At 39.8% G+C, this 129,953-nt stretch overlaps 1 protein-coding gene and 1 non-coding gene across 3 annotated transcripts; one reads left to right on the plus strand and one right to left on the minus strand.

Moving 5' to 3' along the window:
* Nucleotides 1-8,325: 8,325 nt before the first annotated feature.
* Trnat-ugu lies at nt 8,326-8,400 on the minus strand. The gene has a single exon. It is a non-coding gene; the product is annotated as a tRNA-Thr (tRNA).
* Nucleotides 8,401-54,192: 45,792 nt separating this feature from the next.
* Nucleotides 54,193-121,525, plus strand: LOC124551323 (26S proteasome non-ATPase regulatory subunit 8). 2 transcript variants are annotated; one of them, XM_047126333.1, is made up of 6 exons: nt 54,193-54,340; nt 72,317-72,389; nt 73,895-73,997; nt 90,217-90,409; nt 99,462-99,647; nt 121,288-121,525. In XM_047126333.1, exons 1-6 carry the CDS (start codon nt 54,233-54,235, stop codon nt 121,420-121,422), a joined length of 798 nt encoding a protein of 265 aa, XP_046982289.1. In that variant the 5' UTR covers nt 54,193-54,232; the 3' UTR covers nt 121,423-121,525. The 2 variants fall into 2 exon arrangements, with proteins under 2 accessions (XP_046982289.1, XP_046982290.1); XM_047126334.1 differs by having other exon boundaries at nt 121,291-121,525.
* The last annotated feature ends 8,428 nt before the right edge of the window (nt 121,526-129,953 follow it).

The raw sequence follows: 129,953 nt of genomic DNA on the forward strand, positions 1-129,953 counted from the left end.
ATTAAAGGGAAATTGACGACTTAACTTAAGGACATTCGCCTTAGGCATAAATGTGGGAGTAAAGTTAAGGAGGACCTCATTACTATGGAGTTTTCTGGTTGGAAAGTGCGTTCTTCGTCAAAAAGGTCAACAGATTATTTTGTAAATGATAATGACTTTCAGTGCAACTGCAGATTGATGTGCATTAAATGTGGGGCATGCATTCATGGGTACAGAGTGTGTTCCATATGTAATGCGACCAATGTTTTTCTGACACAACGTACACCACAGCGTGTTGTAACAGGCTGGGGGAAGTGGAGGGGGGTGTTAGCTTCAAAACGTTCTTTGTCTCATTCGGCTCCGAGCTGCCGGAGAGTCAGGACGTGCGTTTCTGTCAACCCCGTTTTGAGTTTATGTAGCACGGCACAATGGATCATTCTGTAGAGCGACGGTATGCTATCAAATTTTGCGTTAAACTTGGGAAGTCCGCCACCGAAACGTTTCCATTACTTCAGCATGCCTTTGGGACTGATTGCTTGTCCAAATCACAAGTTTTCTGATGGTACAAGTCGTTCATGGAAGGCTGAGAGGAGATCACCAATGAACCTCGCAGTGGACGACCATCAATCGCACGAGTCGACGACAATGTGACGCGTGTGCACGATTGTTTGAACTCTGGCAGATGGCTGAGCCTTCAATTGATAGCACAAACTCTAAATGTGTCAAAAAAAACCGGTTTCCGCATTGTGACCGAAGATTTGAACATGAGAAAGGTGTGTGCCAAACTCGCCCCAAAAGTGTTGACCGAGGAACACAAGCACATGCTAGGGCTTCGGTGCCAAGAGATTTGGAAATGTGTGAAAATGATCCTCACTTTTTAAACTCAGCTATCACTGGTGATGAGTCGTGAATTTTTGAGTACGACCATGAGACAAAAGGCAGAGTTCAGAGTGGCACACCCCATCGTCGCCCCGTCCCGAGAAGGCACGCGTGAGCAAGTCCAGGATCTAAACCGTGCTCATTGTCTTCTTTGACGCCAGAGACATTGTCCATCACGAATTCGTACTTACCGGGACTACAATGAACTCAGCTTTCTACCTGGAACTGCTCAAAAGACTGAAATGGAGGGTCTCGCACTGCCGAAGCCGACATCGAGGACACGTGGAAAGTTCACTACAACAATGCTCCAAGTCACAGTGCCTTCATTGTCAACGACTTCTTGGCCAGGACCAAGACCCCATTGGTTCCCCAGCCTCCCTACAATCCTGACCTGGCTCCCGCTGACTTTTTTTTTTGTTTCCTTGCTTAAAAGGAGTCATGAAAGGAAAACATTGGGACACAATTGAAACCATCCAGGTGCATGTTACATCAGCTCTTAAGGACATTCCGGAAAAGGCATTCCAGGATGCCTTCCAGGCATGGAAACACTGCCTCCAGAATTGTATCGACGCAACAGGGTGCTATTTTGAAAATTTTTGATTATTTGTACGAATATATTCAATAAATGATTTTTATGAATTTGATCGCATTACTTATGGAATGCCGCTTGTATTCTAGTATGTGTATCGACTATACCATCAAATGGAATATGTGCAAGCACATACGTAGTGTTTGCCAGATTCAGTTAAAGCAGCAGCCCTCTGAACACCCAGGAAATAGTAAAGATATACTTATTGCGAGGGAAGATATTTCTGTAGTAGACGAGAAAACAGAAATACTAGCTGAGGTAACGAGAAATAGTAGTAATGATTCTGTGCATTTGTCAGTCCAAAGAAGGGAAATTATCACAGAGTTTTCTGGCAGTGTATCTGAACTGACCTCAAATGACTTGGAAACTGCTAAAAAAATGTTATCATCACTAAAGACAATTGTAGCTGTCGGAATGTTGCACCAAAAACAGGCACCAATGCAAAAAGAAAGGAAACACCACAAAATATTTTACCTCAACATAGGCTGTATTCTACAAAGGAAAACAACAGGAGTAATAATGCATCTCTGGTGCTACCAAATTCAGAAGAATCCAGTTTAATCAAATTATCTCTACTGGCAGACAAAGAACATGCACTTGTGGAAAAAGGTATGTTACTGCTGTCGCCCCCCTCCCAACAACATACATCCCTACAGCAAAAAATGCTTGTAATTAAGCATTCTGGTAAAATTTTCAGTATGACGCAAGTGGCATTGTGTGCTGATGTTGGCAATGATCCACCATGAAATAAATAATTAATGCTGTCCTGTTCTCTGGTTGTCAGGTTCTCATATGTACCCTTGTTTGCTCAGTAATTTAATTATCCTTGTAAAGTGAACATTCAGAACAAGTAATTACAAGAAATAAAATATACAGAATAAATCAATGGTCATTGCCAACACCACAGCACCACGCTGCCTGAGCCATAAGTAAAACTTAATCAGTGCTCTATTATCTGTTAATGTCAGCAGTCTAATATAGTATTCTGTTTGCAGGTTCAACTGTTAAAAGCCACCAACAATAAGAAAGACAGAGGGTGTAGCAGGTCCATCCCTCATTACAGCATCTGCACTACAGCAGGCCTGACGAATCATGTTATAAATCCAGGCATTAATGTACCTTTTTGTTTTCAAATATCATTCTAGTTTTGTGCCACAGTTAGTTACAGCAATCCGGTTTGCAATTCTGCTTGCAGGCTCAACTCCCAGAATTCAGCCAATAGCAAAACAGACTGAGGTGGTATCTGGTTCATCTCTCACTACACATATGTGCTGAAACACAGCCGGAGGAATAGTGAGAACTACTAATCCAGATATTGGCACACTTCTGTGTTATGCCATTATTTTTTGTCACAGCTGCTTATAAATTACTTACTATAACTTAGTTTGCATTTCTGCTTGCAGGCTCAGCTTCCACAATTCAACCAATACCAAAACAGGCTGGGGTGGTACCAGATCCATCCATCAGTACAGTGCGTTTGCTGCTACACAGCTCAACAAATGATGATTTCTATGAATTCAGGCATTAGTGCATCTCTTTATTATGAAATGTTATTCCAGCTTTATGCCATAGTCCCTGGTAAGTTATTTATAGCAATCTGGTTTTAAATGCTGATTGCACGTGGTTTTCCCACATTTAAACCAGTGACAGGGCAGGCTAAGATGGTATAAGTGCCATCCCTTGCTACAGCGCACATGCTGCAACACGGCCATGGAATGGTGTTATATATTCAGGCAGTATTTGTTGATCCTTTCTGAACTAAAATTTGGCTTGCCAACTACAACCTTCCTTATGAACTTTCATTTCTCATTTATGCCAAAGATGAGAGTCCTTTTGTTTAATTGAAATTTTTTTTACCACTTGTCAGACTGGTTTTTCTTCACAAAATACATTAGTACAAATATAGCTATATAACAGTGTGATGCATTCTCTCTGTATTGATGTTGCTATTGAGACCAGTATTTAGTCTATGATATTATGGCCAATTACAGGCATAGGTAATTGTCTCTGTTGCAAATCAAATTGTGTCAGGATCACCTAAATCCATCTTGTGAATCATGTTGTCAGCACTGGTGATTTGCTCACACGTCTCAGTATACCTCGCGCGTTAAGTACATTTCACTAGGAAAATTAAAATGTACTGTAGCTTTTGAATCACTGCAGATAGGACAAAAACTTTTTCACCCTAATCCATAACAAACATTACAGTTTACACCCTTAAGGACCATTACATGCTAGTTACACCAAGAATTAAATTTAGCAATAGTTTTTAAATAGGGCTAAATTTCACTCCATAGTCTCCCTTTTAATAATGGCATACACACTATATTTTACTACTCACTAAACTTGAATTCAGAGAATCTTACCTTGCTCACTGAGGAGAAAGTGTCAGATGCAGTAAACACCAAATGAAAAAGGCTAAATAAGAAAATGGCTCTGAGCACTATGGGACTTAACATCTATGGTCATCAGTCCCCTAGAACTTAGAACTACTTAAACCTAACTAACCTAAGGACAGCACACAACACCCAGCCATCACGAGGCAGAGAAAATCCCTGACCCCGCCGGGAATCGAACCCGGGAACCCGGGCGTGGGAAGCGAGAACGCTACCGCACGACCACGAGATGCGGGCAGGCTAAATAAGACACCACAGTGTGGTAGTCAGCTCTCAATATGGTATAACCACCACTAGATATTGACATCATCAGCCTTTAGTGCATAATTTCAAAAGTTTGATTAGTTGAACAGTCTTTTTAGCTTGAAGGAAATGAAGTTGTCTAGAAAATACCCAACATTTTTATAATTTTCATTCAAGTTATGTCTCACTATAAATAGATTTTTAAGACACAGGTTGGTGTGAGATAGCACGGATGTGACAGATGGGACTACAATCTCGACTATGCCTCTGAGAAGCAGAAGCAGAATGTGGAGATGGTACAGGATGAAGCATGTATCATTGACCGTGACACCTAGCCAAACTGCTAGGTACAGAGATTGGCTGTGTGGAGATGTACTTCATAGTGTTTACATCAAGGACACCTGCAGCTGCAGGGAGAGATTCTCGGAGTGAAAGTCAAAAGTGCTGCACTTCATATTGGACAGATCGTACTTCAGCAGTGTGTGTGTGTGTGTGTGTGTGTGTGAGAGAGAGAGAGAGAGAGAGAGAGAGAGAGAGAGAGAGAGAGAGAGAGAGAGATGATTTGCTGTCAGTCAGTATGACTGCACTTGACATGTTGGTCACCTCTGGTCAAGTGCAGCTAATTTTTTTTAGTTAGGCTGTGTTGTAGGAGCTATGAATTATTTTCAGCTTGAGCAACATTGTTCCTTTTATTTGATTATGTTCTCAGACTGTGCCATATGGTATATAGACAAGTTTGTGAAGTCACTTTGTATGAGCGTTTCCTCCATAATTCTCTCCCATGCTGCTCAGATGATGTCTAAATATGTGTTCTTTGTGAAGACTGTCTCTGTAAGTTGAAGCAATGACTAGCAACACAATATTCTGTTTACTCTTGATTTAATGCTTAACATATTCTACAACTGGCCCTTATTACGAGTTTATAGCACGTTTGTAAGCCAACAGCGAATGTGTTAATTGCTAATATTTGAAACTTGCGAGTAGTTAAATGACATAATGCTAGTTTAATGGCTTCCTACTGTGCTCACAAATTATAAACATTAGTTTTTGAAATTTTTTCCCCCTTCACACCACTTTTCAGCACTTGGTATGTGCATGCAACATGTTTGCTGTTTAAAAGGGTTTTAAGAGATATGGTGTGATTTGGATCCATTGTCTGAGTGGAAACGTTGGATAGTTAAAAGCTTTACAGAAGAAGTCAGGATGTGTCAAATTGGCAACAGATAAAATATTTGCACACCGTTATTTCCAGATACTATTTTTGTACTACAATGCGCTAGGAGAGCAGATTCTCTATATTGATCTGTTTCACCGTGTTCCAGTACTTAAAAGCCTGTGTTGCCTACTACGTAGCCTTTTGACATTGCATACTCCATAGCCAGGTAAACAAAAGGACTCTCTTTCATTTTGGGAACTGCTTTTCAACAATGAAATTATTTCAGAGATAGTACTCAGAACCACTGAAAAAGACCCACATCTTTGCTAGATAAGTAAAGGAAAATTCTGTCTCAAAAGTAACTGACAATACATAAATCAAGATTTTTTTTTTGGCAAGGGGGGGGGGGCTTTCAGATCAGAGGGGGAAGAACTGGATGGGTTATATGCTACAAACGGCAGTGGTAGACTGCATATTAGAGCAACTATATCCTTTAAATGTCTATTATTTTGCCTTTGGTTTGATGTTTCAGCAACCTGTGATGCCACGAAACTCACAGATAAACTGTATCAATTCTGTTGGTTATTCAAAAGACAGGAAAGCATCAATAATGAGTGCCAGATGTTGAGCACCATTGTGTTAGGAAGTTCCATTGTTCTGTGTGCAAACTGTTTTTGAAGTTTGCATGAATCAAGTATCTGAAACTGACTGGAAAGAAACTTAACTATCAAAAACTACAATTTTATTGCAATTCATGATACTGTGAAATATTTTTATATTGCGGTATTCATTCAGCTAAAAGTGTTACACTAAATTCTTCTCATAAGTTATGCCTGCAGAAACTTTTATACTGAATTTAATCTTTTGTTTTGGTTTACAGTTTTGATGTGCAGTCTATTTTCTGTTTAAATATGAAGTTTCAATTGTGTATCTTAATATTCGTAAGCTGATGTGTAGGATTTTTGAAAACTGTTTTTCCACATTCTATATGTTTTGTATGTCACTGTATTACTTCATAAAGTCTATAAGATATGCCCACAAATTATGAATATAGTCTGAAAATGGTATTAATAAATTCTTATTAAAAATTTAATATTTAAATTCCAATCAACTGTTTAATTTTTTTCCCATAACATACTCAAAATATAAATGCGTCTTCACGACCCAGGTGTATCTTACATGTTGCAATGTTTAAGTGTGCCAAGTAACGGGTAATAATGAGAGACAATTTGTATGAGCGACTCTACATTGGCAGTGTAATTTGTTAACGCAATTTCATGTTAGCAAAAGCAAGCATCATCTGCAGGGAACCAGCGACTGTTGGATATTGAAATTGGAGACCAGCTACAAGTTACATGTAAGTTTTCTTTATTTTGAGTAGTTTCACTCAACAAACGTGAGCAGCTTCAGAAAATTATGTAGCCAAGGGCCACACATTACTTATGTCAGGTTGGATACAGCACCAATGTCATACAAAAAAAAAAAAAATGAATGGACATCCATGTTAGTTTATGGAATTGAAATAAGTCACAGATCTCGACCTGATATTTTGATTCTGCCTTTAGTCAATGCAGAAGAGCCAATGCTTTGAAGGGACCTTTTAATTTGCAGAATATTCCTAAAATGTTGCAGCTTGGAAGTATTTGAATAATGAAGTAAAATAAATTTCTGATAACATGAAACTCTTGCAGTTACGTAGTTGTAACCCGAATATAGTTCGTTGCACTTTTAAAACTGGCATGTCACAAACAAATTGGGTAAGACCACCATTTTCAGAGCCTAGTATTGTGTGTTTCACAATTTGCCTACACGAAGATGTCAATATACAGAATATATAGCATCTTCAGGTTTTCCTTTGCAATTCTGTGGCACAAAATGTACTGACAATGTGACCAAACTAACTTTAAAATTCTTCCACATCTAAGAATTTATATTTCCCAATTGGCTTAAAATTAAACTCTTATCTAATTCATAGCATTTGAAAACTGTATCTTAACAGTTGGAAACAAATTCTTAGGTATATACAGGGTGATTCAAAAAGAATACCACAACTTTAAAAATGTGTATTTAATGGAAGAAACATAATATAACCTTCTGTTATACATCATTACAAAGAGTATTAAAAAAGGTTTCTTTTCACTCAAAAACAAGTTCAGAGATGTTCAATATGGCCCCCTCCAGACACACGAGCAATATCAACCTGATACTCCAACTCGTTCCACACTCTCTGTAGCATATCAGGCGTAACAGTTTGGATAGCTGCTGTTATTTCTCGTTTCAAATCATCAATGGTGGCTGGGAGAGGTGGCCGAAACACCAAATCCTTAACATACCCCCATAAGAAAAAATCGCAGGGGGTAACATCAGGGCTCCTTGGAGGCCAGTGATGAAGTGCTCTGTCACGGGCTGCCTGGCGGCCGATCCATCGCCTCGGGTAGTTGACGTTCAGGTAGTTACGGACAGATAAGTGCCAATGTGGTGGCGCTCCATCCTGCCGAAATATGAATTGTTGTGCTTCTTGTTCGAGCTGAGGGAACAGCCAATTCTCTAACATCTCCAGATACTGTAGTCCAGTTACAGTAGCACCTTCGAAGAAAAAGGGACCAAAAACTTTATTGGCTGAAATGGCACAGAAAACGTTCACCTTAGGCGAGTCACGTTCATACTGAGTTGTTTCCCGCAGATTCTCAGTGCACGCTGAACAACTGTCGTCGATTCACTTCTGCCGTACTCAATAACACAAAAAGCTTTTTGTTGAGCGGTCGCCATCTTAGCATCAACTGACGCTGACGCCTAGTCAACAGCGCCTCAAGCAAACAAATGTACAACTAAATAAAACTTTATAGCTCCCTAAATTTGCCGACAGATAGTGCTTAGCTCTGCCTTTTGTCGTTGCAGAGTTTTAAATTCCTAAAGTTGTGGTATTCTTTTTGAATCACCCTGTATGATGGTAGTATCTGTTCCCGAAAGAACAGTTACTGTTGATGACCATGCAGCTTTGCTAGAATGAAATGATAATTAAATGGACACCCTAGCTGCAACCAGGCTTTGGCATACTTCATTGGGGACATGATGAAAATGTGTGCCCAGACCGGGACTTGAACCCGGGATCTCCTGCTTACATGGCAGACACTCTATCCATCTGAGCCACCGAGGGCACAGAGAATAGTGCGCCTGCAGGGACTTATCCCTTGCGTGCTCCCTGTGAGACGCACATTCCCAACCGGGTTTGAGTCCTGGTCAGGGCACACATTTTCAACATGTCCCCAATGAAGTATACCACAGCCTGATTGCAGCTAGGGTGTCCATTTAATTATCATTAAATTCTTAGGTCTAAAATTGGTTTTTTTCACTGTAACAGCACATGCTTTCAAAGATTTTTTATGTGATTTCCTAACTGCTGTACCTATGACTTATTTTTTGTGTAATGAGTTGTTCGCCGTTACCACCTAATTAATGCAGCAAGTTGTCAATTCAGGCATTTTGCATAATTGAAAAATCCCTCATGGAGGCTGACACGAAGGATAATAAGAATCTGATCACTATGCAATGCTTCATGTATTTTGGATTTTACTGCAAAGGTACCAAAAGAAAGTTAAACACTTGACTGACATCGTGAGGCTAAAAGAAGAAATGCATTCTTGTATTATTAGTATAATACAAAAGCTACTTGAAGGAGCACCACTGATATATAAACTTACACATGCTATTGCATGTTTGGACCCATCAGCAGCATTAAATCAAGAAACAGCTGTAGAAAGGTTGACATCGTGACTTTAAATTCTCTTTCTGGTGAAAATTTGTCTGTTGTTTGTGTCGAACAAGAATTTGTCAATATTTGTAACAATGCTCATATTCAAAAATAAAAAATTGGCATCATTCAAAATAAGTGAAACTTGTTTGGATGTACCTCATTACATTGCCACAAACGAGTGTTGTAATTTTGTAGATTTTCTTAGAATCATTTCAGCACTTTTGCATGGAAATGCTGTTGCCGAAATAGGTTTTTCAATAAACTCTGAATGTGTTACCAGAATTGATGCTCGCTCTGCAGCAGCGTGTGTGCTGATATGAAACTTCCTGTCAGATTAAAAATGTGTGCCTGACCAAGACTCAAACGTGAGTAGGAGATGACGTACTGGCGGAAATGATATTGGGGCGTGAATCGTACACAGGTAGTTCGGATAAGAGAGCACTTGCCCGAGTTCTCGAGTCTTGGTTCGGCACACAGTTTCAATCTGCCAGGAAGTTTCTGAGTGTATTGTTGAGAATTAGAGTGAAAAGTATTCTTGCTCAAAGACATACTAATGCTGTGAACCATGATATTCACAGTGTTGACAATTTTAAAATCAACAGAAGCTTAATTATGTCTATGTGTAATGCAAGATGCTTGTACAAAGATGATAAAAGAAGCAACTAAGTGAAACTGAAAAAAACAAGAACAAAAATTAGCCAGAAAAGGAATGAAATCTGAAATTACAATTAATGTGTTACAATCCCTGAAAACAACAAAGTCAGCTGAAGCACCACTACTGGCCATTAAAATTGCTACATCACGAAGATGACGTGCTACAGACGTGAAATTTAACTGACAGGAAGAAGATGCTGTGATATGCAAATTATTAGCATTTCAGAGCATTCACACAAGGTTGGCGCCGGTGGCAACACCTACAACGTGCTGACATGAGGAAAATTTCCAACTGATTTCTCATACACAAACAGCAGTTGACCGGTGTTGTCTGGTGAAACGTTGTTGTGATGCCTCGTGTACGGAGGAGAAATGCATACCACCACGTTTCCGACTTTGATAATGGTTGGATTGTAGCCTATCGCGATTGCGGTTCATCGTATCATGACATTGCTGCTCGTGTTGGTCGAGATCCAATGACTGTTAGCAGAATATGGAATCGGGGGGTTCAGGAGGGTAATACGGAACGACATGCTGGATCCCAACGGCCTCGTATCACTAGCAGTCAAGATGACAGGCACCTTATCCGTATGGCTGTAACATCTCAATCCCTGAGTCAACAGATTGGGATGTTTTCAAGACAACAACCAGCTGCACGAACAGTTCAAAGATGTTTGCAGCAGCATGGACTATCAGCTCGGAGACCATGACTGTGGTTACCATTGACACTGCATCAAAGACAGGAGCGCCTGTGATGGTGTATTCAATGACAAACCTGGTTGCACAAATGGCAAAATGTCATTTTTTCGGATGAATCTAGGTTCTGTTTACAGCATCATGATGGTCGCATCTGTGTTTGGCGACATCGCGGTGAATGCCGTATCACCTGGCGTGATGGTGTGGTTACACGTCTCGGTCACCTCTTGTTTGCATTGATGGCACTTTGAACAGTGGACATTACATTTCAGATGTGTTACGACCTGTGGCTCTACCCTTCATTCGATCCCTGCAAAACCCTACATTTCAGCAGGATAATGTATGACTGCATGCTGCAGGTCCTGTATGGGCCTTTCTGGATACAGAAAAATGTTCAACTGCTGCCCTGGCCAGCACGTTCTCCAGATCTCTCATCAATTGAAAACGTCTGGTCAATGGTGGCCGAGCAACTGGCTCATCACAATACGCCAGTCACTACTCGTGATCAACTGTGGTATCGTGTTGAAGCTGCATGGGCAGCTGTACCTGTACACTCCATCCAAGCTCTGTTTGGCTCAATGCCCAGGCGTATCAAGGCCGTTATTATGGCCCGAGGTGGTTGTTCTGGGTACTGATTTCTCAGGATCTATACACCCAAGTTGCGTGAAAATGTAATCACATGTCAGTTCTAGTATAATATATTTGTCCAATGAATACCTGTTTATCATCTGCATTTAGGGTGTATGGTTACCTATTACATACACCTGATCGCTAGTCTCGACAGGCATGATGGGATGAAAAATCAGCTTTCTTGGTAAACATTCAAACTGTCACATCACACGTAATCATTGATGACTCGCCACAGTTTATTCAAATATAGCTAATACACAGTTCTGTGACTTCATATTGCATAGTGTAGGCATAATGACAAATTGAGAAACATAGTACTTGTAACATAAAATTTGTTGCAAAAGGACTTTTTTGTAAACAACTCAATTTAAGATTATGAATACCTTAACAAAATTCAATGAGAAACTTCTATATGAAACTTCAAGTTTTCTTTCAAGATTAACTGCAACATTCTACCATCATTAATTCATGAGAAGTGACTGGATTTTAAACTGTCTGCTCTGTGTCACTTTTTTCATGCACTGGCCATTTAACCCTTCAGTTGACCCTAGTAAGTCTGGCTTCAACAAACAGACAGTGTTGCATAAATGTAACCATTTGACATTTTGATGTGCACTATCCTCCAGATGATCGCTCCACTTGGTCAATTATGCTGTGTGTGGTGCACATCTTGACATGGTTCACATCGGATGCCATATTTTTTAAAATAAGCAATTTGTTCTTTCCAGTGTAGTATGTATGCCTAACCCCATATAGTAAATACAATACGTGACAACCTTGAATTTGAAAATTAAGATTTGGTGACCACCCTGATGTTTGTACAAAGAACAAATCGCTTTTCTGCAAATAGATTCTGAAATTATGTAAAGCCTCAGTTTCATTATAATAGGTAGCAGCCAAAAGCGAGGAAATGTCTGGCCATAGTGAGATTTAACGTGGCAAAAATTGGGGAAATGTGACATTTCAATTTCAATATTTTTGTTTGCTTTTGTTATATAATTTAGAACACTTGCTCCCACAGAATCTGAAACAGTAGTATTACTGAAGTAACTTGTAAACTACTTTTGTGTAGCAATCATATAATCTGTCTTGAATCATCCTTAAGTGGTGCCCTGACCCTACTTAATTATGTTAAGCTACCATGGAACATGCTATATCCCAGTCAGTTTGCTGCACTAACTGTAACACTTTCAGAACAAAAGCCACTAAATATTACAGGCAGTACATATGTGTGATGCTACAGTTGGAATGGGACAACTTTGCTGTACACCCTTTATGTGTAAAATCAACCACTTTCACTAGGCCCAAATATAATGAGAATTAAAACACGGCTAATGTGCAAAAATTATGGAACAAACCATAGTCGAACACCTTAATCTCAATGTCCATTCTCTGTTGTGTACAACGTTGTTTATTGTGATACATACTGACACTGCATACAACATAATGTTTTAAGTTTGTCAAAGGAATAACTCTTTATTATTAATTTGGAGGGATATCGAATAAAAAATTGCAGAAGTGGATGGCTTTGAATATATCCACAAGAAACTCAACTGAAACTTTCAAAGGAATTTTACATTGCAACGTTACAAATTCTTTTTCTACCAGCTTTACGCGTTTTTATTGTGGCATATAAACTGCCATTTTTTTGTTATAAGATAAATGATCATTTAACGATAAAATAAACACACAATTGTAGCGAGCAGTGAAGTTCATCAAGACAGATATTCATTTAACTAAGTGCTACAAATTACAAAAATATCAGTGGATCTTCACAATACGTGAATGTTCCAGCATGATAAGCACTCATGTATTGAAAATATGGGCCACATTATGTTTGCCTCCCATTTTTCACAAAAATGACTGCGATGACAAAATACACCATTCCACTACTTATAAAAATGTAACGAAACATTTCACTAGTATAGCTAAGAAATCGTCAAAGAGCTGTTGCCAAACAGATATTTTGTTATATTCTCCTGAGTAATCATACAACTGAAAGACTGTCGGTGCAAGGAAAATAGGTATTCACTGATGACGCATAATTTTGTTTCTCGTAAAAAGAGTTGTCAACACGTTTCGCCTGGCACCATGTAAAAACAGTAACTAATATAAGGAGTTTCGCAGTAACTACATTAACTGTATCTCTACATGTGTAAAGGCAATACAACAAGACTTTTTATTGTTGAAATTAATGCTTGATTTCAGTTATAAATGAGAAAAACAATAAGTATCTCAAATGATTGGAGCGTACGCGGTCTATGTTATTGGAGATGACATGTAAATGTTGTGTATGAGGCAGAACTATGGGCCTCATGGAAAAAGGGTGACCTGTATGAGTCACGCAATTCGTGTCTTAGCCTCATTACGAGGTGTGGCCACTGCACACGTAGATCACGTAGGCTGACGTGAGGATCAATGAACTATACTTGACGGGATGTATCTGTCAGCTTGTATTGAAGATCCTCTCTGGCTTATGAATTTTGCTTCCTTAATTGACCAAACAGAAAGGCTTAATGAGCTGAATTTGAAATTTCAAGGCAGTGAAAGATATTGCTGATATGATATCTGAAATAAATTATTTTACTGAAAAATTGTTTTTGTGCGAGTGCTGCCTTAAGAGGGGTGAATTAAGACATTTTCCAACTCACAAATAGAAGAAAGTGAGATACCTTACAATAGTGAATGTCATGCAATAATGATCTCCAATTTGAGGGATGATTTCAGTGATCAGTTTTCAGACTTCAAAAAGATTTCAGTGGTAACCCAGTTTGTATCTTTACCTTGGGCTAACATTGAACTATTGAATATATCTCCTTCCACTGCAAAAGTTTTTGACATAGATTGGGCACCTCTTCAACTTGAAATAATATCATTAAAAAATGATTTATTTCTCAAAAGTGTTGCATAACCCAAAACCTGGTGGCCTCTAATTCCTCAGGAGAAATACCCTATCTTAGTTAATGTTGCTCTTAGAATAAAGGCCATGTTTGCTTCTACTTACCTGTATGAATCACTGTTTTCAAATAAGAAATTTATTAAAAATAACCACAGAACAAGGTTGACTAATGAACATCTGGACTCATGAATTCAACTAAATGTAACAAGTTATACACCAAATATCAAGGATATTTTTGACAAAACAGGTACTCAGATTTCACATTAAACGTAAAATAATTCATGTGTTGTTAATGTAAGAATATACTTGAGAACATTATGAAATAAAATTATTATGTTTTGAATAAATAGTGAAGATTTAAAACTTTTATTTTAAATAGTTGTTTTACAGCACTGGTATCCAAAAATTAAAATGTAGCAATTGAATTTTTAATAGTAGATTACTTTAATATGTTTGTACAGAATACTAGATTGTGAAGGCTTTGTGGTTGCCTACCTCTGTTTTATGCTGTTGGATATTTCATGTAACTTAAAAATGCAGTATCAGTAATTGATACAGAAATTGCAAGTTTTGTCGATGTGACTCTGTGATCTTTGATTAGTAATGTGATTTTGATTACTTGTGTTTTGGCCCCAGTTGAGAGTTGTTGTTTTTGTGTGTAATTCTTGACAAATGGGTGGTATCCACAATGCACATGGTACTTTATTTTTGTGAATTGAGATTGTGAAAGTTACTAAATTACTTTAGAGTTCAAAGTTCTAACGGTAAATATGTGTTTTTTCTAAACAAAAAATCGTGGATTCCTGCTTCATGATTTCAGTAGTCTGGTAATAGTCAAAACCCGCACCTTTTTCATCCAGAGCAGCAAAGGAGTCAATCACTGCCCAGACAATGAAGTCACATGTACAATGGATATTTAGCAGCATAAAGATCAGTGACATCATGTTCATCTCTACAAATTACTTTACATCCATTAGCCACACCGTAATGGTGTCTTTATGGAAATAACTTTGCATCATAGTAAAGAGGGTCCATGATAACTGGGGGCTCGTCCGGGATGAAGACATTTATATGTACATGGATTGACAAAATCTATGTTTTGCAGGAGCCTAAAGAAAAAAACAACAACGATTTTCTTGGGTCTAATAACCTGGTGGTGCAAAGAAGTGCAATACGTGGAAGTAAAGGGAGATGAAACGAAATGGTAAAGTGTACTGACCACATGAGTGAAGACCCACTGAATAGGTAAGTACATTTGTGTAGTGCTCTTTATTCCTTTTATTATTTTGTTTGTGTAATTTTAGGAAAATGACCATTGAAAAAGAGGAAAGTGGTGCCAAATCCGAACAGGATTGTGAAAATTTTCTACTCTCTGGGGACTGAGACATGCCGATAAAAACGGAAGACGAGTCACTCAAAGAAGCAGCACAGGAGATGTCGCACACAAAATCAGTGTTACAGATGATGTAACAATCGTTATCTTTAAATCAAACAGTTGCAGCACGCTTACAAGCTAATGAGGAACAGTTACAAAACATGAATCAGACAGTCACGGACATTTTTCGGGTTGTGGGTCAGAAAATTGACAAATGACTAAAATCAGTAATCAAGAATGTAGAACACACTATAGATCAGAAAGTGTCGCACCTCGAGCGAGTGATGAACAAAAAAGTTGACAATGGCTTACTTTGGGGTAATAAACTTCACAACGACATATCAAAGACAGACAAGAAACTTGACACAACAAAAACAAAGATTTTTGTGGTAGACTCTAAAGTGGGAGAAGTAAAATCTAGTCTGAGTAACAAAATTCAATCTGTAAGAAATGAACTGGTCACTGACAGAGAGAAAAATGCAAAGTGTTTTTATAATGTTAACAGACAAATTGTTACAGTTTGTGTAAATGTAAAAGCTATGGCTGTAGATGAAAGTAGAGTAGATTCCAAACTAACTGTTGTGAATGATAAAAGTGGAAACACTCAGTGACACTGTAAAACTCCACGAGGTTGAAACTAAGACAAACATCAGTGAACTAAAAAGTACAATATCAGAGTTAAACCATAATTTTGAAATACTTTGCAATTACGTAGCTAACAAAACTTTTTTCTATGAACACATGTACCTTATTATCCAATATTCCAGTAAAGAACTTTTCTAATGATTGTAGTTTGCATCCTGTTGACTTTCTGCAGAATTGTAGGGACAACTTTTTGCCTAATATGAGTAAAAGTCCGAAAATTACGTTTGTAAAAATTTTTTTGGAGGGGGAATCTTTGTCATGGGACAATCAAATTTTTTTCTATGGACATGAGTTACGCAGAATTTGAAACAGAGTTCTTAAAACAGTTCTGGTCTGAAACTGAACAAGCCAGAATACAGAGCGAGTTACTGAATGGATCTAATTATAGGGAAACACTGGGGACTATGGAACAGTTTTGTAAAAATAAATTGAAGAAACTTATACATTTGAGTAAACCCTTTGATGAGCTCACACAAATTGATGCTTTAAAGAGAAGATTGACAACTTATGTGCAATGGGACCAATTTTATGGACCAGATGACAACAATGAACAATTCTAAACTACATGATAAACCAGACAGAATCATGGACAAAATGGGGAAACCACAAAACTATTTCAGTCACACATAGAGAGGTGGGAATCATAGTTAGGGAAATACTAATTTTAACGGAAGGGAAAACAGTAGATTTAACAACCATAGTTTTCATGACACAATAATAATAATTTTTACTCAAGAGAAAACTATAATATCCATTCAAGAGGACAATCTGGGAACAACTGGAACAGAAACAGTAACAGCAAGTTTAACAGAAATAATTACAAGGAGTTTGATAACAGGAGTAGGAATGGGCATGAACATAGAGACACTAGGAGTCAAAACGCTATGGGAAGTCATGAAGTAAAAAACTAGCTTGCACTCCACTGTTGGTCCACAAGGTAGGGGTGAAAAGCACAGATAATAAATGGACCAATACCAGTGACTACACTGTACCAAAAGATACATCTGAAGTCCTCCTCAGGGGACACTGCCTTAACTGTCTGTGCGGGTGAGGAGGTTAGCTGGACGGGCCAAAGGGGAGGGGCCAGACAAAGAGTGTCCCATAATGATCTACTGATATCCTGTATCGTAGCCTGTTTTTTTTCCTTGTCATTCTCCACCATAACTGTAGCGTGAAAAGGTCAACGGCTATAGGGGCGGAAGAAGATGGCCAATCATTTCAAAAGAAGATTTGGCGATTCCCAGCGGTCATCAAGGCGGATGAAGCTTCTCATGACAGAGTGGCATCTGTACTCCAGTGGAGTGGCCATAAAAGGCGTCTGGTCCCAGTGGGGCGGCCTGATTACATCCTCTGGGGCTAACCACCACAAATGTAACCACGCGACTGCAAATGTGGTAGCCAAAGTCGAAACTTCGGCTTGTGAAGCAGTCATGAAGCATGTGATAATTACAAATATACCCCAGGGGATTAATCCCTCACTGACTGAGGTCAACACAAGCAGGCTATCCGATTCTGGGGAGTGTGCAAAACGAAACAGCGAACCTACCAGTACCCCAAAATCTAGTCTAAATCATGGACACAAAATCAGGCCAAAACAGACTTTTAAAATGGGAACCGTAAACATATAGACAATGATGATTATGGGAAAGCTAAAGCAATTTCTGGACAGTATGAGAGAACTTAGGATTGGCATACTGGGACTACAGGATACAAGATTCAGTGATGAAAGCACGACGGAATCAGAGGGATATGTAATTCTGAAAGGAAAACCCGGTGCTGAATGGCCAAAGCAACCTTTTATGTTTGGCACAGCCTTTGTAGTAAATTGTAGATAGCTGGATAGTATCACTGCATGGAAAGGCATAAATGAGAGGCTGTCATATATGACAATGAAAAAAAGGAAGCAAAACCTATACAATAGTAAATGCACATGCACCAACAAATGATAAGAACAAAAAAGACAAAGCAGGAACTGAACATTTTTGGTTCACTTTTGATAACGTAGTGGCAGATGTGGACAAAAGATGTGTCACTATTTTGCTGGGAGATTTTAATGCACAAACAGGCATGGAAAGGAAGTTTAGAGGTCCTGTGGCAGATTATCCAGCCCACAAGAGAACAAACAAGAATGCTGATAGAGTAGTGGACCTGTGTAGGAGAGACAAGATGAGAATAATGACCACCCATTACAAAGCTAAGACAAGCAAGAAAACAATGTGGGTCAGACCTGGGAACAGGACTGGGGAAAAACAGCTAGACCATGTAGCAATCCATGTCAAGAATCACAGAGAGATTACCAACATGTAAGTGAGGAAAAATAGCAATATGGAATCAGATCACTACCTTGTCGAATTAAAATGCAGATGGATACCCAGCACAGCAAGGAAACATAGTACCCTAAACACTCACAGAATCAGCCTAGATCTTCTGAAAGAACACAGAGTATGCAAAGAGAATGGTAGTTCAGGGTGATTGGAAGAGAGTGAGAGATATGATGGAAGAAGAGGCAATGCGACTGGCTACTAACAACAAGAAGAGGAATCATGAGTGGTGGATGGATGAATGTGAGAATGCAGTTGAGACCAGAAGGGAAGTATGGACGAAATGGCAATCCTGTCAAAAGCAAGAAGACTGGCTGAACTTTCAGAATGCGAGAAAAATTGCTAGCAAAATGATCAGAAATGCAAAAAGAAGTAGATGGAATGAGAAACTTGAAGAAGCAAACACAGCCTTAAGAAACACAAATCACGAGTCTTTTTCAGAGAAATGAAGAGTAGAATTAAAGGCTTTGAGGCACAAGAACCATTTGTAATATGACAAGATAGCACAATAAAAATTGGCGAGAAAGAGGTGTATGAGGAAATGGCTAGGTATTTTAGGGCTTTGCTGAATACAGAAGCACCGTCAGTAAAGTGGACACACTTACACTCTAGGGACGAAAGTCAGGATAGTCTAGATAATCGGCCCACCACGGCAGAAGTCGCAGAGGCAATTAAAAACCTCAAAAACAACAAGGCATCAGGCAACGATGATATCTGTGCTGAAGAGATCAAGTGGGGTGGGCTTCAAATAGAAAGAAGTATGTAAAATATAATAATGGATATCGAGAAATAAGACAACACCCTTAGACTGGTAAGAAGCCATTATAATACCATGACACAAGAAAGGGGACAAGAAAGTACTAGATAACTACAGGGGCATCTCTCTCTTAAACATAGCGTACAAAGTTTTGTTGAGCATCTTGCTGAACAGAGTTGAAGAACAACTGGGGCCGACAATTGGATAATACTAGCGTGGCTTTAAAAAAAAGGGAGGAACTGTACAGAACAGATATCTGGAATAAAAAGGATAACAGAACACAGACACAGGAAAGGAAAAAAGATAATAGTTAATATTTGTGGACTTGCAAAAGGCCTACGATTCAGTTGACAGAAGTACTCTGCTTGATGTGTTAGAGAACTGGAGACTACAATGCATGGAATAATAAAGGAAACATTAAGCGACACTACTGCCATGATCAGGCATCGCAGTACACTGTCAGTCAGCTTCAAAATAAAAACAGGAGTCCTATAAGGGGATGGATTTGATTTAACCTGGTTTTGGAAGAAGTAGTGATACACTGGAGACAGCTAAGTAGTAGCATGGAGATCAAAGGTGCACAAATAGGGTACAAAGTCAGTGGACTGCCTGGCATTTGCAGATGACATGGCACTCTTAAATGAGACAGAAGAAAAAGCAAAGACAGCACAAAAAATCTAGCCGAAACAGCAGAAAAGGTCAGACTGAAGATCACACATAAGAAGACCAAGACATTGAACACTGAGTCTGACTGGGAGATAGATGACCAAGTGGTTGAGTGGTTGAGAAAGTCAACAATATTCATTATTTGCAGGGGGGAGGGGGAGATAGCTGGTGGCATACAGAGCAACAGTAGTGCAGTAGGCAGGACACAGCGAGACATATGCGGCACCAAAAAACATGGGGATAGCTGGATACACAGAACACAACAGGAACTGTATGAAAATATTGAACCCATATTGAGTGAGATACGGAAGAGGAGGTTACGATTTGTTCGGCACATCGTGAGGATGAACGAGGAGAGGTTGACGAAGAAGATATGGAATGCAACATGTCACACGGGAAACAACTGGGTGTAGGAAGTCAGAGATGACTCAAAGGCTGTAGGAATAAAAGAAAGGAATTTGCAGGCAATAATATGTGACAGGTAGAAGTATGAAGGGTTGGTGGATGGCCACAGATGGCCGGGCACAAAAATCAAAGTTATCTTAACAGAAGAAGAAAGAAACACAAGAAGGGAGAGAATTAAGAGGTATTGGGAAGAAAGAAGATGTGTAAAACAAGCCACACGTGATCCTGAAGGGTCCTAAGGAAGCAGAAGAAGAAGAACATCTGAAGTAATGAGTAGTTATCTTACAAATGTGTACTACCTTGTAAACACAGTAACTGTTAAGAATGAACTCACTGGTCGTAATAAAGAGCCAGAGGAAGTAATTGACTTACATGACTTTTATGAGTGGGCAGAAACTTGTAGTTTGTCAGAGGATCAGCAGGTCAACAATTTACATGATTAGGAATTCAAGCACTGATGAGAGAACAAGGTGAGCAAATTGTTGACACTGATTTAATGAGCAAAGAATTAAATATACTTGGGTGTTTAGGTGTTGTGGAAGAAACTGATACTATGCATGTTGTAGATATACACAAGGATGTTGTTAACAATTTAAGTGGTGTTAATGTCAGTGTCACAACCAATAGGTTCTGCAATCCAACATCTTATGAAGAAACATGTGTAGATGATAAATATTCTCTGAATAGTAAACCTGACTGTGCAAGTAGGCTACCATTTGTAATGAACAAAGGTGAATTATTTCTTTATAATATGTGGCTAAATAGTGATTCAATTAGAAATGATAGTAATTTTAGAAAAATGATTCTTAATGTGTGTTAAATTTCATATCCTGATTGGTGGGAAAAGACTAAATATATTATTCTTGAACAACTGAAAGATAAGGACCTTAGTGACGAATTTATACTGATGAAAGTGTTTGGATTAATGAAATTATCAATGCAAGTGACAGTGTTAATGATGTGTATGTTAATGTAATGACAGTAGGTAATAAAAGTGACAGTAATATAGGTAATTGTAATCCAGGAAGTCATTGCTTTAGTGAAATTGAAAATGATTTATTGTATGAATATTTTCAGTCTGTAAAAGGTGATGACATATGTAGTCCATTCATTATAGTAAACGTTGCTACCTGGGAAGGCAAGTGCCTTATAGACACAGGAAGTTAAGTGTCAGGAATATCTTATGAAATGTTATGTATAAAAAAATTTACTGATTTTATGATAGAGTTTCATGTCCTTGAAAATGTTTATTATTTCTTTAAAACATATTTGCTATATTAAGTGTTTGCAAGGGATTTTCTTTGTGTGTAATATGCTCATCACGTTAGTTCTTGAGGTTTCTATACGTCTATTCAATTTGAATGATATTTGATAATGTGTGCAAGTTTAGCTTGTGTAACATTCTCACACGACACTCGTTGAGACATCGTTTAAAATGTAAACTACTAATCAACACTAAATCTGCCTCACAACAATTAGCAGTTTTAAATTTTTTTTTAATCTTAAAGACAGAGTCTTAATTACTAAATACCTAAGTTGCTGAAACGTCCAACTAAACAAAGGGGAGAATCGTTTTAAGTAAACAACATGAATTACTATATAATTGTTTCTCAAACACTACAAAGCATAGGCAGTAATATTTTTCTAATTTGATATATACATATTATCCTAATACTTTCAAACAACCTAAACTCTACCCTTGCACTTTTACTTTGAATATGGACTCCAGTAACAGACTGACTGTAGCTTTACTTTTGAAAACAATTTAATTTTTTGTTTATCCTTGGTGTAGGTGTTATAATTTGCAATAAGACATTTTACACCCAAAACTTTAATGCATTTGTACTACAAGTTTATTGAATTTATTGTTAGTTATAGGATCCTTTTTGGACCAGCCCATACCTTTGTAGTATTACTCAGACAGATCCCACTAGATAAACATTACCGCAAGGTTAAGTATATATCCTAACCATGTACTTACATACAACCATTGTGTAACCAAAAGGTGATCTCTCTATTTTAATTCTAGACTATGTGGCATTATAATCAATGAAACAATACAAACAGCTAAGCCGTGGAAATAGAGTTGCTTCAGTACAAGCAGAAAACAAACCTATTAAGGGAGCTCAGGAAAGTGCAGATGGACAATGTGTCACATTACTGTGAATATCGAGTAAAGTGGTCAACAAAAGAAAGTAAAACAAACCGACAGTCAAAAGTTACATAAGCTTTTAACGGTTTAATGTGAAGTGTTACATTATAGACTCATCTAAGTGAAAACCATAAATCATCTTTTGTATTTCATTTACCTTAAAATTAACAATTATATGTTTTCCTTTACTTTGTGTAACATAATTTCAATGTTAAACCTAATGTCATGCCAATTGCTATGGGCAGAAAGTTAGTAAAATTCAAAGAAAACAGTTCTATTAAAAATTTTAATTTATTTAAAATCATATTCTTGGCAGTTCCATTATTGGGGGCAGTTCCATTATTCTGGTGTCAGAATTTTGTTTGCATGTTCATGCTTACAAAATTCTTGGGGGAGCTATTGTAATGGAACTGACCAATAGAGCCCATTTTGTTATGAAATATTATACACTAATTAAAGTTGTTTCTGAAAAACATTCGCTTAGTATGATGTTAGGGCAGGTGTTGCAATCAGTGCAAGGAATGAAACTTACTTCATGAAGAAACATAAATTACTTACTTTAGCCAATTTAGTAAAGATCTGATGACATATTACTGTATGGTGGGCAACGTTTGTGCTTGTAGTGATGTAGTAAGATTAATGAAACAGTTAAACATACCATACGAAAACGCTGAGTGGCACTTGTTTATTGATGCTTCCAAGACATGTCTGAAGGCTGTACTATTGCGCAATGGTAATACTTTTCCATCTGTACCTGTAGGGTATTCTGTGACTTTGAAAGAGAACTACATAAATTTGTCAAGAGATACTTGAAGCTATTAAGTATAAGGAAGAAAATTGGAAAATATGTGGTGATCTTAAGGTGGTTGTTTACTAACTGGTCTCCAAAGTGGTTTCACAAAGTATTGCTGCTACCTTTGTCTTTGGGACAGCCGTGCAACAGATAAACTTTATACAGTTAAGCAGTGGTCACCACGAGAGAAATTGGCTCCAGGGAGAGAAAATGTGAAATATGTACCTTTGGTGAATTCTCAAAATGTTTTCCTTCCCCCACTGCATATTAAGCTCGGCCTTATGAAGAATTTTGTCGAGGGAATGGACAAAAATGCTAATGGTGTCATGTATGTACGTGAAGTGTTCCTTGAATTAAGTGATGCCAAATTGAAAGTGAGGATTTTTATTGGGCCACAAATTAGGAAGTTAATGCATGATAAGAACTTTGAAGAAAAATTAAGTCAGTTAGAACTTGCACCCTGGCATTCTTTTAAGGATTTTATTGAAGGTTTCTTAGGGAATGCAAGTGCAGAAAACAGGGACATATTAGTGGGAACTCTTTTAGAGAAATATAAAAATCTTGGATGCAGAATGTCACTAAAAATGCACTTCTTTCAGCCTCATTTAGCTTTCTTTCCTACCAATTTTGGAGCCATTAGAGATGAACACGGAGAAAGGTTACATCAGGACATTTTGCGAATTGAACAGTAGATGGAACCCTACAATGTTAAGTGGCTACTGTTGGTTTTTGAAGTGCGAAGGATATACAAGGTGCCCTACTCAAACCTCCCTGATTTCAAGGACCCAGGAGAGGAAAGCCACAGTAGATTTGGCAATTGGTCCCAGATGTTTTTCCTTTTCAAGTAATGCTTTTGCGGGGTAAAAAACAAACTATCTAAAGCTCTCATTCTTTCAAACAAATTTGACACTAATAAATATCTTTTCAGATAGTGTTAAATGTTCTCGTTATTTTTATCGGAATTGTAATCAGAGTTCCAATGTCACTTTTTTTATAGCTGAGTCTACATTCTTGTGGTCACAGGAAGTATATTTGTGGGAATAACCATTAGTTAAGCCTTCGATTGTGGCACCAAATACAATCATTAACCCGGCTACAGGGAGAAAGGGTCCCCTTCCGTATTCCTCCACTGGGGTAATTCCTGTCTGGGGCAACCATGTCGCATTAGTAGGCATCCTACACGTAAGTAGGTGTGAGTGATAGAATGGCTGAGTTCAGGCAGGGACCCAATTCCATGGGGTATAACCCGTGCCCAGGGTTACGGGTGAAGACCTTAATGGCAGAGATGGCAGAGAAGAAAGACTTCCAAATGGTGAAGCTGGCAGATGAGGCGACCCTCCTTTCTGGGGATTAAAGAGGGGAACCACTGCCTTGTGGTGGAGGAGAAACTCCAAAGGCTAAGGGAGTCAACCCCAACAGAAAATCCTTTCTTGCATTAGGCCTAGCAAGCCAGTAGGAAAGTCTTCATATATCGCTTTCAAAACACAGGTGAGAATCGGAACAAACCACTCAGGATTTGACCCCACTGCTTCTTCAAGTATTGGTACGAATGATGGAAGACCTGATGATATTCATCAGTACAAGAAGATGAAACCAAATGGACTAAAAACTAACCTAAATATTGGCATCCTTAATATATTAACCCTCAATGGAAAAATGGAAGAAATGACAGATGTACTAACAGAGAGAAAGTTAGATATTTTGGGATTAAGTGAAACAAAGTGGAAGGGAAAAAGTGAGAAGAATTTCAGAGGAGGAGGAAAACTGTACTGGAGTGGGAATAACATGTTTGGAAGAAATGGTGTGGCAGTGTATAAAGCTGTATTGCGATATAAATCAGACAGGATCATAGTCTTAAACCCGACATTCCAAAAACAAACACTAAAAGTTACCTGGATTTATGCACTTCAAGTGGGATGTAGCGAAGAAGAGAAGATGAACTTTGAATGTGAGTTAGAGAACCATATAGAGTGTGCTAATATAGTGATGGGAGATTTTAGGCAAAGACAGAAAGGGATTTGAGCAAGTATTGGGATGTTTTGGATATGGAGGCAGAAATGAAGAAGTGGAAAGACTCCTGGATTTGTGCCAGATGAATGGAATGATAATAGGAGACAACTGGCTTATGAAGAGAGAAAGTCATATTATCACCAGATACAGGTGGGATGGAAGAACCAAGAGTGTAACTGATTATATTCAAGTAGATAGGGAATGGGGAGAGAAAGTAACAAATGTGAAGATAACTCCAAGTGCGAGTGCAGATGGAGACCATAGATTGCTGGTGGGACAATGGAAAATGAATCAGCGTGTGAAAAATAGAAAGCAGAGGAAAGTGATGATGATACGGAATTGGAAACTGAAGGAGAGTGAAAGTGCTGAGAAATATAGAGAATTAATCACACAAAAATTTCCAAAAGAAGTTTTCTGCTATGTAGAAAAAGAATGGAGTTTATTCAAAGACACTGTAGTCGGAGCAGCACAAAAAGTATGTGGTAGAACTTCTGGAAAGGTAAAAGTAAGACAAACAAGTTGGTGGGATGATACAACCATCCAAGCAGTCAGAAGAAAAAATGGAGCATGGAGAAAATGATGGAAAACTAAAAATGACGAGGACCATAGAAGATATATAGAGGAAAAGAAGAAGAGCAAAGAAATAGTGGACACAGCAAAGAAAAGGGCATGGGAAGTGTTGTGTAGATAGTTCCGTGTAGTCAGCGCATACACAACTTTCCCACTAGAGCGTGCCCCGCTAAGCACAACAGCGCAGGCGCAGCGTTCATCCATCTCCACACTACAAGATGGCGCTGCCATAAAGACGGACCAAATTCTGCTTCCGCCGATCCGCGTATTAATATGTAACGCAGCCAATGAGATTGCTGCTAACGAAGAACCTTTTCTCCTCGCGGATCACACTCGCGCAGTGATATCTGAACGCTCGAGGCATTATAACGAGTGTACAGACCTCCGATCAGTCAGTCTGCATTAGTCTGCACCAGTCTATAGTCAAGTTTCAGTCTGTGCCTAATAAGATTACCACATTCCTGTACATAGCCATGAAGATAAATGTATAGACACTTTGTCTAGTATCAGAGATATGTAAGAATAAGATTAACGTACCAATACCAAAGGAACTTCAGATTGTCAGTTGTAAACAGCTTCCAGAATCAAGTTATGTAATATCTATGATTTTTATTATTTTAATAAATGTGTGTGAAAATTAATCAAGTTCTGTTTAAAGTTGGTCACCGTCAATCTGCTACTCTAAGCGTACAAGTGGCATTTCTATCGTCTGACCTAACGGCAGAAGATAAACACGCCACGATAAGACCACGAGACATATTGCTGACACTCGCCTACTTCGTTAGAGCGACAAGTCAAATAATCTGATGGTGTGTGTACTGAAGGTCTTACAGTACGCACACCACAGGAAGAGTTTACAAAAAAACTTGAAGAAGATGTGAAGAGTAATAAGAAAATGTTCTATAAAATGATGAAAAATAAAAGGAAGGCTTCTAAAGTACCAGTTAAGATGGAAACAGAGGATGATAGTGCAGCTGAAGATCCTGGGAATATAAAAGATCTCTGGAGAGAACATTTTAAGAAACTGTTAAAGGCTGAGGAGCAGGTACATGAGGAAAACAACAAATAATGGAGAAATTGAGAGAAGTGGGAAGCAGAATTAGGACAAATTACGTGGGAAGAAATGGAAATATATGTAAAGAAGATGATTGAGAGGAAAGCCCCAGGACCTGATGAAGTATGAGTGGACATGATAAGAGCAGCAGGTCCAGTAGGAATGCAGTGGCTGCATAGAGTACTGTGAAGTGTGTGGAGAAATAGTAAAATACCTGATGATTACAGAGGAATAACCCTTATGAGTCATACAGTCAAGATTTTTGGGGAGCTGGGTGAACAACAACATGGGTTTAGGAAAGGAAGAAGCACAATCAACCTGATATTTTCTATCTGTCATCTGATGGAAAAAAGTTGGGAGTATAACAAAAGGGCGATAATGGTTTTTATAGACATTGGAAACACATATGATTCAGTTAACGGTGAAAGACTCTGGGAAGAAATGAAGAAGATATAGAAGATGGATACACTAATGTAATAAAGACAATGAACAGAGGATACAATTGTGGAATTACAACACTGTTGGGGAACTCTGAATACTTTGAAATGAGACAAGGACTTAAACAAGGGAGTGTTCTATCTCCTGAACTTTTTAATGTTGTGATGGAAGGAATGAATAGGGCAAATAGTAACAGAAAAAGACAAAAAGATTATTTTTGCAGATGATATGGTAATATGGGGCAATAAAGAGGTAGATGTACAGTTACAACTTGATGCATCGAAGGAAATAAGGAAAAGGTATGGATTAAAAATAAATAACGATAAGAGGGAAGTAATGGTATTTGGAAGAGACAAAAAGATCAATGGGTATATTACTTTGAATGGAGAACCCCCTCAAAGTGGTAGACAGTTTCACTTATTTAGGGAGTGAAATATCTAGTGATGGAAGAATAACCAACGAAATTAATAGGAGGTTACAGAAGGGAGGTAATTTCTACCAAACAATAAAACACCAAGCAAAACTCCTTCTGTATGAGATTTATTACTTCCCTATTGTCACCTATGGAGGAGAAACATAGTGACAGAAAGGGACTGCAAGCAGGAGAAATGAAGTTTCTCAGAGCAGTTAAGGGAAAAACAAGAATGAACAGAGTAAGGAACATAAATATTAGAAAGGACCTTAAACAAGAAAGTATGAGAGAAGAAATGAAGATAAGATATTAAGATGGTACAGGCATGTTAAGAGGATGCGTGGGCAGAGACTTCCCAAAATTATGGAAGAACTATGAAAAGTGCACCCAAGAACACGGTGGAAAACGGGAGCGAGAATATCTGTGGAAAGGAGAGGTGTGACCTGGCAGCAAGTGGAGGAAGAAAAGTGGTGGGAGGACCAAGCCAAATGGAGAGGACTCGTCAGCACCCAGACCCGGCAGTAGCTGGAGCGGGATCCAGATACATACATACGTACAACCATTAGTTAAGCATGAGACCATTATTATAACATACAGTAAGGCGCAAGGAGTTCTGACCCACAGGGCTGTTCAGAGCCTACTTAATCAGGTAGCCAAATTAAGATGTGGCAATAATGAATTGTTGAATCGATTATCCGAGTATAGGTCAACATCTAGTGTAACCCCTCCCATACTAGATTAATCAGAGCTGCCCTTGTGACTAACTTCTCTGGCAAGCCAAGTGAGGGTATAGAAGCATTTTTTTGCTGATTTGTTAGCAGCTGCTATATTTGGCTCCTGGTCAGATGAACGTATGTTGCAAATGACGAAGTTACGGTTAATCAGGGACGCTAAGGTGTATGTACTATATCACAAGGAGTTATGAAATGCATTAACTTTTGCAGAATTGAAACAAGGTTTGCTCAAAAGATCTAAAAAGTAGAATAGTTATCGTTTTTATAGGTTGCAGTGTAACACCATGACCAAAGACACAACGAAACAATAGAAAGCTTTGTGGATAAAATACGAATAGTTAATATTAACACCTACCAATTGTCAGCCAGCGATGAAGCCAATACGTATGTTCTACAAGAAGCAGAAAATAGGGCCTTAGACAGTTTTTTGCTAGGATTGCCCCCCAAAACTTCGCACCATCTTATGGGAGAATTTCCGAAGAATTCAACTGACACAGTGAATGTTGCTACAGCATTAGAGGAAATAGACGCATATTTTCCACAGGGGTTCGTAGTTTCGTGTGAGGTCGGCAGGGAAACGCTGCAAAAAACTGTCATCAACCACAGTGTACAAATTGTCAAAGGGTGGACCTTCACATTGCGAGTATAGCTGTACAGGCAAATTTGCAAACAGGGGCCCATTAAACAGGAACGGGGACCCTGGAACCCCTGCCCGGTGTTCCTATAAAAATTCTATGCTATTAGAGCGCATACAAAGGTGGAGTCCTGGTTACCAGTCACTATTAAGTGTAAAACACAGACTATTAGTCGACATTGGGGTTCACATGTCAGTCATAAGTAAACAGTGCACTGAGGTCAGGAGATATGACCCTCCAACATGTAAGTTAAGTGATATAGGCAGAGATGATATACATTCAGTAGGCTGTACATCATTGTGTTTCACACTGAGGGTGTAACATTCCAAGAGGATGTTATCCTTGGGTTAGATTTCCTGAATAAACATCACACCATAGTCTAACTCGGGCAGCAAACAGTGGGGCGCCAGGCGGCACATTCTTCCATTCACTCAGTACTGTACCAGTGATCTACTGTGGTGGTGGCACTGTCTTCTCCTTGTGAATTCACTTGTTGCATTAGTAACAAGCAACTGCAGCCTGGTGAGGAGTGCTCTGTTCTGGAATCGAACCAGTGACCCTCAGATTCAGTGTCTTTTGGTAGAGTTCATCAACCTCTAGGTGCATTACTGAAGAGTTGCAGAATTGCTCAGAACTCGACATATTTCTAATGGAGGGAGTCATTATACATTAAATGGCACGGTTTTTGTGCAGCACATTGAGGTCATTCCATATCAAGTGCCCTAGAATAGAAAAGGGTCCCCAATCGACCATCTCAGATTCAGTTCAAAGCTTGTTTTTGTATATATATGTATGTGTTAGGTGAATGAGCAAAATTTTGGCTCAACTGTTAGAGTGCACAGTGCACAGTGTGAAGAATTTGGTTAACTTTGTGCATCTTCTGTGATATCTATCACTCTGAATTTTTGTATCCTAGTACAACATTTCTTGATGAATGCAGCAAATTCCTTAGAAATTACTATCCATTATGCTACTTGGTCTGAAAGTGCCTTGTAAATTTCATCGCAAAAGATTCAAGCCCTACTTTAACCATCCCTTACTACACTCCTGGAAATGGAAAAAAGAACACATTGACACCGGTGTGTCAGACCCACCATACTTGCTCCAGACACTGCGAGAGGGCTGTACAAGCAATGATCACACGCACGGCACAGCGGACACACCAGGAACCGCGGTGTTGGCTGTCGAATGGCGCTAGCTGCGCAGCATTTGTGCACTGCCACCGTCAGTGACAGCCAGTTTGCCGTGGCATACAGAGCTCCATCGCAGTCTTTTAACACTGGTAGCATGCCGCGACAGCGTGGACGTGAACCGTATGTGCAGTTGACGGACTTTGAGCGAGGGCGTATAGTGGGCATGCGGGAGGCCGGGTGGACGTACCGCCGAATTGCTCAACACGTGGGGCGTGAGGTCTCCACAGTACATCGATGTTGTCGCCAGTGGTCGGCGGAAGGTGCACGTGCCCGTCGACCTGGGACCGGACCGCAGCGACGCACGGATGCACGCCAAGACCGTAGGATCCTACGCAGTGCCGTAGGGGACCGCACCGCCACTTCCCAGCAAATTAGGGACACTGTTGCTCCTGGGGTATCGGCGAGGACCATTCGCAACTGTCTCCATGAAGCTGGGCTACGGTCCCGCACACCGTTAGGCCGTCTTCCGCTCACGCCCCAACATCGTGCAGCCCGCCTCCAGTGGTGTCGCAACAGGCGTGAATGGAGGGACGAATGGAGACGTGTCGTCTTCAGCGATGAGAGTCGCTTCTGCCTTGGTGCCAATGATGGTCGTATGCGTGTTTGGCGCCGTGCAGGTGAGCGCCACAATCAGGACTGCATACGACCGAGGCACACAGGGCCAACACCCGGCATCATGGTGTGGGGAGCGATCTCCTACACTGGCCGTACACCACTGGTGATCGTCGAGGGGACACTGAATAGTGCACGGTACATCCAAACCGTCATCGAACCCATCGTTCTACCATTCCTAGACCGGCAAGGGAACTTGCTGTTCCAACAGGACAATGCACGTCCGCATGTATCCCGTGCCACCCAACGTGCTCTAGAAGGTGTAAGTCAACTACCCTGGCCAGCAAGATCTCCGGATCTGTCCCCCATTGAGCATGTTTGGGACTGGATGAAGCGTCGTCTCACGCGGTCTGCACGTCCAGCACGAACGCTGGTCCAACTGAGGCGCCAGGTGGAAATGGCATGGCAATCCGTTCCACAGGACTACATCCAGCATCTCTACGATCGTCTCCATGGGAGAATAGCAGCCTGCATTGCTGCGAAAGGTGGATATACACTGTACTAGTGCCGACATTGTGCATGCTCTGTTGCCTGTGTCTATGTGCCTGTGGTTCTGTCAGTGTGATCATGTGATGTATCTGACCCCAGGAATGTGTCAATAAAGTTTCCCCTTCCTGGGACAATGAATTCACGGTGTTCTTATTTCAATTTCCAGGAGTGTATAAGGGAAAGGCAGCTGGAACCTTGGTTTTTGGGCTGCTGGCCAACAACCAGGTGCTCACTATACTACACCAGTATTAGCATCTATGAGTGAACAGTTCTGATTTCATTGTCCCTTGTCTCAAGCGTCAGACTGAAAATTGCAAATTTCTAGCACTTTTCTCAACATCAGTTTTCTATATTGCTATCAATCTGATCTTCTTTTTCTTGACACCACCACTGGAAAGAGCACATTTTTTGCTAGAAGGGACTTGAAAAAAACAGAATGGTTATGTCCCATATAAGGCGTTTAAAATAGATTAAAAGAAATCTAAGCTGTTACGCTTACCGCATGTATTACAGTGTTGGCAGCTGTTGTGCTGGAGAATGTCAAGGCACTTGTGCACTTGTGGTGTGTTTTGTTAATTCAAATTATTTGCAGCATGATCTTTTGTTCCTCTGATGTGCAGGTACAACTGTTTCATATATGGATTCCAGAAACTTCTGGAAGTTAGATATGCAGGTATGACTGTTTTATAACACAGGGCATGGGTTCCAGAAATTGAGATGCAGATATTGCTGTTATATAACACAAGGCATGGATACCACAAACTCCTGAAAGTTCGATATGTTGGCATGACCATTTTATAACAACGCTTGGGTACCGGAAATTTCTGGATATTTAACATACTCGTATGACTGTTTTTCCCCCCCCATGAACCATGGACCTTGCCGTTGGTGGGGAGGCTTGCGTGCCTCAGCGATACAGATGGCCGTACCGTAGGTGCAACCACAACGGAGGGGTATCTGTTGAGAGGCCAGACAAACATGTGGTTCCTGAAGAGGGGCAGCAGCCTTTTCAGTAGTTGCAGGGGCAACAGTCTGGATGATTGACTGATCTGGCCTTGTAACATTAACCAAAACGGCCTTGCTGTGCTGGTACTGCGAACGGCTGAAAGCAAGGGGAAACTACAGCCATAATTTTTCCCGAGGACATGCAGCTTTACTGTATGATTAAATGATGATGGCGTCCTCTTGGGTAAAATATTCCGGAGGTAAAATAGTCCCCCATTCGGATCTCTGGGCGGGGACTACTCAAGAGGACGTCGTTATCAGGAGAAAGAAAACTGGCGTTGTACGGATTGGAGCGTAGAATGTCAGATCCCTTAATCGGGCAGGTAGGTTAGAAAATTTAAAAAGGGAAATGGATAGGTTAAAGTTAGATCTAGTGGGAATTAGTGAAGTTCAGTGACAGGAGGAACAAGACTTTTGGTCAGGTGATTACAGGGTTATAAATACAAAATCAAATAGGGGTAATGCAGGAGTAGGTTTAATAATGAATAAAAAAATAGGAGTGCGGGTTAGCTACTACAAACAGAATAGTGAACGCATTATTGTGGCCAAGATAGACACAAAGCCCACGCCTACTACAGTAGTACAAGTTTATATGCCAACTAGCTCTGAAGATGATGAAGAAATAGATTAAATGTATGGCGAGATAAAAGAAATTATTCAGGTAGTGAAGGGAGGCGAAAATTTAATAGTCATGGGTGACTGGAATTCGTCAGTAGGAAAAGGGAGGGAAGGAAACATAGTAGGTGAATATGGATTGGGGGGAAGAAATGAAAGAGGAAACCACCTTGTAGAATTTTGGACAGAGCATGACTTAATCATAGCTAACACTTGGTTCAAGAATCATAAAAGAAGGTTGTATACCTGGAAGAATCCTGGAGATACTGACAGATTTCAGATAGATTATATAATGGTAAGACAGAGATTTAGGAACCAGGTTTTAAATTGTAAGACATTTCCAGGGGCAGATGTGGATTCTGACCACAATCTATTGGTTATGAACTGCAGATTGAAACTGAAGAAACTGCAAAAATGTGAGAATTTAAGGAGATGGGACCTGGATAAACTGAAAGAACCAGAAGTTGTAGAGAGTTTCAGGGAGAGCATAAGGGAACAATTGACAGGAATGGGGGCAAGAAATACAGTAGAAGAAGAAAGGATAGCTCTGAGGGATAAAGTAGTGAAGGCAGCAGAGGATCAAGTAGGTAAAAAGACGAGGGCTAATAGAAATCCTTGGGTAACAGAAGAAATATTGAATTTAATTGATGAAAGGAGAAAATATAAAAATGCAGTAAATGAAGCAGGCAAAAAGGAATACAAACGTCTCAAAAATGAGATTGACAGGAAGTGCAAAATGGCTAAGCAGGGATGGCTAGAGGACAAATGTAAGGATGTAGAGGCTTGTCTCACTACGGGTAAGATAGATACCGCCTACAGAAAAATTAAAGAGACCTTTGGAGAGAAGAGAACCACTTGTATGAATATCAAGAGCGCAGATGGTAACCCAGATATAAGCAAAGAAGGGAAGGCAGAAAGGCGGAAGGAGTATATAGAGGGTTTATACAAGGGCGATGTACTTGAGGACAATATTATGGAAATGGAAGAGGATGTCGATGAAGACGAAATGGGAGATAAGATACTGCGTGATGAGTTTGACAGAGCACTGAAAGACCTGAGTCGAAACAAGGCCCCGGGAGTAGACAACATTCCATTAGAACTACTGATGGCCTTGGGAGAGCCAGTCATGACAAAACTCTACAATCTGGTGAGCAAGAAGAATATAATAATTCCAATCCCAAAGAAAGCAGGTATTGACAGATGTGAAAATTACCGAACTATCAGTTTAATAAGGCACAGCTGCAAAATACTAACGCGAATTCTTTACAGACGAATGGAAAAACTGGTAGAAGCAGACCTTGGGGAAGATCAGTTTGGATTCCGTAGAAATGTTGGAACACGTGAGGCAATTCTAACCTTACAACTTATCTTAGAAGAAAGATTAAGAAAAGGCAAACCTACATTTCTAGCATTTGTAGACTTAGAGAAAGCTTTTGACAATGTTAACTGGAATACTCTCTTTCAAATTCTGAAGGTGACAGGGGTAAAACACAGGGAGCGAAAGGCTATTTAGAATTTGTACAGAAACCAGATGGCAGTTATAAGAGTCGAGGGGCATGAAAGGGAAGCAGTGGTTGGGAAAGGAGTGAGACAGGGTTGTAGTCTCTCCCTGATGTTATTCAATCTGTATATTGAGCAAGCAGTAAAGGAAACAAAAGAAAAATTCGGAGTAGGTATTAAAATTCATGGAGAAGAAGTAAAAACTTTGAGGTTCGCCGATGACATTGTAATTCTGTCAGAGACAGCAAAGGACTTGGAAGAGCAGTTGAACGGAATGGACAGTGTCATGAAAGGAGGGTATAAGATGAACATCTACAAAAGGAAAACGAGGATAATGGAATGTAGTCAAATTAAATCGGGTGATGCTGAGGGAATTAGACTAGGAAATGAAACACTTAAAGTAGTAAGGGAGTTTTGCTATTTAGGGAGTAAAATAACTGATGATGGTCGAAGTAGAGAGGATATAAAATGTAGACTGGTAATGGCAAGGAAAGCGTTTCTGAAGAAGAGAAATTTGTTAACATCGAGTACAGATTTAAGTGTCAGGAAGTCGTTTCTGAAAGTATTTGTATGGAGTGTAGCCATGTATGGAAGTGAAACATGGACGATAACTAGTTTGGACAAGAAGAGAATAGAAGCTTTCGAAATCTACATCTACATCTACATTGATACTCCGCAAGCCACCCAACGGTGTGTGGCGGAGGGTACTTTACGTGCCACTGTCATTACCTCCCTTTCCTGTTCCAGTCGCATATGGTTCGCGGGAAGAATGACTGTCTGAAAGCCTCCGTGCGCGCTCTAATCTCTCTAATTTTACATTCGTGATTTCATCGGGAGGTATAAGTAGGGGGAAGCAATATATTCGATACCTCTTCCAGAAACGCACCCTCTCGAAACCTGGCGAGCAAGCTACACCGCGATGCAGAGCGCCTCTCTTGCAGAGTCTGCCACTTGAGTTTATTAAACATCTCCGTAACGCTATCACGGTTACCAAATAACCCTGTGACGAAACACGCCGCTCTTCTTTGGATCTTCTCTATCTCCTCCGTCAGACCGATCTGGTACAGATCCCACACTGATGAGCAATACTCAAGTATAGGTCGAACGAGTGTTTTGTAAGCCACCTCCTTTGTTGATGGACTACATTTTCTAAGCACTCTCCCAATGAATCTCAACCTGGTACCCGCCTTACCAACAATTAATTTTATATGATCATTCCACTTCAAATCGTTCCGCATGCATACTCCCAGATATTTTACAGAAGTAACTGCTACCAGTGTTTGTTCTGCTATCATATAATCATACAATAAAGGATCCTTCTTTCTATGTATTCGCAATACATTACATTTGTCTATGTTAAGGGTCAGTTGCCACTCCCTGCACCAAGTGCCTATCCGCTGCAGATCTTCCTGCATTTCGCTACAATTTTCTAATGCTGCAACTTCTCTGTATACTACAGCATCATCCGCGAAAAGCCGCATGGAACTTCCGACACTATCTACTAAGTCATTTATATATATTGTGAAAAGCAATGGTCCCATAACACTCCCCTGTGGCACGCCAGAGGTTACTTTAACGTCTGTAGACGTCTCTCCATTGATAACAACATGCTGTGTTCTGTTTGCTAAAAACTCTTCAATCCAGCCACACAGCTGGTCTGATATTCCGTAGGCTCTTACTTTGTTTATCAGGCGACAGTGCGGAACTGTATCGAAAGCCTTCCGGAAGTCAAGAAAAATAGCATCTAACTGGGAGCCTGTATCTAATATTTTCTGGGTCTCATGAACAAATAAGGCGAGTTGGGTCTCACACGATCGCTGTTTCCGGAATCCATGTTGATTCCTACATAGTAGATTCTGGGTTTCCAGAAATGACATGATACGCGAGCAAAAAACATGTTCTAAAATTCTACAAGAGATCGACGTAAGAGATATAGGTCTATAGTTTTGCGCATCTGCTCGACGACCCTTCTTGAAGACTGGGACTATCTGTGCTCTTTTCCAATCATTTGGAACCCTCCGTTCCTCTAGAGACTTGCGGTACACGGCTGTTAGAAGGGGGGCAAGTTCTTTCGCGTACTCTGTGTAGAATCGAATTGGTATCCCGTCAGGTCCAGTGGACTTTCCTCTATTGAGTGATTCCAGTTGCTTTTCTATTCCTTGGACACTTATTTCGATGTCAGCCATTTTTTCGTTTGTGCAAGGATTTAGAGAAGGAACTGCAGTGCGGTCTTCCTCTGTGAAACAGCTTTGGAAAAAGGTGTTTAGTATTTCAGCTTTACGCGTGTCATCCTCTGTTTCAATGCCATCATCATCCTGTAGTGTCTGGATATGCTGTTTCGAGCCACTTACTGATTTAACGTAAGACCAGAACTTCCTAGGATTTTCTGTCAAGTCGGTACATAGAATTTCACTTTCGAATTCAATGAACGCTTCACGCATAGCCGTCCTTACGCTAACTTTGACATCGTTTAGCTTCTGTTTGTCTGAGAGGTTTTGGCTGCGTTTAAACTTGGAGTGGAGCTCTCTTTGCTTTCGCAGTAGTTTCCTAACTTTGTTGTTGTACCACGGTGGGTTTTTCCCGTCCCTCACAGTTTTACTCGGCACGTACCTGTCTAAAACGCATTTTACGATTGCCTTGAACTTTTTCCATAAACACTCAACATTGTCAGTGTCGGAACAGAAATTTTCGTTTTGATCTGTTAGGTAGTCTGAAATCTGCCTTCTATTACTCTTGCTAAACAGATAAACCTTCCTCCCTTTTTTTTATATTCCTATTAACTTCCATATTCAGGGATGCTGCAACGGCCTTATGATCACTGATTCCCTGTTCTGTACATACAGAGTCGAAAAGTTCGGGTCTGTTTGTTATCAGTAGGTCCAAGATGTTATCTCTACGAGTCAGTTCTCTGTTTAATTGCTCGAGGTAATTTTCGGATAGTGCACTCAGTATAATGTCACTCGATGCTCTGTCCATACAACCCGTCCTAAACATCTGAGTGTCCCAGTCTATATCTGGTAAATTGAAATCTCCACCTAAGACTATAACATGCTGAGAAAATTTATGTGAAATGTATTCCAAATTTTCTCTCAGTTGTTCTGCCACTAATGCTGCTGAGTCGGGAGGTTGGTGAAAGGAGCCAATTATTAACCTAGTTCGGTTGTTTAGTGTAACCTCCACCCATAATAATTCACAGGAACTATCCACTTCTACTTCACTACAGGATAAACTACTACTAACAGCGACGAACACTCCACCACCGGTTGCATGCAATCTATCCTTTCTAAACACCGTCTGTAACTTTGTAAAAATTTCGGCAGAATTTATCTCTGGCTTAAGCCAGCTTTCTGTACCTATAACGATTTCAGCTTCGGTGCTTTCTATCAGCGCTTGAAGTTCCGGTACTTTACCAACGCAGCTTCGACAGTTGACAATTACAATACCGATTGCTGCTTGGTCCCCACATGTCCTGACTTTGCCCTGCACCCGTTGAGGCTGTTGCCCTTTCTGTACTTGCCCAAGGCCATCTAACCTAAAAAACTGCCCAGCCCACGCCACACAACCCCTGCTACCCGTGTAGCCGCATGTTGCGTGTAGTGGACTCCTGACCTATCCAGCGGAACCCAAAACCCCACCACCCTATGGCGCAAGTCGAGGAATCTGCAGCCCACACAGTCGCAGAACCGTCTCAGCCTCTGATTCAGACCCTCCACTCGGCTCTGTACCAAAGGTCTGCAGTCAGTCCTGTCAACGATGCTGCAGATGGTGAGCTCTGCTTTCATCCCGCTAGCGAGACTGGCAGTCTTCACCAAATCAGATAGCCGCCGGAAGCCAGAGAGGATTTCCTCCGATCCATAGCGACACACATCATTGGTGCCGACATGAGCGACCACCTGCAGATGGGTGCACCCTGTACCCTTCATGGCATCCGGAAGGACCCTTTCCACATCTGGAATGACTCCCCCCGGTATGCACACGGAGTGCACATTGGTTTTCTTCCCCTCTCTTGCTGCCATTTCCCTAAGGGGTCCCATTACGCGCCTGACGTTGGAGCTCCCAACTACCAGTAAGCCCACCCTCTGCAACTGCCCGGAAATGTGGTGCTACAGAAGAATGCTGAAGATAAGGTGGGTAGATCACGTAACTAATGAGGAGGTATTGAATAGGATTGGGGAGAAGAGAAGTTTGTGGCACAATTTGACTAGAAGAAGGGATCGGTTGGTAGGACATGTTTTGAGGCATCAAGGGATCACAAATTAGCATTGGAGGGCAGCGTGGAGGGTAAAAATCGTAAAGGGAGACCAAGAGATGAATACACTAAGCAGATTCAGAAGGATGTAGGTTGCAGTAGGTACTGGGAGATGAAGAAGCTTGCACAGGATAGAGTAGTATGGAGAGCTGCATCAAACCAGTCTCAGGACTGAAGACCACTACAACAACAACAACAACAACAACAACAACATGACTGTTTTATAGGAACAAAACATCTATTCCAGAAATTTGCATGCAGGTACAACAGTTTTATAACAAGGCTCTAGAAACTTCCAGAATTTTCTGTATGTTCTTCAGTACTCTTATTTTATACATTCACACTATGTGTGATGTAATTTGATTAGGGTATCATTCATGTTTGTATGCAAATTGTCAATCATTGTATCAGTTGTGTCTATTATATGTGAATGTTTACCTTGCAGCTTGGTTGATTCCTTCAATCCATTGTTGAATCATTGCTGAAGTTACAACTCATTATGGCTTCAAACAATGGAAATATGGACCTAGAGCAGTGCACCATTGAACAAATCAACAAGTCTGTGTGTCATTTAACTTAGTTCACCAAGGACAAATGCCTTCTGAAGTCAATTGTTGACTTCTCTGAGGAGAATCAGAATTTGCTGATTCGACGAGTTGGATTCTGATGCCAAAATATGTTTACATCATGAAGCAGAACTTCTCTGAGAGGCTATAAAATTTTCATGTTCATGTGATCTGCTCTGAGATGCCTTGGACAGAGCAGAGAAGAAGGTAATTTATTGTGTGGTTTTCTGAACATGCCGCTACCTTGTGCAAGTCTTGAAAAAATTAAAGAAAGAAATGTCTGATGCTGTATGCGACACTACCAAAGTTTCTGTGAAGAAAGCATTGGAGTAACTGGTGGAAATATACCAAAAAGAAACAGATCCTGGGGTAGATATTCATGACAGTGAATCTCCTACAAATGTTACTGACCTGTGTGTGTCTGTAGGTGGGGCCTGGATGAAAAGGGGCCACACATCTCTGTATGTAGTGGCATCTATTAATGGTATTGACTCAGGTAAAGTTTTAGATGTAGAAATTATGTCTAAATACTGCCACCAGTGTGCAACAAGGAAAATGTCCAGCAATGAAGACAGTGAGAAACTGTGGCAAGAAAAGCATGCAGTAGCATGCTCTAAAAATTATAGTGGCTCAAGTAGAGGCATGGAGGCTCCTGCAGTTGTGAGGATGTTCTCTAGATCTGAGGACCAGTATGGTGTTACACATACTAAATACCTTGGTGATGGGAACTCCTCTTCGTTCAAAGCTGTAGCGCATAAAACTCAGTACAATACAACAATAGAAAACTTGGAATGCGTCGGCCACATCCAAAAGAAGCTTGGTGGTACGCTCCGTCGCTTGCTGAAAGAGAAGAAAGATTAAGTACTTGAGGATGGAAAACCACTAGAAGGAAAAGGCAGGCTTACTCTGAAAGACCCCCCGCCATGAACCATGGACCTTGCCGTTGATGGGGAGGCTTGCGTGCCTCAACGATACAGATAGCCGTACTGTAGGTGCAACCACAATGGAGAGGTATCTGTTGAGAGGCCAGACAAACGTGTGGCTCCCGAAGAAGGGCAGCAGCTTTTTCAGTAGTTGCAGGGCCAGCAGTCTGGATGATTGACTGATCTGGCCTTGTAACAATAACCAAAACGGCCTTGCTGTGCTGGTACTGCGAACGGTACTTTTTCCCGAGGGCATGCAGCTTTGCTGTATGGTTAAATGATGATGGCATTCTCTTGCATAAAATATTCCGGAGATAAAATAGTCCCCCATTAGGATCTCCAGGCGGGGACTACTCAGGAGGACATTGTTATCAGGCGAAAGACAACTGGCGTTCTACGGGTCGGAGCGTGGATTGTCAGATCCCTTAATCGGGCAGGTAGGTTAGAAAATCTAAAAAGGGAAATGGATATGTTAAAGTTAGATATAGTGGGAATTAGTGAAGTTCGGTGGCAGGAGGAACAAGACTTCTGGTCAGGTGAATATAGGATTATAAATACAAAATCAAATAGGGGTAATGCAGGAGTAGGTTTAATAATGAATAAAAAATAGGAATGTAGGTAAGCTACTATAAACAGCATAGCGAACGCATTATTGTGGCAAAGATAGATATGAAACCCACGCCTACCACAGTAGTACAAATTTATATGCCAACTAGCTCTGCAGATGACGAAGAAATTGAAGAAATGTATGATGAGATAAAAGAAATTATTCAGATAGTGAAGGGAGACGAAAATTTAATAGTTATGGGTGACTGGAATTCGATAGTAGGAAAAGGAAGAGAAGGAAATATAATAGGTGCATATGGAATGGGGAAGCCGCCTGGTAGAATTTTGCACAGAGCATAACTTAATCATAGCTAACACTTGGTTCAAGAATCATAAAAGAAGGTTGTATACATGAAAGAAGCCTGGAGGTACTGACAGGTTTCAAATAGATTATATAATGGTCAGACAGAGATTTAGGAACCAGGTTTTAAATTGTAAGACATTTCCAGGGTCAGATGCGGACTATGACCACAATCTATTGGTTATGAACTGTAAATTAAAACTAAAGAAACTGCAAAAAGGTGGGAATTTGAGAAGATGGGACCTGGATAAACTGACAGAACCAGAGGTTCAAGAGAGTTTCAGGGAGAGCATAAGGAAATGATTGACAAGAATGGGGGAAAGAAATACAGTAGAAGAAGAATGGGTAGCTTTGAGAGATGAAGTTGTGAAGGCAGCAGAGGATCAAGTAGGTAAAAAGACGAGGGCTAATAGAAATCCTTGGGTAACAGAAGAGATACTGAATTTAATTGATGAAAGGAGAAAATACAAAAATGCAGTAAGCAAAGCAGGCCAAAAGGAATACAAACTTCTCAAAAATGAGATCGACAGGAAGTGCAAAATAGCTAACCTGGGATGGCTAGAGGACAAATTTAATGATGTAGAGGTGTATGTCACTAGGTGTAAGATAGATACTGCCTACAGGAAAATTAAAGAGACCTTTGGAGAATAGAGAACCACTTGTATGAATATCAAGAGCTCAGATGGAAACCAAATTCTAAGCTAAAAAGGGAAAGCAGAAAGGTGGAAGGAGAATATAGAGGGTCTTGAGGACAATATTAAGGAAATGAATGAGGATGTAGATGAAGATGAAATGGGAGATATGATACATCGTGAAGAGTTTGACAGAGCACTAAAACACCTAAGTCGAAACAAGGCCCCGGGAGTAGACAACATTCCATCAGAACTACTGATAGCCTTGGGAGAGCCAGTCCTGACAAAACTCTACCATTTGGTGAGCAAGATGTATGTGACAGGCGAAACGCCCTCAGACTTCAAAAAGAATATAATAATTCCAATCCTGAAGAAAGCAGGGGTTGACAGATGTGAAAATTACCAAACTTTCAGTTTAATAAGCCACGGCTGCAAACTACCAACACAAATTCTTCATGGACGAATGGAAAAACTGGTAAAAGCCGACCCCGGGGAAGAACAGTTCGGATTCCGTAGAAATGTTGGAACACGTGAGGTAATACTGACCCTACGACTTATCTTAGAAGAAAGATTAAGGAAAGGCAAACCTACATTTCTAGCTTTTGTAGACTTAGAGAAAGCTTTTGACAATGTTGACTGGAATACTCTCTTTCAAATTCTGAAGGTGGAAGGGGTAAAATACAGGGAGCAAAAGGCTATTTACAATTTGTACAGAAACCAGATGGCAGTTATAAGAGTTGAGGGCCATGAAAGGGAAGCAGTGGTTGGGAAGGGAGTGAGACAGGGTTGTAGCCTATCCCCGATGTTATTCAATCTGTATATTGAGCAAGCGGTAAAGGTAAAAAAAAAGAAAAATTTGGAGGAGGAATTAATATCCATGGAGAAGAAATTAAAACTTTGAGATTCACCGATGACATTGTAATTCTGTCAGAGACGGCAAAGGACCTGGAAGAGCAGCTGAATGGAATGGACAGTGTCTGTAAAGGAAGATATAAGATGAACATCAACAAATGCAAAACAAGTATAATGGAATGTAGTCAAATTAAGTCAGGTGATACTGAGGGCATTAGATTAGGAAATGAGACACTTAAAGTAGTAAAGGCATTTTGCTATTTGGGGAGCAAAATAACTGATGATGGTCAAAGTGGAGAGGATATAAAATGTAGACTGGCAATGGCAAGGAAAGCATTTCTGAAGAAGAGAAATTTGTTAACATTGAGTGTTGGTTTAAGTCTCAGGAAGTCGTTTCTGAAAGTATTTGTATGGAGTGTAGCCATGTATGGAAGTGAAACGTGGGCGATAAGTAGTTTGGCAAGAAGAGAATAGAAGCTTTAAATCTGGTGCTATAGAAGAATGCTGAAGGTTAGATGGGTAGATCACATAACTAATGAGGAGGTATTGAATAGAATTGGAGAGAAGAGAAATTTGTGGCTCAACTTGACTAGAAGAAGGGATCAGTTGGTAGGACATATTCTGAGGCATCAAGGGATCACCAATTTAGTATTGGAGGGCAGTGTGGAGGGTAAAAATCATAGAGGGAGACCAAGAGCTGAATACACTAAACAGATCCAGAAGGATGTAGGTTGCAGTAGGTACTGGGAGATGAAGAAGCTTGCACAGGATAGTGTAGCATGGAGAGCTGCATCAAACCAGTCTCTGGACTCAAGACCGCAACAACAACAACTCTGAAAGAAACTTGAAACTTCCTGGCAGATTAAAACTGTGTGCCCGACCGAGACTCGAACTCGGGACCTTTGCCTTTCGCGGGCAAGTGCTCTACCAACTGAGCTACCGAAGCACGACTCACGCCCGGTACTCACAGCTTTACTTCTGCCAGTACCTCGTCTCCGCGAAAGGCAAAGGTCCCGAGTTCGAGTCTCGGTCGGGCACACAGTTTTAATCTGCCAGGAAGTTTCATATCAGCGCACACTCCGCTGCAGAGTGAAAATCTCATTCTGGGAACTCTGAAAGAAATTTAATCTCTTCAGTTATTTTATGGGAGCGCTATCAGGAAAACACACACATAATTTACAGGCAATGAGGCATGCTGTGGTGGCAAACTTTTCATACAAACTATCCATTGACCAAACACCAATGCACAATCTGTCTCCAAAACATGATTGTTGTAAGTTCAACAATAGAAATGAGACAGTCACACAAATGCGATTGAATGCAATTAAGCCCACATTCAGGTTTTTTGCAAACCCTGATTTATTGAGGAAGTGCCTTCATGGAAAGCCTCAATAATTTAATTTGGATTAGATGCTCAAATAGGACATAATGTGGAATTAAATTACTTAAAATAGGTGTCTATGATGCAGTTTTATGTTACAATAATGAAATAATGGCAGAATTGAAGTGTTGAAGAGAGTTGGTGTAGTTTCCGGTGTGTTTACCAAAAAAACATTTTACACCATCGAGGAGAGCAGGGACAAGAAAGCTAACAGATCAGTGTCTTACCTGCAAATACAGGCCAGGCAGATTCGAAGAGGAGAGAAGAGAAACTTGGAGGATGAGGAGTGTCAGTATCAAGGATTCTAAATTGAGGTAAGCTTATTACATGTAGAAGTATGAGATTAAAATCTTTGAACCTCATTTTCTCTGTTTTACATTTTTTATGTTATTAGAAGCCTTTTCTCAAAAAGTGTATGCACTGCTATGAAATTTTCAGGAACTGTTTGCAACATTTTGATGTCTCCATGGAACTAAAAAAATACGAGATCCTGCAAGGACATTCTTATTTTTAGATGATTGTACGTAGAAAAAAATTTAATTTTGGATGTTCAAAATTAAAAACTCTGTTAATGATACAATTTGTACCTTAAATTAATAAATGTAGTTCAGTGGTCTTACAACCTTCTCAGGACACTACAAAAAATTTTGAGATTAAGTGCATGATTAGAATTTGACTTACGGCTTTTTATAAAAAAAAAGACAATAAAAAATTAAAAATTCAGATTCCTGGCAAAATATTAATCCTGCATATTTTATGCACTAGTACTCATGGATGTACCTCATTTTTAGACTAATATCAGTGTCCAATGAGAAGTTCAGGCAGGCAGGTGCTAAAGAGGTCCAAAACTCACAACAGGAAAGTAAATAATAATGTTACCATATTTGACCAAAATATTGGTGGATTAAAGGAAAAAGTAGATTCTCACAAAAAAAAGTTACCATTTTCATCAAAATATTCCGGGATTGAAGATTAAAGTAGATGAGCTCCTGGTTTGTTCAGATGACATTGAATCTGATAATGTAATAGATGTACTTTGCCTGTCTGAGCATCACATTGTGTCTGATATGGAAAATGTAAATATTAGTGGTTATAAACTATCTGCACACATGATTAGAGAGAATAAGGTGAGAGGAGGATTTGCCATATAAGTCAAAAGTTATCATTTTGTAAAAAAGCTTAGATACAAGAAAGTTTTGTCTAGATCAACATATAGAACCATGTGCCTGTCAACTTAAACTGAAGGAGGGCCCTTTTATAATTTTAACAACATATAGGTCCCCTTCAGGAAACTTTCATTTATTCCTGAAAAACTTGGATGCCTTGCTGTGCTATCTGTCAGATAGGGGAAAGCAAATTATTATTCGTGGGGACTTCAATGTTGCTTCACCGAAAGAGGGTAATAGGAAGAATGACCTGGAAGTCTTGTTCAGTTCTTTCAATTTGACATCTGTCATTAATTTTCCTACTCGGTTAGTTAAGGACAGCAGCACAGCGATAAGTAATACTTTTATAGACCAAGATAAGTTTAAAAACATAAACTCTTGTCCTGTTGAGAATGGCCTTTCTGATCATGGTGCTCAGCTAGTTACAGTATATGACATAGCTCCATTCAGTAATTCAAAACTACCCTCCAAAGTTGTGCGTTCAATTAATGACTCAACAATTAGAAATTTCAGAGAAAATCTTCAGCAGTTAGACTGGGATGAGGTGTACAAGGAACCTGATGCTAATTTAAAATATAACTTATTTCATGATACACTTGTAAGAGAATTTGAAAACTGTTTCCCCAAGAAAGTAGTTAAATCTAATTATAAGAAACCATGCAAAAACCTTGGCTTACTAAAGGAATAAAAATATCTTGTAACCACAGAAGGGCACTGTATCTAACAACAAGAAAAAGTAATGATCCAGAAATAGCCAAATATTATAAAAACTACTGTGCTACATTAAGAAAGGTCCAGAAGCATGTGCATCATGTCTGAGATTAATACCTCTGACAACAAAATCAAAACAATTTGGAATATTGTTACAAGGGAGACAGGGCAAACAAGAGTAGAGGATGATGGCATCACCATCAAAGCAAATGGAAACTTGATGAACAAAAAAAGTCGAAAACATTATGAATAATCATTTTTTAAATGTCGTAGAGAAAATAAAATCTAAATGTTCATTAGAAGAAGCAAGGCAGTTAATGGAAGAGGTCTTACACACAACGTTTGATACAATTGAAATTCCACCCACCTCTCCATCTGAAATTAGGAAGATAATAAACTCTCTCAAGAATAAGAGCTCACATGTAATTGATGGAATTTCCAGCAGGATAATAAAAGCTTGTTCCCAAGAAATAAGTGGGATTCTTAGCTACATATGTAATAGCTCTCTGAAGCAGGCCTTTTTCCCAGATAGACTGAAGTGTGCCATTGTTAAACCACTGCATAAAAAAGGGGATACGTCTGATGTCAACAACTATCGCCCAATCTCTCTTCTGACTGCCTTATCCAAAATTCTTGAAAAAGTAATGTATTGTAGAGTAGCTTCACACTTTTGTAAAAATAAAGTTTTAACAAAATATCAGTTTGGTTTCCAGAAAGGTTTTTCAACGGAAAATACTCTATATACTTTCACTAATGAAATTTTAAATGCTCTGAGTAACCGGAAGTCACCCGTTGGGATATTTTGTGATCTATGAAAGGCTTTTGATTGTGTAAATCATGGAATACTTCTAGATAAGCTCAAGTACTCTGGTATGAATGGGACAGTGCTCAAATGGTTTAAATCATACCCAACTGGAAGAGTGCAGAAAGTTGAAATAAACAGTTCACATAATATGCAAAAAACTGGTGATTTCTCAAACTGGGGAACAATCAAGAATGGGGTGCCAAAAGGTTCGGTCTTGGGTGCTCTGCTGTTCTTAATATATATTAATGACTTGCCATTCTATATTCACGAAGATGCAAAGCTGGTACTTTTCGCCGATGATACAAGTATAGCTATCACACCCAACAGACAGGAATTAACTGGTGAAATTGTAAACGATGTTTTTCAGAAAATCATAAAGTGGTTCTCTGCAAATGGGCTCTCATTAAACTTTGACAAAACACAGTATATACAGTTCCACACAGTAAATGGAATGACACAATTAATAAATATAGACTAACCCGTAGTCAGTGGTTTTGCAGAGACTGTAGGGGAAGACTTCACTCTACAGAATGATAAAATCTGACATCATGTTCGCAGTCTGTCTTGGTATCTGACAGGACATGGGATTCTAAGAATGGATTGGCCAGCAAGCTCATTGGATCTGAATTACATAGAACATGCATGGAGTTTGCTCAGAAGAGCGATTGCTAGTCATCAACATCCTCCATTAATGAATGAAGCTGTCAGAAATGCTGCCAGTGTGGGACGATGCGTCTCAAGAGGCTTGCACTGCATTGATACTGAACATGCCCTATCGCATTCAAGAGTGCCTGAGGATTCATGGAGGATCTGCATGTTATTGAACAATGCACTGCACACACCATTTTACGGTTTCCGATGTTGTGGGACATTTCGAATTTTTTTGTTTTTCAAAAAATGTTCCTTCTTCATTTCATAATCTGTTCAAAGAGAACATTTGGAGTAGTTTTCCTTTGAGTAATATTCTACTTATATTATCACAAAATGCAGTATAAGATGTTTATCTCATTTCAATATACAAGAACCAATCACATGTTTAACTTTCTTTGACAGATGTATTTAAGTAGCAAAAGAAATTAAAGGAATTCACATTGCTCTTGGATCCAAATGTTTGAACTACAGAAACAGAGACTATAGCACTGTAATTAATTAATTAATTAATTACTTTATTTATTTATTTCAGAATACAAATAGTCGCACTGATCAACTTTTTTTCAGCCGAACAAAATGTTCAAATGAGTTGGGTATTTTTCAGAGGTTGTTACAAAAAGGTACAGCCAAACTTTCAGGAAACATTCCTCACACACAAATAAAGAAAAGATGTTATGTGGACATGTGTCCGGAAACGCTTAATTTCCATGTTAGAGCTCATTTTAGTTTCGTCAGTATGTACTGTACTTCCTCGATTCACCGCCATGATTTCATACGGGATACTCTACCTGTGCTGCTAGAGCATGTGCCTTTACAAGTATGACACAACATGTGGTTCATGCACAATGGAGCTCCTGCACATTTCAGTTGAAGTGTTCGTGCGCTTCTCAACAACAGATTCAGTTACCGATGGATTGGTAGAGGCGGCCCAATTCCATGGCCTCCACGCTCTCCTGACCTCAACCCTCTTGACTTTCATTTATGGGGGCATTTGAAAGCTCTTGTCTACGCAACCCTGGTACCAAATGTAGAGACTCTTCGTGCTCGTATTGTGGACGGTTGTGATACAACACGCCATTCTCCAGGGCTGCATCAGCGCATCAGGGATTCCATGCGACGAAGGGTAGATGCATGTATCCTCGCTAACGGAGGACATTTTGAACATTTCCTGTAACAAAGTGTTTGAAGTCACGCTGGTACGTTCTGTTGCTGTGTGTTTCCATTCCATGATTAATGTGATTTGAAGAGAAGTAATAAAATGAGCTCTAACATGGAAAGTAAGCGTTTCCGGACGAATGTCCACATAACATATTTTCTTTCTTTGTGTGTGAAGAATGTTTCCTGAAAGTTTGGCCATACCTTTTCATAACACCCTGTATATTTGAATTACAAAAACTGATGCAAGTATTTCCAAAAAAATATACAAAATTGTAAAACAACTTGCTTACAAGCTTGGCATTATCGAAGAGGTAGAAGAACCTCAGGGGATCTTTTGGGCATGAACTGCAACATAGGAAAAATGTCAAGGCAGCATCAAGTGGTCAAAAGGAAGAGAGAATACATGAATTTCAGTCAACTGTCGTTTCTTCAGACCATTGCCAGCATAAGGAAAGAAGATATTCATGACACACTCAAAAATTAAAAAAAAGAAACAGCCTATCTGCATTAAAGTAAAAATAAGAGTTTCCTGTTGCGTGAGCATGAGGAAGGTAGCTGATATGTTAAAATTATTGTTGTTCTGTATAATCATTCCTGAAATTAACAGTTACTGCTATTGTATGGTTCAACATGATTAACATGTGACTTGCAGTACCTTCAGCTGGGGTAACGTTGGCCCTCTGCAGGCAACATTTGCCCAGAGAAAAACAAAGATTCTATGTCTTGCAGCTCACACATGCATGGAGGTATAAGGAGATGCATACATGCACCAATGAATATCCTTGTTTCTAGTCTTGAATGATAGGTGGTAACATCAGCTACACTGCTAGTTCACTGTTTTTGTGATTCACAAATTTGCCACTGCACCAGCACTTGTTTTGTTATGGTCTGCAACTCGCGGCAAGTTAGTGTGGTTCTAACTTTCATTTGGTAATCAGTTACGGAAGTAATTTAGTTTTCGGTAAGTAGGCCTAGTTTTTGTTTCCGCTTCGTTTGTCTAGATTAAGATTTAAAACAGAGAGATGTCAATTTCTCCATATAAGTATGAAATAAATATTGTATTTCGCGATGGGGTAACATTGGCCCATGTTTTGGGGTTACGTTGGCCCAAACGATGTTAGGCTTACAGGTTGTTTATTTCGTTATCTATCAGTAATTTTTTTCATTGCCCTTTTGAACAGAATTCTTCCCAATGAGACTGAGAAATGTTTTTCTTCTTATTAACAGACAATGTCACGAATACCCAAGAAGAAACTTGGCTGTAAATCATACACAAATTACTCACCGGAGAAGTTGGAAGAATGTTTAGAAGCAATTCGTGCACATCAAATGACGCAGCCTGAAGCAGAACAAAGGTTTGGGATACCCAGATCGACAATAAAAAACAAGCTTGCTTGCAAGCATTCAAAAAATGTAGGACGATCTCGACTGTTTACAGATGAGGAAGAACTTTCCTTTCAACACTGTCTCATAAAGTTGTGCGATTTTTGATTTCCAATTGATGAACTGGACTTTCGTATGGCTGTCAAAAGTTATTTAGATAAAAAGGGTGACAATATTCCTGTGTTCAAGAATAATTTGCTTGGTTATGAGTGGACAAAATACTTTTTGAAGCACCACAATGAACTCTCTGTTAGAATGAGCTGAAACATCAAAAAGGTAAGAGCTCAAATCACTGAAGCAGGCTTGAACAGTTATATGGATAACTTGAGTGAAGCTGTGAAAGATGTTCCACCGTCCAGCATCTGGAATTATTATGAAACGAACATCTGTGATGACCCAGGAAGTAAGAAGGTGATTTGCAAACGAGGTGCAAAATATGTAGAAAACATTTGTAACTTTAGTAAGAGCTCAACTTCTATACTGTTCTGTGGCAATGCTGAGGGCAGGTACTTGCCACCTTATGTAGTGTATAAAGCTGAGCACATTTGGTCCATATGAACAGAAAATGGACCTCAGCTCACTCGATACAACAGAACCAAAAGTGGCTGGTTTGATGGAGTGACATTTGAAGATTGGTTTTTATCTCACTTTCTCCCTCCAGTGAAGCATGAAGAACAACAAATTGTACTCATTGGCGATAATCTGTCTTCCCATATTAACCAACAAATGATTCAGGTGTGTGAGGAAAATACCATTAGGTTTGTGTATTTACCACCTAACACCAGTCATCTCACACAACCATTAGATGTTGCTGTTTTTGCTTCGATGAAGAAACTATGGCGAGGGATCTTGAGGAAGTGGAAAGAGTCCAAGTCTAGCTCCAAGTTTACTACAGTCCCTAAAGACATGTTTCCTGTGCTCCTGTATGAACTAATGGATGGCTTAAAAGTGAACATATCCAAAAATCTTATGTCCGGCTTTGAAAAGTATGGAATTTTTCCATTAAACAGGGAAAAGCTTATAGAATGCTTGCCGATGAATAAAAATCAAGTTGACATGGTACGAGAGGAATTCCTAGAACAGTTAGAGAGAAAAAGAAGTGAATATTTAACTTCCTCGACTGATGCTAAGAAAAGAAGAAAGAAGCTAGATGTACGTGGTGGGAAAAGCATCTCCATTAACACTCTGAAACCGCTTGCTGCTGAGATACCTGCCTCTTCTCCACTTTCACCCAGAAATAAGGAAAGACAGAAGAGAAACACTCTGCCAAGTTGCTCAGATGATGATGATCCTGATGTATCACTGGGAGAATCAAGTGAAAAAATGAAACATTTTCAGTGCTTGAGGAGTGTTCATCAATCTGTAATGAGGATTATGTTGAAAATTACTTTGTAATTTTCCTTTTCAATGGGGAAAAGTATCCAGGACAAATAAGACAGATTAACAAGATGGGCTGTGTTGTTGAATGCATGGAGAAGAGACTTACTTGTTGTAGGTGGCCTGAAAGACCAGATTCGATGTTATATTCTTAGAAAGATGTGTTGTTCAAAATAAAAGAACCCAAAAAGGTGTCTAATAGGAACCAATTTTCATTTCCTGAATTGGACAACTTTAATTAATCAATTACTGGAATATTTAAACTGTTCTGAGATTTTACAATAAATAATAAAACAAAAATATACTAATTGGTATTTCCTTTTTCATTCTCTCTCCTTAACTATTAGTTATTTAACTCAATTTTGGGATTTAAAAGACTTATTGAAGTTTAGTAACATTCTATAATTCTATTGCATTTTTTTAGGTTTTTGTAGACACATGGGAACATGTGGGACTAAGTTACCCCAAGTGAAGTTAACATTGGCCCAATTTAAAAAAAAAAAATATATATATATATATATATTGCAGTCATAAACAGTTTCTAAAATTCGTTAACACTAGACTGATCATCACATATGGAATGTAGATGCTTTAAAAATATTGTATTGCAGTTTACCAGTACTCTGTCAGCTACCAAGAGCTTTTGTTGTTGTTGTTGTGGTCTTCAGTCCTGAGACTGGTTTGATGCAGCTCTCCATGCTACTCTATCCTGTGCAAGCTTCTTCATCTCCCAGAACCTACTGCAACCAACATCCTTCTGAATCTGCTTGGTGTATTCATCTCTTAGTCTCCCTCTAAGATTTTTACCCTCCACGCTGCCCTCCAATACTAAATCCCTTGATGCCTCAAAACATGTCCTACCAACCAATCCCTTCTTCTAGTCAAGTTGTGCCACAAACTCCTCTTCTCCCCAATCCTATTCAACACCTCCTCATTAGTTATGTGATCTACCCATCTAATTTTCAGCATTCTTCTGTAGCACCACATTTCGAAAGCTTCTATTCTCTTCTTGTCTAAACTATTTATCGTCCATGTTTCACTTCCATACATGGCTACACTCCATACAAATACTTTCAGAAACGACTTCCTGACACTTAAATCTATACTCGATGTTAACAAATTTCTCTTCTTCAGAAACGCTTTCCTTGCCATTGCCAGTCTCCATTTTATATCCTCTCTACTTCGACCATCATCAGTTATTTTGCTCCCCAAATAGCAAAACTCCTTTACTACTTTAAGTGTCTCATTTCCTTAACATGTCAAATATTGTGGAAAAGTGGGCCAGTGTTACCCCTGCTGATGATATCTGTTAAATTTGAGAGAAATTCTCATAAAATTAATGCAATAGTGCTGAATAAGTTATCTGCCATGTTGTCCCCCTTCCAGCACCAAAACTGGCTATGTAATATGATAACTGTACAAATTGTTCAGCCCTTTTTCAATTTATGCTTATTGAACTGGCCTCTCTAATATAGATAGGTCACAGAGTTGTCTAACTAGGTATTCTCTAGATATACTCCAGGTAGAGGAAATTTCCCTACAGTGTACACTCAGAGGCGAAACACTATAGCCAGAGACGCCTGCGTCTAGCAAGGTTTTTGTCCACAGGATAAAAGCACATTTAGAAATAATATTTGGACAAATGAATCTGTTCCACCATGCAAAGTTTCAACTGCGCCAATTCCTTACATGGTCAGTGGATCAAACAAGGCTCTTCAACTGCTTAGCTTGCCCAATAAGACGACCTAGACATTTGCACATCTCTGGTAGCATCTGATCATCTGACGCATAGGCTTCCATTTTCTGACGGCCCTCCTAACCTCTTTCCAGTGGTGCCTATGATGATGATTTCTCTGCTTTCTCCTATATCGTCTTCTAGTTCTAGCACTGGTGATGAGAGTTATACTGGTGTGCCTGTGAAATTACTGCTGCTGGTGACAGTGATGCTGCATGTAGTGGTTCTACTTCTGGTAACTGAACGGTCCTGTTATTGGTAACACTTATGCTTGCTTTGATAGTTCTACTGAAGGTGACGATTCTGATGCTGATTACTGTTTGGGGTTGGTCATCTCTGAGTATCCCATGTCTGATGAAATCATTTGACATATCATATAATTATGGTTTCTATACAAACGTGGCATCTAGGAATCTGCTGCAAAGGTCCTTGAATTTCCTGACTAATTATTTGCTTGCACAGGAGTTTTCCATCAGCGTAAGCTGTACTTGTGTGGAGAACTAACTACTAACACATTTCACTGTAGCATTCTCTCAAGTGTTTCTGTTGGCATTCTTGTTATTTAACAACTTATCAATGGAGATCACTGCTACTTACTTTCATTTCCAACGACATAATTTATTCCTCTTGTTCCTTTCTTTATTGCCTTGTGATCTATGTCTACATCCGTACTGCGCAAACCAGTGTGAAGTACACAGTAAAAGATAGGCCTACATCCCATTGTACCACTTTTTCCCCATTTCATCCGTGTATGGATCGCAGGAAGAATGTCTGCTGAAACGCCTCTGAGCGCGCTGTCATCTCGTCTTCAATGGGGACGATACGTTGGTGGTTGTAGTATATTTCTCGCTTACTGCTGGAAGTTGTTGATCATGTGAGCTTTCGCAATTAGTCGGCGTCTGTCTTCACGTGTTTCGCAATTCAAACTCCTTGACGTCTCCCGCGGTTCAATACTAGTACATTGTTATAACTACACTAAGTAAATAGTTCATCAGCTTCCTTCTACTTCACCAAATTAATTCCAATTTTATGACTCTTTTAAATTACTGAATTTCGCGCTTCTTTGGGAGTAAATGGTAGCCCCATTGTTCATAACGAAAAAGTACTGTATTGGACACTTAAGAACAGTTATTCATTTAGAATAAGATCAGGTCAAGGAATAAATGCACGGAAAGAATGAGAGCAATTGTTGCTCTTATCTAGAATTTTGCATGTTTCACTTTGTCAAAAACCAAGTGTAACTAACGTGCACTCAAAATGTTTTTAAACCCTCGGTAGATTAGATTTTTAAGGACATGAATTACGTGATAGTCTAAAAAACAGTCTGAAGTTTCGTGAAGCATTCCAACTTGCTCTGAACTTTAACTGAATTGGAAGTCTGTCAATGAGCACAGAGTACTCAATGCTACGCGCGCTCACAGCTGTATCTTTGTCAAGGGAGCACAGATCTTCTGCCAAACATCATAATAAGGTAAGCGTCATGGCGGCAATGAAAGAAGTGGTGTCATTGTACCAGCAACTGAAAACAGAATGGAACAAGAAACCACCGAACCTGAACAAATGTGGAGAACTTTTAACGAAATTAAAGGTAGTAATGTTCTTTTGTAAAATATTCACTCAGTACTTCTTAAGTAATTTTTACTTGTAAGATTGTGCACGGAAGGAGGTAAATTATGTGACACCTGGTAAACCTGACACCCACACCTTGGTTCTCGATATGTTTCTGTGCCCTTTGATCATCAGTTTATCACTTTATATTTTGAAGCGGAATTTTAGTCTCTTGTCGTTCGTAGTCAGTTCAGTAAACCCAGCTAACCTCTACTCATCCCATTTGTTTCGTATCATTCCCACGACCAAGATTTCAGGGGGATGGCTACTATCGCATGATATCTCCTAATATATTAAGGCAATAAGTTCGCTTGACACGACAGTTTTGTTTTTTGAATTAACAGAGAATATGCTGGCCTTGATACAATTTCTTTCGAACAAGATTATACTTTTTAGTGACTGCGTATGCCCAGAAATGTTCTTTGTGATTCTTATTTAGCTGTCTTTGTGTGCTTTCGTGGCAAATGGTCAGGGAAGCGGTGTATTAGATTTGGGCAGTTTGCCTCTCAGCAAGGAATTTTTCAGATTGTCGTCTATAGCATGAGAATGTTTTGTGCGAAAACACATTTAGGTTGTACGTAATTGTAAGAGTTGCAAGCAAATTTTTACCACAAAATTGTTCAATTAATGTAAAGGAATAGTCATTTGTTAGTATGGTCAAGCATTGCTGCCACTATGACAGGTTTCACTGCTGTCAATTATTCCTCCACATTCGTGTTGATGTAGCTATATACATGTCAGTCCCAAGCCCTACCCACCCACAAACTACTTTGGCTGAGTAGCATGGTATATGTATGAAAGGTGTGGTGTTGTAGTAATAATCCACCAGGACTGTTTTTCCCCCCTCTGCTGGCTATGAGAGATGGTTAATTGTGACGTGGTGTGGTATAAAATCTTAAATGTTATTTCTCATTTGATACTTTTTTCATCACAATAAATTTACAGATTAGCAATGTTTTATGCAAATAGTTGTTTGTGGTTCTCTGCTGTTCTATTTTGTACATTCCTTGGATGGTGGTTTATAATTGGCATTGTTAACTGTAATTTGTAAATTTTATAGTTTGGCATTGTTGTTCTTTGATGTATATAATACATTTAGCTCTTTGTGAATGCAAACTACAAGTATAATTTGTATTTCTAGTAAAATTCCCAAACATTTTCTCCTAAATTTTTCTGTGTTTTGGATATTTGTGCAATAGGTTCACAATAATGGTATGTGGCCAAAACCAGTTGCTTGTTAAACAATTTAAACAGCAGTTAATAGTGTCAGTATCATCATTTTGAAGTTTTATGAAAGCTCTAAGACCCAATAAATAATAGTATTTTAATATTAGTTTTGGATTACTAAACTCAGCATTCATTGCTGTGAATGCAGACAGATTGTTAACAATCTTTGCTGAATTTTGTTAGTGTGTTGTTAAGTTGGTGTACTAGAGTCAGAGCTACCTGTCAAAGAAGTCAGACTGGCTGGGCAACGATGGAAAGCTTAGTCAGTCAAGTACCTTTGCTTTTCCATTTTAACAAGTCATTCTAACAGCCCTTGCACAAAATTTCTTCAGAGATGGCACAGGTAGTATTGCCGTGTATGTGTGGCATGTGGTCTGATATGGATGGTGCCAATTTGATGCTTGCTGACAAGTCTCATTGCCTATGAGCTTATATTAACTGAATGCTCGATGGTAACATACTCTTTTACATGTCCCCTATTGAAAATAAGACTATGCTTAAATTTCTATGGTGATTAAATATTCCTGTGTCTTAAACATTATGGATAATTTCCCTTGATGTGGGGAACACTACAAAAGTTGCATCTGTGTATGTCAAAACAATTTCCCCTACTTCTCAGTTCCCACCCCCACCCCAAAAGCAGAACTCACACTTCCCTCTGTGTCTTTATACATTATTGGGAAAATAAATTGACAGCAAGGTGTGAAAGGGGATAGAAGATCGCCTGAAGTAACACCATCAAGTTGTTCAGTATATTATTAAATAAGGTCATGTGACGGTAAGCAAGAGCTGAAACAAAGTAAAGTTAGCTTCACATTTTCCAAGTATCAGTTGTAAAGACTCAATAGAGCCAGTCTCTCTCAATGAAGAAACATCGAAGCTCACTAGAATTATTAACTCATAAGATTCAAGACAATAGAAAATAAGTAAAAATCCAGTGTGATGAGTTTCCCTGCGGAAGGTCCTTGTAAATGCAAATTAAATAAAAAGCTGCTGCACTGACATTTTGCTCTCATTTCCAAGAATTGGGGTTCAAATCTATATCTGGCCAGCCATATTTAGATTTTCTGTATTAAGACTTGTCGTCCAGTCAATGAGATGTGATCCTGGACACCTGGCAGTGCTGACAGCTTTCAGCTCTGAAGTGTAAATGGCTGCATATGGAAACAGTCTGTAGAACTTGAATAACACTGAAGCATTACTGTAGACATGCACAAAATTGTTTTATGTGCTTGGTCGAGATAGCCATGCCAAGCCCACTGCAAATGTCAGGGATAGTCTCTCACCAACTCTACTGTAGTACAGTATGGTTCTTTTGGAAACAACTGATTCCCATCCACACCAGTGTTCAGTCTGAGCTTGTTTTCCATCTCATATCATTGGAGCTCAGAATTTTGTGTGATATCAACTTGCTAATGAAAACGAGTAAAATGTGTAAGAATATATGCAATCCAATATTTTATTAGATATTAAGCATAAAACAATAATTTTAACTGAAAACAACTTCGGAGTTACACTATAGCATGCTATATTAGCTTAATATGCACTTAAAAAGTCAAGGAACATGAAAAGTACATTAAGAAGGTATGTTTCAGTTACTAAATTTTAAAAGTCTATACTGTTGCCATGCCAAGTACACTAATGTGTTAGCAAAAGAAAATTATCTTTTGTCACTGTTTATTAAAATACCTTTCACTGAAATTACTTATGTACCCTACCTTACCTTTCATTTTGAAAGCAATGATCGTCCAAATACTTGTCCAAATTGTTTGCAGGCATAGGATCTTGCCAGTCAGAAAGAATGTTATTGTAGGAGAAAAATGATCCCTCCACATAACATGATATTGATGGTGGGAATTTTAGGAGAGGAAATGTTCCTGGAGAGTTGTCCACTGCATCATCTTCTCTCTTGATGGCGATACTGCATGCAGTAGCAAAAGTCGAATAACCTGGTTTCTTGCAAAAATAGTGTCAAATGTACTCAGGGGCCCTCTGCCCAGGAACACTCCCAATCTCCATTAGTTTTCATTTGATGTTTCAACAATAGTCCTGATAGATTCTAATTCCTCAAGGTTGCTGGTAAGGGAGCTGGAATTGCTATAATTGTATTACAGAGCATTTGAATTTTAGGTTCACCAGTAGTTTAAGAATCATAAAAGGTTTTATACTTGGATGAGACCTGGAGACGTCAGAAGGTTTCAGGTTGATTATATAATTGTAAGGCAGAGATTTAGGAACCAGGTTTTAAATTGTAAGACATTTCCAGGGGCAGATGTGGACTCTGACCACAATTTATTTGTTATTAACTGTTGCTTAAAACTGAAGAAGGTGGGAAAGGGTAGGAACTTAAGGAGATGGGACATGGATAAATTGAAAAACCAGAGGTTGCTGAGAGCTTCAGAGGAAGCATAGGCAATGGTTGACTAGAATAGGGGAAAGGAGTACTGTAGAAAATGAAAAGGTAGCTTTAAGATATGAAATAATAAAGGTAGCAGAGAATCAAATAGGTAAAAAGACATGGTCTTTTAGGAATTCTGGGATTTAATTGATGAAAGGAGAAAATGTAGAAATGCAATAAAAGAAAGCAGGAGAAACGGAATACAAAAATCTAAAAAATAAGACTTACAGGAAGTGCAAAATGGCTAATCAGGAATGGCTAGAGGACAAATGTAGGGATTTAGAAGCATGCATCACTAGGGGAAAGATAGATACCTCCTGCAGGAAAATTGAGACTTTTGGAGAAAAGAGAACCACCTGGCCGGAATATTGAGAGCTCAGATGGTAAACTAGTCTAAGCAAAGAAAAGGAAGGTGAAAGGAGTATATAGGCGGTCTGTACAAGGGAGATGTGCTTGAGAACAATATTATAGAAAGAGACGTAGATGAGATGGGAGGTGTGATACTGAGAGAGTAATCTGCTAGAGCTCTGAAAGACATAAGCTGAAACAAGGCCCCAGGAGAAGAAGATATTCTGTCAGAATCACTGATAGCCTTGGGAGAGCCAGCCATGACAAAACTCTTCCATGTCGTATGCAAGATGTATGAGACAGCCAAAATACGGTCTGACTTCAAGAAAAATGTAGTAATTGCAGTTCCAAAGAAAGCAGCTGCTGACAGGTGTGAAAATTATTAAATTATCAGTTCAAGAAGTCACGGTTGCAAAATCTAACAGAAGTTCTTTACAGAAGAATGGAAAAACTGGTGGAAGCTGACCTCAGGGGTGACCAATTTAGATTCCTGAGAAATATAAGAACACACGAGGCAATACTGACTCTTTAAAACTTCTCATAGAAGCTAGAGAAGGGACAAACTACATTTATAACATTTGTGGACTTAGAGAAAACTTTTGACAGTGTTAACTGGAATACTCTCTTTGAAGTTCTGAGGGTAGCAGGGGTACACTACAGGGAGCGAAAGGCTATTTACAATTTGTACAGAAACCAGATGGCAGTTAAGAGTCGGGCGGCCATGAGAGGGAAGCATGGTTGAAAAGGGAGCGAGGCAGGGTTGTAGCCTATCCCCGTTGTTATTCAGTCTGTATATTGAGCAGGCAGTAAAGAAAACAAAAGAAAAATTTGGAGTAGGAATTAAAACCAAGGGAGAAGAAATAAAAACTTTAATGTTTGCTGTTGACATTGTAATTCTGTTAGAGACAGCAAAGGACGTGGAAGAGCAGTTGAATGGAATCGACATTGTCTTGAAAAGAGGATAAAAATGACATCGACAAAATCAAAATGAGGATAATGGAATGTAGTCAAATCAGGTGATGCTGAGGGAATTAAATTAAATTAGGAGACAACGCACTTCAACTAGTAGCGGCCTAGATGAGTTCTGCTCTTTGGGCAGCAAAATAACATAATAGTCGAAGTAGGAAGGATATAAAATGTTGACTGTCAATGGCAAAAAAGCGTTTCTGGGAACGAGAAATTTGTTGAAATTGAATATAGATTTAAGTGTTAGGAAGTCGTGTCTGAAATACCTTTTGGGATTGTAGCCATGTATGGAAGTGAAACATGAATAATATACAGAGAACCAACAGACCTTTCAGAACAGATCCAGAGTACCTACAAATAAACAAGAAACAAATATTAGAAGAAATTACGAAAATCAATAGCAACAACTGGACAGAACTGTCAGAAAAAGTAAAAGAACTGATAAAATTGGGGCAGCCACCGAGAAAAAGGAAACACCGATGGTGGAACATCACATGCGACAGGGCCATAGAAGACAGAATACAAGCCTGGAAAAAATTTAACAGCCATAAAACACAAGAAAAATGGGAGGACTTCAACAAGATACAGAAAAACACTTCAAAAACAACCCGAAGAGAAAAAAGTGGTTACGAAAACAGCAGGTTGAAGGAGATAGAAGAAGACTTCACCAGAAACAACACACGAAATTTTTACAGAGTATTCCGAGAAAATATGACAGGATATCAGCCACCAAACTCATGCTTCAAAAGACAAGATGGAACACTGGAGACAAATCCGAAGAAAAACTGAAATATTAGCCAGATACTTTGACACGTTACTTAACTGTGATGAACCAAAACAGAGATTACAGTTTACAAAACCAGAACCCAACCGGGACTCCGAACCCCCAACATATGAAGAAATCGTTAAAATAATAAAATCATTGAAAAATAACAGAGCACCAGGTGAAGATGGACTGATTGCAGATATCTGGAAATTAGACCATGAAAACATTACACCCAAAATTCATAGTATAATCAAAAACATCTGGGAAACAGAAAAGATACCAGAAGAATGGAAGTCAGCCCTAATACACCCCCTTCACAAGAAAGGAGACAAAACAGACCCTAACTGTAGAGGAATTTTGTTACTGCCGGTGGCATACAAAATTCTATCAAAAGCTCTGTTAAATCGCCTAGAACCTCAGATAGATCCACAGATTGGAGAATACCAAGGAGGGTTCAGGAAGGGAAGATCATGCAGTGAGCAGATCTGGTGTCTGAGAACATTATTAACAACGAGAAAGTCCAGAAACACCACAGTAACATTTGTTGATTTCAAGAAGGCTTAAGATTCCATAGACAGAGAAACACTTTTTAATACACTAGAAGAAATGAAGGTAAACAATAAAACCAGAAAACTAATTCAGGAAACATTAACAAATACAAAGTCAAAAGTGAAGTTCATGGGCGAGATCTCAGAATCTTTCGAAATCAAGACAGGAGTGAGACAGGGAGATGGCCTGTCACCCATTTTATTTAACGCTGTTTTAGAGAAAATAATCAGGACGTGGGACAAAGGAGTCAATGGGGTAAAGATGGGGAGAGAGAAAAATAGAACCGTCAACATAAAATGTGTGGCCTTTGTCGATGAGATAGCCATCATTACAAATGACAGAAAAGAAGTCCTAGAGATATTGCATGAAATCGCAGCCAGAACAGGACTACAAATATCACATGAAAACACCCAGTACGTGGACACAAAATCTACAGACAGAAGCCCATTGATAACAAAAAACGGAAAGATAACACAAGTAGAAAGTTTCAAATACCTGGGAGAGATTATACAGAAAACAGGACTGAATTCAACAGCCAATGAAGAAAGGGTTACAAAACTACAAAAAGCGTACAGACTTACATGGAACCATTACAATAAAAGAAATATTTCCGTCAATGCCAAGTTAAGACGTTACAAAACAGTAGTCTTACCTGAGGCCTTGTATGCCTCAGAAACAACAGTAATCAGAGGAAGAACTAAAATCAAGGAAATGGAAAAGCAAGAGAGGAAAATTCTGAGAAAGATCTATGGGCCAGTTCAGAGACGGGGGATCTGGATAAAGAGACCAACAAAGGAATTGTACAAACAGGCAGATACAATTACAGACAATATCAGAAAAAGAAGGGCAAAATTCTATGGGCACATTAATAGGATGAATGAAAATAGGCTGACCAAGATGATTTTTAACATAGTGGTGACGAATAAGGTGAAAACTAACTGGGTAAAGGAAACCATGGAAGACCTCAAAAATCTAAACATCTCCACAGAAGAAATATCAAACAGAGGAAAATACAGAGGAAAAATCAACAAACAAATTCGAAGAAACACCAAAAGAGAAGAAATCAGGAAAGAAGTGGACAGAAGAGAGGAAGAAGAAACACAATGAATTTGAGAGGTTTTTGGGAAGAGAAAAGAAAGAGACAGAAAAAAGTGCCACGAGTGTGAAATGTACCAATTTATGTACCATATTGTCATTGTGAATATTGATCGTGTTTTAACGCTCTCCTTAATGGGAATTAACGATGATAGTAATAATAATACAGTTTAGGCAGAAAGAGAATAGAAGCTTTTGAAATGTGGCGCTACAGAAGAATGTTGAAGATTAGATGGTTAGTTCAAATAACTGTTGAGGAGGTACTGAGTAGAATCGGGGAGACAAGAAATTCGGGCACAAACTGACGAGAAGAAGGGACTGGTTAAGAGGACACATTCAGAGCTATCAATGGGTCATCAATTTAGGACTGAAGGGGTGGGGGGGGGCTAAAATTGGAGATTAAGGGGGCTGCACAGGATAGAGTAGAATGGAGAGTTACATCAAACTAGTCTTTGGATTGAAAGCTACAACAACATTATTGTTGTTGTTCTTGTTGTTGTTGTTCTTGTTGTTGTTGTAGTAGTAGTCTTCAGTCCTGAGACTGGTTTGATGCAGCTCTCCATGCTACTCCATCCTGTGCAAGCTTCTTCATCTCCCAGTACCTACTGCAACCTACATCCTTCTGAATCTGCATAGTGTATTCATCTCTTGGTCTCTCTCTACGATTTTTACCCTCCACATTGCCCTCCAGTACTAAATATGTATTCCCTTGATGCCTCAGAACATGTCCTGCTAACCGGTCCCTTCTTCTTGTCAAGTTGTGCCACAAATTCCTCTTCGCCCCAATTCTGTTCAATACCTCCTCATTAGTTATGTGATATACCCATCTAATCTTCAACATTTTTCTGTAGCACCACATTTCGAAAACTTCTATTCTCTTCTTGTCCAGACTATTTATCGTACATGTTTCACTTCCATACATGGCTACACTCTATACAAATACTTTCAGAAACGACTTCCTGACTCTTAAATTTATACTCTATGTTAACAAATTTCTCTTCTTCAGAAACGCTTTCCTTGCCATTGCCAGTCTACATTTTATATCCTCTTACTTAGACCATCATCAGTTATTTTGCTCCCCAAATAGCAAAACTCCTTTACTGCTTTAAGTGTCTCATTTCCTAATCTAATTCCCTCAGCATCACCCGACTTAAATCGACTACATTCCGTTATCCTCGTTTTGCTTTTGTTGTTGTTCATCTTATATCCTCCTTTCAAGACACTGTCCATTCCGTTCAACTGCTCTTCCAAGTCCTTTGCTGTCTCTGACAGAATTACAATGTCATCGGCGAACCTCAAAGTTTTTATTTCTTCTCCATGGATTTTAATTCCTACTCAGAATTTTTCTTTTGTTTCCTTTACTGCTTGCTCAATATACAGATTGAATAACATTGGGGAGAGGCTACAACCCTGTCTCACTCCCTTCCCAACCACTGCTTCCCTTTCATGCCCCTCAACTCTTATAACTGCCATTTTGTTTCTGTATAAAATAGTAAATAGCCTTTTGCTCCCTGTATTTTACCCCTGCCTCCTTTACAATTTGAAAGAGAGTATTCCAGTCAACATTGTCAAAAGCTTTCTCTAACTACAAATGCTAGAAACATAGGTTTGCTATTTCCTTAATCTTTCTTCTAAGATAAGTCGTAGGGTCAGTATTGCCTCACGTGTTCCAACATTTCTACGGAAGCCAAACTGATTATCCCCGAGGTCAGCTTCTACCAGTTTTTCCATTTGTCTGTAAAGAATTCGCGTTAGTATTTTGCAGCTGTGACTTATGAAACTGATTGTTCAGTAATTTTCACATCTTTCAACATCTACTTTCTTTGGGATTGGAATTATTATATTCTTCTTGAAGTCTGTGGGTATTTCTCCTGTCTCATACATCTTGCTCACCAGATGATAGTTTTGTCAGGACTGGCTCACCCAAGGCCGTCAGTAGTTCTGATGGAATGTTGTCTACTCCCGGGCCATTGTTTCGACTCAGGTCTTTCAGTGCTCTCTCAAATTCTTCGTGCAGTATCGTATCTCCCACTTCATCTTCATCTACATCCTCTTCCATTTCCATAATATTGTCCTCAAGTACATCGCCCTTGTATAAACCCTCTATATACTCCTTCCACCCTTCTGCTTTCCCTTCTTAGCTTAGAACTGGGTTTCCATCTGAGCTCTTGATATTCATACAAGTGGCTCTCATTTCTCCAAAGTTCTCTTTAATTTTCCTGTAGGCAGTATCTGTCTAACTCCTCGTGACATAACCCTCTACATCCTAACATTTGTGCTCTAGCCATCCCTGCTTAGCCATTTTGCACTTCCTGTCAATCTCATTTTTGAGACGTTTGTATTCCTTTTTGCCTGCTTCATTTACTGCATTTTTATATTTTCTCCTTTCATCAATTAAATTCAATATTTCTTCTGTTACACAAGGATTTCTACTAGCCCTCGTCTTTTCACCTACTTGATCCTCTGCTGCCTTCACTACTTCATCCCTCAGAGCTACCCATTCTTCTTCTACTGTATTTGTTTCCCCCATTCCTGTCAATTGTTCCCTTACGCTCTCCCTAAAACTCTGTACAACCTCCGGTTTAGTCAGTTTATCCAGGTCCCATCTCCTTAAATTCCCACCTTTTTGCAGTTTCTTCAGTTTTAATCTACAGTTCATAACCAATAGATTGTGGTCAGAGTCCATATCTGCCCCTGGAAATGTCTTACAATTTAAAAGCTGGTTCCTAAATCTCTGTCTTACCATTATATAATCTATCTGATACCTGATCTCCAGGATTCTTCCACGTATACAACCTCCTTTCATGATTCTTAAACCAAGTGTTAGCTATGATTAACTTATGCTCTGCGCAAAATTCTACCAGGCGGCTTCCTCCTTCATTTGTTACCCCCAATCCATATTCACCTACTATGTTTCCTTCTCTCCCTTTTCCTACTCTCGAATTCCAGTCACCCATGACTATTAAGTTTTCGTCTCCCTTCACTACCTGAATAATTGGCATATAAACTTGTACTACTGTTGTGGGCATGGGCTTCGTGTCTACCTTGGCCACAATAATGCGGTCACTATGCTGTTTACAGAAGCTTACCCGCACTCCAATTTTTTTATTCATTATTGAAGCTACTCCTGCATTACCCCTTTTTGATTTTGTACTTATAACCCTGTATTCACCTGACCAAAAGTCTTGTTCCTCCTGCCACTGAACTTCACTAATTCCCACCATATCTAACTTTAACATATCCATTTCCCTTTTTAAATTTTCTAACCTACCTGCGCAATTAAGGGATCTGACATTCCACGCTCCGACCCGTAGAATGCCAGTTGTCTTTCTCCTGATAACAATGTCCTTCTGAGTAGTTCCCGCCGGGAGATCCGAATGGGGGACTATTTTACCTCCGGAATATTTTACCCAAGAGAATGCTATCATCATTTAACCATACAGTAAAGCTGCATGCTCTCGGGGAAAAATTATGGCTGTAGTTTCCCCTTGCTTTCAGCCGTTCGCAGTACCAGCACAGCAAGGCCGTTATGGTTAGTGTTACAAGGCCAGATCAGTCAATCATCCAGACTGTTGCCCCTGCAACTACTGAAAAGGCTGCTGCCCCTTTTCAGGAACCACACGTTTGTCTGGCCTCTCAACAGATACCCTTCTGTTGTAGTTGCATCTATGGTACGGCCATCTGTATCACTGAGGCACACAAGCCTCCCCATCAACGGCATGGTCCATGGTTCATGGGGGTGGGGGCCACATTATTATTATAATGACAGTTTTTATTACTTTGAAATCAGAAACCTCTTTTTCGGTTCTCTTTCAGACTGCAAGAATTGCAACATACAGTTAACCTGTGTAATTGAGGTAAAGCAAATGTGCATTCTCGGTGCAGTTCAGTAGTGTGTGCTGTTTCTGTAATTCTGAATGTGGTTATTGTGTGCTGTTCATTCTGTCAAGATGTCCCCAGCCATTTGAAGCTTGGACTGTGGGCACATTCAATTTGCAGCAAGGAGGGCACTCTGCATGGGAAGTTACCTTCGAAATTGATGTACTTCACGGTGACATGTTAAGAACTTTCAGCCACTATCATGGAAAAAAAAATATTGCCACTCTGTCTCATAGTGGTTGCCTGCAGTCTACAGTACTAGTTGATGACACAGAAAACTGTGTGTGTGTGTGTGTGTGTGTTTTCCCAGTGCAGTGATGCATGGAGGAGGTGGGCAAGGAAACTCCTGGAAAGAAAATTATAGAAATGGCATCAGGTCCTCGTCACAGATGAGTGCAGGGTTTTTGTGACCCCTGATGTTAGTTTTAGAAGAATGCTAAGGCTTCTTGGCACCAATGCTTGCAGTCCCACAGTTTCGGCAAGGAAGTCGAACAGTCATGTTTCAGGCCAGTATCGTATACAGATGTCTGGGACACCTTGAGACATTCTTCCGTCCATCCTCAAAGGTTCCGTGGCATCACACGGTGACACACTTGCTGCTGCAGTGAGAATCCCTGCACTGTCAGTGACATGTGGCACCCAATACATATTAAGCACCATATTGCTGTACGGGTGTAGTCTGAAATGTTTATTGGCACACCCGGATTAATTCTCTCCTCTGCTAGGCTATCACATCAGCCTTACTTCAACCCCTGAGACAGGGTTAAACGTGCCACGACCCCAATGTCGATAATCAAAGCTCTGTAGATTGGAATATTTACGCTGCTAGCAGTTCATACACGGCTGCCAACTTGCTCTAAACAACTGCCGCTGATACTCTCCGTGCAACAAAACAGGACTACAGTACAGAATCAATATGGATAGAGTGACACAAAATACCACACTAAAATTTCCATGGAAACTAATATAATATTGGCTTCCATGAAAATTTCAAGTCAATCTCGTTCAAGTTAGCACCACTTTCAAACTAGCTCCTCATTCTAATATTAGAGGTTTCTTGCCTATTGGGCAGCTCTGCACACTCTAAACAGTAACACTCGCCTAGAAAATATGAAATTGATGTCTGCACATGAGAATGCAATTTCCGAATCTTTGTAATAGATGACTCAATTGACCAGGAAGAACCACCTTCTCTCAGCTGCTGAAACGCACTGCGGAAAACACCACCTTCTGCACCAGGGGCCACACACACAACTTCCACATCCCACGAGGGCTGCTGCCCGACTCCTCAATTTCACAAGTTACAAACTGCTCGGCAAAGTTATTTAACTTCTAGGCGTTTCAGCCAGACAAGATTCACGAGCAGAGTGCAGGATTTTCAGTGGCCATTTTCTGCTTCCACTTAAAACATTTCTGTAAGGTGCTGCTTCTTGGCAGTACTTTCAGAACTTTCTCTGCCACAGATGTGAGAATGTACTAGGTGTCATAGGGAAATGACTCGTCCTTAAAAACAGCTAAGTCAGCTCTGACCACCATCTCTTTAGGAGGATTAAGGAAAGAATGCCGTATCATCTTCATGCCACACTTCCCCCTGCAAGCAGAAACTGGCCATGGCACCCACATTAGTTGCACTTCCAGGAAATATTGGTTAATTTAGGGGCTGTGCAGTATCGAGGCAGGATCTTATAATTTACCGTTTGGCCCTACGGTCAATGTTTTGCCGATATGTTCATCTCTAAGATGATAATGCTTCTGAATATTCTTCTCCATGAGGTAGGAATCAACCAAATGGAATAGCATGCAGAATCTGGTGACACAAATGGAATTTAGCATGCTTGAGACAAGTTAACATTCGCATTGCAATATTGCAGGAAACTGTCCCACACTGAATGTGAAAGTTGCTGTATAAGAGGGAGGCAGGTTTGAGCAGCCAGATTCTGTTCGCCTTGTGGACAGCATGACTAGAACAACCCAAGCATGTTAAAATTCTTGGTAGACCAATACTGTAATCAATCTTATCCAGCAGCTGTTTTTTGTTTCGCACGTGCAGTATCTAACATATACTTTTTTGTTTATAAAGCTGCTTCTTTCATGCAGTGCTCCTCCAGAATCCAAGCTCACAAACATTCATAAGTACGTAGCTGACTCAAAACTTTTTTAAATGTCTGCTCTGTATAATAGAGTATTGTCAATCAATGAGGCAGCTCTGACATTAGGGTTTAATAACAGATTGAGTATTCTAACCTGCTAAAAGGAAAATGTGTGGAAGAGTTTATCAATAAAAGTATTTATGAATAACTTGACCCAGCATCTCACATGGATAACATGAAGTACCTACAGCTGGGCAACATGTCTGGTGTAACTTCATGAATTATATGCATAAATCTTTCTCTTGAATGGTTTATTAGTGAAAACAGTATGAAAATATCAACAGTAGTTCCTAGAGACACATTAACACACAGACGACCAAAAAAGGGTGCAGTGGGTGATTTGAATTTTGTAAGCTGTGTAGATGGGTTCATATCCTGACATCTATACAGTGTACTATGAATTTTCCAGAGGTGTGTGTTGGGATAGCAGGTACTTTCACTGTAATTGTTAATAAAGGATGGGGACTATATAATGTTTACTTGAGGGGCAGTGCAACAATGGCCTTTACTCTTTCTGCAGAATAAGCTAGTAAGGTGGATGTAATAATAACATAAAACTAGAACATTGGGCTCTTGCAAATGGATGATAATGGCTTACGTGTGCAGGGAGCAGATATCCATCATGTGTGTGCCTTTGCAGAATTAATAGCATTCTTTTAGTTGGATTTTGTGTGTGCTGTTTCTACTTTGGCATGGAGACTGTTGTTATATGCCATGCAAATAGAAAGTATCATATGTAACATGGTTACAGACTTTTTTTATTGCCTGTACTTATCTTTGATTCAAAGAGTGCTACAGCAGCAAGGTATGCAGGGGACCTTCTGTGAAGTTTCTCAAGTAGGGGATGAGTTACTGACACCATAGAAACATTGAGAACTAGCTGTGAACCTTGCCTGCATAGCTTGGTCAGTAGGAGCATTGTCACTGAAATGCAACATTCCAGGTTAGTCTTGGTCCAACACAGTTTTAATCTGCCAGATAATATAACATCTAATTTGTTTGTCAGACTCTGTATGAATAAAATTCACGTAAGAATACTTGCATGTGTGGTGCCTTCAAGTACTCGAATATCCACCGTCACCTTGCAAAATTTGCTCTTTCAACTGGGTTCTTTGGAGCTTATATAAAAAGTGCTGCAAATAAGAGGCTTCCAAGTGTATTACATTAGAAGTGTACATGTTTTCTATAACAGATTTATTAATTTTGTAATTTTTTGTATTAAATTCTGCATATCGGGTGTTACAGTCACAAGAACATGAGTAAACAGTAGGTGGATATTAACCAAACAAATAAATTGGTTGCTAATCCTGGGCATCAAAGTACTTCACTATCAGATTTTTTTAATGACAGTGCTTGGAGACAGTGGGTTTTCTTACATTTTTATATGGCACCACACAGTAAAGTTATAGATTGGTATTGAAAGTTGATTAGATCCTCTATTGTTTAATTTTCATTTGTTCATTTTTGTGAGGAGCTATATTTGATCTAACATTATTTGGTTTTATTCACAACTGTCTGCGCATAAGAGAATTCAAACTTAGCCAAACTAACTTTCCAGAGCCTTATTATGTCTGTATGCTAGCCTTAACCTCACAGGTTCTTCTCAATAAAGAAAGGATGTGTGTCCAGTTTCTGTTGGCTGTTTCCCTACCTGTGCCTCAGCAAGGCTGCAGATGGACAATTTAAAACATGAAAAACACAGAACAAAATTTACATGATTTGCACACAGGCTTCACAGCTTTCCCTCCCATCTTAGGTGAAATTTCTAGGTTGTTACAAAAGTCTCAACTGTCCACAACAAATATTTATGACTCTGGTTGTGAAGCTGTTGGAAACTAACCAAGCTAGAAGCACTGTGGTTGTGAACATCATCTGCAAAATGTAAGCCTTTCAAGGCTAATTTACAGTTGGGGAAAGAAATGGCTCAAATGGCTCTGAGCACTATGGGACTCAACTGCTGAGGTCATAAGTTCCCTAGAACTTAGAACTACTTAAACCTAACTAACCTAAGGACATCACACACACCCATGCCCGAGGCAGGATTCGAACCTGCGACCGTAGCAGTACCGCGGTTCTGGACTGCAGCGCCTAGAACCACACGGCCACTGCGGCCGGCAGTTGGGGAAAGAAAGGCTGCTGATGCCGTACCTGGAGAACGTGTGTTGGACAGTCACGTTGCATTTAGTGGGAAAGTTGAGCATGCAGGTGAAGGTGTTGTGGATATCCCACAACGCATGACCATGGTGCTTCGAGCAATTCCACAAGAAACATTTGCTGACAGTTTCCAACAGCTTTCCAGTCAATGTCAGAAGTACTTTTTAAAGCTAACGGTGATTACTTTGAAGGCCACTAAAGGCATTTTCTTTGCACCTCTTGTTTGCTTTATTTTCTGAGACCATTTACCTAACTTTCTAGGTACAACTTTCAAATGAGTTGAACTCAGCAGAATGTGGAAGATATTCAGAAAAAAATACTTAAATTGGACGCAGTGTGTAGTTTTGAATTATCGTGCCATTGTAGTATGGCATCATTCAGCAAACTGCTGTAGGAGTGATCTTCAAAACATCTTTGATATTGTTGTAAACGAAAACAATTGTGGAACTTAAAACATTTTGTGTAGATATATTACATAAAAGTATTGACCATTTTTTGGTGTAATCATCATGATAGTTCATACATTTGTTGAACTGGAGTTCCAGCTTTCATATCCCTTCTGCTAAAAATGTCTGCCACTTGTCTTTAAATCCTTGGTGTCGCTGTACCCTGCCGTTTCTCACTCGATGTGAAAAGTTGCCAGTGAAGTTGTGTCCCCTGTGTAATTATTTTAGTTTTTCTCTTGTGTTACATGTGTTTTAATTGCAGTTGCAAAATGTTTTTCATTTGTCCATCTTGTGGGATGTTGGGTAGTGTAATCTTGCAGGTTACCATGAGTGACACTGTGAGAGTGAGTGTGATTATGTAAGTTCAGTTCTTCATTTGTGTGATCGTATTGTCTCTAGTTGCCTTATAATATTGGAGGTATTTTGTCTTTCCATCTACAAGAAAATGCATGTATTTGTCACCAAACGTGTTTAGTTTTTTGGAAATGTAGCATCAGTGCTGGTATTTTTATGCCTGGTTTTCACTTACATCAGGATTTTTTTTTACTTATTCCTTTGTTTGGCACTGTTTGTTCTGGTCTAATTATGCATTGCTTTGCAGAATTAGATATTTCTTGATGCGAAACACCACAATATAGTGCCACTAATATAGTTCAAATGTGTGTGAATTCCTAAGGGATCAAACTGCTGAGGTCACCAGTCCCTAGACTTACACACTACTTAAACTATCTTATGCTAAGAACAACACACACACACATACATACATACATACGTACGTACGTACATACAAAGGAGGACTCGAACCTCCGGCGGGAGGGGCCGTGCAATCCGTGACACGGCACCTCAAACCGTGCGGTGCTATATTGTGAAGTGTGCGAAACGTAGGAATAACTGAAACAAAATGTGTAGGCAGATGCTGTTCCTTGATGTAAGAGAAAACCAGCATAATATATCACCACAACGCAAAGACAAATTTAAAATACCTCTAATGATTATATAAGACTTACTTGTAATTGTTGTCAAAAACTTTAAACACATTAATCCTATATTTCTACGAACAGAGATGTCGTACATTGTGCATCAAAATGACATGTGATGACAGCATGCCATTGGTTTGATTTGAACTGGTTTATGCAGCTTTTTTATGGTCTCATGGTTGCAGCTGTGCTGGGAAAATAATTATGTTTAGTGTCCAAAGATGTGGCAACGCACTCGGAAGGTTGGTTTTTTGTGTAGTAGTAACAATTGAATTTGTCGTGGTACTAATGTAAGAATGTCCCTGCCCAAGATCGCTGCACTCTCGAGGAGGTCTCAATACTTTGAAAATTGAAATACACAGATCACTATATGACGTCAGTGTCACCATAGTGGTTGTGTAGTGTTAACAAGTAGTTAATTCTTTGATAGTGTCACTCATCAAAGCTGATGGGTTGTTTCATATTATTTACTGCTTCAGAATTTCTTAATTTATATTTGAACTGGAAGCAATGTATTCAGCACACATCACAAACAACAGTGTACTTTAAGAAGTCGTCTCGTTCAATCTTACTATGTTTCATTAGTGTTACACTGACGACCACATAACATTCCTAAAATCCAGTTGCATGTTGTGTATCTTCTTCCTCTTGTTTCGGGGGAGAGGGCAGGTGTGAGATGATCCTGCTACTGCTGTTAACATTGCAGTTACCATCATATTGATGGGGACTTACTATGGCAAAGTGATGATTTATCCTTCTGTTTATATGTTTAACATACATAACAAAAATTAATACCTATATTAAAATCGGAAGTTGTGTTTCGTGTTTAAGAAAGAACATCACAATGAATGTTGTTTCATATAATGCTTGTGTTTAATGGGACTGATTAATATTCGGACCACGTGGGAAGAAACTGATATTGAGTGAAATACTATCTGTTGTACACATACTGTTTAGCTTAAGAATACCCGTATAATTCTTATTATGTATCTTCCTTTCAGGTTGGCCTTACACATTTAATGTTCTTGCCAACTTCCAACTCGACTGCTTCACAGCAAGAGCTGTTACTTGCAAGTGAGTATTTGATTTCTATACATAATCTTGTTTCTAAAATGAATACTATCTACAAACACATGAAGCTAAATGGACGTCTCAACTGTAGCTCAGTAGACTCTTTTGGATTATCTGATAATGCTAATTTTGGCGATGTGAGCCATTTAGTGTATATTGTAATGTTCACACAGTTCTTGGTTCAGTTTTTCCCACTGAGTAAGGTGTTGCAGGATTTGTGTTGATGGACTTAACATTAAAGAGAAGCAGGTTTTGAATCTCTAGCCAGCCATCCATATTTATGTTTTCCGTAGTTTGTCTAAATGAGTTACAGTGAATTCCAGATTCTTCAAAAACATGACCAGTTTGCTTTCAGACAGTACTATTTCTGAACTTGTGCTCAATTTCTCATCTAATTGAACAAAATATTAAATACTAATCTTCCTTTTACAGTTTTCCTCCAATTTGCATTTCAAATAAAATGGTTGGTAATCCAGTTGAACCAATCTTAGTATGAAACTAATTAATCATGATAACATACGCTATAATTGGCTATGCACAATGATCCTTTACAATTGAAATGATCATTAATGCCCCTAATGTAATATCACATTAAACTGAAAGCAAGTGCACATTAACCTTACTTTAACTTGACTGCTTCGTGGATTTTATGGAAAAGAAAAGCTTGTATTAAAGAATTTTTTCCTGTACTTTCTTTCAAATTAATTAATCTGTCATGCAGTAAGTAAACAGGAACATTCTGTAAAGTGCTATTGTATCAGGTCAAGAAGTACTTGGCTTCAGGCAAACAGTAGTTGTATAGGAATAAAACCTTTCCAGATAACCTGATCAAAAAGTCACTGGGGTTTACAGTTGAAAAATATTTTATTCAGACACTGGTCTTAAACTCAAGCGATGCTGATGTTGTGGAAGGTGAAATCCTGTGGCATCAGTTCACAGTAATAATGCGTGTGGAGGACTTTTGCAGCAATAATGCATGTATGTAGAACTTTTGCAGCAGTAATGCGTGTGTGTATGACTCTCTCTAAAGAACTTGGTAGCAACATGTTATCTCCGTGTAATGGCTTACATTGTTATTAGCTGTATCACAATGTTGCACATACATTCAAATCTATCTCAGTGTCTAAGTTTTTGTTTCGCTTCCATTCAGAAGTGCAACTCCTCCATGTCTTCGAATAAAAGTTCCTTGCAGAAGCAGTCACCACTAGTATACTTCCTTTGGAAAGTCATTGTTTGCAGAAAGTTCTATATCTGACTTTTTAACAATGTTAGATACTTCACTCTGTTGCATCCCAGTGCTTACTAAGTATGTATTACATTTAAACAATTTTAAATCAACTGTCCTTAAAATAATTTCCACGGAGCATGTAGATGAAAAAGTCCTTAAAATGGAATGTTTGACTCTGTTAGTGTTACAGATGGAGTAATTGCTCAGTTGTCAGAGATTTTGTGTTCATTCACTTCATTTTTTAAATTTCCATATTGCTGTAATTTTTCTAATCTTCCAGGAGACATTCTAGAGATCGGTGCTCAGTGGAGCATTGCTATGAAAGATATACCCTCATTTGAGAGATATATGGCACAACTGAAATGTTACTATTTGGATTATAGGTAAGTTGACTTGTGTTTCGCTGTCGTGTTGCTTGGTCAGAATGATGGCATGCATATATATTTTAGTCACATGTATGTTTATTGCTAGAAACTGATCTCAAGGAAGGTTATTTAACATTCTAAAGAACGCCTCCGTAGCATAGGGGTAGCGTTATCGCATACCACGCAGGGGGCCCGGGTTCGATTCCCGGCAGGGGACTTGGTGTTCTGTGTCCTTCTTCATCATTTTCGCCCCCATGAACCATGGACCTTGCCGTTGGTGGGGAGGCTTGCGTGCCTCAGCGATACAGATGGCCGTACCGTAGGTGCAACCACAACGGAGGGGTATCTGTTGAGAGGCCAGACAAACATGTGGTTCCTGAAGAGGGGCAGCAGCGTTTTCAGTAGTTGCAGGGGCAACAGTCTGGATGATTGACTGATCTGGCCTTGTAACATTAACCAAAACGGCCTTGCTGTGCTGGTACTGCGAACGGCTGAAAGCAAGGGGAAACTACAGCCGTAATTTTTCCCGAGGACATGCAGCTTTACTGTATGATTAAATGATGATGGCATCCTCTTGGGTAAAATATTCCGGAGGTAAAATAGTCCCCCATTCGGATCTCCGGGCAGGGACTACTCAAGAGGTCGTCGTTAACAGGAGAAAGAAAACTGGCGTTCTACGGATCGGAGCGTGGAATGTCAGATCCCTTAATCGGGCAGGTAGATTAGAAAATCTAAAAAGGGAAATGGATAGGTTAAAGTTAGATATAGTGGGAATTAGTGAAGTTCGGTGGCAGGAGGAACAAGACTTTTGGTCAGGTGATTACAGGGTTATAAATACAAAATCAAATAGGGGTAATGCAGGAGTAGGTTTAATAATGAATAAAAAAATAGGAGTGCGGGTTAGCTACTGGAATTCGTCAGTAGGAAAAGGGAGAGAAGGAAACATAGTAGGTGAATATGGATTGGGGGGAAGAAATGAAAGAGGAAGCCGCCTTGTAGAATTGCACAGAGCGTAACATAATCATAGCTAACACTTGGTTCAAGAATCATAAAAGAAGGTTGTATACCTGGAAGAATCCTGGAGATACTAAAAGGTATCAGATAGATTATATAATGGTAAGACAGAGACTTAGGAACCAGGTTTTAAATTGTAAGACATTTCCAGGGGCAGATGTGGATTCTGACCACAATCTATTGGTTATGAACTGCAGATTGAAACTGAAGAAACTGCAAAAAGGTGAGAATTTAAGGAGATGGGACCTGGATAAACTGAAAGAACCAGAAGTTGTAGAGAGTTTCAGGGAGAGCATAAGGGAACAATTGACAGGAATGGGGGAAAGAAATACAGTAGAAGAAGAATGGGTAGCTCTGAGGGATAAAGTAGTGAAGGCAGCAGAGGATCAAGTAGGTAAAAAGACGAGGGCTAATAGAAATCCTTGGGTAACAGAAGAAATATTGAATTTAATTGATGAAAGGAGAAAATATAAAAATGCAGTAAATGAAGCAGGCAAAAAGGAATACAAACGTCTCAAAAATGAGATCGACAGGAAGTGCAAAATGGCTAAGCAGGGATGGCTACAGGACAAATGTAAGGATGTAGAGGCCTGTCTCACTAGGGGTAAGATAGATACTGCCTACAGGAAAATTAAAGAGACCTTTGGAGAGAAACACGCAAGCAAATACTGACCATGTTCCTTACCTCAGGACATAACATTGAAAAAAGCAAACCTACCTTTACAGCATTTGTGAATTTACGAAAAAAGACTGTTTTGGCATTGTTGACTGGAATACTTTTTAAAATTCTGAAGGTTGGAATCATAAAATACAGGGAACAAAATATTAACTACAACTTGAACAAAATGCAGTAATAAGTCGAACGACATAAAAAGTACATCTACATCTACATCCATACTCCGCAAGCCAACTGACGGTGTGTGAGGGCAGCTTGAGTACCTCTGTCGGTTCTCCCTTCTATTCCAGTCTCGTATTGTTCGTGGAAAGAAAGATTGTCGGTATGCCTGTATGTGGGCTCTGATCCTTCTGGTTTTATCCTCATGGTCTCTCCACGAGATACACATAGGAGGGAGCAATGTACTGCTTGACTCCTCAGTGAAGGTATGTTCTCGAAACTTTAACAAAAGCCTGTACCGAGCTACTGAGTGTCTTGCAGAGTCTTCCACTGGAGTTTATGTATCATCTCCGTAATGTTTTCGCGATTGCTGAATGATTCTGTAATGAAGCGCGCTGCTCTCCGTTGGATCTCTCTCTCTCTCTCTCTCTCTCTCTCTCTCTCTCTTCTGTCAACCCTATCTGGTACGGATCCCACACTGCTGAGCAGTATTCAAGCAGTGGGTGAACAAGCGTACTGTAACCTACTTCCTTTGTTTTCGGACTGCATTTCCTTAGGATTCTTCCAATGAATCTCAGTCTGGCACCTGCTTTACTGTTGATTAATTTTATATGGTCATTCCATTTTAAATCACTCCTAATGCCTAATCCCAGATAATTTATGGAATTAACTGCTTCCAGTTGCTGACCTGCTATATTGTAGCTAAATGATAAAGGATCTTTCTATGTATTCGCAGCACATTACACTTGTCTACATTGAGATTCAATTTGCCATTCCCTGCACCGTGCATCAATTAGTTGCAGATCCTCCTGCATTTCTGTACAATTCTCCATTGTTACAACCTCTCGATATACTACAGCATCATCCGCAAATAGCCTCAGTGAACTTCCGATGTTATCCACAAGGTCATTTATATATATTGTAGCAACGGTCCTACGACACTCCCCTACAGCACACCTGAAATCACTCTTACTTCGGAAGACTTCTCTCCATTGAGATTGACATGCGATGTTACATTATCTAGGAACTCTTCAACCCAATCACACAATTGGTCTGATAGTCCATATGCTCTTACTTTGTTCGTTAAACGACTGTGGGAAACTGTATCAAACACCTTGCGGAAGTCAAGAAACACGGCATCTACCTGGGAACCCGTATCTATGGCTCTCTGAGGCTCATGGACGAATAGTGCGAGCTGGGTTTCGCACGATCGTCTTTTTCGAAACCCATGCTGATTCCTACAGAGTAGATTTCTAGTCTCCAGAAAAGTCATTATACTTGAACATAATACGTGTTCCAAAATTCTACAACTGATCGACGTTAGAGAGATATGTCTATAGTTATGCACATCTGTTCGACGTCCCTTCTTGAAAATGGGGATGACCTGTGCCCTTTTCCAATCTTTTGGAACGCTACGCGCTTCTAGAGACCTACGGTACTATTACAAGAAGGGGGGAAAGTTCCTTCGTGTGCTCTGTGTAACATCGAACTGGTATCCAATCAGGTCCAGACGCCTTTCCTCTTTTGAGTGATTTTAATTGTTTTTCTATCCCTCTGTCATATATTACAGTATCTTCCATTTTGTCACCTGTGCGACAGTCTAGAGAAGGAACTACAGTGCAGTCTTCCTCTGTGAAACAGCTTTGGAAAAGACATTTGGTATTTCGGCCTTTACTATGTCATCCTCTGTTTCAGTACCATTTTGGTCACAGTGTGTCTGGACATTTTGTTTTGATCCCCCTACTGCTTTGACATAAATCCAAAATTTCGTTGGATTTTCTGCCAAGTCAGTACATAGAACTTTACTTTCTAATTCATTGAACGCATCTCGCATAGCCCTCCTCACTCTACATTTCGCTTCGTGTAATTTTTGTTTGTCTGCAGGGCTTTGGCTATGTTTATGTTTGCTGTGAAGTTCCCTTTGCTTCTGTAGCAGCTTTCTAACTCGGTTGTTGTACAGTGGTGGCTCTTTTCCATCTCTTATGATCTTTGCTTGGCACATACTCATCTAACGCATATTGTCCGATGGTTTTGAACTTTGTCCACTAATCCTCAACACTATCTGTACTTGAGACAAAACTTTTGTGTTGAGCCGTCAGGTACTCTGTAATCTGCTTTTTGTCACTTTTGCTAAACAGAAAAATCTTCCTACCTTTTTTAATATTTTTATTTACGGCTGAAATTACCGATGCAGTAACCGCATCATGATTGCTGATTCTACATTAACTGTTTCAAATAGTTCGGGTCAGTTTGTCACCAGAAGATCTAATATGTTATCACCACGAGTCGGTTCTCTGTTTAATTGCTCAAGGCAGTTTGCAGATAATTAACTTAAAAAAATTTCACTGGGTTCTTTGTCCCTGCCACCCGTTGTAAAAGTTTGCCTCCCAGTCTATATCTGTCAAATTAAAATCTCCACCTAGAACTATAACATGGTCGGGAAATCTACTCGAAATATTTTCCAAATTATCCTTCAGGTGCTCTGCCACAACAGCTGCTGAGCCAGGGGGCCTATAGAGACATCCAATTACTATGTTTGAGCCTGCTTTAACCGTGACCTTCACCCAAATTATTTCACATTTCAGATCTCCGTCAATTTCCTTCGATACTATTGCACTTTTTATTGCTATAAACATGCAAAATAATGTCGCGATACATCTGATCTGTTACAGTTCCTCTGTCAAAGACATACAGGGGTGAACGTGCACCAATCATAATCCCACCCCACACCATCAAACCACGACCTCCATACAGTTCCCTTTCAAGGACATTAAGAGATTGGTATCTGGTTCCTGGTTCACGTCAGATGAAAACCCAGCAGGAATCACTGTTCAGGCTATACCTGGACTTGTCCGTGAACATAACCAGGGACCACTGTTCGAATGACCATGTACTGTGTTCTTGACACCAGGCTTTATGGGCTCTCCTGTGACCAGGGGTCAGTAGAATGCACCTTGCAGTTCTTCAGGCGAATAAACCATGTCTGTTCAGCCTAGACTGTGTGTCTGGAGAAAACTGTCCCAGTGGCTGGGGTAAGGTCCCTAGCAAGGCTACCTGCAGTACTCCGTTGCCGTCTGCGGGCACTGATGGTGAGATATCGGTCTTCTTGTGGTGTTGTACACTGCGGGCGTCCCGTACTGTAGCGCCTGGACACGTTTCCTGTCTGCTGGAATCATTGCCATAATCTTGAGATCACACTTTGTGGCACACGGAGGGCCCATGCATTGACTTGCTATGTTTGACCAGCCTCTAGTTGTCCTAGTATTCGACCCCTCATAACGTCATCAATCTGTGTTCTTTGGGCCATTTTCAGCACACAGTCACCATTAGCATGTCTGAAAACGTCTGCACACTTACTCGCTGCACCGTACTCTGACATGCACCAACACACCTCTGCGTAATTGGACTGCTGCCAGTGCCACCATGTGATGACTGCAGGTCAAATGAACCGCATGGTCATACTCAGAGGTGATTTAAACCCGCAAACCTCCTACCAGAGCGTTGTTTCACCTTGTATCAGCATTATCGTTAATTTATGAGCATGTGTAGTTACAAAGTAAGGCACAGTAAATAAAATTTAGTTAAATTTCAGTACTTACTTGGTGGAAAAAATCTGTGGTGGTTCTTATTGGTACATTTAAGAATAATTTACCATTGTATGGTACAATTTGAAACACACTTCCATGCATAGTTGAACTTCACAATCAAGGCACCAATATATTTCTTTCTTGAAGACTCTCCACTGGAAAGTTTCTTTTCCTGTACAAACTTTGCGCACTCTTGTGGGATGGGCCTTTTCTGTGGAGGTAAGTCTGTCTGCAAAATGTCTTCCTAGCAGCATGTTGTTCACCCTCTTTCTTTGCAAATTCCTCTTCTAATTGAATAAGAAAATTTCCCAAATGGCAGCACTTTTCCTGATTATTTCTTGTTTCACAGTATAAGATGAAAGTGTTCACTGCTACCATTACAAAAGGATGCAAAAATAATTTATTCCACAATTTCATTTGCCTTCTCTTGACGTGGTGGTACGAAATCTACATCTACGTCTATACTATGTAAACCAGAGGAGTGCAGAGCGGCCCACTGTGGAGCACTCAGAGCCCGGGGGATTCTCCAGCCCAGCCCACTGCATTCGACACAGCTACCCGCTGGCCCGTGGCTCTGGGCTGCCCCAGCCCACTGCACTGGGCTTGCTGTGTCGTAGTGTGGCCAGCACTAGGCGGACATACTGCACTACTGATGGGGCGCACGCGACTTGCGACGCGCTGAACATTATTATTAGCAGTGGAATGACTTGCCAGTGCACTGTCACCTGCCCCCACTGAAAGGTTTTTTACTCACAGATGTCTTGCTCTCATTTTTTTGATGTGCAGAGTTAGTATTAATAAAACTGACAAATTGCAGGCTCTGATTCCTGACTGGAAATGGAGCAAAAAAGCTACTATGAACATACTTTTGGAAATACATCGTTGCCACGGTAATGGCACTGACAGAATGAAAGTTCCTCTGGCCATGTGCTGTGTGTTTCTTGCACATTGCAGGCTTTGTGATTGATGCAGGGTACTGTAACAGCAGGATTGTCCCGTATTCATGTCGACAACAAGCCGAGATGGTGTTTGTGTACAGCTGAGCAGATTGAAACAGTAGAGAGGTAGGACAGCTATACCAAAAAAAGTACCCTCACAGAACATTTCAAGCCCATGTTGGTGGACCACTTACCTGGAGCTTGCACTGGGGTTTGTCTCAATATCCCGCAGATCCGGTTCCTCCAAATCTGGTGCATGCCCAGTCTGCCACCTACCTACACGTTTGTCTCTCTGGACAGAGACCCATGATCACACAGACTCACAAAAAGGGCTTGCAATGTTATGTGATGTGGTTGGTATCTGTGAGGTTACTTGTTTCGTATAGCTGTGCTGCCTCTCGACCATTTCCCTATGCTTGGCCGTACACAAACACCGTCTCAGTATGCTGCGTCAATCACACATCCTGCAACACATATGGGACACATGGCGTGTGGTCAGAGTAACTTTCATTCATCAGCACCATCTACCAGGCAACGATGCATTTCTGGACACATGTTCACAGGATCTTTTTTTCCTCCATTTCCAGTCGGGAATCTGTACCAGCAGTTTGCCAGTTTTATTAACATTCACCCTGTATTTTAAGTGATCACCACGTATGTTTGGTGACGACTTAGATACTCCCGTAACAAACTGCATTTTTAGCTCTGATGATAACTCACTACAGTCGAAACCGTGAAACAGCAAAAATACTTACAACAATTGTGATGAAGACTCTTGTAAATAAAGTGATATATTTTCCTAATTATTAAATTTAACACATGAGTTGAGGCTGAAATAAAGGTGCTGGTTTTGGCCCTGCTGCTCAGTAATAATTTAGAAATAAACGGAGTACTATTTCATTTCAAAAATTCAAAACTAATTTGAAAACACTGTACAGAACTGAGACGTATGCAAAAAATGTGTAATAAACGAAAACATTTCCACTGCTAAAAAGAATGGAAAATGAAACTTAATGTTCCAAAGTAGCTTCAGCATATGTTTTCACTCATTTGTCCCGTATAGAGTTACTATGCATTAAAAACGAGCATCAGCAATCTCCGGGTGTAAAAGTGGCAATCTTGCATTGAGAATAAAACTAGCAGAACTAAAATTTCTTTGAGAAGCAGAGCTAGATGCTTGTATACATAGCATTTTTCTGGTGAATTTCTGAAAAGTCTGAAAACTTTGCTAGCTCATTTTCCAGTAAGAAGCCACATTTTCTTCCATTTTACAGTTTTGATGTAAATATTTCTCCAACTCATCTGTCATTGACATCTAGCCACAAAGCAAACTTTTGTACTTTCTCTGGTAGTGGAGTTATAATGGGATTTGATGTTAGTTTAAAGTTCCTCATTGAGATATGACACTACTAATTTTTAAATAGTTTATTGAACATATATATCTTTCTGCTCGGTTTAGTTGCCACAACCACATCATGGTCACTGATACACAACCTCTGCTTTCCCATTTGCCTAACCTTTCAATATACATTCAGATTTTCCCCAAAAATCTAGGGCTATAAATTTCAGGTTTCAGCCAGCTTTCTGTACCTAGTGTTACGTAAGCTTCCCTGCTTTTCAGGAGTACTTCAAACTCTGGTACTTTGTTGTGAATGCTTCAGCAGATAACCCATAGGATTTTAATAGTAACCTGTTGGAGCCATTGCTTCCAATCTTATACTGATCCTTCGAGGTTTCTTATAGTATTGTTATCTGGATTGCATGGAGTGTTGCCTAACCTATAAAACCATAGTGTGCAACCAATGCACAGGAAACTACCTGAGTAGCAGCCTTTGATATCTAGTGCACACCTGACCCATTTAGGGGAACCTACACTTGTCAACCATATTGCGCAAGTGCAGGAATCACAGCTTTGCTTGTCACAGAACCTTCAAAGTATCTGGTTCAACCCTTTCACTTGACTCAGAACCAAATGGACATGCTCAGTTCTGGGGGTAATGCTGCAAAATGGGAGCTTTGTTGAACCTATGTGCACAAGGCTGGTCTTCTCAACCATCTCTGCCAGTCACTGGAGTGATGGAGTGAACGAAGTATGATCTCAGAGCCCAGACAACAGGCATCGTTTGTTCCAGTGTGTGCCACAATCCGCAGTTGCTTGCACCTGTTCGCTCAGTGGGTGCCACAATAGCCTCTCCAACATGTTCGAGGGTCCCCAGGCACACTGAGAGCAGCTGGTGTCCTTTTCTGTGCCTCACTGCCATTTCCCTAAGTGTTACCATCATTTGCTCTACTTTTGAACTGCCGACAATTAGTAGAACCCTACCCTTTTGTGTTTTCCTCCTCTTGACACGGGGCAAAACAGGTTTCCCCAAAACAAGTCCCACTGGCTCAGTTTGAATTTCAATGAAAGACAACACCTGAAAAATGTTGATTAGGGGATTCGCTGCAACACCCTGCGTCCTCCCAGGTACCCGTCCAGCCTGTAAAGGATGCCTAGATCTAAAATTGAAATGCCACTCACAGTAAAGTGGATGAGTAATGAGAGATCCTGTATTTTCTCCAGAGGAGATAGGGTCCAAAGAAGAGTACCATTATCAAAGGTACACGACTCTTCCAACACAATGATTTGCAGCAGCTGCCAATCATTTGACAGTAGTTAGGATGATTTCCAGCTGCTTATGAATGTCGACCAACTCATCGTGTGTTCAAGAATAGTATGCACAGTGCGGCTGTGTTTTTCCTGGTGCAGTATATTACAGGCAATGAACAAATAATTTTTGGTTTGCTGATTATATTTTAATCTGAGATGAGTTTATTATTCTGGTCTACACCTGTCTTGAGACTGTGTTCTAGAATGGCATCAGATTTTTCTTCGTCATCATTGTTTTGCTGTTAACTTCTACTGCTGTTTTGTCATCTTGTGAAGACTTGACGATCATGAAACATCTCGTCTCTCCACCTCAGATACAGCAAATGTTTCTGCCTCATAAGTATACAGTTACCTTTCATTAGCTTATTGTTGACTATACTTTGTTTAGGAAGTCCTTTACAATTAGGCATGCAAATTCCCACAGCCTTTGTCTTATTCTCTCACAAAATCAAAAACAGCTGGTGAAATGTAATATCTATTGGTATAAATAGTATGTCTATTGTTAAGGTAGCCAAAGAGAAGTCTCTGAAAAAGGGCAGTCACTGGCTTGTATTCCTGCCCGTTACCCAAATAAACTTCTGTGTATGAAACAGATCCTGCCTTTGAATCACATAAGGTAAAGAGTTCAATACCATATTCGTCAGTATAGACACAGAAAATAACTCTTCCCTGCTTTAATGGTAAGGTTTGCCTCGAGTGAAAAATATGCAGGAAATTTGATATTTATGCATGGTATTATGATCAGATTTGTTTCTTGGAATTATCAGGCAATGTCATTTCTGTGCAGGTAAGCCAGAATAGCAAAAGTACCTATTTCTAGCTGTTACTGACTGACCTTGAAGATTTGTGGAAACAGATTTATTTGTAGACCAGTAATCACACAGTCTGTTTTTCTTTACAGGGCAAATATGGATTATAACAGCAAAGACCAAATACACTTTGTGCAGTTTCACCCCAGTTTCAGGTTGCTTGATTTTCTCATTTTCCTTTTTTTTCCTGTCTTTTTGGTTCCTGTCTTGATGTGCTTTATCATTGATTCAAGAAAAAATTTGACAAATAGCAAAAGGACTGCTACTATCATCAATTTCTGTCTCTCATCCATTTTCTGCTCTGAATTCAGGCAGTGATGCTCATCTAATGTGGTTCATCCTAAGTCCACATCTGAAGATTTTGCAACAGCAGAATGTCTTCTCTTGCATGGTGGCTTTATAGATGGCACTACATTTGAAATTGATTATTTGATTGTTAGGAAGTATATGGTGCACTGTTGGAGGTGCAATCCCCCTCCCCCGGTAATGTTTTCATGCCTGAGTCAGATTCAGAAGCAACTTCACTGTATTCACTTCCAAAAAGTCCCCCTAGGAACCAGAATCTTCACATGATACATTCAAAGCCTTCTCTATCTCAGTATTGGTAAGAACTTAAACATTTACTGCAGAGGCCAGTTCACAGCATGCGAAGACCAAATAGAGGCCGTGAACACAACGAAAACAATACAAATGGAGGAAGATGAGCAGAGTTAGAGAGCTGAAGGCTTGTAGCTTGCCTGCCATGCGAGCTGTGCTCACGATTGGAAATTAGTGTTCAGTGACTTCGAAGAGCAATTGAATAGAATGGGTAGTGTCTTTGCAGCAGGTTATTACATGAACATCAACAAAAGTAAAACAAAAAGATCGAATTTTAAGTGTTCAGAAGTCTTTTCTGAAGGCATTTGTCTGGTGCCTAGCCTTGTACAGAAGTGAAATATGGATAAACAAACAATACAGTAATAAGAGAATACAAGTCTTTAAAAGGTGGTGCCACAGAAGAATGCTGAAGATTACATGGATAAATTGGCTAACTAATGAAGTAGTACAGGGAGATCTCCTACATAAGTGATATTTCCATTGTGTTTTCAGACTAAATCAAGGGATCAGTTGATAGGACAGATCCTGAAGCATCAGGGACCGGTTAATTTGGTAATGGGCAGGAAGTCTGGTGGGGAAGGTGAAAGACAAATAGGGAGATCGAGGCATCAGTATGGTAAGCAATTCCAAACGGAATGTAGGTTGCAGTAGTTGTGCAGGGATGAAGAGGCTTGCACAGCATATACTAATGTGGAGGGCTGCATCAAACCAGTCGTCTACCACCACAACAACATGCACATTGTTAATGCCACACATTTTACAATAATGCAAGTGATTTGAATCTTCTTGTAGCTTAATACATACATTTAGCCATAGTTCTGCCCGAGTCTCTAATGTGGAACTATTTAAAACACATTAATATCCAATGCTTTTTACAACTATACCATTCTTTACAGTAGCCACTTCTCAACTTACACATACGTTTCAGTCAATATTATTCCAAACACTAACCATCAGGATGAGATCTTCTCTCTTCAGTGCACTGTACGCTGATATGAAACTTCCTGGCAAATTAAAACTGTGTGCCGGACCGAGACTCGAACTTGGGACCTTTGCCTTTCGCGGGCAAGTGCTCTACCATCTGAGCTACCCAAGCACGACTCGCACCCCGTCCTCACAGCTTTACTTCTGCCAGTACCTCATCTCCTACCTTCCAAACTTTACAGGAGCTCTCCTGCGAACCTTGCAGAACTAGCACTCCTGAAAGAAAGGATATTGCAGAGACGTGGCTAAGCCACAGCCGGGGGATGTTTCCAGAATGAGATTTTCACTCTGCAGGAGAGCTTCCATAAAGTTTGGAAGGTAGGAGACGAAGTACTGGCAGAAGTAAAGTTGTGAGGACGGGGCAAGAGCCGTGCTTGGGTAGCTCAGATGGTAGAGCACTTGCCTGCGAAAGGCAAAGGTCCAGAGTTAGTCTTGGTCCGGCACACAGATTTAATCTGCCAGGAAGTTCCATCATGTTTAGGAACCTACAGCCAATTTGTTCTCGAACTTACTATTCATGTTATCTGACTTCATACATTTATTGTGTGTCAGTGCTATGTCAGTTTACTTGAGTGATATATATCTCAAACAGAACTGCTTCTGAGAATAAAATATCAACTTTATTGGCAACTGGATCATTTCATTTTCTAAAAACATGAAATGTTACAAAACTAAATCCATTGTGTGAATGTATTTGGATGTCTCAAAGGTCTTTTGTCATAGTGCATATTGATATTGTTCTGTGTTCCATTAATTCGGCAATGAGGTTTGTAACTAATGACATTGTAATCATATTAATTATTCAGTAGCTGCCCGTATGGGGTTGTTAGATCCCACATCAGATGCCTCCCCAGGTGGAGGAGAGGGGAAAGCCTCCCAGACGTGGGTGGTATTGGGGAAGTGAAATACCCGGTTTGGACCAAATACTTAGGCCTAAATCCATTAGTGTCTGATCTGACATGCAGCAGTTGGTGGTCAGTTCGTGCAACTGCTACAAATATGTTGACCTCAACAATTAAGTCTTTAATATTTGTGATCTCAAAGAGATCACCACAACCACCTTCAACATGAAGTAATTATGGAACAACACGAAAAATATCCATAACCCCAGGCCCCAGTAAATATACTAGATTTCTCTGGTTATTGGATTCTGGGGAACCACAAACTTCATGAGAAGGAGAAGAATTGGATCTTCCCGAAACCTCTTCGCAAACACTATATTGGCATGCTCAACACAAATATGCTGGTCAGCATAGGTCAACTCGGACACCTTATGGATGTTCTGGAAAAATTTCATATCAGGATCTTCACCATCCACAGACGCTTTTAACAGACTACAACCACTTCAGCACAGAAAACTACAGGATATGTGAAGGAAAACCCTACTGCCAGAAGAGGAACACCAGCCAGCAATGTTCGGCTCACGATTTACGGTTAACAAATCAGTCATAGACAAAATCCTGGATTTCAATTCAGTAACAGAATGAATCTCTACAAGAACCTTCAAATCAGGAAACAAAAGATGCACAATCATTAATGCACATGCACTGACAATCAAACAAAACAGAAAGAAACAATAAGAAGTCGGACTTTTGGGAAGAAATGGAAGAGCTAACAAACAAAATACCAAAAAGGCATGTTAAAATTGTGTTAGAAGATATGAATGCACAACTAGGCAAGGAGAAATAGTACAAGTAAATCATAGGCCTATACACAGGCACCAACAAGAATGTGAAACATTTCATATCTGTCAAAATTTTAGCTTAAAAATTGTCACTGCAATTTAAAAGCCAAAACGAAAACTCACAACATGGAAAACACCCAAATACATATGGGGAGAATTTCAAATAGATCACATAGCCATCACAAGCAAAAGTAAAATTGAAATTCTGAATGTGAGAACATGCAGAGGATTCTCAGACTAAAAGTAAAAATTGGGTAAATCCCAAGAAACAGAAAAAAAACTGGATCCAGAATACTTGAAGATAAACATAGACAAAATTATTGAAGAATTAATCAGAGTTCAATAGAAAAATGGACAGACCTTGCAAAAACAATTCAGAATGCAATATGTTGGGGCCAGGAAATGAAAATGTAGGTGGTGGAACATAGGTTGTGATCAGGTCATTGAACATGGTATACAGGCCTGGAAGAACTTTGGCAGCAACAGAACAAAAGAGACATAGCAAGATTCCCACAAAGTCGGGAAACAATCATTGAAAGATACTAGAAGAGTGAGAAGCACGTGCAACAAAAATGGAGCAAATGAAATGAAAGAAATATAACAGGAAATACCTGCAGCGTTTTCAGGGAAATTACAAAGGGTTGTCAGCCTTCAAATATTAGCTTCAAGAGAACATACGGGTCTGGGGATACAAATACTAAAGAAAACCACCAAATTGTTAACAAGTATTTTGATAAACTCCTCAGTTGTGAGAAGCCCGAAGAAAAATTACTCTTCATGAAAACTGTACCAAACCCAGATTAAAAGCAGTATTTAATAACAGAGGTAGAAGAGAGAATAAAACTACTAAAAAAGCAATGGAACCCCAGCAGCAGACTGCATTATCTCTGAGATCTGGAAACTCAAAGACTAAACCATCACAAAGAAAATCCATGGAATTCTTACAGAAGTATGGAACACAGAGAAAGTGCCACAGGAATGGAAATGTGTTGATACAGAAAAGTGTGACAAGACAGACCCTAATAACTACAGAGATATCTCATTGTTACTTATCAGCTACAAAATTCTCTCCAAGGCATTACTCAACAGACTAGAACCACAAGCTGATACAAAGATAGGTGAATACCGTACAGGCAGATTGTCTTTGACACATTAGAATAATTTGGAATAGACAGAATAACTAATTTGGAATAGACAGAATAACTAAGACACTCATACAACAGACAGTTACTGTCACCATACCCAAAATAAAATTTATGAGAGACATCTGACCCATTCGAGATACATATAGGGGTCAGGCAAGAATATGGGCTCTCGTCGCTTTTATTCAATATTTTCTTGGCCAAAATGATCAAACAAAGGGAAGAAATAGTCAAAGGAACTCAGGAAGAATGTGTGCAAACAAGACGATCATAAAATGCATGGCATTTGCAGGTGACCTGACAATACTCAGCAGCAATAGACAAGAAGCACTGGAATACTTGCATGAAGCATCTGTGAAAACTGGTGTACAGATATTATATGAGAACACACAATACATGGAAAGAAAGAGCATCCACCACCAAACCATGTTCACAAAATATGGAAAGGGAACAGAGTGGAAAAATTCAAATATGTGGGGAATATATACAAATAGGAGGATCAGACAATGCATCCAACATACAAAGAACAGAAAAACTTCAGAAAGAATACAGATTGACATAGAGGCACTGCAATAAAAGAAATGTTTCAAGACAGGCTAAACTCACACTGCAGCACAGTTTTACTAGCAGTAGCACTCGACACCTCGGAAACAACCACAATTGGAGCATCAGGCATTAAAGAGACAGAAAAAATAGAATGTAAAAATCCTCAAAAATATTTTTGGAGCTGTAGACAGAGATGGTATGCGAATGAAGAGATCAACCAAAGAATTATATGAACACACACAGGCTCACAGGCAAGATCAGAAAACGATGGCTAACATTCTATGGACACATACATAGAATGAACAACAGTAGTTTCACAAAGAGGATTTTTGATTTAGTTAACAGTTCACTCAAAAAAACTTATCTTCAAGAAATAGAAGATGGGTTAAAACAAGCAGGGATCAGTACTGAAATGATAAATGAGGGAGACAAACTCAGAAACAAAATTGTGAACATGAAATTCGAAGTAAATAAAGGAAGGAAACAGGCAAAATATGGACAGAGCAAAGACCACAGGAGCACAGACAAAGAATGAAGTTGTTTTGGGAAGAAAAAAGGAGGAAACAAGAAAAAGTGAGTAGTTGTTTAACATTGATTAACTTCAATGTCCTGGAGGCAAAAGTTTGTGGTTAAAACTGGCCAAAGTTGGCACCTTGGTGTGAAATTATCTTCATTCTGATCTAGGCTGGATCAGTATTTGTAAAATAATCCTTGGACCATGTGGTCAGTAATTCACATACTATACTTTTATCTCATTATGGGTTATTATACACATAATGGCAATGTGAAGAGAAAAATGAAAGGTAATTATTCAGTAAAAACAATCCTGAGCTAAGATTCTGATAAAATTTTGTTTCATTTTGTGTATTTGTGTAGGATGGTATAAGAGAAACTGCAAGGCAAGGGATAATCTGTAGTGTTTGTAGCAACTTTCACTCAGCATTTTTATATGAATCTAAAATTGCAGCTAATCATTACTAACATAATTTTTTATGTGTCAAAACAGTGACATATGGACATTAAGTAAAATATGTATTGTTACTTAGGTTTCTTGGGCCTACTCGTCATCAATTCAGGAATCTGAAATTGTAGTTTCCTAAAGACTCTACTTCATAGTATTATTGTCATTAAAGATAAAACATTAATGCTCCATGAGACAGTTTGTTCCTTGTTTTTCAGTTGACGGTGCAATGTTTGTTGTTAAATTTTGGTTATCCTTTGTTGGTGCAGCAAATTTTTCTGAGGAATTAATATGTTCAGTCCATCACTATATTTATTTTGTTCTATCTGTATTTTAGGTGTGCAATGTTCATGTGAGTGGCATATAAGACATAAATAAGAGTCCTAAATTCGTAGTAATGAGGATGATGTTCTGAGATTACATGTTTGTAGCTGGAGAACAGAGAGAAGTTTTCTACAGCTTTTTTTTATCTTGACTCTTCTGTCACTAGGGACCAGCTTCCAGAATCTGCATACAAGTACCAACTTTTGGGACTGAATCTGCTGTCCCTACTATCTCAGAACAGGGTGGCAGAGTTTCACACAGAGTTGGAGCTGTTGCCTGCTGATCAGATCCAGACCAATGTCTACATCCGCCATCCACTTTCTCTTGAGCAGTACCTGATGGAAGGCTCCTATAACAAGGTTTGCTATATATAAATTAACAACAAAAAAATAGGGTAGATTGCTACTCACCACATAAAGAAAGTGTTGAGTGACAGGCAGATATTTAAAAGTAGACTGTGCTATCAGGCTTTTTAGTCCTCCTCTCTCTCTCTCTCTCTCTCTCTCTCTCTCTCTCTCTCTCTCTCTCTCTCTCTCTCCCCCCCCCCCCCTCCCCCCTCCCTGTGTGTGTGTGTGTGTGTGTGTGTGTGTGTGTGTGTGTGTGTGTGTGTGTATATAGTGGGTTAACAAAATATGCTCCATTCAAACTTGGTAGGTTATTACGTTTGTGAGTAGGCAGACATGATTTTTATGTGTAGCCATGCAAATAACTTACACGAAGCTGCACAGCTATATCAGATGGTGTTTCCAGATCAAAGGCAGCCAGATCATCCAGTCTTTGGTGTTGTGTATCATTGCATTGCTGAGACTGTGTCCGTAGCATCATAGCATCACAAACTATTGACTGAAGATCACCTGTCATTTGAACGCTTGACCAGAAAGAGCACATTTTACAGGCTGTGAAAGAATAGCCAGATATCAGCTTAAGATAAATGGCCCTGGTATATGTACATCTCCAGGTTCACCGTGCAGAATACTTCAGAAGTAGCATGTGTGCCATATCGTACTCCAGGCCTTATGCGTGCCGATCACACATGGGAGGACTTTTGCCATGGTTTGTTGAACAGGCTGCCATCCATTGCTCGTCTCTTCAGTTTCGTTTGATGGAATAACAAATTTCCACAACCAACACATTTATGCCAATCATGTTACAGCACAGACTACACATACTAATACGGTAATACTTTCAAACTATCGACTATTAGTCAGTTTCACCACAGCTGCGAGTGATTGTGTTTCGGTGTCAGTGAGGTTGCATGTGTGAATGTGTGTGTTCTTGCTAGAGCAAGAGCTCAAAAGTTGGTGTGAATTGTTTTCTGTTAGGTGTTTCTGTGCACCACACATCAGTCAGCTATAGGTGAGAATGGTTGCCTTTTCTTTATTTTATGAATTACTGAAATTCGTTTTCAGATATTCTGCTAGTTTTCCACCAGTTTCTCCCAAATCTAAACCTAACACAAAGGCATTTAAGTGTTCGATACTGCATATGGCAGGTATTAGGCAGTTCAACCAAGTCCTCTGTGCTTCAGAAAGCAGAATCGATCACTGTGTTGTTTCACAACCTAAGTGGAGAAAAAATTGAGGGGAGTCAAAGAGTGACCTAACCTTCACCTGCTACAAGTGAAAGGCAAATTGTGAACATATAATAGTGTGTAGATGAGCATTCTTGGAATTTTGGGATGAAAAAAGAATTACCTTCAAGGTGTTCTGGCCAATTGGCTGGCGGTGTCGGCCAATAAACTGCGGTCGGTAAAGTCAACCACTCGGCCGTGGCGTTCCTCCTGCCGGTTGCTCAGGCGGGAAGAGGTGGCCCTCACACGTCTGCGGATTGGGCACTGTCCTGTGACGCATAGCTATTTATTACGGCGGGAGGATCCTCCGTTTTGTGATGCTTGTGGTGTGCACATCTCTGTCCGGCACATTTTAACAGACTGCCTTTTATACCGTGATGCAAGGGCAGAAGCACAAGTTGATGGGGATCTGCCCTGTGTTTTAGCTGACGATGAGACGTGTGTGTCTAGGGTTTTTAAGTTCTGTGATGTGTCTGGACTCTGGCCTAAACTTTTAGGCTGGAGGTTTTAGTGTGTTGCAGAGTGGCTGACTCCTCCCCTTTTTTTCCTTGCGGTCAGCCAGCCACTTCCATCTGCTACATTGTTTTAGCTCCCTCTCCCATTTTCTTCCTGTGTTGTCCATGTTTTACTGCTGACGCCCTGCTTCATCCCACGCTTCGGTGTGGGTGAGCACATTTTTTCAATGATTGTTCCCCGTGTTTTATGTTCCATTTTATGTCAATGTTCTGAGGGTTTTTTTTTTCTTGACACCCGTCTCACTATGATACTGCACGGGCGCTGAAGACCTTGCTGTCGTGCGCCCCCAACACCCCTCTACTACTACTACTACTACAAGGTGTTCTAAGGTGGTAATCTGTTACAGAAGGTGACAATAATGCACCTTGCCAGGAAGCATAGGGAAATTTCTGGTCATTCAATTGTTCAGAACCTCAAAACTGTAGATCTAGGGGAAGAGTAGAAGACTGTACTTATCACGCTAACTTAATATTAAGAAGTAATAAAAATCCAGTTTGAAGATGAAAGACTGTTTCTTTCGTAGTTTTTTGCAGTAGTTACAAAGAGGCTTTGGAAGTCTTAGAACTGGTGTTTGTTTTGTATGTGCAGGATGAAGAGAAAAGCCCTGTAAAGAAAAAAGCAGTTTTAGTAGAACAGAGTGTATGTAATTTGAAGCAGCATTTTTTGATTTATTATGTCAGGATAAAAAGGGATTATCGATTATATCTTTTGACTAATAGAAAAATATGTTGTTGCCAAAACTTCCAGATTAAGCTGCTTATTTTAGTAGGCAATTTACTTTTTATGATTTCACTACAGTGATTGACAGTTCAAAAGCTCTTTTGTGTACACAGAATGTTCACTCTTATTGTCGGAATGAAACTCGGAACTCAAAAAGCTCAAGTGAGAAAACAAGCTGTGCATATCATAGACTTATGCAGGCAGAAAATAGTGAAATTCTTTGCAAATACCTGTGGGTATCAAAACAAAAATGTCAGTATGATCACCGTGGTCTGTAAATGACTTCAGAGATCTCTTTTAACATAAGGTGGAAATATTACTTTGTTATAGGGTACTCCTTCATACTGCCTAACAGGTTTTATGCGAGAATAGAAAAAAGTTGAGCAAGAGGGATTTTGTAGTTGAATCTTCTGTGTATGAGAATATAATAAATGATCATGCCACTTTGCATAAACTGGAGACTGATATGGTGCAAGTATGAGACTAAAAGAATGAAGCAACTGTGTATTTCAAGCAGTTTGCATTGTAGCACTTCAAATTCAGTCATTGCGAAAGATTCTACATGACAAAACTTCGACAGATTTTAAAGCTAAATGGGAATGAGCGTACAGAACTAATATTGGAGTAGCGAAATACATAACAAAGAAGAGCAAAGTACATCAGCTCCAGTCTAAACAAATTTGAAGGCACTATATACAAAATGTCAGATGTGGGCAAGTTGTTAACAAAACATGTTGGTAGTAACTGGAGGAATATTGACAATCTGAAGTGTTGCATGGAAATAGAATGGGCTTTCCAGAATGGATTTAATGATGCTGAAGACTCCTATTGTGAAAATACAGACTGATCATATATTGATACTATAATTACAAAGCGAATATAAGTTTACAGATTCATTTAAAATAAAGAATTTTTATATCCCTTTGTGTTGCCTAAAGATCATTTCATCAGTTTCAAAATCCTCCTTATCCACCTGCCCATCAAAAATCGATTAAACATCCCATATGCCAGTAAGAGTTTCAAAGACCTCCACATGGATATTTCATAGTAATTTAGTGTAGATTAGATTAGATTAATACTAGTTCCATGGATCATGAATACGATATTTCGTAATGATGTGGAACGAGTCGAATTTTCCAATACATGACATAATTAGGTTAATTTAACAACATACTTAAGTTAATATAACAACTTCATTTTTTGTGTTTTTTTGTTTTTCTTTATTTTTTTATTTTTTTTAATATTTTTGTTTTTTTCTTTTTTTCCTTAATTTTTATCTAAAAATTCCTCTATGGAGTAGAAGGAGTTGTCATTCAGAAATTCTTTTAATTTCTTCTTAAATACTTGTTGGTTATCTGTCAGACTTTTGATACTATTTGGTAAGTGACCAAAGACTTTAGTGCCAGTATAATTCACCCCTTTCTGTGCCAAAGTTAGATTTAATCTTGAATAGTGAAGATCGTCCTTTCTCCTAGTATTGTAGTTATGCACACTGCTATTACTTTTGAATTGGGTTTGGTTGTTAATAACAAATTTCATAAGAGTATATATACTGAGAAGCTACTGTGAATATCCCTAGATCCTTAAATAAATGTCTGCAGGATGATCTTGGGTGGACTCCAGCTATTATTCTGATTACACGCTTTTGTGCAATAAATACTTTATTCCTCAGTGATGAATTACCCCAAAATATGATGCCATATGAAAGCAATGAGTGAAAATAGGCGTAGTAAGCTAATTTACTAAGATGTTTATCACCAAAATTTGCAATGACCCTTATTGCATAAGTAGCTGAACTCAAACGTTTCAGCAGATCATCAATGTGTTTCTTCCAATTTAATCTCTCATCAATGGACATACCTAAAAATTTGGAATATTCTACCTTAGCTATATGCTTCTGATTAAGGTCTATATTTATTAATGGCGTCATACCATTCACTGTACGGAACTGTATGTACTGTGTCTTATCAAAATTTAGTGAGAGTCCGTTTACAATGCTATTTTAAGCATTTCTATTAACATTCCTTCTTAAGCCTTCGATGTCTGTTTGATAGTAAAATAAATAAACAAATAAAAAAATCAAATGTGTTAGTGTAAGTTACATTTAAAAAAATATTTATTTTCCAACACTTCGTGAAAATGGCGTTTAGTCAGGCGAGTAAAAAAATTATTATGGATACTGAGCAGAAATGGAAGTTACTGGTATAAGCAATATGTTCAATTGTTCAGTGACGAAACTTGGTGTATGTTATGCCGTGTATTTGGCTGATGGTAGCAGCAATACTTTCCAGCATGTGGTACAACGTAATATAGATGTTTTACAACTTGAATGTGTTGGCCATACACAAAAGCGTTTTGGTACAAGATTGAGGAAACTGGAGATATGAAGGGGAGAAAGCTTTCTGATGATAACAGAATATTGGGGCTTGGCAGGCTAACAAATTCGGAAACAGGCGTCTTTCAAACATATCACGGACTGGGAATACAAAGAAGTACTAATAATGTAGTAGAAATGATAAAAGATGTAAGGGCCACAGTCTTTCACAAGATTGCTACAGACAAGGACGCCCATCATTCTTTGTCCAGAGGGCCTCGAATTATGGTGTAAATATCAGAATGCCAGCGTAATGCTGATGAATACATATGTAACCATCCCCTACCATGTCAGTAGCGAGTGTTACAAAAACTATCTATAGAGGCTTGGCTAGCAAAAACTTGCTTACTAAATTCACTCATGAGAGAATTTGAATACCCAATGAAAGGTTCAATAACAGTGTTCGGAAATGCTTATCTAAAACTGTATTTGTGGGCTAAAAACTGGTGCCATTGGTGCTATGCTGTGTTCCAGTGATGGTCAGTGGGCTGGAAATTCTCAGTGGTATGGGGTGAACGTGAAGGATGTGTTTGTCATCCAACCAACTGAGGATGCTCAAGGCTGAGAAAAGTGTTCTACAAATGACGAGAGACCAGAATTCGAGAGGGCCTCCAAATGTTAGCTGGAGTATTCAGAAACCGACAATGATGTCACTTACGGACTGGCGAGTTTTATTTTTGAATGTAGGATGAAGAGATCCTGTCAAAAACTTTAAAGGAATTTTCAGGAAGTGTGATTTTTATCTTTAGGTGCAATTTACTCTGAGACTAATAAATACACTCCTGGAAATGGAAAAAAGAACACATTGACACCGGTGTGTCAGACCCACCATACTTGCTCCAGACACTGCGAGAGGGCTGTACAAGCAATGATCACACGCACGGCACAGCGGACACACCAGGAACCGCGGCGTTGGCCGTCGAATGGCGCTAGCTGCACAGCATTTGTGCACCGCCGCCGTCAGTGTCAGCCAGTTTGCCGTGGCATACGGAGCTCCATCGCAGTCTTTAACACTGGTAGCATGCCGCGACAGCGTGGACGTGAACCGTATGTGCAGTTGACGGACTTTGAGCGAGGGCGTATAGTGGGCATGCGGGAGGCCGGGTGGACGTACCGCCGAATTGCTCAACACGTGGGGCGTGAGGTCTCCACAGTACATCGATGTTGTCGCCAGTGGTCGGCGGAAGGTGCACGTGCCCGTCGACCTGGGACCGGACCGCAGCGATGCACGGATGCACGCCAAGACCGTAGGATCCTACGCAGTGCCGTAGGGGACCGCACCGCCACTTCCCAGCAAATTAGGGACACTGTTGCTCCTGGGGTATCGGCGAGGACCATTCGCAACCGTCTCCATGAAGCTGGGCTACGGTCCCGCACACCGTTAGGCCGTCTTCCGCTCACGCCCCAACATCGTGCAGCCCGCCTCCAGTGGTGTCGCGACAGGCGTGAATGGAGGGACGAATGGAGACGTGTCGTCTTCAGCGATGAGAGTCGCTTCTGCCTTGGTGCCAATGATGGTCGTATGCTTGTTTGGCGCCGTGCAGGTGAGCGCCACAATCAGGACTGCATACGACCGAGGCACACAGGGCCAACACCCGGCATCATGGTGTGGGGAGCGATCTCCTACACTGGCCGTACACCACTGGTGATCGTCGAGGGGACACTGAATAGTGCACGGTACATCCAAACCGTCATTGAACCCATCGTTCTACCATTCCTAGACCGGCAAGGGAACTTGCTGTTCCAACAGGACAATGCACGTCCGCATGTATCCCGTGCCACCCAACGTGCTCTACAAGGTGTAAGTCAACTACCCTGGCCAGCAAGATCTCCGGATCTGTCCCCCATTGAGCATGTTTGGGACTGGATGAAGCGTCGTCTCACGTGGTCTGCACGTCCAGCACGAACGCTGGTCCAACTGAGGTGCCAGGTGGAAATGGCATGGCAAGCCGTTCCACAGGACTACATCCAGCATCTCTACGATCGTCTCCATGGGAGAATAGTAGCCTGCATTGCTGCGAAAGGTGGATATACACTGTACTAGTGCCGACATTGTGCATGCTCTGTTGCCTGTGTCTATGTGCCTGTGGTTCTGTCAGTGTGATCATGTGATGTATCTGACCCCAGGAATGTGTCAATGAAGTTTCCCCTTCCTGGGACAATGAATTCACGGTGTTCTTATTTCAATTTCTAGGAGTGTATTCGTAAACTTGGCATAGAAATTAATTACATTTTCATTAAAATATACTAGAATTATGGTGATCAAATAGGTGTGACAAATATTTCAGTATTATTTTACATAAATACAAAATTTTTAGGTCACAGACTTCTCTCTAAATTTCCCTCCAGGGGCTTACATTTCATTTGTGCTCCCTCCCATTCTCACTTCTTCCCCTCTGACCCCTCCTTCCTCTCTCTTTGTCTAATTACTTATGTCGACCTGGCTATTCCCCTGGTTTCCTGGATCCCTTCCAGTTTTGTTCCCTTTGCCTTTTCTTCTTCATCCTCACAGCAGCAGTGAAGTGAATGCCACCTTGCCCAGTATACTGGTATGCGAGTGCACTGCCTTTGTGGATAACGTACTGTCATGAGCAACATTACTGCCCTCTTGACTGCGGAATTAAAACACTTGTACATACACAACATATCCACTGCCCTGGTGTGTTTTTGTGTGCTTTCAATCACTATACACTGTCAAAGATATTTTATTTCCATCTTGAAGTGGATGTAACACTCCTGCAGTGTGTTTCCGGCCATATCTCCATAGCCATATGACCTTGTTTGTTCCCTGTCCTCCCAGGTGATGGTTCAAACCCGCATCCAGCCATCCTCATTTAGGTTTTCTGTGATTTCCCTAAATCATGTCAGGCAAATGCCAGGATGGTTCCTTTGAAAGGACACAGCCAACTTCGTTCCCATCCGTCCCTAATCTGATGGACAGATGACCTCTCGGTTTGGTTCCTCCCTCCAAATCGACCACCTTATCCCCTCGAGAGATTTTCCTGCATTTGTCCCCATTTTGCAAAATCACCGTGTGTACTTCACATCTCTCAAAATTCTTGAAACCTCTGCCATTTAATCATTATTTGCTTCCAAATATCTCATATAATAATGTCAATAATATTGTTATTACACATTACGGTAATTGAATATGACTGCCTGGCACCTAGTTTTGTGTTACATATATCTCAATATTATGAGAAGAAGGAAAGTTGCTGCTCACCACATAGTGGTGATGCTGAGCCGCAGGCAGGCACAGCTAAAAGACTTTCACACTTACAGCTTTCAGCCAATGGCCTTCAACCCCACACACACACACACACACACACACACACACACACACACACACACACACAGTGAAGTGCTGCAGGTTTGGTGGTGGGGAGGGGGGGGGCTAGGGGAAGTAGTGGGAAAGGAGAGAAATAAATTAAAAAATAAATAAAAAGGCAGGGTGTGTTCATGAAGGAATGATGGCTGTGTAGTGCTGGAATGGGAGCAGGGAAGGGGCTGGATGGGTGAGGACAGCGACTAATGAAGGTTGAGGCCAGGTGGATTACGGGAACGTAGGATGTATTTCAGGGAAAGTTCCCACCTGCACAATTCAAAAAAGCTGGTGTTGGTGAGAAGGGTCTATATAGCACAGCCTGTGAAGCAGTCATTGAAATGAAGGATTTCTTGTTTGGCAGTGTGTTGAGCAACAGGGTGGTCCATTTGTTTCTTGACCACAGTTTGTCGGTGGCCATTTATGTGTACAGACAGCTTATTAGTTGTCATGCCTACGTAGACTGCGACACAGTGGTTGCAGCTTAGCTTGTAGGCCACATGACTGGTTTCACAGGTAACCCTGCCTTTGATGGGATAAGTGATACTAGTGACTGAACTAAAGTAGGTGGTGCTGGGAGGATGTATGGGACAGGTCTTGCACCTAGGTCTATTACAGGGGTATGAGCTATGAGGTAAGGGATTGGGAGCAGGGATTGTGTAAGGATGGACAAGTGTGTGTGTAGGTTGTTATGCCAATCTGTGACTCAGCATCTCCGCTATATGGTGAGTAGCAACTTTCCTACTCATAATATTGCTACGTTCCATCCTCGATTTTCCATTGTTTGATTTAGTTAATACTTCAAAATTCACATGCTTTTCTAATAAACTGGTAAAAGCATATCATTACCACCCGTGCCAGTGTTTATTAATGCTCATGATAACTGTTCCTTTTCTTTGCTTTCCACAGATCTTCCTGGCAAAAGGCAACGTTCCAGCAGAAAATTATAATTTTTTTATTGACATTCTGCTGGACACAATTAGAAATGAAATAGCAACTTGCTTGGAGAAGTCCTACGAAAAGATATCTGTTCAAGAAGCAGCGAGAATGCTGAACATGGCGAGTCTTGCTGCCATGAAGAAATACGGAGAAAAGGTTTGTTGTACTGGTTATTTGGAAGGAGAGAGATTGACAGATTTTTTTCTTCATATGTAAAACACTTCAATATTTGTGAATGGTATTAAGTCAAGGAATGTGACACACTTAACAGCTGACACTACATGCTCATAGGTGTCATTGTGGTCGTGCCGCCTTGCCAGAATTTTTGCGAAAAATAATGCAAATTCCCTCTTCCTTGAAAACTCTTTCCTTCTTCTCAAACTTCTAGATGGAAAAGTAAACACAAATGCAGCTTTTCAAATTACAAAATTAGGGCACTGTGATACCCGTACAGATAGTTTCTTTAGGAATTCTTTGTAGCCAGTTAAAGCTGCTACAGTGCAGAAATGCCTACCCTCAAGTGGTGCCTTTCTCTTTTGTGGTAAGAGGAATGAGGATACAAATCTAGGCTGTAATGTAAATGAGTAGGATTTCCATCTTTAGAAGTGCCAGGTGGCAGTGGTGGGTGCTTCTTTGTGGTAAAGCAAATTCCTGCTCAGGCTAGGCATTGTTCCTTCAGTAATCAGATAAAGACTTACAAAAGGCCAAGCCAGAAATATGTTTTATTATGTAGCACCATGGTCATGCCCAACACCCCTGTTTGCCACTGGAATTGAGTGAACATCTCAGTGACATGTACATGGTTACTAAACAAAACCCATGATGAACCATGATCATGTTAAATGAAAACTTTTCTGGCCTACAGATTGCTCCACAAAATTTTGGACAAGCTGCAGGATGCTTGTAACTTGCTGTTGCTGTATTTTGGCATGGTCTCCTGGCCACCTCCAGGTGAACACTGGCGAAAATTCAGAGCTGGCACGTGTGTGGTGTATCCTGTTGGTCTTGCTCGAGTGCATGTGCTCCTGCTGCAAGTCTGTGCAGCGCGCACCCTTCGTGTTAGAAAGCTTGCCTCATTGATGTCAGATCGTTTGTGTTTAGACAGTAAAGTTGCAGAATGATGCCGACTATACAGAGCACGAAGTTTTTCTATGTTAGGATTCCATGCAGAATTTACTTAGAAGCTGGTGTCTTGATTTATAAGTCTCAGGAAGTTATTTTTCCATTTATTCATTAATAGAGCTGCTAAAGTGTGACATACAGGCCACAATATTTCCCTCATTGTGTTTCATCAAATAGCCAGTGCTTAGATATAGTGGTCTTACTGACTTGGAGGAGACAGGTATGCCACTTATGTTCTATAATGTGATCCTGCACAATGTGCGTTGTTTGGCTTTATATATTTTGCTGCATTTTCATGGAATCCTGTAAATACCTGCCTTGCACAATTGTAAGTAGAGCTAAACAGATCCCAAAAGTATCAAGATTTCCAAAGGTCGATGAAAGATAATTTTAGCTTTGTCTTGTTAATATTCTGCCTGTTTCTGCTGAAACAGTTCCAGTTGTAGGGTAAGTAAACATTCGTTTTTGAGGCCTCATCCTTTTCCTTGTTCTGGCATTTGTATGTTTGTGGCTCTATGTATTTGCTGATACAAATATCCATTCTTCACAGTTTGTAGTTGTTAGTCGGGTTTGCAGATTATCAGCATGTAAGATGTTACAGGCTCTGTGAATTAAGGTCAACACCCATAGTTTGCCAGATGGTGGCAGCTATAAGTTTGCAAATATGGGTTTGTTTTGCTGGGATTTCGGAACACTGAATGCCTAAGTGTGCTATCACTTTTACATCGCACCACGGTGTCTAAATATGGCAAGCAGCCATCTTTCTCCATTGTCATAGTAACTTTTGTTTCCATGTATGGAGTTCAGGCAATAAAGGAACTCTTGGAAATGATCCAAACAATGAGGCCAAACAGTAAGTGTTATCAGCTTACTACGAAAATACTTTTGGTTTTGAAATAGCTGAAGCGAGTGCTCGCTCCATAAGCAGGTTGGCTGCAATTTTTAGAACAATCTGATGTTGCCATAGGAAGCTGTTTGTCTGCCCTGTTGGCCAATCTTTTGATGCACAATTGAGAGAGCATTTGCCTCAGCTATTTTAAAACAGTATTTTGGCGATATGTTGACGACACTTTTATAGTTAGCTCTCGTGGTTTGTATAGCCTGATTTTAACATCTGAACTCCTTATATGAAAACATGAAATTTATTACGGAGATGGAGAAAGATGGTTGTTTGCCATTTTTAGATGTCTTGGTTGATGTAAATGCAATGGCACACTGAGACACTTCGTTTTTCGGAAGCCCATCCATAGGCCTGTATTTGCCAGCTACCAGTTGCCACCATCTGGTGACGAGTGCTCTATAAAGATGTTAATCCACAGAGCCCATACCATGTTGGATGCTAATAGCCTGCAAATGGAACTGGAACACCTTCAAGCTAATAGTTACTATTAAAATCAGTCTTGATCACAAATTTATTTATTCTGGTAACCGGTATCAACCACACCTGTGGTCATCTTCAGATCTACAAGTCAAATACAAAATCTGATCAGAGGGCTACATACATTAAAGAAAATTATATAAAACTACAAAGGTATAAAACAATGAATTACCAAAATGCTGTAGGAGCAGGCGCCGCCTCCTGGTGGTAAATCACTGCTAGATAGTGCAGTGCATGTCTTACTTATATACTGGAGGCTCTGCCCACTTTTGACAGAATGTTGTCATCGCTAACCAATGGATTAAAAGGCAAATAACAACATAAAATTTCATAATTTGACTTGTAGGTCTGAAGATGGCCACAGACATGGTCGAAACTGGTTACCAGAATAAATAAATTTGTGATAATGACTGTTCTGAACGATGGATATTTGTCTCAGCAAGTGAAGAGAGTGCTACAAACTACAGGTCTAGGAAGAGAATGAGGCCTTGAAAACAACTGCTTATCTACAATGTATATTGAAAATGTTTCAGTAAAAATAGGCAGAATATGAAGAAGTTAAAGTAATCTTTCGTCTTCCTTCCCAAGTCTGTGTTTTTGGGCTCTGTTAAACACCACTTAGTTGCACAAGGGAGGTGCGTACTGGCTTCCGTGCAAATATGGTAAATTATAAAAGAGCAAACAACGCGCACTGTGCAGGACCGCACTGTGGAACATCAGTAGCGACTCGCCTCCTCCAAGGCAATAAAACCGCTGTCGCCGAATACTGCATTTCCACTGGTCATTTGGTGAACTACAATGAAACATAAATTGTGGTTCATGCCAAACTTTTAGAGCTCTGTCATCAATGTATTAGTGGAAAAAAAGACTGTCAGAAGCTCTTATCCATTGTCAGTGGTTTCCAGCGTCCTTTCATAGAAACACTTCATGCTCTCGTCGCTAACAGTGTTATGTGATTTTACCATCTAAAACCAATAGATTTGACATAAACAAAGGGTGCACAGCGCAGTACACAGACTTGCAGCAGAAGCGCATGCATTCAAGCAGTGCATGTGCAACGCCAACTGGATACAGCATGCATGTGCTGGCGAGATCTCCAATTCGGGAGCTAAGTGCACTTTTGTCAATATTCACCTGAAGACGAACAGAAGACTGTGCCGAAATATTATGGCAACAAGTTGCAAACATCTGGCAGTTGACCTGAAATTTTGTCAAACTGTGGTGCTCTTCTTTGAGAAGATAAAATTTCCTCTGTGAATCCTGTGGAATATGGGTTCCATACTCAGGAGAAGTACTTGGGTACTGTTTGCATAAGTTTTTTTATAAGCTACCTCCTTCATGGGTGAAACTACACCTCTGAGAATTCTTCCAAGGAATCTGGAATCTCTTTCCTGAAATTAGATTATATGGCCATTGCACTTCAAACTGCTTTGTATGCATACTTAAAGATATTTGATGGCTGTGATTGTTTCCAGTGGTTGTTTGGCAACCATAGAATCAAACAGTAAGGGTCTCTGTATCTTTTTGTGTAAAGTATGCTACATTCGTTTATGTTAAGGGTCAACAGCTAATCCCTGCACCAAGTAACTAGAAAAATACTCAGGTCATTCCCATGTTCAAAGAGAGTCAGCAACAGATTTGCAGAGCTGTTGGTCTGTATTGCTAAACGAAATCTGTTGTATATTTTAGATCACAGTCTGTGAATGCATATTATGTCCTATGATGCACGTACCTATCCAAGTTATATTGCCCAGTACTTCCAAATTTCATCCATTTATACGCAGTGTTTTTCAGTCTTAGAGACAAACGATTGATGTTGAATGCTCAGATAATTTGAATCCTGCTTCTTTTCGAACTTGCATAAAAGTAGTATTGTACTACCTTTCTTCACTTTCCAACTGATGCCCATAGTAAGTGATGTTATGACGAGCTTGCGATTGCTGATTCCTTTCTTTATCTACATTGAAAAGTTTGATTAACTAAGTTGAAAAGTTTAAGTGTGTTTGTAACATAACCCTCACTAGTAGGTTCTCTGAAAGTATCGAAAGGAATCTTCAGGTAAGACATTTGGAACAATATCAGATGAATCCCTGCCATTACAACTCATCCTAAAAACTAGTGTCTCCCAGTCTGTAGCTGGTAAATTGAAGTTTTCCCCTAATACTGTAACATGATCTGGAAATTTACACATGGCCTACGCATTCTGTCTAACTGGAACACAGGGATCGTTCAGTAATGTAATTATTTTATTGTATTTGACCACTCAGGTCACAGAAACATTCATTTTGAGTTAACAAGTCATCACCAGACAATTTGAATAGGTTTGATCTACCTTCACCACTCACCTTCACCAAATTGTCTATGTGGAATCTACTAACCTCATTAGATACAGCAGTGTTACTACCACTTAAAAGTGAGACTTGTTCTGGGATCTATCTGGAAAGCTCCTACAGTAAACTAATACTAACATTTTCTTCCTTCATTCTGCAGTGCGTAGTGGTACACTTACTAATCACAGACTGATACTTTAACACCCCCCCCCCCCCCCCCCCTGAAAATAGTACAAAATACAGGGTGATTATAATTAAACTTAACAGAACACTGTAAAAATAACACCACTTGTCAAAATGACGTCGAATTGCAATGGAATATTATCAAAGAAGGGGAAAACGTACGGCAGAAGAAAAAAACTGTGTGGAAATTGATGAATAGATGACACTGTATGTGTAAGAATATGTAAATGAAAACACCTGTCGTGCGCACGACCCATTGCAGTTGGTATAAACACGCTGGGTACATGGCTTTTCCTCCTTTCGCATCTGCAGTGTTAGCCACGACTGTCTGAATGCAGGATCGCACTCTGTTTGTAAAGCTTTGTTAGAAGAATGATGACTGTGCACACATTGTTCTGCAGAAGTTTCGGACACTGAACGGTTTGAAAAAAGGCTTTGGTCTGATGAATGGCGTGGGTCTGGAGAAAAAGATTCGAAAAGACAGGTTCTTTTGGTATGCATCCTGGTAGACAGAGGAAACTATTGATTCAATGTCAGTGGAAGCAGTGGCCATAGCAATGCAGGAGGAGAAGAGTGGTGGTGTGCAAATGTGTAGTGCACGGAGAATTGCTCAAACATTGAACATACCCGTGAGCGTGGTACATAAAATCCTACGAAACATCCTTCTTTGCTATCCATTCAAAATTAACCATGTGCACAAGTTGCTTCCTGTTGACCTGCCAGCAAGACATGCCTCTGCTTTAGAATTTCTTGCTAGCATGGAAGTGGATAATGATTGGCTGTGGAAGATTTTGTGAACAGGCGAAGCCCACTTAAATCTGACAGACTGTGTCAATATACAGAATTGTCGAATATGGGCAACGGAAAATCCACACGCAAATCAACCAGTACCACTTCATTCTGGGAAGGTCACTGTGTGGTCCAGGTTTACGGCATCATTTATCATAGGGCCATGTTCTTTCGAAGAGACAGGTGCTTCCGGTACTGTTACCAGTTACGCCACTGGTAACTGCTGTGTGTGTCTAATGTGCAACCACGCCGTTCCAGATCTCCAACAGTGTGGATGTGTGGATGGGATCATTTTTATGCAAGATGGTGCACCTTCGAACATTGAAAATCCATTTAAGCAGCTGCTGAAGCGCCATTTAGGAAATGCTAGAATTATAAGCCGCCATTTCCCTACATCCTGGCTGTCCCGATCACCTAATCTTAATCTGTGGATTTACCTGAAAGATGTGTTCAGTGTTCTGATGGCAAACTTAGCTGCATTGAAGGCATGCATTGCACAACACATTCTGAACGTGACCCCAGAAACACTTCGATCAGTTGTGGAACGTGCTGTTTCTCGATTTCAACTTTCTGCAGAAAACTGTGGACAACATATTGAACATGTTTAGCGTCAGTTGCATGGAAATTAATAATCCATTTGATTTTGATTGATGCTTTTTATGCGGTTTTTGGCCTCAGGACAATTAAAAACAGATTTTTCCCATCCGATGTGATATGACCTTATCATGGTGGATGGGCTTTACAACTAACAGTATCACATCTTACACCCATGCACACTGAGTAGTGCAGTTTAATGTCAAGCGTACACCTTAGGCATTGTTGTAGGATTCATTTGTCATTTGTAGTCGACTACTATTAAATTTTGATGCTCACAGCGCCATTTGTTGCTACATTTTGTAACTATTAATTATCTTCTGCAATATGTTTTGCCCCTTCTCCAATAATATTCCGTTGCAATTTGATGTCATTCTGACCAGTAGTGTTATTTCTACAGTGGGTTGAAAGTTTAATTATAATCGCCTTGTACATCAGGCCTTCGGTGAGTTATCTCTGGCCTAAAAAATCCTCAGGTGCACACCACACATACTGTACATCAAAAAGTCACACTTTGAATCATGTGTGGTTACAGTTTTTTAAAATATGTTACTCCAATTACCTTCTGATTTTGAGTCACTTTGAACAAGTTGGTTTGTCACCTATTCAGTGGAGGTGATTAGGGAAAGTGTTGAAAGTGGTTCTTTCGGTAGATGTTAAGTGTTGTCTAACATGACCAATCAAAGTGTTGAAACCATGGTTAAGGTTTAATAAACCTGTATTTTGCAACTGTTTGGCCGTTACTTCCATTCCACTGAAGCACTTTGGATGTCCAGCAGTGTCCTACAGAAGTTCTATTTAATTAGATGTAAAGTGTATTGATCTTAGTTGTTAGCAATAGATTTCTAAATTTGTTCACTCATTTTGTAGCACTACAAACATGAGGTGCTCCGTAATTGTGTCAGTGAGACACATGTATCTGATGGTGTTAACAATCTTAGTACAATGGAGGAAGGTGTTGCAGGTTATTAGTATCTGTTGGCCGCATTCTCAACTTCGGCTACTTGCGTAGAGTGCTTCTGATTGTTAACAAGGGGAGGGGAGAATGGCAGGCAGGTGCAGAGTATGTTGACTTAGGCTGTGTTGGTAGTGTAACTGCTAAGGCTGTCCACTTACAAAGTATTTTTGGTACCATTTGTGACAGTGTAAATAAAGTAAAGCTGTGCTCAACCTGAAGGTTGGATTGAATGTTGTTGCAGTGCTTTACTTGGCGTGGTGCGGTGCCCTTGATAGCCTTCCACCTCTGAACCAACTTACACAGCCAGTTATGGGGAGTGGATGGGGTGGGGGCTACAGTTCAACATTCACCCTTAAACATGTTGCAACTTAACTTGGAATTTTTCTCAGTTTTAGAGGTGGAGAAAGTGATAAGTACAGAAAAAATTGTTGTACTAACGGGGGATCGAATGCAAAACATTTAGCTTTGTGGTTTTTAACTTAACCCACATTTCTTCATAGTGCTACCTGTCTGTCTGTTTGTAATTTCTGTATGGATTAACCCACTAGCCACTGAGGCACATTTACGTACAATTCATTAAGAAGTTTTTTCAGGATTGCATACGGAATATTATCAAATCTTCTACTGATATTTCAGCTGACAACCTATCAGCCATTCTCAAGGTGAGTCACTTGCAAGATTAAAGCACTTTACACTGTGGAGTAAACACACGTTTCAAAGGTAACACTGTTAGTAATGAGTGTCAGTCATAGATAAAATTTCATGCCTCCAAGAGTAAGACAAAGCAAATGCAGAGTTAGCAAATCCTTAGTGCTTATAAAATATTTGGTTGCTCATTATGGATGTTATATGTTGAAATGCCAGGCAGTGAAGACTTAGAACAATATTTCCATTGGGAGCACAGATGTGAAATGAGGGTTTTTTGTGATGTGTTGAGTTGGAAACCTGCATTTCGGTTGAGCAGGTCTACTAATTCTATTTCCATAGCATTTCTAACTTATGTGGGAAATATTTCTTCAAAAGTTAGAAGAATAATGAAGAATAAACTGGATGTCATCTTCCTTCCACCACCCATGGCAACAGCTCTTCTGGAATCTGCTTTTACGAAAGGCGGATATTTATGAAATTCCTTGAGGTAAACGGTACGCTGAGCAGACAATATGCACTCCAAAAGAACATTGCGTAGAACACCAGTGATACACTCGCTTCTACAGCCCGACAAATCTGCAGTGGCAGATCTTTGTATTTCCACAGACCATTCTATCGATTCGGTAAAGTTAAAGTACTGGTCGGAGCCGTATCCTGCTGGGATTCAATGATCGAGGAAGCTGTGGAGTTACAGTAAGCTGACAACCTCCTCAACTAAGACAAGGTTTTGCAGCTCAAAACAAAATGTAGAAACCCCTCATTTCTTGCCTGCGCTCTCTAAGGAAATATTGATCTAGGTCTTCTGCCTAATGTTGCAACTATGCCATCCATAATACTGAACCAAGGACTGTATAAGCAATGTGGATTCGCAGATCCTGTGCTTGCTTCCTCGCCTCGTCCCCCCCCCTCCTCTCAGAGGCGTAAAGTTTATCTATGACTGATGCTGTTACCCACAGACATCTTTGACGCACGTGCATTTACTCCGCAATGCAAAGTGCTTTAAAAATATTGCAACTGACTCACCTTGAGGAGGGCTGAAAGGTTGTCAGCTGAGACATCAGTAGACAAGTTATTAACATCATGGGTGCACTCACGAAAAATGGTGGAACATTAATAATGTAATTTGATACATAAAAAATCTACTCACCAGACTGCGGCAGGAGGAAACATATACAAACATTTCAGAGCCTTTGGCTCCGTCAGGCAGAAGGTTTGAAGGGGGAAGAAAGAGGGATGAAGAAAAAGGACTGTCGAGGTTCATGAAATGAGAGTTGGATAAGTCACACACAACCCCAATTAAGGAGTCACTTACAAGACAGGAAGAAAAGGAAAGTCAGTAACCACTTTCAGCAGCATGGTCCACTGTGAGATTTGCAGGAAGAAACAGTGAGAGTCTTGAAGGTGCAGAGAGGGATGTGGAACCATGCAGGCTCAAGATCTGTGACCAGTTGCACTATGTTTCTCGGTTGAGGATACATGGCGCAAATGGCCCAGTCGATCTGATCCCACAGATTCTCAATTGGGTTTAAATCTGTTGAATACAGCAAACTCATCCTGGTGCTCTTCGAAACACACACACACACACACACACACACACACGCTGCACGACACATTGCATTGTCCTGCTGGTAGATGCCATTGTGCCAAGGAAAAACAATCTGCATGTAGAGGTGGACATGGCCCCTATTGATAGATGAATAGCTGTATTGATCCATAGTGCCTTCCAGAATGACGGCATCACCCAGGGAATGCCTTCTGGCCTGGAGCGTTCTGACAGTTGCTGCTAGTGTTCGCTTTGACGTCACACCGTGCACAATAGCCATCTTTCCGATGGAGCATCAAACGTGATTCATCTGAAAAGGTTACCTGTCACCACTCAGTGGTTGTTCAGTTCCAATACTGACGTGCAAATTCCAGCCTTCGTCACCAATGAACAGCAGTCAGCGTGGGTGCATGATCCAGGTGCTTGCTGCAGAGGTCCGTACACTGCAGTATTCACCGAATGGTTGGTGAGGAGACACTGCAGGCACCCTTGGTTCATCTGTGCAGTCAGCTGCTCAACAGTTGCACGTGTATTCCCCCACATCATCTGTTGCCCATGCTGCACCACAGTTGCCTCAGCACCAGTTTTTAATAGTGCCATTTTGCCTTACATTGTATACTTTAACCACAGTGGTGCACGTACGGTTTATGAACTTACCCATTTTGGAAATTCTACCACCCTTGCGCTAAAAGCCAATGATATACCATTTTGAACAGCAGATAAATTGCTCCCCTTCCACATTATATCTGCTGTGTTGCCTGCATCCCCCCCCCACCCCGGAACAGGATTGATATATCCATCGTTGCCACCTGCTATCTGCAAGTGGCTTTTGCACGTCGACATCAAACGTAGATGGCGGTCACATTAATGTGACTGGGGGTCACATTAATGTGACTGGTCCGTGTATAACAAAAATTAAAGTGATAATGTTACTGATGATCATTGTTTTAGCTACGTAACTCTAGCTCGAAAGAAGAGCTGATGAAATAGTGCTCACATTCACCCAGCAACTATACTCACACTGACATTGAGATAAAATTTGGGCACAACAAATTAAGAGAAGGTGTAAGTTGAGAGGCATGACAACAGGCTATAATTGTCAATGTTGTTTGTATTTAACAAAACTACATCAATTCAGCCACCCCCTTAGGCTTGAGTGTAACAAGCAGATGAACTAATAGACTCATTACAGTTCATAATGTGAGTTGTAATGAATGTAAAGAGAAAAGAAGGGTAAGGTGTATCGGTTAACAAGATGGGCATCTTCAAATAAATTTCTACCTTGGTAATTATGAGAGTAAGCAGACAACTCGAGTGAATTTATTCACAACTATATCGTTTGTAACTTAAATAAGGAGTGACGTGGAATGCCACTGCATTTTCTTTGTTTAATTGTTGCACTGCTCTGTGGGACCACCACAATTGCGCTGTTTGTGACACGGATGCTTAACCAAGAAACCTTGCACAATTGATCGTGGCACTGGAATCTGCATGGCTCTACATCCCTGTTGGCACCTTCAACAACCTCACTGATATCTCTTCCTTCATCTCACAGCAGGCCGTGCTGCAAAAGGTGGTTATTCAGACTTTTGACAATGCTCTTGAATACTTGCTGGGCCCGTTAGTGACACTATGTTTTGGGATGTGAGGGTACAAGATTTTTGCAGCCAAGTTTTTGGATTCGTTGATTGAGGGTAAAATCTCGTACCAGTTTTGAATATAAATGAACAAGCTTTATTAGCAGAAGATCTGTTTGTTTATTGCAAAAAATTGTCCAGAAGATAAAATGTTAATTACTATGTAAGTGGATTTATTAAAGAGCAAGTCTTGTTTCATATGTTAATTACTTTTATCTGAGGTATGCCATATGAGCTGTTTGTCATCCCAAGAACATTAAAGTTGCAATTGGCATCATGACATGCAAAATAATTAGAGGCAGCAAAGAATCTTCTGCATGAACCATGGGGCAAGGAATACCAACAACCAGAAGATTGTTATTATTATTATGGAAATACTGAAGTAAGGATACTCGTTTTTTGGTTTGGACATTTTGGAGTTTGTTTAAAAGTGAGATGTACATAGTTGATCAACATTATATAATTTTGTAATTAAAGGCATAATAAAAGCCTTCCCACAAATAGGAGTTGTTGCCTCCTGGTTTTGAATTCTTATACAGCCATATTAGTCCAGTGAAACTGTCAGAAAAAAAGCCTGTACCTTGCAAAAGGTGGGGGTAGAAGATTTTAATTTTTTAACTCGTTCATATTGTTGGAAAGGTTAGAAAACCAAGTTTTGCCAACAAAATTTCTCTTAGGAAAACTTTCTGCAGTCAAAAAATTTCGGACTTTTTTTCAGTTTTTTCAAAATATCTCATTTTCATTTGCTCCTATCGCTTTGACGTCTATTTTATTTTTTAAAGAACACAAAATTCTCTACAAATTAGACTTTTACGATTTTTTTCTACTCCCAATATCTAAGGCGCTACAGCTACAGCGAGTCAAAAAATCGAAATTTTTCAAATTTCGAGCAAAGTGGCAAATTACCTAATTTTTGAACACTGTTATTTCAGTTTCTATTTGTGTGGTATAAACATATTACTCATCATGTTGTTCATTGGAATTTACCATCTCACTCTGATGCAGGGCCAGGACAAACAGCATCACATTCAGTAACTACGAACACATTCATGTCGGATTGCGTGAAGTTTATTTGTGTTACAATATGTAATACGATTGCATGCAGGTGCCGTATATTTTCTACAGTTGATTGACGTTAATGATCAGTTATAAGAAAAAGTATGTAAGAATTGTTCTTTAGCGGACAAAAGCGTATTTATTCTTTGGCGGGCGGAAGGCAATTATCTCTAGTGATTGTTCACAGCGTGCTGACAGCTATTAGCACACAACAATAAGGGTCCTACAGCTTGGAGTCGCTTCCATTCTGTATCTGTTGTGGTGCTGAAAATGAGTATGTCTGGCATGAATTTGTGTTTCATTCGCGAAAAAACTGTGGTGAGTGGTGGATGTAATGTGAAAAAGCAAGGACTGAGCACACTTATCGATTGTAGTGCTAAACGCAGGGAGTCTACTCACACCCGTTTTTTGAAAACGCTCAGTGAAGTGATGGTGCATGAAGCATGCCACAAGAAGTACATTAATGAGAGAATGATAGCAGCTAGCCTTCGACATCCTCAGGAACCAACAGGCGTGCTACATCGGTCGCAGGAAAAAGGTCAGTTCAAGTTCAAAGAGAAATGCTTCTTATGTGCAAAAGGGAATTCTGATGACTTTTTAACCAAGCAGTTAAGACTGCCATATGCCAAACGAAATTTTGATGGAGGGTACCTTATCCACTTGGACTCGAAATGTTGGATTTAAGTCAATAGCCCAATGCTATGTTTCTTACCTGCAACATCAATTTGGATCTCAGTTTACTATTGTATTTGATGGATATCCATGTGAGGGAGACAAATGTAGCACAAAGAGTACTGAGAGGATTCGTAGGTCCAAAAAACATTCTTCGGTTAACGTGGTTGAATCAGAGATGGTGAACCAAGTCCCTCAGGACAAGTTCTTGTACAACGAACGAAACAAGATGCATTTGATCACACTTCTTAAAAAGGAATTTCTGGAGTGTAGCGCTGAAGTGCACCAGGCACAAGATGATTCTGATGTTATGATTGTAACATCTGTCATTTTAAGAACCAAAGATTTTGGAAGTGTGTCATTGTAGGAGATGATGTTGACCTGCTTGTGCTCATGACCGGTTTGGGGCAAGGCATTGAAAACTTATTTTTCTTAAAGCCAGGAAGAGGAAATGCAGAAGACAAGTGGTTTTCCACTGCATCTTACAAGTTTGACAGTGAATATATTCTGTTTACTCATGCCTTTAGCGGATGTGATACAACATCCGCTTTTTTTGGTCAAGGAAAAATTAAGTGCTGCAATATTGTTGCGAAAAATGAATACCTAACCTCAGCGCTTTGCACATTCAATAAACCACATGCTACCCGTGAAGAAATAACAGCAACAGAACAGGTTACTATCACATTGTATAGTGGAGGTGTCAGCAGTTCCCACACACTAGACCATTTGCGATACCAGCTATTCACCAGGTCCTGCCACAAAAAGCAAACTGAATCTGGCACGGTTGCCACCTACACTAGATGCTGCACAACATCATTCATTGCGGACTTACCAACAAGTCCAAAGTTGAATGGGAAACTGGAAACCTCCTGAGAAATGGGGTTGGAATCACAGTGACAACGGTCCAATACCCGTTATAATGAGCCAAGATCCAGCACCTGAAGCACCCCTTCACATTGCTTCATGCTCATGCAAGCTGAACTGTGGCAGAGCGTGCTCCTACAGAAAAGCAGGTTTGAAATGTTCTTCAATTTGCAAGAAATTTATTGGGGTCAACTGTGAAAACGTGCCAAAATTTTTATATGAAGACTGTGAAGATGATGTTATGGAGGATGTTGAGGAAACCGCTGATGAAATCAACGAACTTGCTGAGGCTGACTCGCTGTTTAAAGAAGAGGTCAATCTGGGATCAACTCTAGGTACAGACCCTGAATCCATAACTCAAAAGTATTTCTGATGACACTGAGGAACCTGGCCCATCAAAATGTTGGAAGTGATGCTCATATCTGTCTCAAGTGTGCTAATGTGTGATATTACAAGTATTACACACCCAGAACTGTCAACATATTTTAGTAACTGACAATGCATTTTTATTGTAATAAAGCTACTTATTTTTAATGTCAACTGTGTGGCTTTTATACACAAGAATAATTACCTACCTAATTAGGTTGCCTATTGCAGTTTACTGAGACAATTTATTTTGTGTGTGTGTGTGTGTGTGTGTGTGTGTGTGTGTGTGTGTGTGTGTGTGTGTGTGTGTGTGTGTGTCTTAATGATGTATTTTTATATTCATAGTTTTACAAATACCAAGGCTGAGGTAGTGAACTTCAGGTAGTGATGTAAGAATCACAATAGTTGGGTGCCCAGCAATCCTCATGTTGCATACAGAGAAATTGAATACTTGAAAGTGAGGTGGTAAATTCCAACATATAACATGATGTGTAATGTATTTATACTACACAAACAGAAACTGAAAAAATAGTGTTCAAATATAAGGTACCTTGCCACTATGCTCAAAATTTGAAAAAATTGGTATTTTTTTAAGGTGCTGTAGCGCCTTAGATATTGGGAGTAGAAAAAAATGGCAAGAATCAAATTTGTAGAGAATTTTGTGCTCTTTAAAAAACAAAATAGACGTTAAATCGATAGGAACAAATGAAACTGAGATATTTCGAAAAAACCAAAAAAAGGCCGAAATTTTCCAAGTTTTTTGACTGCAGAAAGTTTTCCCAAGCGAAATTTTGTTGGCAAAACTCGGTTTTCTAATATTTCCAACCATATGAACGAGTTGAAAAAATAAACTCTTCTACCCCACCTTTTGCAAGGTATTTCTGCAATTTGACTGGACTGTATGAATGATCAAAATTCAGGGGTTCACGGACTTCGCAGAGCCCAAGACCTGCAATGAGGTAATTTATAAATTAACTGAACCCTTGCAGGGAAAACTGAAGAATCTATTTCCTAAGCTACGTGGCACTGCCCTGCACAGCACCCAGTGAGTCCTACAGGATACCGAGTGAGGGAACTATCAGCCAAGTACTTCTGCATGCATGTGCACAGTGAGTGACGTAGACAAGCACTTCTTACGCAGTTTCTCTTTGGGACTGCAGTGCTCTACAACCTGCTCAGTTGTCTTCCTCTGGGTCCCAAGTCACGTTGGTATCACAGGGATCAAACTGGCTGACCATTTGGCTAGAGAAGAGATTACTCACCAGCATTCTCTTTGATGATCCCAGGCATAGATTAATGGCTGCAGATGAAGCCACTTCTTGGTGATGGAATATCATGTGCTGGGCTACCGCCCCCTCTGGGCTATCAAGGAAACTACAACTACAACTGCATGTCGTTTCCCTTTTAATTATTTCCAGAAGGAATCCACCATCATACATCAGTTCTGCATCAGTCAGAGAAGTTCACCTGTAGTTTTACATTATGCAACAAGATCACCTCCCTACCCCGCCACCACCTATATTGTGGTTACAAAGCCTTGCTGTGACAGTAGCTCACATCCTGGTGGAGTAACCTCTAATGTTGCTGGTCAACATATGGGTGGTTGAATTGATTGTTGTTTCCTTAGAAAAGTTTTTATTCTCAGAGCTAACATTTTAAACTGCTTTCAGGGCAGGGATAGGGTAATTGGTGTCTAGTGCCTCCTGCCACATGCTGGGCCCAGAGTTCCAATGACCCAAAGATCGCCAGTAGCTGCCCTAGTCATCCCTCTTTTATTCTGTTTCTATTTTTATATTTGGTTTATCATTTTTCTACAGAACTTTTTACTTTTTGGTAGTACCCCTTTGTATAACACCCAAGGATTCCTTATCCTTGATACTACTGGCTAAAGGGAAGTTGAACAGGTTTTCATGCTTCCTCCAAGAGTCTGGATTCTGTTACCATCTTTAACACTTTGACTATCAGATTGGGGCTGGGCCAATTTTGAGAGGGTCACTTCCAGCCGCATTGTGGGTTCTATAGTGCTCTATACTGCACTCACCCACCTACTGATTATTTCTCTCACCTTATTTTGTTGGTCCTGCTGGTCTTCAATACATGTTTAGCCTTTTCAAGTTCACTATTACTGATGCTGTCACCATATGGCTAGAAGGAATTACTTATTCAGTTACTGTCTTACTCCACCTCAGTTTGGCACATGAAGAGATTTGGGGGGGGGGGGGGGGGGCAGGCAGGCGGAGTGCCACCACAGATGAAGGATGCACCTTCACCTTATCTTTTTTGAAACTTCATGGCAGATCAAAACCGTGTGCCGGGCCAAGACTCGAACTCGAGATCTTCGCCTTTCGCAGGTAAGTGCTCTACCATCTGAGCTATCCAAGCACGACACACAAACCGTCCTCACAACTTTCCTTCCGCCAGTCCCTCGTCTCCTACCTTCCAAACTTCACAGGAGCTCTCCTGTGAAACTTGCAGGACTAGCACTCCTGGCAGAGAGGATATTGCTTACAGACCGGCTCAATCCATATGCTTTTCTGTCTCGTGCAATTATTTCTTAAGTCAGGCATCAATATTTCCTCTAATGCCTCAATTTTACCCCTCCTATATTGTGTCACAATTCAGTCACATTTCTGGCTCAGGTCACTAACTCCAGGTGGACTGTCCTATGAATGAGAGACTGATGACCCCGCTGTTTAGTGCCTTAACCCCCAACTAACTACTCTTCTTTGCACACACTAGCAGTAAGCTCAGGGATAAGGTTCTGATGCATTTAAATTTGAAATAAGCATCACGTGTTGTCCTGTACTAGAAGTTGAACGCTTATTTTGTTGGGAACCTCAGTGGGATGGTATCAAAAGAGTGTTCACCAATGTTCCATTCTGCTGTAGATCGACCACCTTCAGCAATGTCTACATAAGATGAACATTGTTGCTTCTGCATATTGTTGAGCCAGTAGCACTCTTACATAAAGTTTAATCAGGATTTTGTTAGTTTATAATCTGATGAACTGGTGAGCCTGCACGAGGGCCACTGTCTCTGCAGTAAACACTGCTGTCTACTGAGGGAGTGTGATCGTTCTTCTTGGAAATTAGGGCAAAAATAGGGCACTAACACATGCCATTGATCAGTCATTTTTGACCTGTTGGTAAATATTTTTGCGTCATCTGGCCACTAAATTTGCATGGATATCCTGAATATGATTCTAACCTTTAGGGATCAGAATTACTCTGTGTGGGCAGCAGAAAGTAAAGACTCAGTAGTAAGGAACCGTCCCTGTTAAATCTAAGTTATATTTTGTTGCTGTAGAGAAATTACTGGTGCAGAGAATCTCCTGTAGGTCAGATAATTTCTGAACAGTTGAGGGTTTCAGAGTTCAGGTCCTCCACAATATAAATGTATGTACCATTAACTGATGTCAAATGTGTAAAGCCATTTCCGCTGCTTCTAGGGGCATAGTACTGATAATTGTTGAAGGCTAGTGCTGTTACCACTTTCAGCAGCGAACCAGATACTCAAAATATTTAAAATTTCTAAATTTACCTTCATACTTGATTGTCTCACCAGCCTCAAATAAGTGTATTTTAGAAACAAAAAGAATAGGACAGTGAAGAATAAATATCAGATCAGAAATTTTGAAATTTAATGTTTTAAGAAATCCTGTTCAGATGATGAAAAAAGCTGTAATTCCATGTTTATATTCTCTTTTACCACTACAGTGTCAATATGACCATGCGAGCATCACAGAAGGCAGACAATAGAATAGACATCTAAATGAATGAAAAGCATTCTGTCTGTCTATTATTGGGAGAAAGTAGAGGGGTCAACAAGATGTCTAAAAAAAATACAACTTTTTAATTTCATAAGGACAGGAATTTAAAGAGTTAGTGTCATTTAGGTACTCTGCCTACAGTAACTATAAAATACATTGCTGAATTTGATTGGGATATCAGTGAGCTCTATTTCTAAAATATGAATGTTGACTTCAAACCAAGTGAGTAATTGTGGGTTATGAGCATGCAAAAAATAAGAAAAGCTTCAAAGGACAGAAGTCACCAGCATAAAATGAGTTATTGCAGGCCAGTGACAATGCCACAGTGAGAAGGCCACAAAAAATTTGTTGTTTGGGGGTAAATTGAACTGACACAACCTACTTCACTTTATGTTGGACACACTATATGATCAAAAGTACCCGGACACCTGGCTGAAAATTACTTAAAAGTTCGTAGCGCACACCATCGGTAATGGTGGAATACAATACGGTGTTGGCCCACCCTTAGCCTTGATGACAGCTTCCATTCTCGCAGGCATATGTTCAATCAGTTGCTGGAAGGTTTCTTGGAGAATGGCAGCCCATTCTTCACGGAGTGCTACACTGAGGAGAGGTATTCATGTCAGTCGGTGAGGCCTGGCACGAAGTCGGCATTCCAAACATCCCAAAGATGTTCTGTAGGATTCAGGTCAGGTCTCTGTGCAGGCCAGTCCATTACAGGGATGTTATTGTCATGTAACCACTCCGCCACAGGTCGTACATTATGAACAAGTGCTCGATAGTGTTGAAAGATGCAGTCACCATCCCCGAATTGCTCTTCAACAGTGGGAAGCAAGAAGGTGCTTTAAACATCAATGTAGGCCTGTGTTGTGATAATACCACACAAAACAACAAGGTGTGCAAGCCCCTCCATGAAAAACATGACCACAGCATAGCACAACTGCCTCCAAATTTTACTGTTGGCACTACACACACTAGTAGATGATGTTTAGAGGGCATTTGCCATACCCACACCCCGCCACGAGATCGACACATTGTGTACCGTGATTTGTCACTCCACACATCATTTTTCCACTGTTCAGTCGTCCAGTGATAATACTCCTTACAACAAGCTAGGCGTCATTTGGCATTTACCAGCGTGATGTGTGGCTTATGAGCAGCTGCTCGACCATGAAATCCAGGTTTTCTCACCTCCCGCGTAACTGTCATAGTACTTCAGATCCTGATGCAGTTTGAAATTCCTGTGTGATGGTCTGTATAGACGTCTGCCTATTACACATTACAACCCTCTTCAACTGTCGGCAGTCTGTCAGTCAACAGACAAGGTCGGCCTGTGCGCTTTTGTGCTGTATGTGTCCCTTCACGTTTCCACTTCACTATCACATCGGAAACAGTGGACCTAGGGATGTTGAGGAATGTGGAAATATCACGTACAGATATGACACTAGTGACACCAAATCACCTAACCATCTTCAAAGTCCACAAGTTCTGCAGAGCACCCCATTCTGCTCTCTCACGATGTCTAATGACTACTGAGGTCTCTGATATGGAGTACCTGGCAGTAGGTGGCAGTACAATGCGCCTGATATGAAAAAGTATGTTTTTGGGGGTGTCCAGATACTATTGATCACGTAGTGTATTAGATGGTGTTCAGGCGTAGATTCTGATCAGAGCTGCTAACGAATATTATGTGTAGGTGTAAATAAGCTATGTTCTTTGTCATGCTAATACAGAAGTCAGATTCTAAACTATTACCACAGTATGCAGTGCCTTCAGTTGTACAGAATGTTAAAATAATGAAAAATGTGATGCTGTACAATGATAGAAGGGGGGAGAATTTTCATGATTTTATCTTTGTAGGAGAGCAGATAATCTAGATGTTGAGTGTCCCTAATGCACGCGCTCACACTCTCTCTCTCTCTCTCTCTCTCTCTCTCTCTCTCTCTCTCTCTCTCTCTCTCTCTCACACACACACACACACACACACACACACACACATGGCAGAACTCGTGGAGACCCCAAGTTTCACTTTTATGTCCACTCATGTTAATTGTATTTATGAATGATGTTCCATCTTATTTGCTTCAAACAGTTCCTTCTTTTGCTGAAGAAACGAGTGTTAAAAGTAATCCAGTTAGACTGGGACAGAATCATCTTAAAGAATTAAGCCATTTTCTGCAAGCTGCCTATGTCTTCAATTGGAAAGAAAATATATTAATTCTATATGCCAAATTGAATTATATTATCAGGATCAGAATAATGCAGTGACAGGTTTACAGGACAGTAATCAATCAGAGCTTGAGTTTGGTCACATGTTTCGTCCTGTGCACAGTTGTTATCAGTGTGGTCAGTAACAATTTATTGAGTTGTTCATATGTTCTTAGATTCTCTAGAGTGTGACACTAATTGTAAAATTGCTTAGTAAAATTGCTTAGTAAAATAAATTGTTTGGGAAACAAACAACTCAACATATTGACATGTTCTGCATATTTCCACTCTCTCCTAATCTAATATTTTGGCGTGAGTAGTCACTTACGAAGACTGTGTTGATTGTACATCTAGTGGTGAGGGTAATACATTGTTGAACATTCCCACTTCAGCCCCTCTAGTTTCATGAAGTTCAGATACATGCAGGCTGCATACATAGCCTTCAAAATGCCGCCTGTAATGGAGGTGCAGTCCAAGCGTAGAGCTCTTCATTGAGTTTCTTTTGGCAGAAAACCAGAGCATCACAGATATCTGTAGGCACTTGCAGAATGTCTAGAGACCTAAATCTAGGTGAGTCATTGGATTTAGGTGTCTGTCATCATCACAAAAAGGTCATGCAAACCTGTCCAATCTCCTGTGCACTGCCTGACCGTCCACAACTGTGACTCCTGCAATGCTGGAACGTGTAGACACTCATCTTTTGAGGTGATCGATGGATCACAATCTGACATCTCACTGCTCAACAGGATGTGTGTCTTCTTGGTGCTGACACACTCGTTTACCAGTTGGGGCACTCAAAGGTGTGTGCCCACTGGTTTCCTTGCCTTCTGGCCAAATGAAGGATGCACTCTGTGGGAAGCAGCACATGGATGATGGGGAAGTTACTGATGCAGCAAGACATCGGTTCTGATGTCGAGCAGTGGAGTGGTACCATGCAGGCGTACAGGCCGCCTATCTGTCACATTGAGCAGAAATTATGTTGGAAATATGGATTTTGTAGCCAAAGGAGTGGAGAATAATATGATGTGTTGGAATCCTGAATAAATCCAACCAGCTTTCAGAAAAAAAGTGTTGCATTACTTACTGAACATCCCTCTTGTATGCTGTTCACCTAGTCATCATTAAGTGCCGCATTAAAGAGTTAGACATTGTAATTGCACTTTTATGATATAACTAATTTATTTCAATTAGGGAGGACTAATAATGCCCATAACAGTCTTTCCTTTTTCACAGTTAAAGCTGTCTGTGTCTCAGCAGAACAAGAGAAAATTTGTAGTTCTCTTTCTTTTAGAAAAATATGTTTTCTGAATAGTTGTGGTGTGGATAGTATAGTAGACATATTACTTTGTTGTTAAATCTGATTTACATGTCACACAAGTAGTCACAAAAACATATGCCCATTGTCACAATATAGAGTTCTGTAAATTGCTTGCATGCAGCCATGTGCAAATTATGCATTGAAAATGTACCTGTGAGCCCGCAAAATTGTGCTGGTTGGAAATTGTATTACTACATCAGACAAGACTTATACATTAAGTTGATTTATTATGTATGACACACACACAGGTTGCACAGGAAATTTAGACATTTACTGTATGTATTATTTTCCCCTTTTGTGTTCCAGTGCATTTGTTTGGTTTGTGAACAACAGTAATTCATTCATTTTTAATATGTTTCAGAAGAATTGGACTCTTAATCCAGATAATTACTACTACTTTGGTACTGAGGAGAAGAAGAGTGAAGACCCTCTTCCATCAATAGAACTTTCAGAACAAGTGATAGATTATGCAAGGGAACTTGAAATGATTGTATGAGTGAACAAATTTTTGTGGAAAATTAAAGCTTTATTTAATTTTACTCATCTGTTGAAAACTTTTGTAAATAACAAATGAAAAAAAGTAAAAAGTTTAATAGTCATTTTGCATTGTCTTAATGAATTGAATCCAACAATCACTTGTTGACAGAAAGTATACTGTACATTGACAATTGTGTTGTAGCACAAGATGTTGACAACAGTTCATTCATTGTGATATCTATTTTTCTGGGTGGATATCTAAGGTGGTCACCTGTGTTTACATTTACATGTTCTGATCACAAACGTTAAACTATACAGCAGTAACAATACTGGTCAATATGCTGATGTCTTTAATACTGTAAGTGAGAAGGAACTCGTCACAGACACTGACTCAGTAGTCTTCTGTCAAGGTGTTTCATAGTGGTGACCCAGTTATTCACGGTTACCCAGTTCATCACCGATGATAGTGCATTGTGGTGCCAAAATCATTAGCAAATGAAGCAAGACTTCTAAATAGAGCAATAAGATTCATATTAAAAAAATTGAGCTGTATGGTGCTCCCATGAACATACAAAAAAATGGTGGAGTGGCAATTGTTTGTTAAAAAGTAACACACAAATCTCTTCCAAAATGAATCATTCTGCAGGGGGTGTGTGTGAGAACTGTTTTGGTAGATTAGAAATGTGCTACTCTTGGACTCTCACCTGAAATCTTTCCTATCGCAGGACTCTCACCTACTGAGCCATCTAGGCACTACTCGTGTTCTGCCTTCATAGCTTCACTTTAACCAGTCCCTCATCTGTCCTCCAAAAGTTCTGGTTTCCAGTCCTAATTCAGCAGACATTTTCATGCGATTTACGTACAAGCAGGTGCAGTAATGATTGCTGATAGGAATTCATTTATGTTCTGAATATATGCCACCAAATGAGCCCGTTGGGGAAAAATCAGCCATCTCATTAACCATTGTTTTATCCTAATGAACAATTCTATATCGGGGGCACGATATACCTAAGCACAGCCACAGGGTTGTCCATGGCCATTGATTTGTTGATCTGCTTTCCTGTAATTGTTGACTTTCCAATATGAACTTGCAGATGACTTCTACTCTGCTTTTTGACTTAAATACCATACAGAGGAGATGTCAAAAAGCACGATTATTGTAACTTTTATCACCACGAATAGTATAACCACTTTAACGGTAATAAAGTATACAGAATTAAGTTCTGCCTGCTGTCCCTTTGCTGTTATATACCATCACTCATTCCATGTTCTTGAACAGTGTTCTTCACAATGTGGAATACAAAAAAATGAACAAACTTTATAATAGTGTGTAGGCAATTTGAATACAAAAGGTTGCAGCAGTTATTAACTTCAGCACGTAGGCTGTAAATATCTGATGCTCACTACATATCTTCTTGTCACAGATCTTTCAAAGACCGAGAAGGTGGGAATGTGAAAGTTCCTCGCCCTAAAAGGTGGTTCCAATGTTTGACTGATACTGTTGGCACACTGGTACCTGTTTCACAGAAATACAGTTAAAGTTTGGACACTTAACTGCAGAACACTTTTGTTTTTGGGGCTATTTAAAGTTTTTGTTTTTCATTCAAATAAAGGAATATGACTCTGCACAACACACAAATGTTTGAAGAGGGGCATCAAACACCAACACCTAAAAGTAAGTTGAGATTCTTAACTAGAAAACAGTCTGTAACTGCCATGCCAAGAACTTGGCACCCTGCCCTCTTAGGCAATAAATTGCATCTGCGAGTGCTTCCTGCTACACACAATTAAAGAAAACATAACATGTTAATATTCATACCTGCAAAATTTTTGCTACAAATTGCACTGTAAATTCATTATTTCAATGTAAAAGCTTTATTTGAAGCAGTGAGGGTACTAACATACTCAGCATGGTACACATGTATTTAATTGTTCCAGGATTTTTCTTCTAGTTCTCACCTCTGACTTTCTGTACAGCACATGCAATTTCTTGCATAGGGGAAAATATTGGTTTTATGCTGCTTGAATAAAACAAGCCAGTAGCTTTTACTTTTGCCAAATCTCTTAATGTTTATCATACTTGTGAAGGTAATAAAGGCAATCACTTAACCCCACAAGGCTTTTACAAACTGAATCATTCAACACCCTCACACACACACACACACACACACACACACACACACACACACACACACCTCCAGTCCAGAGCACATCTGGAGTTTAACATTGGGTGGGAACGTGTTAAGGTAGCAAACACTAGCACAATGTCAGTTGATCACTATCATTTGTGTGTTAAGAGTTCTGCTACCTGAAATTTTACACATTCAGTTAATATGAGGTCCACAAATCCAAAATAGTTTTAGACCACGTCTACAATTGTTTAACATATGTCAGGAAACCCACAGAAGATACATTAAAGCTAAACCATTTGCAGCTGAGGCATGTAGCGCACTCTCTCTCTCTCTCTCTCTCTCTCTCTCTCTCTCTCTCTCTCTCTCTCTCTCTCTCTCTCTCTCTCTCCCTCCCTCCCTCCCTCCCTCCCTCCCCCCCCCCCCCCATATACATATTTTGTACATTTTTTGAAGGCATGACAAGTGGTGTTAACATCAATGCTGAATTTCCCAAAACCAGTCATCAGCATACTATAATTAAAATTACTTCTTGATTCACAGATGGCAAATTTCCAGCGTGCCGCCAGCCGTGCTTCACAAGGCGCAGTATATACTTAACAAAACAACATAGCAATATGTGGAACTCTAGAGAGAACTAGAATTGGATAGCTGCTGGTCCCTACCACTCTACTGCTGAAATGTCAGTAACCAAGTAACCTGAGTACAATCAAGTGTACTAGGACACAGAAAAGACAATTGAGTTATGGGTCCATTCCAAACCATTTTTGTCACATCAAGTCAAACAATGAAATTACAAACTACTAATACAAGAAATACACATTGCTCATCTATGCAAAACATACTTAAAATTTGTCTTCAGAGAAGAAAGAAATTTGCCATTAGATGTATCCCTCACAATGTGGACCCAGATGAAAATGCTACTAAATTTTGTATACTCATCTCACTGTGGTGAAAGAGCATTTTCAACTCAATACAATAAAGGGCAGTAACTATTTTTTCTACAAGAAAGACTACTATAAGTGCCTTTCCACTGGAATTTCTTTTACTGATGAAGGCTGTGGCTGAAGGCTACATGTGAGTCCCTTTTAATCGTGCCTGTCATCACCAATAACAAATCAAGTGTGATTTATGAGCACCCACTCTTTTAGCACACAATGCATGCTCCCAAGAATCTGGTAGCCTGCTTGTGCTGTCCAAGAAATTGTCCCCATTGGTAAATTAATGAGTGAAAATGTGTTGAGCCTTTTGAAAAGTTTGAGGAAATGGTCTGTGATAAAATACCCAATTCACACGAAAAGAGCTCATTAACTGCCTCTCTGTTTGGCTTTCATATCTAATTTAGTACAGGGAACACCCTACAAGGCCTCAAAAATGAAGTCCTGGCAGAGATACACAAGAAAAATTATCCTTTTTGTGTATTCTGTAACCTTGTTAAGGGCATTGTGGAGGCCACAAATTTCTGCCTGGCAAGCTAAAATGTTATGGCTTTTCTCTCCCTCTCTTTCTTTCTTCTTCATATGTGCAGTCTGACAGTTTCATATTCATGACTCTTTCTCACTGTAACAAACCTCAGAATGGACAAGCATGGCTTCCTGCTTCCCCACAAGGATCCGTCCTGGTTCCACTCTTATTCTTGATATAAATAATGTTAGATTTTCATCTTTGTCAAACTGATGCTTGCTGATGACAAACTCAAAACCGCAAGTAACAGTTCAGATGATATCCTGAACCACATGTAGGTGTGTTCAGCTGACAGTCTTAAGCTTGCAAAGATTCGTGTTGCAGAAGTCTCTCTAAGAATTTTGGAATCCTGATTCTCACTTCCCAGTATATTTAATCCTTAATGGATGTGTGTGTCAGTTGCACGTGTGTGTTTTGTTGATGAAGGCCTTAATGGCCAAAAGCTTTGTGTGAGGGTCTTTTAGTTGTGCTTATCTGAAACTCAGCATCCTTGCCATATGGTGAATAGCAACTTGCCTTCTCAGACATTGTTACCTAAATGGATTTTGTTACTGATAAGTGTTGCATCTGTGGCATAATTACCATAAGAGACTAAAAAATAATGTAGACTTTAAGGTTCATAGTTGCGTTTGTAGTGTCAAGGTGTTTTATCAAATACCCTGGTCCACTATGGGTGTTTGTACCAGCTCATTAATCACTTATGTTAAAAAAGGACTTAGGCTGTACACCAAAGTGTCAGACGCTATGTATCAGACTGTAAATACAGAGAACTGCAAATGAGAGTTCGGAGTCTATGTGGTAGCTTGTAGTGGTCGTGATCTCCCTGCACACACAGTAGCTGAAGTAAGCCATTGTGTGTCCTCCCTCAGTAAGTTATGCCCTCCAGTCCTAAGATATTTAACATGTCCCACCTAAGAAATCATTGGTGTTTCCTACCGGTTCAAAAGAAAATTAAAAATATACTGCTCTAGCTATTCCTACCACTGACACGTTACAGGTGTAAGTACCTACTGTAATCCAGTAGATATTAAGATACCAATAGAAGATAAACAGCAGCTTTTTAATATAAAGGAAAGCTTCCATGATTAAATTTAGCTGGTATAGAAACAAATGGCACTAAACAGTATAGTTATACTTTATTATTAATAGAAAGATTCTACAGGTAGCTCCTCCTGTTGCTGCATATCTTCATTTGTTCCACATCCCTGAAGGTTCACATTCTTAAAACATTCTCCTCCTTGATGGCAACTGCCAGCCACGATGCACAAATGAGTGATAATGAGAGATGGAGTTCAATATGCCTATCAGAGAGCAATTGGGTGTAAGGGTGAATTTGGCAAGTTATCTGAATATGCTGAAAAAAATTCGATCCACAGCAGTGCAGATAAAGTCCAGTTACAGGAAAATGGTAGTACATCATATATTAACTGACATCGAAACTAAAATAAAAACTGTAAAGTTCTGAAGCTTTCACATTATATACAACTAAATGTAAAAGGTTTCAAGGACAATATACTAACATGTAAGGGGATAACATTCTAACACTAGCCTGTCATAGTACGACAATGATGCAAGATCAGCGTGAGGGGCATACAGCAACGCAAAATTCTTCTCGGGAGAAAGCTTGACTAGACCCAAAAATAAAGAAGTCTGAACAATACTGCTCAAAAAGCCAAAAGAAACATGTAAACTTCTTTTTAATCTCTCCATTGTGTTGACAACAGCGTCTTGGGACATCCGCAACCACAATGTACTTACGTGAAAGGCACTTCAGTGTTGACTATTTATACAATACACATGACTGGTTTCAAAATCCACCCTCCATCATCAGATGTATCTGGAAAACCAGCCCTATACCTACCAATTTAATGAAATATGTCCATACTTGGATAGCAAGTGACCACTTCAGAAAAAACATGTAAAGTTACGCAAAAATTTGACTCATTCAAAATCCACATTGACTGAAGCATTTTGATTGATATGCACCACATTGGGATTTGTCAAATTAAACACCTTTCAGTCGTCTAATTTCCAAATGTTATTTTATTGGTCTACCAGTTTTGGTGATTTACTACATGCCATCTTTGGCAGGTGATGGTTAGAGTGATTGCTGTATCAAGCAGAAATCTGTAGAGGACTGTACAGTTATATTCCCATATATTTAGCATCTTGTGGCTAGTGCCTATTTTGACTGGAACTGAGGTTGGAATCTTCCTAACACAGGTCAAGGGGCCTGAAGATGGCATAGTAAATTGCCAAAACTGGTAGCCCAATAAAGTAACAGTTTAATTTCCAAACAGTTGAAAGGTGATTGAGTTGACATTCTTTACTGAACAGCCGAGTCCTGCACCCATTTCTGAAGAGATGGACTTACAGACACATCAGGATTTTGTTTGTATTGTAAAAAGAATAAAGTTTTTGTATAATGTAACATGGTTTTATGTGAGTGATAAATTGATATGGAAGGATAAACAGTGCTGTACATGCAGTGACATATCAGCATTGACATATTTGACAGAATCAAGAGATATGTGACTGGTTTCCCAGATACATCTGATGATGGACGTAATTGTTCCCACTGTGTGAAACTGAGTACATTACATTTCTCATGTGAACAGAAATTGGAACTACTACACTTTCCAAAGAAAAATTTCAGCAAACTACACAGGTACCCATTCTATCACTTACTTTGACACAAAAACCAAAAACTCACTACAATCAGTTCCCCACTAATGATGGGGAACATTAAAGGTGTTAAATATATGGAATATAATTGTACAATCATCTAATACCACTCAAAAAAATAATGCAGAAATAATGGGTTTCACAATCTAACATCACTTCTAATAAAGCACTGCTTTTACAGCAAACTGAAATTTATGGAATATGAACTTCCATAATAAGCGGCAACAGATCTGAACAACATAAGACACATGCGTCAGTCATTTCGTCCACTTTTATTGCGTGTGCAAATGCAGGTACAACTGAGTTGTTCATTGAAAGACAATTTTTTATTCCCCCCCCCTCAGAGTTAACACCAGATATTGTTTTAAGTATTGTAAATAATTTTAAGCCTTCTGATAGTGTAGATATATATGATCTTTCTAGTAATATGTTAAAAAACATAGCCAGTTGTATAGTACTTCCTCTCACTTATTGTATAAATAAATGTTTGAATGAAGGTGTATTTCCAGAGGTGTTAAAATTATCAAGAGTTGTGCCCATTTACAAGAAGGGTGAGAAAAAATTGCCATTCTAGTTATCCCTCAGTATCTTACACACCAGTTTTTTCTACGGTTTTAGAATCCATTACCTGCTACCAGTTATGTGATTATTTGTAACATAACATTCTTTCTGCTGCACAATTTGGCTTTAGGAAGGGCAAATCTACTGTTCATGCTATTGACTTTGATAAAACAGGTGCTTATAAGGCGATCTACTTTGCTCAGGCTACTTTTTGTGACCTTAGCAAAGCCTTCGATTCTCAACAAATTGGTTCATTATGGAATCATTAACAGTAATGTAGATAACATATTTGAATCATTTCTTAATAACCGTAAACAAATTGTGTGTATTGGAAATGAGAGATCACAGATAGCTGACATTTAAGTGCGGTGTGCCACAAGGTTTTGGGACTTTTCTTATTCATTCTAATGATTTGCCATTTTATATAAATACTCACTCCATCCTCTATGCCGATGATACTTTTTCAATATTGATTCAGACTTTGATGCCCTCCAAACTACGACCAAAGACACACAATTGCAAGCAGCAAGCTGGTTCTGAGCTAATGGATTTTTGCTCAATGAGAGTAAAACTCAGCAAACAGTATTTAGTTTAAGAGATTTGCCAGTAGGAGACTGTCAAAGTAGTGTTACGTTTTTTGGTATTGTCACTGATAGTAAATTGTCTTGGGAGCCACACCTGAAGTATGTTAGTGCAAGGTTGTCTAGAGAGGTCTACTTGTTAAGAAATTTAAAAATCATGTACTTTTTGTTTATGTAGGAACAGCCTATTTTGCTTTTTTTCACAGTATCATATCCTACGGACTTTTATTTTGGGGTAATAGTACACACATTCAGGATATTTTGGTACTACAAAAGAAAGTTATTAGGATGATTATAAACTCAGAAAATCGTGCCCATTGCAGGCCATTGTTTATTGACCAAAAATATTAACTGTAATAAACTTATACATTTATTACACTGTTCTCCTATACAGGGTGTTACAAAAAGGTATGGCCAAACTTTCAGGAAACATTCCTCACACACAAAGAAAGAATGTATGTTATGTGGACATGTGTCTGGAAACGCTTAATTTCCATGTTAGAGTTCATTTTAGTTTCTTCCACCCATGCTCAATGGAGCACGTTATCATGATTTCATACGGGATACTCTAGCTGCTAGAACATGTGCCTTTACAAGTACGACACAACATGAGGTTCAGGCACGATGGAGCTCCTGCACATTTCAGTCGAAGTGTTCGTACGCTTCTCAACAACAGATTCGGTGACCGATGGATTGGTAGAGGCGGACCAATTCCGTGGCCTCCATGCTCTCCTGACCTCAACCCTCTTGACTTTCATTTATGGGGGGATTTGAAAGCTCTTGTCTATGCAACCCCGGTACCAAATGTAGAGACTCTTCGTGCTCGTATTGTGGATGACTGTGATACAATACGCCATTCTCCAGGGCTGCATCACCGTATCAGAGATTCCATGCGACGGAGGGTGGATGCATGTATCCTCGCTAACGGAGGACATTTTGAACATTTCCTGTAACAAAGTGTTTGAAGTCACGCTGGTACGTTCTGTTGCTGTGTGTTTCCATTCCATGATTAATGTGATTTGATGAGAAGTAATAAAATGAGCTCTAACATGGCAAGTAAGCGTTTCCGGATACATGTCCACATAACATATTTTCTTTCTTTGTGTGTGAGGAATGTTTCCTGAAAGTTT

The sequence above is a fragment of the Schistocerca americana genome, chromosome 9 (assembly GCF_021461395.2).
Source record: "Schistocerca americana isolate TAMUIC-IGC-003095 chromosome 9, iqSchAmer2.1, whole genome shotgun sequence".
In the NCBI taxonomy this organism is placed as follows: Eukaryota; Metazoa; Arthropoda; class Insecta; order Orthoptera; family Acrididae; genus Schistocerca; species Schistocerca americana.

Coding starts and splice junctions, on each gene's coding strand:
- LOC124551323 (XM_047126333.1), top strand. CDS start 54,233: ATGGCGGCAATGAAAGAAGTGGTGTCATTGTACCAGCAACTGAAAACA. Junction 72,390..73,894: donor GCAAGAGCTGTTACTTGCAA/GTGAGTATTTGA, acceptor CTAATCTTCCAG/GAGACATTCTAGAGATCGGT. Junction 73,998..90,216: donor TGTTACTATTTGGATTATAG/GTAAGTTGACTT, acceptor TTCTGTCACTAG/GGACCAGCTTCCAGAATCTG.